Source organism: Xyrauchen texanus, chromosome 35, assembly GCF_025860055.1.
Source record: "Xyrauchen texanus isolate HMW12.3.18 chromosome 35, RBS_HiC_50CHRs, whole genome shotgun sequence".
In the NCBI taxonomy this organism is placed as follows: Eukaryota; Metazoa; Chordata; class Actinopteri; order Cypriniformes; family Catostomidae; genus Xyrauchen; species Xyrauchen texanus.
Genome location: NC_068310.1, coordinates 24,705,284 through 24,849,462, shown reverse-complemented (window position 1 = coordinate 24,849,462; position 144,179 = coordinate 24,705,284). Strand labels below are relative to the sequence as shown.

Genomic DNA, 144,179 nt, shown 5'->3' with positions numbered 1-144,179 from the left:
GAAATGTATGTATAATGTGTGACAATGGATCTATTATTATTATTATTTCCACCATCATCACAGAGACTACAGGCCTGATGTGTTACAAGCGCACAGATGCATGCAAATTCTGTCTCGTGGGCCACTGTGCTAACTGACTGAAACAAGCTCTTCATTAGAAGGATATGCAGAGAAACTGCCTGTCTATTGATCTAACTGGTGGTTGAGTTTCTCTCAATGCTTGGATCTTGTCTCCTTTAAAGTGTATCATCAGCTGGCTTGTATTGTTACAGACAAGCAGTGGAAAATGAGCCTGGTCACATTTGACTGATATTACTCTATTATATAGGGAAAGTTGGGGCTAGTTGCCAGAATGTTTTACTCCAATAAATAGTTTTCAGGGTAGATTTACTTTTTGAAAGTCACTTTCAAAATACACATACCTTACAATCTTGGCTTAAAAAAGCTATTGAGCTTTTCCATTTATTGCCTAGGAAGAAGATACAATTCAGTGAATATTTGTTGATCTTTTATGACAATAAAAAGCGGGGATGTTGTCGCACTATATAGCCTTATTCACAGCAGCGTCATCTATGATTTTTAATAAGAATGACAATGAGGCTATGAGGGATAGGTGTACTGCAGATTAAAGTGTTTTTTGATCGTTCCATGGACAAAGCATTGATAAAATATCTTTCTAATAACATTCAGTAAACAAAAAACTCCAGACAACATGAGTTGTGGAAAATCAGATGCGATCAAGGAGCTTTTTACAGCTTTATACCATGTGTGCCGGTATATTGAAGAGACGGTAAGTCTATCCCTCACATCCTCGTTGTCATTCCCATTAAAAAATCAAAGATGGTGCAATTGTGAATAAGGTTTGTGGGGTAAGTTGAATGTTTCTCTCACACATGTAGGCAGTGAAACAAACTCAAATGGGACCTGGTCTTGTGACAAGTCTCACAATTAGTTTGAGATGGTGAAATCGTACAAGTTGGCTCGTTCAAAAACCTTTGACTTTTACTCCCATAGACCAAAATTAACAAACCAGTGAACTATATTATAACAATTTTTAAGTTTAACCCCTAACCCAAACCTAACCATGATCATAATAGGATAATAACTGTGTATCATGGAAGAAAACATTCGGGATTGGAATGGAAGAAAGGAAGCCAACTGCACATCACTGACATAAATCAATCATTTGTTTAGCATAGCTAAATATGGTATCAGTAACCACATTTGTTCTCTGATGTTTCCTTTCTTTAAATATAGTGTTGGATAGGAGGCTGGCTAATATTTGATGCCTGTATCATATCTGTTTGAAATTCAGTTTGTTGTTTGGTTTGTGTATATGGGAATAAAAGTTGTCAGTCATTCGATACGTTATGATTTCACCATCTTGTACAAATTGATGTCATGAGGCTATGTTGATTTAAATGACTTTTTATAGGCTTTTCAGTAAAGTTTTAATGGTACAACAATAATGCACAAAATTCATGAAACAGCAAAAATGTAAAAGGTAGTATGGAAAAATATCAAAACATTATTTTTACCTAAAGATATTTTAATTAATACATCTTATAAAATTACCTTATTGTTACTGAGATAGGTTACTGTATATCTTGTGACTTCCCCATGTGACAAGTATCCCCATTCTCACTATATTTTATTTACTGACACATTAGATTTTTGATGATCTTAAAACAAATGTCCTTTTCACCTATTGCTTGCATGGTAGATTAAGTCTACTTATGCCTTAATAATATATCTGCTTAAGAATACCTCTCGATTTACAGCATCAGTTGCAGGCACTTGCTCTATTTACTTTCACTGCTCACCTCTCAAAGATTGTCAATCTAGGAATGGCCACTGTCGGTGGACTGCCAGTAAAGCCTTGTCGATTTCATTAAAAATGGGGACAGATGTTTGTCATTCCCCTTATTGATAAGTGTATGGTCAATGGAGTGATTTATTCAAAAAGCACAGGCTGAGCTTTAGTCACAAGTTTTACAGTGGCTTGATCAATACCACACAATGAACAAGTACAAGAGCAGCACACATGAATGTAAAAGTAGAAGCAAAGGGTTTCAGCATATTAATTGTCAAGGCCAATAACTGGGCTGCCTGGGTGCATCAGTAATAGTCGGTAGAAGGTTGTACATGTTGACAAAATGTCCTCAAAGGAATAGCTTATACTTCTGGTGCATATTTATTTCAGTGTCAATATTAACAGGTTACTACATTCACATTGTCCATGTAAACCGCACAGCTCTGCATATCAAAATGCTCTGAGCCTGTTTTTGCCACGCGTAGCACCTTGCTTTTCAAGTAGAAACATGTTAAAAATGCTCTAACCAATTTAATCAACACAATCTTTTGCAATATAGGCTTTCATGAAGCAACATTAAATATTGGAACAAACTAGTCACCCATGGTTTGAAAACATACATCGGTTGGTTGTGAGTTGCATATGCAGTGGGCGGCACGCAAAGACTTATTCAGTTAATCTGGCTGAATCCAGATGATTAAGGAGGAGTTTGTATTCTGTTCTGTATAGATTAGTTATATTTGATCTCCCTCCTTATGGAAATTAAATTTCACAACAATGAAATTTGAGGTAATTCTCAACAATGAAATTTGAGGTAATTCTCAGTGGCCCACTCCTGATATCGTTATAAAATGTATGACCGTTACTAAAGTAAATACCTAATGTGGTAACCCAGAAATCATTTTCTGTATATAGCCGCAGCTCTATTATGTAGCAGAAATGCTGCATACATGTGAACAAATTTGTAGTTGGGCTGCACAATTATAGGAAAAATCATAACGGGCAATTATTTGACTTGATATTGTTATTGAAGTATTATTAATATAATTTACATAAAAATACTTATTTTGTGTGGATATACTTTATGTAGGCTACACCATCCAAAACAAGCAGAGAACTGTGTTCCTTATTCATTGCTAAATCAAGACATGTTCCTTTTAGCTGCATGAAAAACATACAGTTTATACACAAATTGGTGATTAGTTACAATGCTAAATCATTGCAAAACATCACATACAAAATTCTGATGCAATGAGAGCAGACAAATACTGTAATTGATACTTTTCACAATTATTTAATTGAAGCAACTGTAATCATAATCTAGATTTATTATTATTCATTTTAATTTTGCAGCACTTAGTTGGAATTCAATGATTTTCAGACTTCTTTGTGTCATATGAAGCTATATGCTCTAAGAATTACTAATATGTCATCTAAGTGGATACATTTAGTATCATAGTATCATGTGCTGAGTACATGCATGCTGACTTTTGCATGACATGGGTGCTATGGACCAGTTTGTCAGCCCTTCAATCCAAAAGTAGACCTGAATTGCAAACATTACTGTGTTAAAGGAGATAGATCTATTACACAATTCGTGTAAGTGAGAATTGCAAGCGCTCCTCAGAGCAGGCCTAAAGCTTGTCAGAACCTGTAATGCAGGATCCAAAAATAGAGCCTCAAGGTGCTTCAAATTATAGGTCAGGCACAATGGCTTTAGAACATTATGAGCTTAATAGCATGAAATTGTGCCTCTCTATACATTATGTAAAACTATAAATGCATGTAAAATAATAATAATGTAGGAATCACTTTATCATGAATACTATGATGAAGAGATGCTACTATTTTCATTTTAAAGTCAATGTTAATCGCCATTTTACAACACATTTCTGAGTGAAACAGTCATTTTTGTCCATCACGAATTGATTGGATCATGAAAAGTTGACATTAGGAAGAGCAAGTTAATACATTTAGATTAAAGATCACTAAGAAAAAAAAGTCATACAGGTTTGGAACTACATTAGGGTGAGTAAATGATGACATAATTGTCATTATTTGGGTTGAACTATACCTTTTAAGCTCTGTATGCTGTGGGGGTGACCATTGAGCCATCTGTTTGTCTGAATATGTCATTTCTGGATCCACTGGTCCAGTCTGACCAGAGAGAGGCACATTCCTCTGACTGAAATAGAGCCTGTAGATGCTGCAACTCTGGGTTCGCAAATGCAATTACGGCAGCCTTACAATGTCACAACAGACACAACCCTGACAGCAGCTAAAGAATGAGCAGTTTAGAGATTGAATTATCCTGCTGCAGCACTGCTGCCTCTGTCTGGAGTATGAGGGATGATATAGCGCTGTCTAAAGCTCAGATACATCCCATTTCCCCCCTGTCTTTCTCTTTTTCTTTCTGTATATACATTATACATTGTATAATAATAGTCCATATTGAAAATCTGGGATTTAAAAGTTTTTAAACCAATAAAATGTTAAGACATAAAATGACTAGATTATGTGTTTCTATATAACTAATCATATATAAGCAAATTTGTGACCATGATCATGTTAAATTCTTGGGACAAAAGGTCAGATGTTCTGCTTCCATTGAAACACACAACATGCTCTTTAGGACATTCTATAATTGTGCTGCATAACACCATGCCAGCTTGAGTGCTTGCTGTCATTAGAGCAAAAGTGTGATGCTAAGAAATGTTTTTATTGAAATGTTTTTTTAATTCAACTTTTCACTCAAACTGTGTACTCAAAATAATGCTGATAATATTGTTGGTAATGAACATAAAATAAAAATTTTAATTAGAAAAGTGCTAAAAAGAAGCATTTTCCCAAGTGCACAGTGTAACCGTGGGGTAACATCTCAGAATCATCCTATTGAATTCCAAGAGCAAACATGTTTTCTGTTGTATATGTAACCGGTCCTGCTCAGCCCGCTCTGCGCAGGCATGGGAGGCGGGTGCGCTAACGATGAGGCTAAAGGATACAGTCCCTAACATCAGTCGCTAGTGTGCCTGTTGAGGCCAGGGGAGTGAGGTTTACACATACTGCACAGCTATCAAGTATGAGCTGGCTCCCGTTACACTCACCCCCCTAAACCTCACTCCCATCCGGGTCATGGCACCACTGTAACTGGTTCTGCTCGACCTGCTCTGAATGAGATTCGAACCGACGTCAGCTGGCATGGGAGAAAGGCGCGCTAACGAGGAGGCTAAACTCTACAGCCCCTAGCGTCTTTTGCTAGTGCGCCTCGAGAGTGGCACACTAGCAAGAGCTAGAGGCCAGGAGAGTGAGGTTTACACACACACTGCTCAACTATCATGTACCAGCTGGCTCCCGTTACATAAGACAAATTCCAAAAAGCTGTCTCAGCACGTAAGGACCCTTTTACCACTTTGCATTAATTGGACAGAAAGCAAAAGGACTGGAATTAATGGATAGAAGAGGGGTCATGGGATTGGGAATTGGTGCAAGCTGGACTCAAACTTGGATTGCCCATATGAGCACCACATCTCAATGTGTCTTATAAGCAAACCGCTAGGCCACTGTTTCAACAGATGTCATTATTGTAATTTAAACATAGCACATATCTCCCAGTATCTTTCCACAAGTTCTGTAAGCTTTCATTCTATTTTAAAATCAATTACTGTTTGTATTACTTGAAACTGGGTAGATGCCTGGAACCACACTGTAGGACCGAATCCAGGGCCAATGAATTTGCACTTCACAGACATCAATGGACATTTTCTATTGTTTGAAGTATACTTACTGTAAGAACCTCATCCCTACCCCTTCCTTCTGTAGTCTCTCCGTTACCTCATTTCACACTCTGTGCCTTACATAAAGCTAATTATACCCTTTTTATTAATGCCCCTTTAATGGCTATTATTATTAATTGGTCATATAATGGAAAACAAAATTAACTATTACTTCAGGGGTTTTCAAAGACAGTAGGCCTCCCTTGTGACATAACGTCCACGATGGTACACCCCCCCCCCCTCCCCAAACACCCACATAAAAACATCTGAACAGACTGTCAGACAATTGATTGACATTGTTTAATCATTTGTATCATTCCTTGTTTAACAAGAAAAGTGCAGATGTAATTAACTGAATTATGATATTATATATTTATATTAAACTTTTTATATTATATCATTTTTACAATGGCAGTGAGAAAATTGCAACAAAAACAATCTAGTTCCTAGCAAAGAAACAAAAAGAACATCATTTGAAATTCCAATTGTGGTCCATCTCAATCAAAGCAGTCAGAAGATCTGTTACAGAGAGGAGGTGTGCATGCGCATGCGGGCAAAGGACTACTGAAACTATAGAAACTGTTCTTGAATGTCCATGTTTTTCCACTTCACATATGTTAATAGCTGTGCACAGCTGTCCATATCTGCAGATTCGTCGATCTGGAGTGAAATAAATGGGCTGTGCCTGATGCTGTCTAACACTTGCTCTTTCACATCCTGTCCCATGTCAGAGATGTGCCGACCCACTGTGTTGTCAGAGAGTGGAACAGAATCAAGCTTAGAAGCTGCTGCCTCTCCTACCATCAAGGAACACATATCTTTTGCTGGTGGCAGAATCAATGTCTCTCTGATGTTACAGCGCAATATGCTATGAAACTTCAGTGGCCTTTACATTTAATCTGACAATTTCTCAGACAATTTTTTCTTTATGACCTTGAAATACTTGAAGTTTTCCTTGAAAAAACTCAGGTGGGTTTCCTGTTACCTCAGCATGCTTGGTGTCAGCGTTTAGCAGGTTGCATGCTGTAATTAGCAAAAATCTCCTGACAAACAACACATAAAGCTTGTTGTGCATCAACTGATCCTGTCCATGTAAATCCTTAACTTAAATACTGCTCATCAAATCATCGTCTTTTGGGTTTGACCCCTGAAACTGAAGAATTTGAATGTGGTGGTCTCAGAGACCACTCCATTGTAATTAAAGATTAATACGCCACATCTGCTTTATTGGTGGGCTTGATGAATGTCAGAGAATCTTCACAAAGATTCTTGAGATATATATATATATATATATATATATATATATATATATATTAATCCTATTATTATTTCAGAACTGTTTAAATAATGTTTAGTAATATAATACAATATAAAACTCAATACATATATATATATATATATATATATATATATATATATATATATATATATATATATATATATATACTGTGTATGTATATGTATATATATATATATATTACTGTATATACATATAAATGATTTAATAAAAATTGTACCACTCTCCGACCTCCACTGACATGCACTAACACCCCCCTGGGGAGGTGTGCCCCACACTTTGAAAACCACTGTATTACTTAATTGCTGAAGGATGAAGGGACAAAGGAAACAGCTAATGCAACTTTCCTGTGGGTGATCATTAAGGACATTGATTTGGACAGATTGTATGTGTATTGCTTGAAGATCTAATCATGTTCTTCAAGCAACTGCATTGTAAATACATATAATAAACCTGTGAGTCAATGTATGCCTGTGTATGAACCGCTTCATAAGCCTGAGAAAAGAGAATGATGAAATTCAGGTCTGTGTGGGAGGAGGGTCTGCTGAGCATGCAACTGAAAATGATTCAGGGTAATTGTGCAATTTTTATGTCACTGTCTCCTTCCGCATGTCTCGCCCCCCTTCAGCTTATCGCAACCACCTTTGGCATATCAAGGCCCGCCGTGGCATATCGTGGCCCAGTTTCGCAGCTGGCCTACTGGGAAAAGTCTGGGTTCTCTCGATGGCCAGTCCTCCACTGACAGCATGCACTCGGGCTGACATGGACTCAACAAGTTTATGCAAAACATGATGATCCATGTAATCCAGCATGATTTAAGAATGTTCCAAAGAGCATCTTGAGTGCTTCAATGGAAGTAAATCTGACCTTTTGAACAAAGGAGTTAAAATATTCAGTCATAGATTTGCATATTTAATTATAATTTCTTAATTCAATCTTAAATATTACTTATTTTGCATCATAACATTTTTCAAAATCTTTTAAATAATATAAATTCGATTTTGAATCCCAGATTTACAATGTGGCCTCAAAGGTTTAGATCTCTGAGCGTTTTTAGTCAATGTAAATGCTTTAAGCAGTTTTTCTTTATCCCTGTAATTCATAAATGATTTAAATGTATTGAATCTTAGTTCTTCTAGACAATCAGTGAAGATTTTAGATCATTATTTACAATTTTATTGCTGAATTCCACAGAAACATTGAAACTACATTGAATTATTGAATTACTTTCAAATATTTTTTTCTGTGTGGAGACAGATAATGACTAAGATCTTTTTGAGGATATCTGAGGTAGGACAGAATCTTTAAAGATCTGGAGTCAAACCTAGTAATGGCACTTAAGGGAGCTGATGAACAGGGCTGGGAGCACTAATAGATTCTGTGCAGTGCCAAAATGGATCCCATCTCCTCCCAGGCTGCTGTGTTGTACTGGAATTTTGGATCAAATAAATTATTGATGGATAGCTGATTGGGAACTCAATTACAGGAAGATTACTGGGGAAGGTGGACACTAGGAGGATGGCGACCTGATTGAATTAGCACCTGCGCACAGAGAGAAAGTGTTGTTCAGAGTCAGCCCTCCTTCCATGACCACCTGGGGATTCCAAATGCCTCAAGCCTTTTCTGTTGTCTTCTCATGTTCCTTTCTGTACTAAATATGCAGGTCCAAGTTGCAGTGTGTATACAAGGAAATTTGCTGGACAAATTATCCTTTCCTTTGAGAAAAATGGCCCATTTCATGCAAGATTCAAAAGGACTTTGATATATTTCACTTTTATTGTATTTGCATATCCACATAGTTGAGTTTATTGTGTATGAAATGTGTAAAACAATATTAGGTCCCACTTTAAATTGTGTGTTTAACAACCATGTGCTTAAATTAAAGGAATAGTTCACTCAAAAATGAAACTTTGTCATTATTTACTCACTTTCATGTTGTTCCAAACCTGTATGACTTTCTTTTTTCCGTGGAACACAAAATTAGATGACAGAATGACAGCCTCTGTCACTACTCACTTTTATTTTATGGAAAAAAAGATGCAATAAAAGTGAGCGGTGAGCAACTATTTTTGTGTTCCATGGACGAAAAGAGAGTCATATGAGTTTGGAACAGTTTTGTCCCAAGTCATTAGTGGTACCATTTTCATTTTTGGATGAACTGTCCCTTTAAGCATTTAATACTATATATTTATTGTTTCACACAGTGTGTGTGTTGTTACACTGTACATATATTTAGGGTGGATGGCTAGATGATAACCCTTATTCTGCAAAAAATATTTTGAGATTTACATGTGATATTCATACACTTTACAATTTGAAGTGCCTTTGTGAACCTAGTACCCCTAACCCTAGCCTTGGTAGCGGCAAATGCACGGTATCGCATGGTAGAGTCACAGAACAACATGTCTGTACAAAATAAGTACATTGTATCAAATACTTAATTTGTCAGTGTAAGTATTTAGTAATTTAAGCACCATATAACCAGAGAAGCCAATATTAAAATTGAAAAAGCATCAGTGTTTGAGTGTAAATATAGAGCTACATGCATGCATGCATATAGTATGTGTATGGATATGTTTACATGCATTTATGTGCACAGACCATGGCACATTTGTTGAATATGTCTGTCGCAGCTGCTCCATCTGAGTTTCAATAGGTGCAACAATGAGACGGGCTACAAATATATGTGCATAAATATTGGTATTTATAGGAATCTCATTCATATAACATGATGCACTGAATTTTAATCTTGCTTCCCAAGGAAAGAAGCTATTACAAAGTTAATGTGGGCTCAGGATAGAGAGCTAGAGGCTGAATTGGAAGCATTTATCTTTTTCTGTTGGTCAGCAATTGAAAGTAAAAGTAAAAAAATGCTGATATAGATGAACACCTATATTGAACAGATCAATTTGCTTTAGTCATCAGTCATTTTTTTACAGAGGCACAGAGGGAGCTCCTTATCCCTTTCTCAGATTCTTTTCTCTGAAATCCATTTGGGTAGTTGACACAGGCCTACTGTAAATTAAATAAAATTTTTAGGCTAATGTGTATATATATGAATGTGCAAGGGAAAGTGCATATCTTAGGTCCTGTAACTGGTCATCATTTCTCAGTTTTAACACCTTTTTTGCCCTCCCTACTAGTTAATTTGACTACGTCCTGCATTGTAACAAATGAATTTGGAGTAGTACAAATTTACTCCTCTAATCTCTATACACACATCCACAACATTTTTGGTTATAGCTAATTTTGTGTGTAGCTGCTACATACTAAATGCAAGAAAAATTACAAGGACTTTGCCCGTTTCAGAATGTAACTTTTTTTATTATAGGATATTATTTGCCCCTGGGATCATGTCATCTTTTTGTTCAAAAATTTTAATTTAATCAATTTATTTAAATACATTTCTTATTAATTCAATAAGGCTGTTACCTATGTGTAAAGGGATCAATGGAAAGGAGGAGGCGAGAACCGGCTTGTCAATACAAATAATATTTTAATATAAAACTTAATCAGAAGACAAACACACATGACAGATATGTCCGTTAACGATCTCTCTCTCCCGCACGGTCCTCTGCAGTCGACCTTTATCCCTCTCGGAGGCTTAATTAGCCTAATACGGGACTGGGTGTGTAGGATCACGACCCGGCCCCGCCCTCCGCTCTGCCACACTATACATTTAAATAAGCATCAACAATATTTTGCTATGATATGCATAAGGATATGTATAAAACAATATATATCAAAATAAAAAAGAATATAAAAAATATGGAATTCATTGCAGGGCATTTTTTGCCTCTAGGTTTTGAATTTTGGGGGTCATTCAGGTTTTTGTCACTTTCACTGACATTTTTTGTCCTAAACAATTTATTCTCTGACCCTGGGTTGAATTGAAAACAAAAACCTGAATGAAGGCACCTGTATGTGTTTTTTATTGTCATTGAAGATACTGACATAGCTGAATGTCAGGAAGCTTTTGCTGCACTCAATTGCATCTACTACATATTCTGGAAAATTCAGAGGCTTTTCCAGAGTATTTCCATTTTTGCTCTTGGGCTAGAATGCAGTCTATAGGACTCTGTTCTATTACACATACACATTTATTGATAGACTATAAAGAACACGCTGATGTCAGCTTTACTGACAGCCTTAGGCTAACAGGCTCCAGCAATATGGCCCACCACCACAGTTTTCCGTGCATTGTGGGTGAGTTGAATCACGGTGTCTCATACTCTCTCTCTAGACGCCATTCTGGCTCCAGCCCCCCTCCACCTAAATGTTCCTGCCTGTACAATTTATGGAAGCCTCAGGCTCTCAGCTAGAGCACCAAACCTCACCCTGCCAGAGAAATTGTCCTGATGTCAGTCAAAATGTTCATATTTCGTCTTGGTGCCAAAGCAGAGTAGTGGAATTTTTATACGTGATTAAAACATATTTGGAAACTAGGTATGTGCGGAACAACTAATTTCACTGATGTTTAAACGACAATTTTGGAGTCGACTAGTCTGAAAAGAAACCAACCTACAGAAAACAGTAAAAAAAAAAATAAAAATAATGTTTTGTGACCCATTTTAAAATAATCTATTCCAAATCTGATGCTAAATTCCACTGAAAAGAGCATTTATCTGCAACGTGCTTGCCTTGCATTATCACCATTGTATATTTAATTTAGAACATGATACGCATTCACCTTTAGCGAATACAGGTTTATTTATTGAAAACAATTGAATGAATAGTGCAGGACCAATAGTGCAACCCTAATAGCCTGTTCTAAACAGAATTCACCAAGTAAAATGTACTTAACATATTAAAACATTTAGGACATAGTTGAAAATAATTAACAGGTAGGCTAAGCCAAATCTACAAGAGAAAACAAATACGCTGAAATGTTGCGCATATTTCACAAAGTGCGGTCATGCATTAGACATTGATCTAATGTGACCCAATAACTGTTATGACCTAGTTGAAAATAGCCTTCTTAATCAGCAGATTAAACAAATTACTTAGCCTACCTGTCAAGATTCACTGTTGTCTGGCCAGTGTTTCTCCCCTGTCATCTGTTCCTGGACTACACTTCCCATAATTCTCTGCTCTCATCTCTGATCACCTCCAGCTGTTCCCCATTGTTCCTCACCTGTGTTTATTTTTCTCATTAGTCTTTGTGTATATAATGCCCTGATTGCTGTTCAGTCTTGGTCAGTTGTTGTATGTACCTGTGTTTTGACCTCACTGTTCCCTATCCGTTCATGTTTTTGCTGTTCCTGTGTTTTTTTTTCCCCCATCGTGGATGTTTCTTTTGTTCATTTTATTAAATACTCTAAGCTGCATTTAGATCCTGCTCCTGTGACCTCCTTCGTTGTAATACTACCCAGCCTAAAACTACTTACGCAAAAGCATTCATTTTTGTTGAGCAAAATTAACAAGTCAACATGGCTTGGTGAAAGACGGGACTTGACTCACCTGAGGCGACTCTCCTGCACTTGAAAAAGCCAGCTTGGTTGGAAAATAATTTATAAGCACGCACAGATTTAAAGAAGGCTCTAATGTGAAAACATCCTACTTTTAAGCCAACGTTTCGGAAATCCGCTTTCTTTTCTAGTGAGAGGACATTTTCTTGCGCATGCTGCGGGTGAGAGAGGAAAGAAGCTCACACATTCTGAGGTGAAATGAAACTTTGTATCTGCTCTGAAACTATCAATCAGCAAGAAACAGAAAGGAAATCAGCAATGCTAGATAACACTGTGCCTTTTAAAGTCAATGTAAACAGTGTAAACACCTTGATTGGTAAACGGAGATGCTTTGTGATTTGCCAAGTACAATTATATTGATCAGATTAGTGGCAAGTGTGGACTTCATGAATCGTGCAGATGAGAATGTGCTGGTGTCTTTGTATATGCAAGCTGGAATGTGTCCATCTTCTCTGTCCTTGACTCATCCATGCCAACTCAGAGCTGCAGCTATATTTAGAGTTCTTGACATCAGGCAAGGTGAGAGAAGGGCTGGTGGAAACGTTACCCCGACACAACGCCCTGGTCGAGGTTTGAATAGACAGAGGAGCTCATGTGACACACAGTGAGCTTTGATACATCAGTACAGGAGAAACATCTAGGTTACGTATGTAACCTCCGTTCCCCGATGGAGGGAACGAGACGTTGTGTCAGAGAAGCGACACTAGGGGTCTCTCTTGAGCGCCGATATTCACCTCTGAACTATGAAAAAAGGCCAATGAGAGTTGGCAACCAGTATTTGCATGTCCCGCCCCCGGACATACGGGTATTTAAGCGGCGCAAATACGGGAGTTCATTCAGGATTTTTCTGAGGAGCCGGAAATGGTCCGGCCACAACAGTGGCTCGGCTCAGCGACGTGGCAGGGGAGACACAACGTCTCGTTCCCTCCATCGGGGAACGGAGGTTACATACGTAACCTAGACGTTCCCCTTCTGTCGCTCTCTCCACGTTGTGTCAGAGAAGCGACACTAGGGGTCCACTTATAAAAGCGCCACGCGCTGAGCCGTGTACGTGAACTGCTGATACAGGAGCGAGCAGGTATTCTTACGTGCAGGACGACCAACTGTATCAGGCTGCACGTACCCTTCCCCAATGCCCTATTTAAGCCATCAGGATTCCTTATTGTTACCCTGGAGGGGGGAACAAGGTGCTGGTACCAACCTGGGAACGGGCCAAGCCTGGCCGGGCCTCTTTTCTCTCTATGTTTCTCGCATAGAGCAACTTAGGCCGGGGCCCTTACACGCATTGAGGGAAGGGGGTCTTAGCCCTTATTCAGGGCGGAGAAGACCCTGCGGAGGCCACGCCTACCCGAGAGGGGAGGCAAGTTTAAGTGGCAAAACCATCAGAGGCCTGACTTAGGGCCTATGTGGAAAAGTCGGTGCGGTGGTGGATCCAGCCTATAGAGGGGGGAACATACAGCACGGCAACCGAGGCAGCCGTGACTGCCTAAGGGAAGCACGGGAGTCCACTCGCCAGAGGGGACAGAACCGCATGGCGTTACACACAGGGGGAGTCCGAAGGAGGCCTTACCTGTGGAGCAACTATACCAGTGCAGGGTAGCTTGCGGTACCCGCAGTGGCTTGGGTCGGCGAGTTCCTCCACTGAACTGCGACCCACGAGGGCTAGGGAGGAATCAACCAGTGTCCCAAACCTGAGATCTCCTGGGAATGAAGGCGCACTGTTTCCCCTGATTAGGGGGAAGGGCGCTAGGTGCAAGCGATTCACCCGGTCAGATCGTGGGCGTGCCACCGAGTTCTACGGGCTCGGTACCTGAGAGAACACGGGACGATACTGACTCAACTCGGAGATTGTAGAATCTTGCGAAAGTGTTAGGTGTTGCCCAGCCTGCTGCTCTACAAATGTCTGCTAGGGCAGTGCCCCTAGCCAGTGCCCATGAGGACGCAACACTCCTCAGACCCGCAAAGGAGGGGCACGGACCCGCAAAGGGGGGGGCACGGCCTGGGTGTGATAAGCCAGGGAAATGGCGTCGACATCCCAGTGGGCGAGTCTCTGCTTGGAGACATCATTCCCTTTCTGCTGTCCCCCAAAGCAGACGAAGAGCTGCTCAGAGCGTCTAGTGCTCTGTGTGCGGTCCAGGTAGATAGGTAAGGCACGTACTGGACACAGCAGTGAAAGGGCTGGATCTGCCTCCTCCCGGGGCAGCGCTTGCAGGTTCACTACCTGATCCCCGAAGGGTGTGGTAGGAACCTTGGGCACATAGCCCGGTCGCGGTCTTAGGATCACGAACGTGTCTGCCGGACCGAACTCCAGGCAAGCGTCGCTAACAGAGAACGCATGCAGGTCCCCGACCCTCTTGATGGAAGCGAGCGCGATCAGCAGGGCGGTCTTGAGAGAGAGGGCCCTGAGTCCAACTGAGTCAAGCTGCTCGAAGGGGGTCTCTGGAGTCCCGTAAGGACGACCGAGAGATCCCAGGAGGGGAACAGGTTAGGCCGGGAGGGAGCTATCCTCTGGGCACCTTTTAGGAACCTGACGATTAAGTCGTGCTTACCAAGAGACTTTCCGTCTACCGTGTTGTGGTGGACCGCGATAGCGGCGACATACACCTTGAGGGTGGAGGGGGACAGCCTCCTCTCCAGCCTCTCCTGAAGAAACACGAGCACTGACCGAGCTCATCGGCTTCCATCGCAAGAGGGTCGGCTGACTGGCTGTGAGGCGAGTCACCGCCGCCTCGAGCACGGACGGGAATCAACGAGCGTGCTGGGGCGTGGGTGGTCCGAGGGGGCGTACCTGGCGGAACTGCACCCGCAGCCATCCCCAAATCGCCTCCATCGCCAGCCGCATCGTCCTCAATCCCGTGGGAAGAAGGAGCAATACGGGGGGCGGCTGGAGTGGCTTGCTCACGGTTGTAAGCAAGCCGCGACCGCAACGTTGTCATGGTCATGTTCTCGCAGTGAGAACATGAACCATCCACAAACGCAGCCTCGGTGTGATCGCTACCCAGACACACGAGACAGCGCCTGTGGCTGTCGGAAGCGGAGAGCACTGTACCGCATCCAGAAACAACACAGGGGCGGAAGGGCATCTTTATAAAGACGCGTCCTTAAAAGGACGTTCAACGCCGCTGTGTTTTGCTCTTTTAGAGGAAATTGCTCTTTTAAATAAAATCACTCTTTTAGGGAAAAAACTCGTGAGAGTTTTTAAATCTGCACTGTCGATGCGCCCAGGGGCAGGAATGCACAGCCGTGCAAACAGGAGAAAGCCGCTGTTGTGCGCCGTGGAATCCAACAGTTATGCAGCAGAGGGATGACAGGAACTCGGTGTGTAGTATGCAGCAGTTGCAGACACGACCATCGGCTCCGAAGAAATTTTCTGAATGAACTCCCGTATTTGCGGCGCTTAAATACCCGTATGTCCGGGGGCGGGACATGCAAATACTGGTTGCCAACTCTCATTGGCCTTTTTTCATAGTTCAGAGGTGAATATCGGCACTCAAGAGAGACCCCTAGTGTCGCTTCTCTGACACAACGTGGAGAGAGCGACAGAAGGGGAACTCGCATGCGAAAATGTAAACCACCCAAAAGTTATTTGCAAAAAGTCCATGTGACTCATGTATCATATTCCAAGTCGTTTGAAGGCATATGAACGCTTTGAACTGACTGTAACCTCAACTCAAATCAAATAATTGATCAGCTATGTTAATAGCGCTGAATTAAATATGGCAGTGATATTGATAACATCAAAACTCATTGGTCCTTGCATTTAGTGTGACTAAACCTAAGAAATTAAGGGCTTGGAATGACATGAGTGTGTGTAAATGACTACAGAATTTTCATTTTTATGTGCAAATAGTATATGTAGAATGGAATTGCATATATGACTTGTTGGATTGACAAAGCATTTTCTGAAAGCTAAAAGATTAAAGCATCAAGAACTGTAAGAGCTGCACAGCCTGGATGGATGGACATAGCGTAAAAGCTCTAGGAAGAGTTCTAGTTGGAAGTTTTTGGCAAATTTTTGTTTGAACAATTAGGAAATGCATAGCAGCCTGAGTCCGAACACACTGAAGGACTATGCCGAGTTTGGTGGATGTAGCTTGAAAGCTCATAGAGTCCGAAATTTTGGTCTTTAGTTAGGGATTTTGAAACAACACAAGTTTTACACTGAAAGTTGATTGTTATGATGATTGTTTTCAAAAAGGTTTCCTGGAACACCCCAGTTATCTAACACTGATCGTACAAACAAACGGGCCCGCTTCAAACTCACACCATTGGTTGAGCCAATATTTCTGTGTCGGACTGGTTTGGATGCTCAAACAAACAGTGCAGTATTTTGATAGCGCTACAGGGCCACGGTGTTTATACTTTTGGGGAACATCAAACTGCAGATGTCTTACTTATAGTTGACTCTGCAAATTAAGCTTGGAATTTGAATTAATGTATTAAAATGGGACAAAATTGCTTGCATCGCACTCTAGCTGTCTAGTTTAGCCATACATGATTAACAACAATACTAGTGGTTTGCCCCTGCAGCTAGTGGATTGGCCCACCGCTGTCTTTAATTAGAGTTCTAAAGCACTCTCATCTGACTCCTCTTTCAGCTTCAGAAGAGCATTGCCAGTCCAATCAAGAGCATTTAAAAACCACATACTTCCCTTGAACTGTTTGCAGGTTATATCATTTGCAATGATCTGACTTGCTCTTATGTTAGCTTGTTTCCCATAGCTCCTAAGAAACACAGTATAACCAAATGTGAGCAGTGTCTCATTGAATGGTTTCAAGGAAAGGTTCCCCCACTTGTTAGTGCTTTGTTCACCTTTCATGCATCCTAGGCCACACAAGTCTAAATCAAACTGAGGAATGTATGTAATTGAGATTGGAATGGCATTAAAATCTAAATTCATCTTTGTGTGCACAAAGGCCTGTTTGGGCTGCCCTAAACGCCATGCCTGTGCAACACAGAACATTCATGTTACTCCGTGCGCTGTGTCACATGTCCTCAGCCAGATTAGCAGCCTTGCATGGACGTGACCTGCGTCTGTGGGAAAGGCAGTCGTAAAAATGGAGCCCAGTTGCTTTTGCTGCTTTTGCCTGAAATGAATTCCACCCTAACCCTATTTTAGTGCTGTGGACCTTGATGATATTGTTCTGCTGATGATATTGTTTCTCAGATATTGCTGAGGCTTAATGGAGTTCTCAGTGTTTCATTCAGTTATCAACAAGGAGAAATATACAGTACAAAGAAACAAATTATATTTAGTAAGTGTATAGAGCTAAAACATTTATGTAGATAGCATTAGTCGGATCATTTGATCTTGAAATAATTTAAGTTATTTTATTTTTTTTATATATGAAATCTCAGATTTTTTAGGCTTTGGTACCTTGGTAAATCTGAGCATAGTCTGTCACGATGTTGAGGAATGCTCTGAAACTCTAGAGGAGACACATGTTTGATTATTACAGTCTTTTGGTGTGGAGACAAATCTGAGAAGAGGGGGTCTCTCCTTTTAAATATCATTGTTTTTTGTGAGATTCAGAGGAAAAATTGAGACATTAAAAAGGTCTCAGATGTGAATTTTCTTATACGTGTTGATGCAAGAGAAGCAGGGAAAGCCAAAAGTAAACAAAAATTCCCACCCAGCTAGTATCTCTCTGTTTCTCACATTCATTCTATCATTCTCCATTGATTCAGACATTAACTGTGTAGAAGCACAAAGCGTAAATAACTGAGAAACCTCTTTTATGAGTAGCCACATTTCTGGATTTAACCCCTCTGCACTGATCCCCCAGGCTGCTCCAGGCTGCTGCTTAATTCTCCAATTTTCAGCTGTTAGAGCCAGAAAAGGAATAATAAACATCTGAAACAGCTAGCAATAATCCATCTGACCCCTCTCCCCACCTCTGTATGGACACCGAAGCCCAGCTAGAGTTTCAGTCCATCCTAATCTCTGCCAAAGACTCTGCACTCGCCCAGCCAGCTAATGAAACCATATCGCCAAACTTGAGCAGCCTGGGACTGATTATCACCACATTCATGTGCACCTCAACCACACATAGACACACACATTTTGACAACTGAACTCCATGATAATGGTGTATGTATTGTGTCACATGATGTATCTATGCAATTTTCTATTAAATCATAACCCAGTCTCTAATGTTGTGAAACACAAACATGAGATTAGAGATAATCAGTCTGAGTAATATTTTTACAGATATTCACACTTTTCTACTTAATCAAAACAATACATACTTTGTGATAATTTATTTTTCCAACAATAATATTGCTATAGTTATATTCATAATTATTATTAAATTATTTATAATTCATGTTAAGTTTTTATTGTAGTCTTATGATTATAAAGTTTTATTTCTGCCTTTGACACAATCATAATAATAAAAAATGGGTTCTGCATATACAATCTGCATTTATAATAGGCTATATATATATATATTTTATAATTTTTAGGGATTAAAAACATTTAAGGCTTAAAATATTAATTACTGTAAGGATTATGTTATTAATCAAGTATATCAAACCTAAGTTATTGCTTTTAGCTTGATAAGATTTCACATTTTTTCCATTTATTACATTATGAGGGGCTATACTCTTGTACACAACTTGGAATTCACTTTCTTTTTTTTTTTTTAGATGATTGACATATTTAATATTAATTCAGCACAAGCAGAGAATGAACACATGTCTTAAGGGTTGGCATTCTCTCCTGCTCTAGAATGGTGCTGCCTAATTATAGGTACATTTTATTTTAGGTGGTTGCTGGAAAAAAGCATGACAATATTTCCTGTCCCAGCTGTGTACACCACTCAGCAGTTTACAGCTGTCACCTAAACTGGGAGCTGAAAAAGTAGTCCATTTAAAAAGGTGCTCTTGTGGAGTAGCACACTAATAGGACCCAACACCTAAAACCTATTCTGTCATTATATACTTGCCTACATGTTGTTCCAAACCCATATGACTTCTTTCTTCTGTGTAACACAAAATTAGTTTTCATATTCATGGCATGTATTTTCCATGCAATTAAAGTGAATCGTGACTGAGGCTGTCATTCTCCTTTCATGTTCAATGGAAGAAAGATAGTCATATGGGTTTGGAATAGCATGAGGGTGGGAAAATGTTGGCAGAACTTTCATATTTGGGTGAACTATACCTTTAAATGAACACTGCTGTCTTCAGCCTATTTTTGTTTTAGCTTTAATTGTAAACTGAAAATCATCTCATGTCCTCTCCATTAAGGGCTGTGCTCGAGTAATCCTGCTCTTTTGCTCACTACCAGTGGGGGACGAGTGCAAGGCTTGCAGCTTCGCATTCAACCAAATTACTTATTACCCTGATTCATCACTCGGCCGACATTTGTGCACCTGAACCCCCTGCACTGTACAGACAGAAGACGAATAAAGCTGCTAAATGCATAAAAGGCTTGCATGACCTCTAACAATGAGGTCAGATCGTGATTTTCAGCATTCTAGGTCATTAGCAGCAGAGTGTCAGCGACTATGTTTGTATTTTGGAGTCCTGCATTAAGTAAGCTCAGCTGCTCTATTCTTTAGTGTTTATAATCGAATATGTTTCAGATGTCACCGGCTTGGTGGACATGTGGGCTGTGTCCAAGAGCTTACAAATGCTGCTTTCTCAGGCAGAATACGAAAGCAGGAATTCAACAAGGACTAAGATGCTTTCATCTGATTTTTTTTTTTAAGCAGCATAGGTGTATCCTTCATGTATGCCTGTTTTGTCCAACAATCCTGTGTTTTGCCTGTGAATTGTCATTCAAATTCCTACCACAGTGTCTGGGGCAGATTGGGACTAAAAAGTGGCCCTGGACTTTCTGGCCCAGAGCGACCCACCAAACCCTGCACGCAACACACCACACCATAACATACCGGCTCATTGATTTAATTTTCTGGCTCAATTTCAAATTTTTGTGTTTGGAAAAAAGAAAGAATACATTTCTATTGACTGCTAGTCATGACAGTGGCCCCACAGTGCAAAAACATCATAACTGTAAAACATATAAAACCACTGTAAAAGTGATGAGTATTTTAGAGGCTTAATATGAGGTTGTGGAGTATAACACAGGAGGACACAGCAGGACACTGATGACAATACTTAAGATTTCATGTCAATTCATTGAGGTGCGTTGCGTCATAAACATAAAATGTTTAGGTCACTGTGTCAAGTTAAATATAGTTTAATACTCAATCTTTAAACATATCTTGAGATCCCTTAGTTCGCATTTGTGCTCATTCAGGTGTTTTGAACGCAAGAACTTTACGCATGTTTGTGTTGTTTTGCCTACTGAAGTGTTGTTTTCTTCACTGTATAAACTGCGAGTTGCTGATACAGCTGAAATTTCACTTACTGCCCTCTGGAATAAACAGGTGGTACTACAAGCTTGCATTTCTTAGGAATCTTCCTTATTATGGTCTGGGGGCATTGCGATTAATTGCGTAAACATTTTTTAATGTGTTATTTTTTGTCAAATTAATCGCACTGAATTAGCATGTTAAATCGACAGCCCTAAAACAAATATAAATATATGTAAAACAAAATAAACATACCTCTAAAATCTTTGCATATTAATTGTTCATTTATTTAATTTATTTATTTACTTACAGGGGCATTACAAATTAATGAATATGACAGTAAATGTGCAATTAAGAAATTGCAAAAAAGAATTCACCAAATGGCTATTTTTCATCTGTAGACCCTTGGCAGAATGTTAAAAAGTCACCCTAAAAAACAAACGCAAACTACATTATCAAATACTAATAAAAAAATACAAACACATAATTGATTCCAAGAACAATAAATCATATTAAATACATTATATTAGTAGGAAATTTTATCTAAACTCATTTTGTGCTATGTAAGACGTCAGAGAGATAGCGACAGGAGAATAAACAATTAACCAAAAACAATTATTACAGACAACCCAAAACTGGCTAAAATAAAACTCTAATGTAGACAGTGCTGAGTATTAATTACCCATTTTTTAAGATGAAACTTAAAAGAACCCTATGTATCAGTCCTTGTTGATGGGATGGACTTCCATTCCTATGCAGCTTTAACAGAAAATACAGACTAAAACTCATACTTACATTCTAAGTGAGTTTGTTGCATCTTTATGCCTGCAGTGTTTTAATTCCTTCGCCAGATTATTCTTGAGAAAAAGTGAAAAGCCCTATGCTTTGACATGCACTGTTTCTGCTATCCTTTAAACAAAGTAAGACTTCAAAGACTCAAATAGCCACAAAGTAATATTTTTCATGACTTATTTTCTGCATTTTTATCATGCCAGAGCATTATTCAGCAAGCCACACAACTCTGTTGCAAGTATTTGCAACTCTGCAAATATTCTGTTAACAAGGAATATTTACCTTGAATTCTCTCTGTTTTCCATCAACTTGTCTTATAGTTCAGCTTAAGCATGCTAATGACATGTTTGTCAACTTGATTAACAAGTACCTTAAAAAAACAAAAAACCTTATTGGGGCAAAATTGTATTGCTGTGGTGGAAATGACGCAATAACTGTCTAACGTAATTTTGGAGTCTGGGTCTGGGACAAGGCTAAAACTGTCAAATCTAAACATAAGATGCATTTGAAAACTACCAAAAAATAAATTATGAAGGTCTGGTTACAAGTTTCCATAACAAAAATACAAAAATTGGTTTGTTTTAATAAAACTCAACCCCTCGGACATGAATGTGCCCCAAGTTGAAAAAACAAAAAAAAAAAATTTATAGGCTGATAACACCATAGCAATAAAGATAAATACATTTATCCTAATATTAAATGTGATTGTAAAGGGATCAATGGAAAGGAGGGGTGAACCGGCTTGTCAATATAAATAATAGTTTAATATAAAACTTAAACAAAAGACAAACACACACATGACGGACATGTCCGTAAACGATCTCTCTCTCCCGCACGGTCCTCTGCAGTCAACCTTTATCCCTCTAGGATGCTTAATTAGCCTAATACGGGACCGAGTGTGTAGGATCACGACCCGGCCCCGCCCTCCGCCCTGCCACATTCCTCCCTTGTTCTCTCAGGCTGGGGAGCCTCCGGCCTGACGTACACCCCCCCCCCCCCTTTCCCTGGTGGAGGGCGTGCTTTAAGCCTAGTCTGCCTGCAGGTCATCCCCATCTACCTGGACGAGGGAGGGGACAAGGGGAGGGAAACAGAAATAATTCAAATGGGGGGGTACTTCCTGTAACCCTGGTGTAGTACCCCCCAAAAAAACACTAAAATTTAAACAAGAGGGAAAAGGCCAACGCAGAGCAGCAGTGAGAGAGAGAGGAGAGAGAGATGAAAAAATATGCCGTTCTCCGATATGCCGTATTTTGTTCCACGGCCACTCCTCCACCCTCTATCGGACGACAGCCGCGCCTCTCCGGGTGGATCAGAGGCAGACCTCCAGCCCCTGGCGGATGGAACGTCCCGCCGCGTTCTCGGGGAACAGAAGGGGTCTCCCCCGCCCCAGGCAGCGGTTCTCCTGCTCCAGGCGGTTGGCAGCGAGCCATCAAAAGGGGTGTTTGTCTATCTGGGCAGAAAGCTACCCAGGCTTGCCTTGCTTTCAGGCTGCCTTAGTTTTCAGTCTTTAATACTGGGTGGGGAATTCTACACACTTCTGTTGAGTTCACTGGTTGATTTTATGAATGACACCTGTCAAACTCACTCTTCCTCTTTCTCTCTTTTTGTTCTGGCTCTCTTTCCTCTGAAGTAAGGCGGCTTTGTGGTCATTAGTGCTGCATTCAGCAGGCTTGCCGTAGTCAGACTGCTTGCCTCAGCATTAGCGGTAGGTTTTCTTTCCTCTTCTGGCAGGTGATAGAGTGATGGGCTGGTAGCATCCTTACAAGGGCCTGCCAATCTACTCCCATACAGTCGCTATAATCTCCCAATTACAGTCAGGCTAGAAAGAAAAACTACACCATTAATGGAGACCGATCCACAATTAAACGGTGTGGCAGAAGACCTACCATTTCACCCCAACCTTTTTGCTGAGCTACAGTGATTTCCACTGGAGCACTACTAAGAATAGTACCGGTTAAGGCTTTTTGTGAGGAAGTTTCTTTTCAACGGGGGTGGTGCTGAATGGCAGCTTTGGGATAAAAAGACCTTTGCTGGACAAAGGATAGTTTTATAGATGCTGATGGAGCAAGTTGCTGCGTAGAGTTGACTTGGTTACTGTCCGCATGGTTAGATTTTTTCCTGAGGGGTTGTCAAACCCTTTACCAAGCACCAAACAAAATAAGTCACACGACAGAAGTTTGCACTCAAAACATTAATGACCATTCATTTCCCACTGTTTAATGGATTCGTTTTTAAGAATCCCATATGACTTTCTTCCTTGAAACATAAAAGGTGTTATTTATTACAGAATATCCAAGCTGCTCATTTTCATACAATATCTGTGAATGGTGACAGCAGCAGTCAAGCAAGAATCTTAAGATTTAAGTGAATTATGATTTAAATTTCAGTCTGTTCCTCACACAAAGCTATCAACGGCTTCAAAAGACTTGGAATATTAATGTAAATTAATTGTTTTGGGGAGATATGTCCCTTTAAACTAGCCCCTTTAAACCCTCCATTTGCTGCTTGTTTGTTTATTCGAAGATATAGCAATATGATGGAGGTTTATGCCTCCAATGCCATGTGACATTTAGGAGCCTGTGCAACAAGACCAGGAGTTGAATGCATATGGCACAACACTCTAAAAACAGATCTTCAGCTGTGCTGAAATGCTCCATACACAGACTCACACAGCTTCACACACTCCTCAGTTCACAAATTGCTGAAGAGCACCAAAAATAAAAGCTCTGGACTCCAGTCCACCTGTGAAAATGTGGGAGTCTGTAGAATGTAGGTTCCATTACTGCAGGCCCCTCCCATGCTAACATGCTATCCGTTAAGCATGGCAGCTGCAGTCATATTGTATGTTCACAAATAAAGAGTGGAACTAAAGCTGTGAGCTGAAACCACCAAAGTGAAACCGCTTTCTAGTGTCTACTGGAAGGCAATGAGTATATCTCAGTTGTTTTGGTCTTTTCCTACATGTTGAGATATGCATGTTCAGAAGAAGAGCTTTGACACGTTGAAGCATGTCAAGGTGTACTGAATTGGAGATTAACTGTGGATGCGTTTTAGGGCCTGCCTTTAAACTCTTTTTCCTTGACATCATGGGAAAATCAAAAGAAATCGGCCAAGACCTCAGAAAACAAATTGTGGACCTCCAAAAGTCTGGTTCATCCTTGGGAGCAATTTCCAAATGCCTGAAGGTATCAGGTTCATCTGTACAAACAATAGTACGCAAGTATAAACACCATGGGCCCACGCAGCCATCATACTACTCAGGAAGGAGACACATTCTGTCTTCTAGAGATGAACGTAGTTTGGTGAGAAGTGCAAATCAATTACAGAACAACAGCAAATGACCTTGTGAAGATGCTGGACGAAACATGTTGACAAGTATCTGTATCCACAGTAAAACGATTCCTATATCGACATAACCTGAAAGGCTGCTCAGCAAGGAAGAAGCCACTGCTCCAAAACTGGCATAATAAAAAGCCAGACTACAGTTTGCAAGTGCACATGGGGACAAAGATCTTAATTTTTGGAGAAATGTTCTCTGGTCTGATGAAACAAAAATGTAACTGTTTTGCCATAATGACAATCGTTATGGTTTGAGAAAAAAGGGTGAGGCTTGCACGCCAAAGAACACCATCCCAACTGTGAAGCATGGGGGTGGCAGCATCATGTTGTGGGGGTGCTTTGCTGCAGGAAGGACTGGTGCACTTCACAAAATAGATGGAATTATGAGGAAGGAAAATTATGTGGATATATTGAAGCAACTTCTCAAGGCATCAGCCAGGAAGCTAAAGCTCGGTCGCAAATGAGTTTTCCAAATTGACAGTGACCCAGAGCATACCACCAATTATGTGGCAAAATGGCTTAAGGACAACAAAGTCCAATGTATTGGAGTGGATACCACAAAGCCCTGACCTCAATCTGCTAGAAAATGTGTGGGCAGAACTGAAAAAATGTGCGAGCAAGGAGGTTTACAACCCTGACTCAGTTACACCAGTTCTGTCTGGAGGAATGGGCCAAAATTTCAACAACTTATTGTGAGAAGCTTGTGGAAAGCTACCTTAAATGTTTTATCCAAGTTAAACAATTTAAAGTCAATGCTACCAAATACTAACAAAGTTTATGTAAACTTTGGATCCACAGGGAATGTGATGAAAGTAATAAAATCTGATATAAATAATTCTGTTTACTATTATTCTGACATTTCACATTCATAAAATAAAGTAGTGATCCTAACTGACCTAAGACAGGGAATGTTTCGACAATTAAATGTCTGGAATTGTGGAAAAACTATTTTAAATGTATTTTCTGATGAGTTTAAATGTATTTGGCTAAGGTGTATGTAAACTTCTGACTTCAACTCTATATATATATAACTCATATATATATATATATATATATATATATATATATATATATATATATATATATATATATATATATATATAGCCTTCTCACTCCCACTCTCTCTTCTATCTCTGAAAAAGAATACAAGCATGATTGGTCAGCTGCCCCCACCCACAGTCCATCTCTCTCTCTCTCTCTCTCTCTCTCTCTCTCTCTCTCTCTCTCTCTCTCTCTGCTTAAATAGTTTTAATAAGAAAGAGAGTGAGGGAGAGAGAAAGAGAGAGGGAGAGGGGGATGGGAAAGGTGGGGGAGGGTAATTGTGTGTATGGGTGCTCTGTTGTCACTGGTTTGGAGGGAGAGAGTGAGAGAGTTGTGTCCCATATGTGGAAAAAGAATAGTACCGCACACACGAGTCTGTCTGCTCCAGGGATTATCTAACTGGTTTTGAATTTGATTTGGAAATGCAGGCATGAGGAGGTATGTCTACCCTAGTACTAAAATGGTAGATTTGCAGTTTGGTGTTGCTCTTGTCTGTAGTTGTAAATGATTGAAAGTTTTAATCCTAAACTCCTTCTGATAGCTTGGACACTCTGCGTTTCATTGCATTCTCTCTCCTTTAATGCCAAACAGCTCTTCTGCACTCAGTTTAGAGCAGGTGTCTGTTTTTAAGCGTATTGCTTCGTTAAGGTAATTCTTGATGTTTGCATGTGTATGTGAGCTGGGTATATACAATGTGTCAGCTTTCATTCTTAGCAAGTTGAGGGGTGGTTCGTTTAGGATAGTATTTTGGCCAAAAAAATTTAACAAACAATTTTACATTTTAATATAGTTAAAAATGTTCAAAAATCTCTTTTTTTTTTTTTTTCTTTTTTTTTGACTAATCTATGTCTGAAGACTGACATTATTTATTTCATACAATTTCAAAATTTCCCCAAAAAACAAACAAAAATAACTACATTAACTGTATAGTGCATCTACAGAAAAGTATGTTACATTAACTATGCTTTGTTTAGTAAAATAGGGTGTTATTGCTCATTTACTAGCATATGTTTTACTTAAACAGTTTAGGTAACAATAATAAACTGTTGTTAATTCTGTTAAATATAATTGTGCAATTTCGGATAATATGTACAGTACACGTTCATGAATATATAATTCTGTACATTTATTGCGGTTTTTGATACAATGCAGCAAATTTAATTGTATAATGAATAGCATGTCAGAGTAAAGTTGCCATTTCATTTTCCAACAGCACAGCTATACGGTACTCTGTTTGACAAGCATTATTATGTAATATTTTTCATTCATGTGTGAGCTTTCTTAGATGCTCAGTTGAAAAACAATGACACTGTCACACTTAAAAAATAAATAAATCTGATTTTGTATATATTAAATTCACTCAATTTTAGCCAATTATTTTTAATCAATTAATTAGTTGTCAGCTTTTGCATGGTCAGAAAAAGTCTTTTCACCATTCATGTGCTTAGATTTAGTATATTCTCAAAATATTATTCCCCACATCAGAAGAGTAATTGTTTTATTTTTACTATCAAATAGCTGATTAATCAAAAATTCTTTTCAAATTTAGCATTTGCATTTTTCATTCTTTATGTAGTATATTGACTTTGAAAGATTTTTTTTTAATATATCCTGCTTTAATTGATCATAGTTTGCATCTGTCGTTGAAAAAAAGAGTGATAATTGAACATGGGAAGTATGTGGATAGGGATAAAATGAGCTTAATTTTGTGAAAGCATGCTCTCTGCTGCTGTTATGAGGCAAGGAGAATGGCTAGGGTATGTGTGGTGCTTTTGGTCAGGGAGATTTAGAAGCTGGACATAGCCATACAATCAGCTTAATGCCTGTTAGCAGGCTCTTAATGAATACCCCTGTGTGTGTTCAGCCCACAGTGAGAGAGTGCTTATGTGCATGACTGTTTCACTCTTGTCTAAAACTGAGGTGAGTGCTTTGAAGGTCTTGATTGTGGGTTGCATGCTTGTGGGCATGAATTCATGCATCAAAAAATGTGTTTGTTTACATTTCAAAATTATCACATGGATTATGCAATCTTCTCTGTGTATACGATGACTGTTTGCCCGTCTTAAATACCCTCCTCTATTTTTTCTTTATTTTGTTTTTACAGGAATAGATTTTTAAGAGTCCAGATGCGAGTACAGGCCAGCGATGGACTACAGCCATACAGATGCTAAGCTGGGTTTCCCTGCAGAACTATAATCATAATCGAGACCAGGTCCACAGAATGCTGAGTCCTATTGTCCCCTATAGTAAGTGTAACCACATTCTTATTTTTATCAAGCTACTGTGTGTCAACTGTAATGAATAAACCTATTGTCAACCCTTGACTAATTAAAAATTGCCCTATGGTTACATTTATTGCATTTGGTTTGTTTGAGCAATAACACGTTAAAAAAATGTATCTTTCACCCAAGTTGAACCCAAACAGATGCAATATTAAAAGAATGGAGAATAGTCTAACTAAGAGAAGAGTCACATTTCTAAAAATAATCCATGCAAACTTCTGTGGTAAAACAAAGAGGAAACCTTCAATAGTATCTCCCTACTAAGTTTTAATTAGGTCAGAGGAACACATAACAAAAAAAAAATAAGAGGTTAAAATTTAAATAACTTTATTATATTTACACCTGCATAATTGAGGTCCCTGAGACCCGAAACATGAATCCCAGTCCCATAAAATAAGTCCCATAAAGTCAATCTCAAAATAATAATAGAGTTAAAGAGATCCACCAAGAGTTTACCCATCATGTCATTAACTCAACCTAAATTTGTTCCAAACCTGTATGACTTTTCTTTTTTCCGTGGAATGCAAAAGGTCATGTTAGGCAGAAAATTCGCTTAGTCGCCATTCACTTTCATTGCATGGAAAAAAGATGCTAACATTGTGCCTAACATCTCCTTTTGGATTCCGTGGAAAAATAAATAATAGGGGATTGGAGCAACATGAGTGTGAGTAAATGGTGACAGATATTTTTTATATTTTTGTGTGACCTATACTTTTAAGTCATACTTTAGAGGTTGTACAATGTGTTTGTTTTTTTCATGGTAGGACTGGAAGGAAAAAGAGAAGGGATTTGGGGGGTGAGTTGATGGCTCTACCAGCAAAAATCCTGTGGTCCTGACAGTGTCATCTCACCAGTGTTCAGCTTACTAGCACAGCTACTTCCTCTCTCTCTCTCTCTGTCCTTTTCTCTCTATATCTCTTTCTTTCTCTTCTGTTCTGACTCCCTTTCTCCGGCTCGCTTCCCCCCAACCCTTCTCAACTGACCTAATAACCGACGTGTCCAGTTTTAGCCCCATTCCTAACCCCCCTGCCAGGCTTCATTCGAGCTCTGCGCTGGCCTTCTCCAAAACAGCATTGTTTGTAGGCCAGCAGGGGATTTCTTCCCTCAGTTCTGCCTGAAGAGATGCTTTTTTCTCAAGTCTTTAGCTCTTCTTAGCTGTGCTTTATAGGCATGACAGTTACATAAAATGAGGGAGGGAAATCAAACTAAAGGACCAAGTCACCTCAATTTGAGATGTAATCATGTATTAATGAGTCAGCTGCTAGGGTGTTGCTTCAAGTGATTAACATTGATGTGTAATATGGTGTTAATTCCATTTAGCAAGGCATTCAGAAGACCTTTGTTATGTGTGCCAAAATAATTACTTTTTGTGTTTGTTTTGATAAATTCCTTTTGTCAAACCCATTTTGTCGAAATAGTGAACTTCTTTTGACAGATGTTTATCTTTTATAATCAATACTGATGAAATCCTCAGAAGTAGGTTAGATGTTCCTCAGAAGTTGAGTCAAACATTCCACAGAAGTGGAGTACAAAGAAGCATTTTGTGCTGGAACACAAATGACTGCTTATGTATAGACTGACTAATTTAGTTTCACAGCAAATTTCCGAAGAGCAGCAGTTGACAAGTTGACATTCTTGTTTTGCTGTAGTTATTTGACCATAATGGCTGATGATGATCTGCTTTTGCTTTTCTTTAGATGTATCTCGTATTGATTTACATATTTTAATGATTTAATTAGTTTACATTTATAATTAAAACTAAAATTCTACCATTGCTTTCATAAATCAATAAATAATAGTTTAGAATTTGTATATATTTAATATACAATATGTGTAATATGTATTTACAATAATGTAACTTTTTACCATAAAGTTGTATTCCTTACATTAGTTAACACAATAGTTAACATGAACTTACAATGAACAATACTTTAACAGCATTTATTAATCTTAATGTTAACAAATACAACCTTATTGTAAAGTGTTACCAAAATGCAAAACATTTTTTTTTTTTTTGCATTTTTGTTGCCTAGGATGTCTGAGCACACATAAAAATATATATTTTTTTTAATTCACAAAGCCCTGATAGAATATTTAGAATTCTTTTAGGATCTGGACAGTTTTCGTGCGCTAGCCGCTGGTTTAAGATGACTGATGTGACCGATCTTGATTTTCCAGTGTTGCAGCATGTATTTGGATTTAGAAACTGGTCTTTTTTTTGTTGTTGCCAAGTTTGCTGACTACATAATGAGTGTGTGTGTGTTTGTGTGTTTGTGAGAGAGAGAGAGAGAGAGAGAGAGAGAGAGAGAGAAAGAGATTGAATAGTGAGTGTGTAGTGTGATATTAGGACAGCACACAAAGGAGTTAGATGTCCCTCTTGTTTACCCTTAAAGCTTTTAAACACAGGCAAATTCCTTCTGCTCTCTTTAACCATTCTTGATATGTCCTTTCTGTTCTGTATGCTTCATAAGCCCTCTATTCCGAGTCAGGTGAATGCAGCTGAGCTTATATGGTATAGATGTGAATAGTGTCACATCTATGCTGGAATTTTCTTTGTGAAACGGCTGGGTATTTCTGACATCAGTGTTTATGTTTGACTTGAAAGGACAGGCATTTCTGTAACCCTTAAGCACAGAAACGCACACATGCACAAACCCTCATATGTGCATTTTAGTATTTAGTTATTTAGGGATGTCTGTCATATGCTGTTACATCCGTTCACATTCCATCCACAAACAATTAGATATGCCGCCCTTTCCATAACTCTGAGTACGTAGGGGCTACAAGCTGAGCAGGAACAGTCAGAGCCAGACCTGAAGGAAATCTGATAGAGATTCCTGGGGCCATGATTTCTCCTGGAGGGAATCGGTGCAAAGAATCTGTAATCTGCACTTCAAACACACCCTTAAATCAGTCCCAGGCCAGCAGCCCATGAGCGTTCTAACTCTTATTGTTCAGGGGCCCTGCTTTCCAACATATTCCTTGTTTAAAGAGAAATAAGCATATCCAGCCCCTATTACAGCGCCAGCTCCAGTCCAGCCGCTCTTTTATCATGACCTAATTTTTTCCCCTCTCCACACTAAAGGCACACCAAAGAAGCACACACCGATAGCATCTGGCTTTGAGTCAGCTCTATGGGAAGGGGCACACTGCATGCCTCTGAAGGAGTGATGTAACAACGGGCATCCAACACATCTATTCTAATGAGAGCATCAGGATGAATACAGTTCTGGAGGGGCATGGGTAAACAGGCAAGGTGCTGAAGTGTCTGTGTGAATGAGCACTGGGGTCATTAGCGGCGGTTGTAAAGGGCTTTAATTAGCCCACAGTGCAGTCAGCGAGATGGAAGAGTAACGGCGCCCATAGGAAAAGGGGGTTAGAGAGACACATTCTGCCTGTTACCCCCACCCCTGCTAGTCATCTCAGCATCATTAAAGATAGCTCATTAGGCCCATTGCTGCCACAATTAGGCTTCCAATTAAGACCAGGCCTTCCGAGGCTTATTGAGCGTCAAGCTCACCCTCTGCTCTCCTGGCCAAGGGAGCCAAGATATCCTAAGATATACCTCCACTGGCTTGTAATTGGGTCTAACTGAGTTCTTTTGGAAATCTTAATTAAGACCCTTGCTTGAAGGAGGTTTGGAATCACATTTTCATAACAGTATAGTATTGTCTGAAATGCATTCTGCATGAACCAAACCACATGCTGTGCTGGGTTGGAAATGAGCAGATTGATTTCATAAAAATTATGTGACCGTTGCTACGTCACTGCAAAATGATATTACATGGTCTCTTACATGTATCCCGGCAGTTCTGAGGTGAAATGTCCACTGAGTAGCGGTAAAAGCGAGTAAAATTTTATACCAAAAAGAGGAAGTTTTTATCGTTAATGCTCTATTTAGTTTTAAATGAACAAAACCAATCTCCCTCTTAAACCTTTATCTTAAACGGTCACAAAAACCACATACAGAGGTAGTCAAAAATGCATGTGACCACATCACAATTGAGGTGTAAATTCTAATTGTTTAAAGGAAATAAACAACCGATTGGAAACATTTAGACTCACATGCTCTTTAGGACTCATACCCCAATCCTTTGAATCAGTTGAGCTGTCACTCAGTTTGATAGTGCTCAAAAAAGCTTGTAAATATAGAGTTATGTAATGTGAATGTTATAATTAGGGCTGTGAATCGATACATTTTTTTTAACTAAATAATCACACAGTTTTCTGTGATTAATCGTGATTAAATTAAGGTACATGATGCATTACAACAGACAAACAAAAAATCATCATAAATACAGTATATTTACTATTTGCTTAATCTCAAAGAACTTGCAAGAATTTGGCTGATTATCATTTATTTTAGTTATATAAATATGTATGTTAAATATGCACAAATTTATTTATTTATTTTTTTAGTTAATTAGAGGTACTGTAATTATTCATTGCCAATGCATTACGAGACACTAAACATACAGATATAAAACATATTGAATGCTGAAGTTACATTTTCTGAAGTTTAAAACAATAATTTTCTGTGGCTGCCATTCAGTCTCTACAAGAAAACCTAGCTGCAGCTTTCTGAACGGACTGGTCTTTCAGTCTCTAACACGCACATGCTGGGCCTCTCTCGCATGGTTTAGCATAAATATCATATGATAGAGTTGTGTGAGGAGCCAATGCAAAGTCCTATTTGTGAGTGTATTAACACAAAATCCCAACACGGTAGTTGGGTCATAAAATAAAGCGGCTGGGGAATTTGAGAAAGGGCACCACTACACAGTCAGGAAACTTCATGAGGGGGCAGGGTGGGGGGAAAGAGCGATGGGTTGGTGAAGAGAGAGATTGGAGGAACAGGATGGAAGAAAAAAAGGGGGAGATGGAGGAGAGATTGGGTAAGAGAGACAGATGGAAGGGGGTGATTGGTCATCACAGAGCCTTAGGACAGCTGTTCTTTGATATATTAGTGGACACAATGACCTAAACCTGGCCTGCGGCCGCAGAAAATAGGGACCCTGTTTTTCTTAAAGAAGGAGGGGGTGCTGGGCATTTGGCCATTTGTGGACAAGAATTAGCTGACCAGGGGGATGGGGAAGTGGATTCTAAAATGATAAGCATCTAGCCACACATCTAATCATTCATTCAAACCCAATTAGCTTCAGTGAGCCAATGGGATCCCCCAAGCTTAAAGTTCAAGCTAAACTGACCAGCTAACATGCACAGGAGTCAACATTCAAATATGACAAATGGAGATTATATGGATGACACTTCTGACAATGTTGTATTTTAATATTTTCCTTAATTTTGCTGTTAAATGGATCATTTTTATGTTTTAATGGTAGCAAACCTAAAACATAGACTTATGTTGCTATGAAAACTAAAAGCGATTATTTGGCATCCTAAGCATTTTTTAAAATACTAAATATTAAAATTTTACAAAATTTCCCATAAGTAATACATTCGGCACAAGTGCTGATCCCCTTCTTGAAAACGCAATACCTCAGGAGTGAGATGCACAATAATTACAGTAGTGTGCGAACCGTACCAAGAATTGTCGACGTGAACCTGTGGCTGGTGACACATTGTCCCATAAGGTGAAGCAAAAGCACCTTAAAAGCTGAGATTATGGAAAGCTTACACAAAAGACTATTGGAGAGAGAGAGAGAGAGAGGGAAAAATCAGATCCTTCACTGCCACTCTAGCAGCAGTGTTGGTGAGTAACGTAATACATGTAATGGGATTACGTATTTAAAATACAAAATATAAATATCTGTATTCCACTACAGTTACAATTTATATAATTGGCAATTAGAATACAGTAACATTCAAAAAGTATTTTGATTACTGAAGAGATTACTTTGCATTTTATTGTCATTTGTTTCATTTAATGTTTAGTCCTTTCAGATGGAAAACATTTATACATATAAATGATGTGATCCAAAGTGCATTTGAACAGCAGTGAAACACTTTCTTATGATGTGATACATTCATACGAGCAGACAGAAAAGTACGTTTGGAGCAGAAGAAATAGAAATAAACCTTGTGTAAATTGTCAGCTTTACGCTAAACTAAAATGCTATTTCTAGCCATTTTACATGCAGATGTTACCAGGCACGCTTATATTTTTATCAAGAAAATTCACATTGGTTCATAATTTCTTTTTTCTAGTAAGAACTTTGATATTAGGGCAAAAATCGTATTCTTGATAATCATTTTGTATTGTTTTCCTGTTAAAATATAAAAAAAAATATACAAACATGATCAATTTGATTTATCTTGTTTTAGAAACAACACTGCTAAAGATATTTACGTTTTTTAGAGAATATATTTTTAACATGTGTATTTTGTCTCACTGTACTGGCAGAGTTTTTATAGTCAAAACAAGTGCTGAAGGAGTAATCCAAAGAATTTATAATAAGTTACTGAACTTGAGTAATCTAATGGAACACTTTACAAATGACATTTTACAGCATGTATTCTGTAATCTGTAGTGGAATACATTTCAAAAGTAACCCTCCCAACCCTGTCTAGTAGATACGCTCCTTCCTCTAGGGACCCCACAGAGCCTGCCTGAAAAGAGCCACGGTGTCTGGCAGTGCACTGAGGAGCAGGTGTGAAAACTTGTGAGAGCCCTTGGCCGCTTATGCTATTACTTTGTTTTAGCCCCATGAAAGGAGGAGCAGATGAGCAGAAAGAAAGAGATCATGGATCATGTTAACCACAGTGCTTTAACTAATGCATACAGATTTATTGTAATTGTTTTAGTAATGCCCTATTATGCATGGGCTATACATTTTGAGCTGTTGTTTAGTACAGAATTATCTGATGGTTTTGTTGAAGACTTCACACTTGTCTGTGTGTATCTTTATTCTCTTTCAAAGCCTTCGTGGGGAACTACAGCACACTTGTAGATTTTTAGAGGAATGGACATCCATTGGCATGTGCCTTGTTAGCCACAGGGGCACAAAATTAGACATTGTGGGGTCTCTTTCCACAAGTCTGTTCTATATTCTTATGACTGTTGCTGCTTCCTCCACTTATAGTGTGTGAACAAAGTCACTCCACTTTTAAGATTTAAAGCGATAGCTAACCCTTATGTAGATTTAAACCTGAATGCCTTCTTCTGTTGCAGAACTTAAGCCTAAGTTACCATTCACTTTCATTCTATGGAAAAAATATGCGATGAAAGTGAATGGTGACTGAGGCTAAAGATTCTGCAAAACAAAAAAGAAAGTCATACGAGTTTGAAACAATATGAGGAGGAATAAATAATGATAGAATTAAAATTTTCGGGAGGTCTATCCCTCAGAACTATAATGGATGATCATCTTTCTAATTAGGCTTGTTACAGTACAGCTTGTTGTAAAAATTTGTTTTGGAGAACAATCATAAAGGCTTTACATGACTTTAAACATGCAGGCTATCCCCTTTATGGTCTCTCGTCCTAAAGCATTGATTCAGGGATGTTTGAACGGAATATAAATCAGCAGATAATTTGAACACAGGGTGCCATCTTATCTGCACCAATGTGATTAATTCATGTAAACACAATCCTCCTGCCTGCACTCTTTTCAACAAGATCTTGTCTTTCTTTCCATCTCTCTCATCTTTCTCCCTTTTGTCTTTTTGCTCTCTTAAAAGAATAAATTTTTTGTGGCATGTGTGTACTTCAAAGGGAGTTCCACACATACCAGCACTATGGGCTAATGTTTCAGTAGCCTATGTAATTCTTAACAGGATGCCCACTATCATCCATACAACTTCTTTTCAGTTGTTTTGATATTTTGATATAGAATGTGGTTGTAATTAATCAAAAATTCTGGACTGAGCAATTGTGTGTGTGTGTGTGTGTGTGTGTGTGTGTGGTTGTGGTTATTTTTGTCCCTTCCTTTTAAAGGGGTTAGTTCACCTAAAAATGAACCTTGTGTCCTTCCAAACCTGCATTTATTTCTTCCATGGAACACGAGGAAATTTTTTTAAACATGTTGCTGCTTTTTTTCCCCATACAATGAAAGTAAATGGTATCTGAGGCAGCCAGTCCCTAAACATCTCCTTTTGTGATATACACAAGTAAGGAATTTATGAGGATGAGTAAATTATTACAGAATGTTCATTTTTGGGATGAACTATCCTTTTAAAATTGTATCTTATTTCAACGTTGAATGTGAGTTGAATGTCTTACTGTTATTTAGCTGAAGATGCAAAGTAGTGTGTGTTGGATTTGATATTTGAATGGGCATTGAGAGGTTGTCTTGAATAGGTAAACCTACTTAAATCTATGTGTGGGGTTTAGGGAGTGGATACCCACAATAATACCTGATTGGATTGATTCAGCCTGCTCCATGTTTACATCTGGCCTCTGTGCAATCTGCCTAGTTTAATGGCCCAGTGTCCCAGAAGGCTTGTTGCATCCATGTAGGTTTTGTTCCTCAGTGCAGGAAAACAAAAGTGATGCGGCCTCAAAGTGCACACAGACCCCTGGGAAGCTGTGAAAAGCTAAGCATCCCTTGGCAGCCGGGCTTGTTCTGATCTCACATTGCACAACCTTCTGCTCTGGCAACCTGCTTGTAGGAGCATCATTCCATATTATAACTAATATTTCTGGATGCCTAACCTTTTTCACTGGTTTATTGATGTGGAACTGCTGATATTAATTCCTCAGAGAAAATGCAAATATGTGCAAAACTATATATTTAAAAAATTGACTAGTAAGTGAGCTGGCTGATCAACTACTTGACTACAGCCACCATTAGCCTGGTTTCAGGTTTACCTGACCACAAAAAGGCAGTTACATAAGGGGCATTCTAACTAGTGATGGGAAGATCGGCTCATTTTACTGACTTGAATCTTTGAGTCCCATTTAGCAAAATGAATGAGCTTTATGCAAGTCATTTTGTTCATTTGACCAGAATTAAATAAAAATGTTACATATTCAATAGCCATCACTCTCCAATCACTCTCTGAGACTACTCATTCTTCTGATTCACATAAAAGATTTGTTCAAAATTAATGAATCATTCATGAATGACCCATCACTAGTTCTAACATTTATAAAATGGCTAGATGAAGCTCGCAATGTAATGGAACAGAATGCAGTTGTTTTTAGACATGTGTAACAGTATAAGGATGGGCAAGAGGAGGCGGGTACTGGTTGAACAGTAAACGTAAGTTTAATGTCAAAACTGAAACTTAAAACAACATAAACCAAACACAGACATACATGCAACATGGCCACATGCGTCTCTCTCTTTTTTTCTCTCTCTCTCTCTCGCTCTCTCTCTCTCGAACTGTCGTATCCAGCTCCCCTTTATTTAGCTCTCCCACTGATCAGCTGATACAGCGCCAGCCTTGCAGCCTCACAGCCCGGCCACACCCTCCTCCTCTTCACACTCAACCCCTACCTGATTCAGGCCGGGGTGCCACCCTTCTTTAGCAAACTGCAGCGGATCCTCCGTCTCTTGGTGGCCGGCTGCAACCCCTCAGTCCCTAGACAGACGGCCGCGATGGTAGCAGTGAGGACTCCACAACAGCACAGCCCTCCTCCCTCCCGTGTTTCAACATCATTGTAATAGTATAAGGACAGGCAAGGAGGAGGTGGGGACCAGCTGAACAATAAACAGTTTAATGTCTAAATTCAAACTTAAAACAACATAAAACAAACACAGACAAACATGCAACACGGCCGTGTGCATCTCTCTCGAACTGCCATCTCCGGATCCCCTTTATCTCGCTCTCCTGCTGATCATCTGATTCAGCGTCTGCCTTGCAGCAACATGTTTCACATCATGTTTTAGCTGTAATAAACTTGACATGCTGTTTAAAAATGCAATACTTGTGACAGAATGTTCATCAAGACCGTATCCGATTGTGTTTTAAAGGGGATTAATTAAAAAGATTGACTTCTCCGAGGGGTTTACTGTCTTACAGCTAAATTTAAACTATTAGTTAATCGCTATTTCTTCAGCATATATGTATGTGCAAAATATCAAGATGGAGCAATCTACAAAAGTCCCTCAATAAATCCCTGGCCGGCAACAAAGGCTATCAACACACTGCTGCTGAATAGATTAATAAGATTTCCATAATTAGGCAGGCCTCTGTCAATAGGATCCCTCAGCTATTGTCTCAGGACCAATGGGATTGTCAGGCCAGTGGGATGTCTGCTGGATGGGCGGCCCAACAATGGACACACAGACAGTAAGGCGACCAGTGGAAACATCTGTCTCCCTGCCAGCCTCGGACTCTCACAGAGCCACCAGCGCAAGCCACTCATCCTGGCTCACACAAAGCAATGGCCAGAAGTCCCCATGTGGACAATGAAGGTTTGTTAAAAGGGCCTTTTTTTTCTTAATCCCACCGCAATCTGTGTTTACACCAGCCTCTTGTGTTAATGATGCGTGATTAGAGGTCATACAGACTTGGCTATATTTTAGGTACATTGGGGTCCAACAGTCTGAGACCAGTGAAAATGCTTCTATTTTGCATTTTTCCTCATTTAATGCATATCATAACAATTTGAGTGAAAATTTTTATTGAATCTGTTCTATAAATTTCAGAATTTTTTAGTATTTGTTATATCCCTCTTTTGCTTTAAAGACAGCATGCACCCAAGATGGCATGATGATCTCAAATTTGTGTAAAAAGTTGGTAATCAGTGTTATTCCAGCATGATTTGAGAATTTTCCAAAGAGCATTTTAAAATTATGACCTTTTGCTTTTTTGTTTGTTTGTTTTTGAGTTAAGACGGTCAATTTCATAAACTTGCTTACATTTGATTAGTGACCTAAAAATAGTACAGAATCTAAAATCTTTTTTCTTCATGTTATGTCGATATTCCTTTGTAAAATTCTAAAACTTTGTTTATTTTCAGGTTAGATTTTCAGATTAGTTTGGGTTAGATGGAGAGAAATTAAGAGATAAAGAACTTGATGAGCTTGATATTTGATGAGCTTGAGTGCCATATTTCTCAAAACACATATGATCATCTCCACCTCTCTCTAATTTATTATCTAATATATATAGTGTTCAGTGGTCATTCCCATTTCTAACTATTCCCATGAGTTAATCTCTGCCGAGTTGTGGTGATTTAAATAGAAACATAAATTAAATCTAGGTTATAAGAGAGTCCCTAATGAGGAGAGAATATAATTGCAGACCAACTCATTTGGAGTTGATTTCACTCTAATAGGTAGCACTTTTCTCTAACACCACACAAAGTAGCAACATTATGAAAGATAAACTGTTCAAATAGTCAGTGACATTCATCCTTGACTTCAAGTAAACAGGAATACCTGACCGAGATGTCACTTCCATGTCCGTTTAGGAGGAGCTTCTCCATATGTGTTGCTGCACACACACACACACACACACACACACACACTGATTTATATTGATGGATTGGACAGCAGTTTGGCTGCCTGAATGAGTTTTTTAATGTCACACCCATCCTATCACATACACATGCGAGTGCATGCACAAGCACACACATGATGGCCGGAGCGCCTGCTGTCCATTTCCCCTCCTCCTTGCCTTCCCGCTGCAGGTTTTATGAGCTCCCCTGGGCTGCCATCCATCTCTGTCACACAGTGGCCCCATTATTGTGCTCCATACAGCACTTCACAAACCATCCTGCAGATGGGAATGTCCTGCTGTATGTATATGGTTTCTACTGACTGGACAATGTCAAATAAGTTTGCCTGTTTTCATCTTGTTTATCTTTTAACCTTAGTCATGGTAAACGCACATATATTAATGTTTGTGATTTAAAATGAGTGATTCTAGGTCATGTCTAATTATAATGCCTTATGTTTTCTGGAATGTTTTGTCAACTGGATTATGTTTGGCATGACATTATGTTTAATTTTTTTAATGAATGGCACAAATATACAGAGCAACCCATTGGACAGACTGTACATCCTTCACAGCCTTTATTTCAATCATGAAAAATTAAATATGGCTTCTGCCCTGACTAAAATCCATTGATAAAATATATATATATATATATATATATTTATTTTTTTCTTCTTGTTGGTATATTAGATATCAGATTTGGAGTGCCTTGTAGAGGCCCTAGTTTGGACATGGATAACTTGAGGCTCTAGATTTGAATATGAAGGACATGGTAATCCAATGGCCATCTGGTCTGTTGGTGTGAACTTTTAGAATAAATAGTAGGCATAATCTGAAGACACACATGGGAAGGTTTGGCCATGGGAGGGGGAGAGTTTGAGAAACAGAAACAGCTCACAATGAGGGAAGGACAAGTTTTTAGGAGAAAAAAAAGAACAAGTGGAGTGACGAACATGGCATAGTGGGTTGAGGTTTGATTACAATAAAGCAGCAGATCGCACAGTGACAGAAGTGTGAATACTGAATCATCACTTTCTCCCCAGATTGCATTCTGTTATGGAGATTTGCAGTTTATTCCTTTACCTCCCCCTATTTCCACCTGTAGCTTACCCAGGCTGATTCCTGACAGTTCAATAATGCCAAGCTATGTGAGGAATTTCAAGCTAATGTCTCTGGAAGGAGCAGTTGGAAAACCACCATGAAATGGCTGGTTTTAAAGACATTCTTTGCCCCACGAAACCGATGATCAAACTATTCACCAAAAGATTGAGATCTATTCCCTTTGATTGCATCTTTTTTTCCATACAATGAAAGTGAATGGTGATTGAGATATTCTGCTTAAAATATTCTTTTGTATTCCATGGAACAAAATAAATTCATGCACGTTTGGAACGTTATGACAAAAAATAAAATAAAAAATGTTGTGGGGTGAACTATCCATTTGAGTCACTTTTGATATTTTTATGGCTCATTTTGATACATTGTGTGATTTTGAATTTTTAAGGATTGATATTCTTATGCAATCCTTTAATCTGTGAAACCGAACATGTTGATTGGCTCTCCTAAATCTATCATACCCCTAGAAACTCAAAATGCACCTAAAGAAGATAATGTGTTTTTACAAGGGGGAAGGGACATGGTAGAGTCCGGATTTGGAAAAACAAGATTTTGGTTTTTGGTTTTTACTGTGATTTATTTTTCTCTCTTGTGTGCATTAAGATCTCTTTCATCCTCTCAGCATTAGGCCAGCATAATTAATCACAAGAAAGCGGGGCTGGAGATAGCCAGAGGAAAGGGCATTCCACTCAGTCTATGCTTCATGGGAAAGGGTCAATGAATAGCACAACTATTCCATCCAGCCATCCCCACCCCCCTTTTCCCCCCACATCTTCCCCTCCCTACCCAATTGGTTCCTTCTCTCTCTACCTCCCACCTTTCCTGCCATGGAGGGCTTTTGGAGAATTGCTTTGTGGATGGACTGTGGTGGTGGGAGGGGATGTATAGAGGGAAACATGCACAGGGTGATAACAGTTTCTCCTCTAGGAGAGCTGCAGACGGCAACACAAGGCTTCTGCTTTTCTGAGGGCTTCAAAAAAGAGCAAATTCACAGCATTCCATTTTATACTTACAACAGCAAAGTAAAAGACTAAAATTACTTTATTGACGATTGTTTTTTTACCTACAATATTTCCAAAGCATCAATACACACAACACCGACAGGGACATGAAAAGAATAAATAATATATTACAAAATAATAATAAAATAAAGTAATATTGAAAAATAACTGTAATAAAACTTTATAAATAATAAACAAAGAAGACATTAATAAACTTAAAGAATACTGTTACAGATATGCATGCATGCACATAATACCAAATTGTCCTCTCACCCATCAAAGTAGCATCCAAAAACCAGCCCTGCCATCAATAAACTCCTTTAGCACATTTAGTGGGTGGAGTATTAGTGGCTATACAGTACTTTGTGTCTGGCATACTGTGTGCCATTCATCTCATGCACAGTTGTGCGTTCAGCCTTTCAAAGTATACTCTTCACCGCAGCCCTGTGGGGATGCATTTAATACATGAACACTTCAACTGCTTTGTGTTCTCTTTAGGACAGTCAAGGCCAGGCGCATATGTGGATGATGTGGAAAGACATGAATTGTTTGGATGTCTAGAAATATTGGGCTTCACACATATGGTATGGGCGGACTATTTGCATACTCTATGTACGGACAACAGAAGTATACTTTGGCCTTTATAGTAGTGTTAGGATGAGGAAAACAAATGTATAAAGGTGAAACATAGCAAGTATGCTTCTTTTATACTGTATGTAAATCTGATAAATTGTTCTGCTGTGCAGGCTTGTTGAAGATGCACTGGAACCCGGAGCATGCCCAGCCCCTGAGCCAGTGGCCTGAGCAGCATTTGGACGTGTCCTCCACCACTTCATCCCCTGCCCACAAGTCTGAGCTGTACCCCAGCCGCAGCCGTGGCTCCAACAGCTATGCTTGGGCCAATGACGACATCTCAGCCCTTACAGCCTCCAACCTGCTAAAACGCTATGCTGAGAAATATTCAGGCATGCTAGACTCACCGTATGAGCGCCCTGCTATGGGCGCATACCCTGAGCCGGGGGTATTCGGGGCCCTCAATGTAGGCCAGAAAAGTGAACTTGAACCTTGGCCTCTCACTCACAGCACTGATGGGCCATACCCATTAGTGCTTGCTTCCTCACATGATGGTCTGACGGGACCAAAGGTGGTACCCACATCAGCAGGCCCACCAGGCTCAGGCAGTGTGTCAGCAGTTAACAGCAACATTTCGGACTCAGGCTACAGTGGGAGCAGCTCCTGCAGTGGTCCCCATTCCAGTGACTACCCCCCCAGTTACAACGGCACCTACATCTCATCAGGATACTGTCCCCAACCCAGCTCAGCACTTCCACCAGCCTCGCTACATGCCCTCCAGTCTAACCCCACACTTCTCCCCAGTTATACGCCTTCGGCCCCTGTGTACAACTACCCCCCTAGCACCTACCCACATCAAGCTAGCCTTGCTCCCAGCTACTCCCACCAACCAGCCCCTTACATCCCCTCTGCCATAGCCGCCCCTTCTCCACTTCCTTCAAGACCCACGGTGGTTGGAGGCAGCTATGGTTATCAGAACAGCAGTCTAGGGGGCTCAGATCCTGGGGGCTCTCTGAAAAGGAAAGCATTTGAGATGAACCTGGAAGAGGAAGATGGAGAGAGCTCACGCTATAGGAAATATAGCTATGACCCAATGAAAGATGGGGGAGATTCTCCTTATGGTGTCACTGATAAAGCAGAGTGCCGCGGGAATAGCTTTGGAACAGCCAGCACGGATCCTCAAGCCTTTAAACCCAGCAAACCTTCATCCCAGTCTAGTCTAGAAGGAGATGAAGTGGGAAAGTACAGTGGACTAAAGCCATTGATTTCACCACCATATGGAGCGGCAGGGGACTACAGCCCTCCAGCAGCCATGACTGGTGAGAATGGAGGTGGAGAACAGGCCTTCTCCCAGCAATGTTCTCAGAAGCGCTCAGATCCCCTGAAAAACATGGAGCCCCGGATGATGGAGCTGGTAAGAAGGGAGCTGCAGGATTGCAGCCCAGCTGTACTTTGGAATGAACTGGCTGGTTATTGTCACATCAAAGCTGCACTTGAAGAGGACCTCATGTGGCCTGTTCTGCGGTCCAACCCTGCCATCGGCCCACCCAGAACCATCCTGCTGTTCGGCCCACAAGGAGGGGGCAAAACCAAACTGGTGCGGTCCATGGCATCTCAACTGGGTGCCACCTTCTACAGGCTAAGTGGTGTTACATTGGCCTCTAAATTGAAGGGAGAGGCAGAGCAACTCTTGGTCACCCTGTTCTCAGTGGCCCGACAGCCTGCAGTGGTTTTGCTGAGCGAGGTGGAGTCCATCGAGGAGGAAGGGCTTAGACAGCAACTGCAGGCCCAGTTAGAGAAGACCCAGCATGGTCAGACCAACCTGGTTCTGGTGGTATGCACCACAAGACGGCCTGACTTGATCAAAGATTCCCTTCTGCGCTGCTTCTCCAAGCGCTACCACGTAGGCCTGCCAGATGGGAGCACACGCAGACAGGTCCTTCTGCAGGCGCTGGCGCCCCAAGGCTGCAGTCTAAGTGAAAGGGAGATGGCAGCAGTGCTGCAACGTTCAGAAGGCTTCTCTATCTGGGAGCTGCTGCAGCTGTGCCAGCAGGCCCTGGCATCAGCTTCTGCCTCTACACCCGTGCCTCTGCATGGCCTCCCTGCCCCCCTGTCCTCCCCTGCCTTTCAAGACTTTGAAAATGCTTTCTGTAAGGTACGCCCACAAAGCACCCCCAAAGAACTGGACACTTGTATGGAGTGGAGCAAAGTTTATAGCCGCTGAGAAACTAGTCAGCCACTGCTGAATGTTGTTTTTTTTTTTGTTGTTTTTTTTTTACTACATGTTGCAGCCAAAACAGTGCGATATGTTGAGACATTACTGTGGAGTGGTGGGGAGGCATTTTGGATTTAATGCATTTAATCTAGGAAACATGCCATGGTGTGTTGTTTTTCTATAAATATACATATACTTTATTTTTCCCTAAGAAATTAAATATTAGGCCTTTCTTGAAGGGGCATTTATTAGTTGCTTGGCTTATCTGATAGAGAGTTTGAATTATATTTTGGAATTTCGCTAGAATTCCAATTAACCTTGATCCTGGACTAAACCTGGAGGTTATAGATAACTTGGTTTTGTTTTTCTAAATATACCCCCATTAGTTGCAACTCTCAGGATCCTATTTATTGCCAGTTCACTCCAGTGGTGTTGTATCTTTTGCATTGATTTACTTAAAATATTTTTAAAGTGCTTATGATGTATCAAAACTTAAGAAAATCAAATGCTCACCAACATTATATTGCCCAAGTCACAGCATTCACCAAAAGGTATCTACTGTTATGCAACCTCTTAGAAAAGAAAGTGGCAGTATTTTACAAAGTTAATTGGTAGACCATGGTCATATATTGTGCACTTTTTTAAAAATTGTCATTTTACCAAAAGAGTATGCATTGCTACCCAAATGGTATTAAAATCCATAGGAAGTCAGACAAGAAAGAGACAGGCTATTACTGTTGACACACTTCTTTCAGAACATTGTATAAAACAGTGCTCTAAAGGTATTATGCATCATATTTCAACATCTTTTGCCACATATTTTTCCATACAAAATGATATGTAAACATCCACTCACATTCCTGACAATATGATTTTCTGGCGCCTTTACTCAGGACCCTCAAACACAAAAACAAGCACGGGTCCACGAATGACTGTTTTCTCTCATCTGCTTTACTCAGTTTTATTTTATCTTACTATATGTAGTCTTGTTTGAAATACTCAGGAAGAATTTCTTTACCTCAGAAATGATAAATAAAGAATGTATGTAATCTTAGGGTCTTAGTAGTAAGTATTGAGGTTGGAGGTGAGCAACAGACCTGTAAACACACTGCATCTGTGCTATTACCTCGTAGGTGAAACTTGAAAATGCTACAAAGACAAACAATGAATGTAATGCAGGTATTTCAGAGGAAATCTGATGCCATAAATCCATGTTTTTAACTCTCTATGAAAACATTTTCTCTTATCCTTACCCTTTATTTTTTATGTAGATTTTGATGGAGTGATGATTGTCTTCATGAAGTGTTATTGTAGATGGCAGACCACGTTTGATTTTGTTGGACAAACTGTTCAAACCCTCCTATAGGTACGAAGAATATTTTGATATGCACAGACTTTTGGAATTCACCATACTGTATGGACATGTGCATCATTTTACATTTATGAAAGTATATAACCATCTCTTTTATAAATTAACCCAAGTACAGTATTCTAAGATGAAAAGTTAAATAATCCAAAGATTGAGAATCAGAATGTTTTTATGTAACTGGCAGCTAATCATGTCTAATCATAAATTTTACCGAAAGTGTTATACCATCAATTGCAAATTGTTAACACACTCATCATACAGACAATCCAGATGGAACAGCCTTTAACAGTGTTTTAAATCTTCAGCTTTTTTGTCAGTAAGGTTCCAAAATGGAACTCACAAATTTAGCTGTATTTCACCATGGAGTGATCAACACCTCAATATCCTAAAATGTGTTGGCCATTTAAAGTTTAAATACAGAATATACAGTATATTGGCTAATTACTGCTCGCCCCTTTTCCTCCAGCCTACCCCTTGCTCTCAGCACAATGGTTTGTACCCTTGGTTGCTGGCCCTGCGGTGAGCTGAGCTCCCATCCCCCGCTCCTCTATCTCACCATAGCCCTGTAGAGAAGCCATATTCTGATTGATGTCCAGTAACCCTATAGCACTGTTCAACTCTTCAAGTACAGCTGGTGGCTTCACTCATGCCACTCAGGTCAATCAGAATGACCCCAGGAACACATATTGATCTCTGGCGAAGAGGCGGAAAACTACAGAACCTAGCAGACTCAGGGACATCCAGAGCACACAAAACACGTAGCGTATCAAAATGCAGCAGGAATTCCTCCTCACCCAAACTGAGAACAGATTTGATAACATGTTACTGGTTTTATAAAAAAATAAAGGGAAAAGCTGATTCTGCCTATTTTCACACATGAACGCAAAGATACTGGGTAGTTTAACAGTTTGTCCAACAAATTGACATTAATTAGCTGTTTTGAATCTATTAGTACAGTAACTTTGTTCTTGGATCTTGTTCTTGTTACATTATCTGTAACCATTTCTACCTCATTTTTGCAGCATATTGTACATGAAAATATTTATTTCATGTCTTTTTTTTTATGTCTGTTTTAAAAATGATAATGTTCTTGAACTGTAATGGTCTACCTCAAAAAAGACTGTATTTTAAGAAAAAAGTATTACACATTATTAAAGAGAATATGTCAAAAATTATCTTATGACTCAGCTTTCCTTGCAGGTGCATTGTGAAGGTGAATTGCCTTCAATCTACATAAATACTCTGAAGATTTCAGATATAAAGCCACGGTTCACCCAAAAATTTCAATTCTCTAACCATTTATGCATCATCCTGCCATCCAGATGTGTAAAACTTTCTTTCTTCTCCAGAACACAAATTAAGATTTTTAGAAGAATATTTCAGCTCTGTAGGTCCTTCCAATGCAAGTGAATGGGTGCCAAACTTTTGACGCTCCGAAAAAAACAAAGGCAGCATAAAAATGAATCATACAATGTTTTAATCCATATCTTCAGAAGTGATATAATAGGTGTGGGTGAAAAACAGTTCGATATTTAAGTCCTTTTTTTGCCAGAAATTCTTCTCCCTGCCCAGTAGGGGGCGATATGCATGAAGAATGTGAATCACCAACAGAACACGGACAACCTTGTCCGTCCCCCCAAATTACTTTAATTTCACAATATGACCATAACATAAAAACATAAACAACCAACCTAGAAGTAAAGCAGTCCTAATATCAAATTCGTCTGCACATAACGTCCTGTGAACTGCAATTACAACTGCAATAAATAATGTTATGAGATGTTTTAAATAAATGTTTGAATATAAAAAAATGCAATAATTAAACATTAAACTAAACCGCCAATAGGTGGCAGCAAGTGACCGTCTTAATTAGTGAGTCATTCATACAAAAGATTCGTTCAAAACGCTGAATCATTCAGTAACAAAACGCTGAACTGTAGCTTTCCTTTGGAACTATTTTAGTCGGTGAAATGGAACAAAAACAATTAATATGGTTTGTGTCTAAAATGTAAGTAACTTAATAATAAATATTAACTACGCTACTTGTTTATTGAACAATAAATTAAATGTAACATTTTCAGTCATGATAATATTCAGCAAAACAGCTCCCTTAGTTGTGTTATGTTAAACTAAATCATATGTTATAAATTTAAAAAAAACACAATTAGAATTTTTACCTCAGTACATTTCTTCTTTGAGTTTTCTGTGTGCACTCATTTGTTTTGATTTCTCCACGAATGTAACGTTAGACGGGCGCTACCGCTTACATTTGCTAGCAGTTCAATACTAAGTTAACGAAGAAAAAAGTACAGTATTTACAGATGAAACTGACCTGCACTTGAAGCCCTGAACAGGTCAGTAATTTTTTGCAACATTTTGCTGCTTCTTCTTGGAGTGCTTTATTTTTTTTTGTCCTTTCCCTCTCTGCTCCACCTGGCCGTTTTCTCTCCATCATCGGTGCTGCTCGCATTTTCTGTTTAACCATTTGTCTGAGGTGTTAAGTCGAATCGTAGCCTTGCCAGTCAAGACTAACAGATTCATGATTTTATTTTTTTTATTGTTATTAATATTAATAATAATTTTATTGAATGACGAATTCAAAAATTATCACTGGTAAAGGTAGTAATATAAAATAATTATAATAATAATAAAAAAATAATTAAAAAAGCGCTGGCTGGCAGCAGGCCAACTTAGTCGCCAGGCCAGCGGGAATTGTCCCGGTGCTCCCGATGGCCAGTCCGGGCCTGATCACCAAGAACACAAGATGAAGAATGTGAAAGTTAAAGTGGAAGGAGAATTTGTAGTAAAAAAAAGGAGCTAAATATTGATCTGTTTTTCACTCACACCTTTCACTTCAGAAGACATTGATTTAACCTCTTAAGTCTTATTGATTACTTTTATGCTGACTTATGTGATTTTTGGACCTTCCAAATTTTGACACCCATTCACTTGCATTGTATGGACAAAAAGAGCTGAGAAATTCTTCAAAAAATCTTCATTTGATTTCAGCAGAATAAAGGAAGGCATACACATCTGGGATGGCATAGTGGTGGGTAAATGATGAGAGAATTTAGCATAGGTAGTTTTGCATTGAAACTAAATCTCTGTTAGGCAGTGTTTGGTAAGTTACTCTAAAAAAGTAATAAATTACTAACTAATTACATCTTCTACAGTGTAATTAGATTACTGTACTAATTACTCTGTCTGAAAAGTAATTGCATTACTTATTACTAATTACTTTTTAAAACCCTTCAAAAGGAAGGTTGATCATTAATAAACCTCGACCAGATGGAAAATACATGGATAGACATGAAACTGTTCTTTTAATTCTTTCAAATAAATAATATAAAATCAAATTAATTATTCAAGAATTTAAAGGGGCAGCTTTAAATGAGAAAATGTAATTACAGTAATTAATAACTTAGTAATGCATTACACCCAACACTATAGGGAACCACAATGAACATAGCTGTGGATTCACATTTACACAATTATTTAATTTGACAACTGAATATCTAATAAATAAAATGCATTTTATTTATTTTGCTTTTAGATATAGGTAATAAGTATACATTTTTACTAGTGACATCTGTAACAACTGGCAAGCTAAATATTTCAGCTGTAATTGTGGGGTTAAAAAGCTCAGACTCATACACTATTAAGCTAGTTTGCTCAATATCAGTTCTGTGTGCTCTTACAGGCCAATAATTTAGAGGCAGGAACAGTTTGCAATTTGTTTACTTTACACAGTGTTAATTAGCACACTCAGAAGTTTTTATTTACCAATGAGAAGCCATTAAAAAGACTCACTGGCTTTTTTTCCCTGACTCTACCTCTGTTTGGTTGTCTACTGTTGTGAGACATGCTCTAACAATTCACACATTGATCCATGTTACTTATTCTCATAACACAATGAAAATTTAATTCAGCAGTGTTCCTTTGTACATATTTACTCAATTTGAACTCAGTACATATAGTAAACAATAGTAAGTACTAAAATAGCTTATCTGTATAAGAAGACCTGTATCTGTTTCCTGTTCAGTGTATTGCAAAATTTACTTGAGTAATCATAAATTCCCCATCAGTCCTCATATATCTTCCACAATAACCCTCATAGCAACTGAGGGATGTGACCTGGTCAGCTTGAACTCAACCTCTCTGACTCCAGAGCTGGAGAAAAATCTGAATTACAGAATAACCAATTGTACATATTCAGAAGGAAAGGTTAAAAATACAATTGTTTATGTCAGCATTTAGTAAAACTGTTAAGATCGCAAAGGGAAATATGCATGTGTGCTCCATAATGTTGTGCAATTTTGGTGACAAAATTATATTGCATATAAAAAAAGTATATTTGCATCAGGCTGGTTTAATACATAATAGGATTTTAATGACAATTGCAAATGCAAAGGAGTTTTGGCTTTCATGTCCTCTGCACTCATTCCCTTTGATGGCTTGTTGGTGCATTGGGATCTACATTGATAACATGGTTTATATGTGATTTTAGCCTTTCAAGAGCATCATTTTGATTTTAAGTCCCCACAAAAAGCATGACTATGCACTAGGTTCAGTGTGCCAGCAATCTGTGCTATTTTGTTGTATTTTTAAATGGAAATGGTCTTCCATATGGTCCACAAAGGTAGAAATTATCATGATGGAAACCAGAGAGTTCATGTGAAGTGCAGCAGGCAATAAGATTTCCCAAAGCTTAGACCCTGTCTCTGCCTGCACCTCTTTTCATAACTGCTTGTCTCTTGCGCTCCTTTGTCCTGTCTAGCCTTGATACTGACAAGGTTGACATCAGAGGAGATCCCTGACATAGGGTGAGTTAAGGCTGCCAGCTGGTTGCAATCAAGTCTATTTGAGATTCAGGGACACATGGACCCCCAGGGCCAAACCCGTAACCAGCCCAACCCTTAGCCCTACCCCCCCCCCCCCGTTACCTAGTTCAGCTGTATTGATTCCAGATGTGCTGCCATCGGTGCTGGTCAGTGCTGGATCTTTACCTAAGAGGACACCAAAATTATAACAACCTCACAAACTGTGAAAGAGGGTAGGGAAAAAGTGCAAACAGAGCAAACATCAATATAAAAAACTAATAGATGAGTTGCAAGGGTCAAACAACTAACAATCTGTTTTTCTGTCTGCTATTTTTAGGCTTAAAATGACAAACACATTAACTGGCATCACTGTGATCTTGACAAACCTTGTGATAACTTCTTGACAAAAGTCTTTTTACTCACATTATTTAAGAGATTGGACTTAAAAACAGTTGTGAATGGTTTGTTGTGGTACAAATTAAACACTTTGTATAACTGTTATGGAATTTTATGGATAACCTTTGCAACTTCAGATTTCAGTTTCAGACCTGTCAAACTCGATCAGTGGGAGATTGATCAAGTCAAATGACACTTTGTTTAAGTTAAAGCTGGTCATGAAAACAACCCCTGAGGCTCAAACTACATTCTGCTGACATCTCAACAGTCCTCAAACGCAGAGCAAACGTATCATGGCCAGCCAGGAAATGGGGACTGATATGAGGAATGCCTGAAGCTTGGATGACCACCATACATAAGGGATGAGTTTGGAGTTACAATACAATGTCTGAAACTTTTTAAATTCAGATTCAAACCTATATTGTCTTTTTATGTATGCCCATTTATTTATATTGCACATTTACTGCATAACCCTTTAACCAATGAATAACTTTGTCTGACTGAATGACACAATTACCGACTGACCTCTGGTGGTCTTACAAAATAATGCAATTATTGTTAACGGTGTTCCAACCCATTTCCACCTTCCACAACTTTCCCAGAAAATAAAATTATATATACACACACACACACAAGTCGCTCCTGTTTCTGGTGGTGATTAGGAATCTAGATAATAATCACAAATATTTGGAGCGACTTTATCCTTTTTTCTTCTTCTTTTTTCTCAGATATCGACGAGCTGATGTTGAAATTGTGTAAATGTAATATTTATTTATATAAGTGTATGTGAGCTTAGAAATGATTATAGTCATATAGATTATAGACAGCAATGACGACGCAGTTTCCTGACTTCAACGACTTAGCCTACAACTAAGATTGACCGCAGGAGACGCAAAAGTGAATTAATTATTCTGAATGTATTATTTTATAGCAAACATGCACGGCTCAGTTTGCCACGGTTAAAAACATAAACATTATATTTCATTATTTGACTCTTTCATTCATCCCTTCTTCCTCTCTATTTCGTCTTTCCTGTACACAAGCAAGAAACCAAGCTTCTTTGAGAAAACGGAAACACATTTCGAAAGTCCTTACTGGAAACCGAGCTGTTGCGATCAGAAATGGCGTCGTTTCCCCGCCTACAATTGACAGCGGCTCTGGCCCTGCCCAATACACACACTTGCTGTCTTGGCCACTTGAGTGCGCGTGCACGCGACAGGAAGTAAGTGTTTAAGCCTGCTCCATGTCTAAACGTGCCAAAGCTCAGTGCCACTCTGAATCCACACTAGTGCGAAAACCGCTTCGGAATATTCCCAGAGTTAATCACGCTCAGGAGTCACACGCGACTACATACCACAAGTTATTTATTTAACATAATTATAATTTATATTTTATTAATATTATATTTATTATAATCAGATAGTGAAACGTAAGTGAAGCATATATTTATTTTAGGATTAATTAAAATATTCAACATTATATAATGTGTTTGGGATGAATTAATAGCAGCATCATAATTACAAATTATTATTTATGTGTATATTTAAATACCTATGTGTTATACATCTCACCCAATAATCACATTATTTAATTTGTTCTTGCCTAATACTTCTGGTCATTTTTGTAATTTATCAGCAAGTGTGTCATACAAAATACCATCTAGTAAATGTTGTTTTAATATTAAAAAGATGATTAACTACTACCATGGTTAATATTCATCTTTATGTATTGACCATAAAATATAAATTTTAATGCTTTTTATTTGTTGTATGAAACCACATACTGATAAGTTATGCAAAGCAGTCTTTGTTCGTCTTATATAAATGACAAGCAGAAGCATCTAATTTAAATGGTTTGTATTAGTATCTATTAATGGATCGACTCCCTCATGAACGGCCGTTACTGGAAGCCAGTGATTATAGTTTATATAAATATGTATATTTTTCGTACAAAAAGGCATCGCTTCACTTCAGAAGGCCTTTATTAACCCCCGGGAGCCGTATGGATTACTTTTTTAATGCATAGATGTGCTTTTTTGGGCTTCAAAATCTAAGGTACCATTCACTCCCATTATAAAGCTGGGAAGAGCCAGGATATTTTTCAATATAACTCCGATTGTGTTTGGCTGAAAGAAGAAAGTCATATACAACTAGGACGGCTTGAGGGTGAGTAAATTCTGGGATCATTTTCATTTTTGGGTGAACTAACCCTTTAAGTATACAACTGTCCCAACCTGCAATCAAAAGTCATCCACACACTCGCAGACTTCACGTCTACTTGCACACTAGTGGCCAAACACTGGAAATATGTAAGACAAGTGGGCAAGTAGGCAAGACCAAAACCGCAAGTGGGGGTACTGGGACAGGGCCTCTGTCTCGAAATCTAGAGAGATTCCGTTTTTGCTGCATTTTAGGGTCTCACAGGCACAGCATCGATGCTGCCCAAAAAGCTGTCTCGGTAGGCATCTCGTCAGGTCTTGAAACGCAGCCAAAGAGAAGCTTAAGATATATTTGTTTCTGTTATGGACCAGCCCATTGGTGGTAGTTTTATTACAACAAAAGTTGAATTTGTCCCTCTCTGGTAGATCACTGATATTCAGCCCGGTTTTACTATAGTTTGGTAAATGTAGGCTACAGTATCAGATGTACTACAAGCAGTGCATCATTTTGCTCTTTAAAAGTGCTGTTACTTTAAGTAGACCAAACAGCGTGCCATTCATATAAAGATGTGCAATTTGATTTATTCTTAGGTGTTTAAAAATGTATTACTAGGCTCTGTAAAATTTAGAATAAGATATTAAAAAAATTAAACAATACAAGTTAATGTCCTAGGTGAACTGTGTATTCTTAGGTGTTTAAAGAATATGCTTGGAGTCTCTATCTTCAACTGTTCAATTGCAAACGTTTTGACATATGTAAGTTTCTGGTTATAGTCCTGTATTAAATCTGTTTTTCAGTAACGCTATAGAACTTCTCATACACCCGGTGGAAGAGCCGCGTCAGGGTGGCCAATAGGCAGCCGCTTCTGTCTGTTAAAAGTGAAAGTAGGTGGATAGAGAAAAAAACAAACGCACACGGAAGACGAAGACTTTTTCTCATGTGCTAAAGAGCTGGCGTAAAAGGTAAGTTTTGTTTTAATAATAGGGTTGCATTATTTGCGATATGTACAACGGGTCATGGGTTTGTCACTATTTGCGTTTGTTCATCGTTTAATACCCTTGTAAGGAAGAAATACGAGTTGTGCAATAGCGTAAACCATTTCCTAACGCATTGAGCTCTTATGTACACGAAAACGTCGCGAACTTCGCGAGCAAATCCCGTATTAAAGTGCTCTTGTGGCTGAAATCGCCACTTAATAAAAGTTTAATCTCAGTATAGTTTTGAAATGTACTTTAGCTATGCCGTTATGTTCCACAAACGACGCCGAAATGAAAACGGCACGATATTATTCTATTACCCCATGACAAAATGTATGCGAGATGTTGACTTTATGTTCTCTCATGCGAATTCTAATATTCTGTAAGTGTCTTGTATCTGTCCCTTGAGTGAATTAGAAATAGGTAAGGAGGAAGGCCTACTTGTATGGCTTAAACGCATAGCAAACAGTAAGTTGATATTTTATGGTGTGGTTATGCTGTTCTTGTACGAACATATAGTATCTGAGTTTATTAGTTTTTTATATGGTTTTTGTGTATCAAAAGTGACTAGATCCATTCCCGTCTACTTTCTGTTCCCCATAGGCTGTACTGTATGTAACATTGGTGTATTGCATTCTTTTGTGCTCTAGAGAAAGGCCTGTTCTTTATGGACCCTCCTTGGTGTTATTGTAACATTACTTGTGCAGATGTAACACCCCCATGCTGTTATTTTTCATAAATATTGTATGAATATCAATGGATGGTTTTGCTGTGGCCTTTCCATGTGTATTTAAAGGTTTGGTGATGTGTTTATTTGTTTTTGCTAAATGGGTTTAATATTGAGCAGATCAATATGTTTTTGTGCTGCCATATATTTATTTTCTTTGTGCAGTTCCATGTATGTTCTTAAAAAAAAAAAAAAATGACAACACATGTTTACCACTTGTGACCTGGTGGCGTGGGAGAAAAAAAGCAGAAAAGAAAGTGTGTGTTATCCACATCTTCCCCAATGTGGACTGAAGGAATAAAGCAATCCTTTTAAGTTTTAAGATTTTTGTGTGACTTGTTGCAGTATTATTTGCAACATTAATTTGAGGGGTGTAAAAATGGCTGATTTTGATAAGATAAGATCTGATGTTTGAGAGAATGGACAGGCAGTGTAGACAAAAATACTGCCGAGTTTGTTTACGTGTTTCAGTGATGTAGATTGATGCAGTCATCCATTATCAAAAGTGTTTCTCAATCCTTTCCTGGAGTACCACTAACACTGCACATTTCGGATGTCTCCTTTATCCAACACACCTGATTCTACTGATTAACTCATAAGTAGAATATTCCTGGATCTGAGTTGAGTGTGTCAAATAAGGGAGACATCCAAAATGTGTAGTGTTAGTGGTACTCTGGACAGGATTGAGAAACACTGCTCTAAAGTATGCTAACTTCACTCTGTTTCAGCACGAGACTGGTTTGGTGTGCAGACTGATCTCACAGAAAATTGGCAACAGAAGGTCGATTATTTTGTGTGCTGAAATCAATCAGTGCTTTCTGAATGTCTAAACTGCCCCCAGTGGCCGAAGCTGGAAGTTGTGCACATGAAATGTGCAACGGTACTGAGACACAAACTCCGTTCTTGCACCTACTCCATTGAATGTACGTTAGGTAAAAATGCTTCCAATTTTCTGAAACGTTTGAGTAGTTGTTACATTAATATACACCTAACCCAAACCCTTAAACAGTACTGAGAGCAAAACAGCACTCTTTCACTTCTGTGCAAATGTAGTATTTCATTTTCTGTAGTCATAGATCAAAAGGTATGTGATATCAAAGGCATGTTGCAGGCAACTTTGGGGGAATTAAAGGGATAGTTCACCCAAAAATAAAAATTCTCATCATTTACTCACCCTCATATCCCAGGTGTTAATGACTTTCTTTCTTCACTAGAACAAATTTGAAGAAAAATATCAGTAGGAAATGCAAGTGGATAGTGATCAGACTTTTGAAGCTCCAAAATTCACAGCCAATCAGCATAAACGTCATCGATATGACTGCAGTGGTTAAATTAATGTCTTCTAAATCGATCGCTTTTGGAGTGAAAAAAGATCAATATTTAAGTACTTTCAGTCCTCTTCATAGCAAGTAAATCACTCGCATATGCAACCTAATTTCACACTGTGTGACTAAATTATGTATTTTACGATTACAATTTTTCTCACCAGAGCTTGAATTGTGTAGTGATGAAGAAAATATTGAGCGGCGCAATCCTTTTCATTTCATGTCTCTTTTAAAACCCTTTCTGGTATTTACAGTCATTTGGTGATCAAACAAACATATATTGAGGAAAATTTCATATTTCTGCTTACTAGATTCTGTGTGTCTATAATGTAGCCTGTAATTTAACTATGTATCACTGAGATTATTGGGTTGTTGTGAGAGATTAAGGCAATGTTATCAAAAGGGCTGGGTGATAAAACAATCTTGAGAGAGATTTCCTTGATATTGATGATACATTTTTTATTATTTTCTTTACTTTGCCTATGTTCTACATCTAGACCAGGGTTGTTCATTACATCAGTCGCCATTGCAAGACAACACTGGTTGGTTGATCTAGATAAAATATAAAAGATTGACTTTGTATTTCCTGACATCTTTAGCTGCGTGCTGTTTGATTGACAGGTGAGTAATGTTTGTGCGCTAATGTGGGTACGCGCCTAAATGGTCAAATGTCACACTTTATAATTCCGCCAATGCCCATCTTGGTGAGGTTTTAATGTAAACTCAGTCAGTTTGGTCTAAAGTGAATGTAAACAGTGGGGCAAAAGCGTATTTGCATCAAAATGGCGGACTTGAAGTGTACGTGCAACAGAATAGAGTACTGTCGGCTATGTCAAATAAAGGCTACTAATCAAACAACATTGACAAGGAAACGAGAAAACCACTTACTACTTTTTTCCAAATAACTTCAGTAGCTTTAAAAGTATTAATGTAATAGAATAAAACCGTTACATTTTTAATAATATTGTTAGTTTTTTTATAATAGGGCCTACTGACCCCTGATGTAGAGAGTGTGTTAATTTATATAGCCTAATAAATTACCAGGAAAGTAGAGATGATGAAATAATTTATAATTATGCTTAACCTTTATCAAGTTTTTTTTCTAATGCCTGATAGAAAAGTATCGACCTTTTGTAGAGCAGAATAGTTCGACCAGTCACAAACTTTAGAAAATTGTGCATCATGCATTAGAATGAGAACACAACTATTTCTGGGCTTAAAATATACAAAAACTAAATCAGTGTGGAACATTGTATCTCAAAAGGAGGAATTCACACAAAAGTTATAATTATCTCATTATTTACTCACCCGCATGCCATCCCAGCCAGATGTCTATGACTTACTTTCTTCTGCTAAACACAAATTAAGATTTTTGGAAGAATATTTCAGCTCTGTAGGTCCACACCAGAGTTTCCGCTAGAAAAAAATGGTGCCGGTCAGAGGTTTCGTTTTACGGACATTTTGATGATATGCCGGTCAAAAATATCGCCTCTTAATTAGTCAAGTTGAGGAAAACTGGAGGCAGTCTATGTAACTTAAAAAATGACATAATCAGGCCGTATAGAATGCAACATATTATTATTAGCTTAACTTTCAAATAGACGAAAAAAAATATACATGAACGTCCGATTGGCGTCAATCAACGCCAATTGTTTTTTACTGTGGTTTCACACACATTCACTTTTTGAAACATTGAGGCACGGATGTACCTAATACAAATAAATAAAACATCTCCAGTTAACTAGCAGATCATTCATTTAGTCCGTTATTAAATAAGAGATCTAGCGCTAAAATCTGTTGTTTTTGAAATCAAGCTTAGCGCTCGTGTCCGCTGCTATCAGTTGCATGGACGACGCGCTGCGCGAGTTGCGCAATCTTCACTAGGACGCTGCGTTTCAATCTATCGCCGTTGCGGAGACTCTCTATTAATTCCGGTGAAATCACAAAATAAAATGCACACAAACGTGTCCCTGCTTGATATAGACTGTAACCATGCACTGATGAACATTGGCTATTCAGTTTTGATGATAGAGAAAAAAACTGCACGAATGCGCGGATTAGAAGCACTGATCTATCTATAATGAGATGTTCCTGATTCACCATCGTCTGGCCTCTGAAAAAGCTTTTAAAGCTAGTCTGCCTGGGCCTGGCCATATTTGAAACGTCTCACTCAATCGCTCGTTGTTTAGATATTGCAGCCGTTTTAGGCGTGCGCTTTATTTGAAATGCAGCATGCGATGTTGTTTCATAACTTTCAAACGATAGAGCCTGTTCCTTTATAACATAGCAAGAGATCGGTGTATTTTTGCTTTATACATTTTAGGCTTATTCTCAAATTCAGATTGTGTTAGGGGGACGGGATTATTAGGCAATTTTAATCGGACAATTTGACCGGAGAGATTTAATTTTGTCGGACATTTAATTTTTTTACCGGCCAATGTCCGGTAATTACCGGACAACGGAAACCCTGGTCCACACAAAACAAGTGAATGGATGCCAAAATGTTGATGCTCCAAAAAGCACACAAAGCCAGCAATTTATCCATATGACTCCAGTGGTTCAATCCATGTCTTCAGAATTGATATGTTAGGTGTGTGTTAGAAAAACATCAATATTGAATTTTTTTTTTGCTAGAAATGATTCTCCCTGCCGAGTAGATGGCAATATGCATGAAGAATGTGAATCATCAAATACAAAAGGTTAAAGTGGAGATTGACTGAGCAGGTAGGAGAATTTATAGTAAAAATTGACTTAAATATTGATCTGTTTCTCACCCAACCTATCATATCTCTTCTGAAGACATGGATTGAACCACTGGAGTCACATGGATTAGGCTACTTTTATGCTGACTTGATATTTAGAGCTTCAAACATTTTAGCACCCATTCACTTCCTCTTCCAAAATAGCTGAGATATTCTTCTTAAAATCTCAATTTGTGTTCTGTTGAAGAAAGAAAGTCAGACACATCTGGGATGGCATAAACGACTAAATGATGAGAGAACTTTCATTTTTGTGTGAATTATTCCTTTGAAGCCTGATGTGGCCCCTGTACCGGACATGACACACCAAGTGACCCTGCTTTTTTTAGTGTTTTTTTTTTTTTTTTTTTTTTGCAGTCCTTGTTTTGAACATGTTTTATGCACAACAGTAACTCTCTGTCGACATTAAGGGGAATTTAGACATTACACATAAACTGATTTTAATGTAATCGTTTCATACGTTATGATATAAAATGGGAATCATTGTATTTAAAATAACTTTTTCATCTTTTAATTTCCGTAATCATGTCTCCCTTTTAATTTTTTTTTTCCATCAGATTCATTTAGTTTTTACAGTATCATAGATAAGTGATTTATTTTAAAAGTCAGTTACAAACACCTATACCAATTCTCTTATTCTTTCTGGCAAACATAAACTGGAATGTAAATTATGGTATGTGTGCTACATTTTTAAATTGCAGCATAGAGTTGTTATTATAAAGGGGCATAGCTTTCATACAGTACTTAATACTCCAAGGGATCTCAAGATGTGTTTAATGATTGAGTATTAAACTATTTTTAACTTGACACAGTGACCTAAACATTTTATATTTATGACGCAACACACCCAAGACGCTACACAAGCATGCCTGATTAGGTGTAAATTGACGTGCCCTTAAACAAGCCCTCATAAGAAATCACAAACTGATTGACAAATTCACTTGTGAAATTCTAAAGCCGCTTTTTGTATTGCCTTATCAATGATTAACTCTTCTGCTACAGGAATGTAAAGCATTTTAATTATCTGAATATTTATTTATTCAGATAATTATATATATATATATATATATATATATAAATTTTTAAACATTTAAAGATATGTATAATTATATATTGATATAAATATGTATAATCTTTATATATTGAGTTATTGTTATATGAGGGGCTTTCTCAGCAAATAATTGTATGATTAATTAATCAGGTGACCATGTAATTAATTAGATAAAAATTTTTAATCGATTGACAGCCCTAGTTTTTAAGTCTTTTAGCCCTGCATCACACTATCTTTGAATGAACACAAATTCAATTATACAAATGTATGAAACTATGGAGCCAAAAATACAACAAAACAATTTGAATTAGAATTGTGTAAATTTGAATTATAGACTTTTGAATTTGAATTATAAGTGTGATTTTGCCAAATATAATATTATGCTGTATTTTAAATAGGTTTGAATTTGAATTTTTTAAACTCCAATCCTGGACATTTCATATTTAATCAAATTGAATAGTTTTTGTTTATGGCACAATTCTATAAATATGTATTTTCAAACAGCATATTTTTGGTTCTGAATTCTTACACTGTAAATATTCCGTTTAAAAAAATACAGCTTCAAGTTTTCATGATGAAGAAATTTAGAACACCAAATTCAATATTCAAGATTGCAGAAATTCAGATCTACAGAAAGGGGGTCAGAGATCAAGCTTCCATGTTCCACAGGGAAGAGTAGAGGGTCTCGGAAAAGTCGAACAGAGCATTTTGGCCAATTACAGGTCGAGGTGCAACAATTCTCTTATCATTATCACTAATTCATCATATTCAAGTTGGATGTTATTTCAAACACTTGTTGGTGTTTGTAAGTGTGTTTTGATTGATGTTCATGTCTTGAGCTCAAAACGCACTTACAAACACCAACAAGTGTTTGAAATAACAGCCGACTTGGATCTGATGTGGATTCCGATCACAGAATGAAGCAGAATTATTGAGTTATATGTGATGCTTACTCTTTAAGCATGAATTTCTGCAATCTTGAGTATTGAATTTGGTGTTCTGAATTTCTTCTTCATCTTGAAAACTTGAAGCTGTATTTTTTAAAACGGAATATTTACAGTGTAAGAATTCGGAACCAAAAATGTGCTGTTTGAAAATACATTTTTATAAAATTGTGCCATTAAAAAAAAAACTGTTCAATTTGGTTAAATATGAAATGTCCAGGATTGGAGTTAAAAAAAATCTAATTCAAACTTAATTAAAATAAAATGTAATATTACATTTGGCAAAATCACACTTCTAATTCAAATTCAAAAGTCTATAATTCAAATTTATACTTCTAATTCAAATTATTTTGTCGTATTTCTGGCTCCATTTGAAACAATGTTTAATATAACCTTCTTTCAAATAACAAAGGTTCTTTTTGTGAAGAGCCTTTTTAGCCTGCTATACACCTGCTATACAGCAGAATCTTTCACTAAATCACAGGCCAGACAGTAAAATACTCCCACACCACCGACAGTTTCTCCAAACCACACTTGCGCACGGCATCCGTTGCCCTCTTACATCATGCCAGAGTCGTGTCCAGCCAGTGGCTGTGGGTGATATTATAGTTCCACCTGTTGGATCTTCTCCGAAACTGCAGCTGGGTAGGCAACTGCTGTCCAAGTCGACCGTAAATAAACAAGACATATAAACCGATAAACATCGGCCACTGCCATCAGTGAATGACATTGTATTTGCAGATAGGCCAATGTCAGTCAACAAGGCGAATATCGGCCGATGCCGATACATCGGTGAATCCCTACTCAATACTCACTACTCATGAGTACTTTTAAATGAGCTACTCTTTTACTCTTACTTGTAGTTTTTAGGACAGGTACTTTTACTCTAATCAAAAAATTTTTTTAAGAAGTAACAGTACTTTTACTTGAGTATTATTTTTCATTACGCTTTCCACCCCTGCTTATTGCTGGTTGATCTGTGTCTGTATAAGGTTTTAATGCTAGAGTTTATTTCAAATATTGGATATGTGCATTTTGTATTTTATCTCCATGAAATTGCTCTTCTGTTGTGTCTTTTGCTGCGTGTAATAATTATTAATGTATGAATCAAATAACGGCTATATATTTCTCTATTCCTCTGTGACATGTGACAGAGTACAACATTAGTATGTCACACCACATTAATGATCATATCTGCAAAATCGTTGACCTCTAGTTAGTACACTATACTATACCACTAATACATTTAAAGTTAACTGTGCCTTTTAAACAGCTTGGAAAATTCCAGAAAATGATGTTGAGCCTTTAGACAAATAGCCAATTATCCTTTATACCCGTATGTCCGGGGGCGGGACATGCAAATTCTGTCTGCCAACTTCTCATTGGCCTTTTTTCATAGTTCAGAGGTACCGTAATTTCCGGACTATAAGCCGCAACTTTTTTCCCACGCTTTGAACCTCGCGGCTTAAACAATGACGCGGCTAATATATGGATTTTTCCCGCTTTCAAATTTTATTTAAAAAAAATAAATAAAACATTCTGTGACGTGCTCAGTTTTTTGGCGGCATGAAGCTTTCATTAGACCAATGAAATTGCCAAACGGGTTAAGGTCAAACAACTTTTTTGTTTGCTGTTTCGATTAAATCGAGCGCGCTCAAACTTCCCATCATTCTGATTACGGTAGTCATTTTGTCACCCTCAAGACACGGAGAAATGCATATGATGCAGCTTTCACGTTGAAGGCGATTGATCTGGCTGTTGGAAAAGGAAATAGAGCTGCTGCACGGGAGACGTTGGAAACAGCAGCGTGATGAATTGACTCAGTGCAAAAAGACAAATAAAGCTGAGGCTATTCAACTCCGACACCGAAGGAGATGACTTCAGTGGTTTCATGTGCACAAGAGGAGGAAGATAGTGACCAATGACTTTCTTGCTAGGCTACTGTTTACTGCTAATTTTTTATTTTTTGTTACAAGCCGTGTGTGGCAGCGGGGGCGTGGTCAAGCGCCCGTCCGGGTGAGAAAAGCGGTAAGGGCACCTGAGCTAATGTCTAACACCTGTGTCTAATTTCAGTAAGCGTGGGGAGAGCGGCATAAAAAGGCAGCAGAGAGAGTGTGAGAGAGTGAGTGAGTGACAGACAGACACACGTCAGTCTAGTGTTGGCGCATAGAAGACCAAGAATTGAGAAACTTTATAAAATTGATTGTAAACATTGCTGTGGCCATTAAAAGCCTTACCTGGAATGTCAAGTGCCCTGCTTCATGTGTCCTTCTTGGGAAAACTGTCACACTGGCACCAGTGTGACAGTTTTCAGCACTTGATGTAAGCGCCCTTACCGCTTTTCTCTCCCGGACGGGCGCTTGACCACGCCCCCACTGCCACACCATGTTTCGTTAAAGCCTATCTATTTGTGTTACAAGCCGTGTTTCGTTAAAGCCTGTGTAAAGTTCATTTGTTTCAATGTACCGGTAGGCACCTGCGGCTTATAGACAGATGCGGCTTATTTATGTTCAAAATAATATTTTTTTTAAATTCAGTGGGTGCGGCTTATATTCAGGTGCGCTCAATAGTCCGGAAATTACGGTATATTTGGCACTCAAGAGAGACCCCTAGTGTCGCTTCTTCGACACACGTCAAAGTGAGCGACAGACGGGGAACCGCAGTTGGAGATGGAGAGGGGCTGTCCTGATTTAAAATAAGCTTTTTTTTTTTGAAATTCCGATTCCAATGTCTGAATATTCTTAGGAATGAAAAGTTAATTGCTCTTTGAAAGAGTGTACTTGAATCATAATGCTATTATATTATCATTATATCATTGGTATAAAATTGTCTTAACATTACAATAATATCGTAACGCATTATTTCTGAGACTATATATCGTCCAACAAAATTGGTTATCGTGACAGGCCTATTTGCGTGGGGTTGTTTGGACCAACGTGCGCGTGTCACTGTCGTGCTCTCTCCGGTGATGTCGTCATTGTTCTGTCAACTGGTCAGGTTGGGTTTTGTCTTACAAGGACCATGACTTCTTCATCCCCTGTCTGTCTTGTGTTTCATATTCATGTTTTGTGTGGGCCAAGTTTCTGGTGGTGGGTTATCACTGTGCATGATTTGCCCTCCGGTGATGTCATGGTCATGGCATCTTGCCGGGGTGTGTGTTCGCCTGTGGAGGACTGTGGCATCATCTTCCCTTGTCTGTTTTGTCAAAGCGTGTTTACATTTTGCCCTTACATTACATTGTGTTTCAGGTGTCGCTGGCATGCTGAATCAGAATTTCCATGGGAACTGATCAGCTTTCATGGGAAAGCTGATCATTACAAACTTCAGCTGCTAGCGACACCTGCCTCTTGTTTGTTTTTTTTATTTAAACCCCCGCGTGTCACGTCGGAGGTCAGATCATTGTGACTTTTTCTGTCGTGTTTGCCACTGTGTGTTTGCATGATGCTGTTTGTTTAACTGTGCTCTCTTGTACAGTTGGAGCTGGTGGCAGTAGTTTCAGAAGTGGAGTTCCTTCTGTGCTTGTTGTCCGCCGTCCTCGCCAGTTTGGTGCCCAGTTCATGTGGAGGAGAATTCCTCGTATCTCTGCCTATATAGAAATATATAAAGTCTGATATTAATTAAGAATGGGGTTATTTATGAGAAGATGTCCTTGTCCTGGATCCAGCTCTATGCCATGCCTTGTCAAAGTTCAGAGAGATGATAAATATAATTAAAACTTAATAAATTCCTTGCTATATTCCAAAAGACTTGTTTAGGATTATTATGATGATGACAAATTGTTAGGCTATACATCCATTACCCTTTAATTTAACAGTGATAAAAGTATATTTGCTGTGCTGTTGCAGTAATTTATATGGCTGCACAGTGGCTAGCTGTAATTCCCCCCCCCCCTTTTTTTCCCCCTGTTAATTCATATAACTGACGTAGTCAGAAGCCATAAAGCCACTACATTTATGATGCCATTCTTTATCTCATAAAGGTGTAATAGTATGTTTGGATTGTTCTGTGTGCTACATAAATAAGCACAAGTCTTTTACCAAACCAGTTTTTCCTGCAGTGCTTGTAGTGTCCACAAACTGAAATGTAACACTTAAGTCAGGACTGTGTGCTTACATTGAATTAGTTGGTGCTGTCACATAGTTTGTAATACATGTCATGGGGTAATAGGTTTATTCAGTATGACCTGGAATGTACAGAGGTCCTTGCACCCTATATCCTCGCCAAATGTGAACAGATATCATCATCTGTCAGTAAGGCCTGAAACGATTAGTCAACGTTATCGGCAACGTTGACAATAAAAAAGTCGTCAAATATTTTCGTTGCAGAATAGTCGTTTGATTTCATTTAATGTTACATGAGATCACATTAAACTCTAATGACGAGAGGGCAGCACTGCAGTTCGTGCCTGACCGAAGAGAAGAATAATTACACAGTCTAAACTTTCACAGCATCAGGTGATGTAGATCGCGAAGTATGAGGGAATTATAATGCAAAAATACAAAAGTAAATACAGAAGCACTCTCGTTGTGGAATAAGTGGAAATATTCATGTCGGGCGTCTTTTAAAGGAAACACAGGTGTAGGGTTGCAGCGGTATACCGGTTTCACGGTATACCACGGTTTGAAAATTGACATTTATTATACCATGTACATTTGCTTATCTACGGTATTGAGAAAAAAATGCAACCGGACGGAGAATCTCACATAGGCGTGCGCATCTCCTTTCCTCCTTGTTTGCCTGTCAGACGTGTCAACTTGCGACACACACACATGCAGCCGAGAAAATGTCAGAGAGAAGCGAGAGGAGGGGGTCGGACATGAGTGTGTGTGAGTTTAAAGCAGTGTTTCTCAACTGGTCTAAATGGACTGGGTCGTGGACAGCAGGGAAAGAACAGTGCCATGGTTTTCCCATTGAAGATATTTTGGCGGCCACCCAAGTGATGGACTATTGAGGACTGCCGAGGCAGATTTAATGATAATCTCGCTAACAGCTAAAACACACATGGGCAATTTACGGCTCGCGGGCTGGATCAGGCCCTCCACATGGTTTAATGTGGCCTCATTTATCGTAAAAGGTTTTTGTTTTTTTCGTTTGATATTTCAGTTAACTTGCATTGGGACGTCACGCATCTCCACAAGCATTTAACATTCTCAGGGTTGCCAGATAAGAGACGCAACACCCCCAGTTTGAGATTTATACTTGCGCAAATTGGAATTATTCTGCCTAATCTTATACTTTTTTGTGCAATCTGGCAACCATGCACACGAATGCACTTTTTCTGTCTCTCGCTTTCCCCTTTGAACAAACTTAACGATCCGTAGTGCAATATTCTGCTCAAGGAAAAGTGTCATACGGCTAATCTGTGTCCATTCTTGAGGCTGCTTGTGATGTGTGGTGCTACTAATTTTGCAGGTAAACCTTCTCAGTGATTAAATTACTATAAAAGTAGATCTCGGCATCATTGACATGCGAGCAAAAGCAAGCCAGAAATACACAGATACACTTTAGAAAATTGAGTACACAACGATTTCTGGGCTTAAAAGATACAAAAACCAAATCAATGCAGAACATTGTATCTCAACAGTAATACAATGTGGCCCCCTTTGCACTGCTTAAACCCGATGTGGCCCCTTTACCAAAATAGTTAAAAAATATTAATAATTACAAACCATCACCTTTACAAATGTTTTTCAGGATTTTACATGAATAAAAGTAACGGTTATATTTTGACAAAATGTTATAGTTTCAAATTAAATAATCTAAAGGTAGAATCCATTAGACCTCATTTTATATCAACAGTGGCAGTTGTAGTTAAAGTTTCAAGATGTATGAAAAATAAATACTAGCTGAAACACATGCATTAATTTATTATTATTATTATTATTACTATTATTTAAGACTAGCACACTGACCTAACCATGGTAATGAGGAGCCTTTCCTTCTGTGTAATATGTGTATAAATATTTAATATTAGTTAACAAACGGGATAATAATGGGCTCATATAAGTAAATATGTTCTTACATTTTTAAAAGGGGAAGAGAAAACTTCCTGTAGATTTTGACATCAACAACAAAAATAATGACACTTGATGCATGTCCTTGTACTTGAAAACCATGAACAAAGCTATGCAACATAAAAGGAAATGCAACCCAGGATACATTAAATACAGGTTATGTTTAATCTATGGCAGGTCGACACTTGATTTCTAATGTAAAAGCTGTCCTGAAGCAAAACCAGTTGAGAAGCACTGAGATAAAGGTACAGACAGGAGCCGTATATGTTAACTGTTAATAATAATAATAATAATAATAGGACATTACTTCAAAAGCTCACACAGCTGATGTTATTTTTCATTTAGTAGTTAATTTAACATGCTATTATAACATGTAAACTAACATGCTATTGTATTTATTATAAATCTGTTAGCCTTCTTATTCTTTCTATTTATTTTCAAAAGGGAGACTTTTTTTAAACATACTTCAATAAAGTAAATGGTTTCAAGTTTCAATTATAATAAAGTGTTTGCTCAAAAATAAATAAATAACCCTTCTGTTTTCACTGATAATAGTAATTGTGTAATACCATATACCGTGATATTTTCTGAGACCGTTATCATATCGTGAAAATCTCATCCTGTTGCAACCCTATGCTCATCCCTCGAGCACACTCACTTAATTAAGCTAGATTATAACGTGATTGCTCATGACTTATTGAATCATAATATGTCACTGTGCATTTCTTATCGTGAAGAAAATTGTCAATCCAGCTTTATAAATAAATGAGAGTTTGTTTTTCTGTGTGTTAAAGATGGATTGAAGTGAACAGAAAGGTGAGAGAGGATAGTCTTTGCCCTGTTGTACACTGTAACAAAATATTGTTATCTGAGAATGTTGAATATAATATTAAAAATACAAATATTTTAAAATGTCTAAAAATCCTTTAATGCATTCATCTGAGAAGCAGCATATAAGATATTTAGACTTGCTTTTAGAGAATAGATCTTGAATATAAGTATATTTTATCTTAACTACACTCGAAGAAGTATAACCAAGTGAAAAGGTACACTTATACAAAATAAACTTAAGATACATTCTCTTAAAGCAAGTTTTTTTTTAAAGGATTTTTAGACCATTTTAAATGGAAAACGTGACAAAAACACTCCATAATAGGATTTGTTTTTTTTTTTTGCAGTGAATTTCTTTACTGAATTAAACTTAATAAAACTTATTTCTTTCCCTTTAATTCAGTTCAGGAAATTTTAAAATAAGATTTTGGTCTCTTTATTGTTAGTAAGCATGTTTAATACAACCTTTTAGTCGGGACACAAGCTGAATAATTGGTTAAGAGCTAACGATTAATAATTTCAATAATCGCTGAATAGTCTAATAATCGTTCTAATAGTCGTTAGATTAACTGATTATCAAATTGATTATCGTTAGTTGCAGCCCTACTGTCAGATGGGATGTCTGCAAAGAGGTGTGGTAATTTTAACCTGTGCTAACCTAACCCTAACACTATCCTTTTGTCAAACTACAAATAACAAATTTGCTTTTGTACTGCAAATACAAGTAGACACATGTCTGCTTGGAAGTATGGAATGGAGTAGACTGAAAAAAAAGGAAAGACTGAGGAAGTGTTAATTAGAAGTGCCCTTACCCCTGACAGATAAATTCCCAAACTACTTGTCACGTTGACATTAATGACACCATGTTGATTACCACAAAAAGTACTTTCAAACCATCCCTCATTTATTAAAAATATCAAAAATTTAGGTTGCAGTAACGCACTTACAATGGAAGTAAATAGAGCCAGTCCATTAACTTTTATATTATATTTTAAAACCTTAATAAATATTATAAAATATAAACGTATAACATTACTAAATATTTACTTTTTTTATGTATCGCCACAAAATGTAAACATTATATGTGTTAATAGGATTTTAGTGTGATGAAATCATGTATTTACCAAGGTTACGGCATTTACCAGATTACAGGGTTTACCGTGTATTTTCTGTAAAAGTGTTAATTTTCTCTAAAAGAGCAAATACACAGCTGGCGCTGAACGTCCTTTTCAGGACGCGTCTTTTATAATGATGCCCTTCCGTCCCTGAATAGTTTGTGGATGCGGTCGATTTCTCTACATTCCTGATGGTCACAGACGCTGCCGGGTAGATCCCCACGAACCACCTCTGGCACGCTCGTTGACTTCCATCCAAGCTTAAGGTGAGAGCGGCTCACCTCACGGCCAGTCTGCTTACTCCCTCGAGCCCCCCGAGCTGGATGATGAGTTTGCCGCTCATCGCCGCCTTCGAGCTGGCATGCCCAGTCTAAGGCTGACACCCAGATGGCCGACTTGTTTGCCCGGGCCGCCGTCAGTGTGGGGCAGGTCTGGAACACTCCGTCCTCCCCACAGCCTTCACAGCTAGATGTTTGGTTCCTCGGGTCCGGGTGCCACACTCAGCCACGCCCCCCCAGCAGTCCCGGTACCCCAGACGTGGACCTCTCACCTCCGGATCCACAACTGCTGCCCCCCAGCCGGCCGGTTCTGACGACTCAAGAGGACACCTACACTGAACTTCCTCCTCAGTCACTAACCCACCCCTGTCGTGTGTGTGGAGCAAGTGCTTGAGTCTTCTCTCAGCACTAAAGCCTCAGGACGCGCTTTTTGCCTTGACCAGGTACGTCAAAAATGATCGTCCATTTAATGCCTCACACGGAGCTTGGATGCGTGGCTCTCACTTCCCAAACCGTCGCACTGATAGGCCAGGACCATCCACTCGGCTACATGATTCAGTTGCCAGGCCCCTGCCCCCTTTCGCCAGCATCCGCTTTCCCTCGGTGCACGCAAAGACGCCAACACCCTGCGTGTGGAGATCGTGACCCTTTTACTCAAAGATGCAATAGAGCTGGTCCCTCCAGTCGAGATGAAGGGTTTCTACAGCCATTACTTCATCCTACCCAAGAAAGGCGGCGGCTTAAGACCGATCTTGGACTTGCACGTTTTCAACACATTCTAACTTGCGTCCGGCATCAATATTGGTTCGCTGTGGTAGACCTGAAGGACGCGTACTTCCACGTCTCTATCTTGCCTCGACACCGACCCTTCCTATGGTTAGCTTTCGACAGCCAGGCATATCAGTACAAGGTCCTCCCCTCCGGCTGTCCCCCTCCACCTCAAAGGTTTATTAAGGCGCCACCACGACGCAGTGGATGTTAAGTCCATAAGGAAGCACTATCTTATTATCAGGTTCCTTAGAGGCGCCCGGAGATTAAACCCTCCCAGGCAATGCTTGTTCTCCTCATGGGATCTCTCTCGTGATCCTTTCAGGCCTTCAGAGACTCCCCTTCGAGCCGCTAGAATCAGTTGAGCTTAGAGCCCTCTCCTTGAAGACGGCCCTCCTAATCGCGCTCGCTTCCATCAAGAGGGTTGGGGACCTGCAAGCGTTCTCTGTCAGCAACACCTACATGGAGTTCGGTCCGGTAGACACCCAGGTCATCCTAAGACCGCGACTGGGCTCAAGGTTCCTACGACCCCCTTCGTAGGATGGTTAGATTTATGTGCCACGGCCACGACGCTAAAACGAGCCACTGCTGTAGCTGGACCTTATTCTCGGCTCCTCAGTGCAAAACCTGAATGGACAGACGCATGATTCCCTCCTTTTATACCCGTATGTCCGGGGGAGGGACATGCATATTCTGTCTGCCAATTTCACATTGACCTTTTCTCAAGTTCAGAGGTAACTGATGCCTTCAAAGAAGTCCCCTAGTGTCGCTTCATTCGGCACAACGCTCTCGTTCCTTCCATCACGTTTGTTAGCGATTTTATCACACTAAAATCAGGTTAACACATAAGCCTATAATTTTTATGTCTTAGGGCTATACTTTTGAAACGATGTTTATTTTAATGTACTGGCCCCATTCACTTCCATTGTAAGTACTGTAAGTATAAACAAGGGATGAGTCAAAATTATTTCTATGGTAATCATTTACATTTAGTCATTTAGCAGACACTTTCATCCAAATTGAATTACAAATGAGGATCATAGCAAGCAATTTCTCATACAAAAGTCAACAATATTATCTTCAACTTTATTATTCCCAAGGGGCAATTATTTATGCTATAGTGGTAAAAAACACAAAATACAATAATACAATACAAACAAATACTTTGTAAAAGACATAATAATAAATAAATACAAATGTAAGCATTGTTAAACATACTACCTCTTCCTTTGAGAATTAAGAAAGGAAGGCTGTGTAAAAATGTATACCTGTTGGTCCTTACTAGAGGAACTCTGTTAAGGGTGCCAAATGGCAGGGTCTGGAATGCTTGTATATATCTGAAGTATCGCACTGCCAAGTTCTCAAAAAGCTGTAGAATAGAAGCTAGATAACGATTATTATTATTATTGTTATTGTTAGTAATCAATATTATGCCACAAATGATGTAATTGAAGCTAACTTGTATAGAACCTGTAACATTTCTTTAAGTCATGACCTTACTGAATGAAAAATACACACCTTTAACTTACAAACAACACTTTAAGGACAGAGCTCTCATCAAGATCAACGGTTTCTAAAATATATAATATATAGTTTAGTCGTGAGAATAATTATTCAGTTCAGTAGTTATTTGCCACTTTATTGTGCAGTACCTTATCTTTGGTGATATTAAATTATTTTGATGCCAAAAATGACCCCCTATGATTTTACAGCAGATGAGTTGCAGATTGAAACTAGTGAGTAATCACATGGTTAATACTGTATGTTGGAATTTACAACTGAAACTCTGTGTTGGCAAGACAGTGTACAGTCTAACCAACATATTTTAAATAAAGCTGGTAAGGGAACCTTATGACAGGTCTGAAGAGTGTAGGTGGTGTTTATTAATTGTCTTGACTGATGCATCAGAAATAGGCTTGAACGGCATTTCTGTTTTCCTGGTTGAAATGCATTTCCTATTGAGAAATGTCCTGTGTTTTATGACATTTTATTTAGAACTTTCATTAAACAGATTGGTAAGCTAAATTAATATTTGCTACGATAATAAGTTTTAAAAAGTACAATTGAGTGTAGAGAGTTGTTGCGCTCCCATAAATTGAAAATTCCTGCAGATGTGTGGAGCCAGAGAAACTTGTCAAAATTTTTGAGATTGCTGTCCGCACATTAAAAATTTGAAAACCTTTCAGTGTGCGGGACAGCAATCTCTAAAATTTAAAAAAGTACAATACTAATTTCAATATTAGACTTCTGATCTTATCATATGTACTTAATTTTATGGTTTTTCCCCATATGTTTTGTTTACTTTTTATGTTTTAAGGAGATTCAAGTTAACCCTTTCCAGCCTGAGCCCAAAATTCCATAAATTCCATTCTGTGCCAGAATATGGTATTCATATTATATTCATATAACATCACACACCTGAACTCTATATACCATTGTACCATTTTGAAGAGAAGAACTAGGGCTTTCAAATGATGTAAATATATGTATGATTATTTAAGTTTAATCATCCTTTATCAATAAGATTTCACAAAGCAATTTTTACAAAAAGTTTCTCCGGCCACCATTCTTCATCAGACAACTGCATTTTCAACCATTTTAATTACAAGAAAAGAGGGGAAACTTGGAGTGTATGAAATATACATCATTTTGTGGGCAATGTATAATAGCAGACCGATTAGAAATATAATCTATTGTTTAAAAGTTATGACCATTCTAGTGATTAGTGGGAAAACGGAATAAAACCAATATTTATAATGTTAAGATACATTTCACATGACCACTCCTCAAATACACAGGTGACGATGCATTTATTATTCACGCCCAGTAACCCCTTAACCAATCATATGTGCCTTTAGCTTATGTTGTCATGAGTATCTGGCAGTTTTCAGAAATAAAATCGGTGATTGGACGGCAAAGATATTGAAACAGGAATCATGGGAATAATTGTTCCCAAATGTGAACGCTCCGGCTGGAAAGGGTTAAATATTTAACTTCTTATGGTTTCAAAAGTTAATCTGAAACTGGGTTGAATTGATTAATAAAGCTTTGAGTGTTGTAGAGGGTACAATCCAGTCCAAAGCTAAATCTCTTTCAAAGTGTGAGATGTAACATGGTACTCGAAGACATGATCCAGCATGCTTAAATGCCTCTGGGTGCAATTTTGTTTCAGTGCTTGTGTCTAACTCACCATGTGTGACTGTTTGCAACATCTCTAAAAACACAAGATTTCTAGATTAAACCTTTCAAATTTCAGTTAGCATGGGTTAACATATGCTGCTGCCATGTTAGAATCACAGGACCAGCTCTTAATCTCAGTAACCATCTTGCTATTGGACACCTTTTATTCTTGGATTAAATTAATCATGGCTGATTGTGAAGAGTGAAATTCTACAATGGCATCTGTAACTGAAAATTATTGATTTTGAATTATTCTACATCCACACCAATAGGTGTCTGTAAATCCAAGATGAAAGTTACTGAGTGCACCTTTTAAAAGAATAGTTTTGGAAGGAAATATTGGTAATTGATTTGCTGCATTTGGAAGACTTTACTGTGGCATCATATGGAGGGACTGTACTTTTAATGGCTGCAAGTATATCTTGGCTTCTGATATTTTCGATTTCCAATAACGTTTTGAGGTAAAAGACAACATTCAAGATGATCTGTGATGTTGACTGACTGATGTGGTATGGCTTGGTAAAACAGAAACATTCAGTAGTTGAAGGACCATTGAAAGACTGATGTTCAGAAACACAGTACTGTACAGCTGCACATAGCATAGACATAAAATGTCCTTTCAGACTCATTTACTGGTAATACCAATGGAATATGCAGTGACAACCCTGTGGTACTGAAAAAAAAAAACATTATGAAAAATACCATACAAAACAAGCTAAGCTTTAATATTGCACATTTTATTTATTTAAAAAAGGCTATGACCAAATGATAAGAGTCAGATAAGTCGTTTGCTTTGCAAAAATATTTTTCTTAATCACTATATTTGTTTTTGCTTCTTTTAACTTTTAAAGATCTATAAAAACTTTTTTTAAAAGTGAAATTGCATGAGATAGGTTTATCCTTAATACAAACTAACTGCTTATGGTAATTTTATGCAGATGAGGTTATGTACAGTATAGTAAAAACCTGTTTTGTAAGCTCCTTATATGGTTATTTTGGAGTGGAGACAGGGTTGGAATAAAGCATTTGCATGTATGCAGAATCTTTTAGCTAACTGGGATTTATAAAGGGAATTTTGCACAGCTTCTGGCGACATACGTTTGTATAAATCTGAAATCTGGTTTTAGTGCATATACACACTTTTAGGATGAAATCTTCAGCAAGTTTTATTCATGAGGTCCCAGGTCTGACAAGCACCAATAAGGTCAAAAAGCACTGTGAATACATTATCAAAGCTATTCTTAAGATTTATGCACTATATTCCAAGTCTTTTACAGTCTTTTTTTAGTCTTTTCTTTTCATATAACTTTTTCATAAGATTGAATTTGGATCTGTTACTCACATAAAGCTATCGCATGACTTTGAAAGTCATATAGACTACTTTGACGGTACTTTTACAATACCTTTGTGGTGCTTATTTGGTGCTTCTTTTTTTTGTGTCATTTTTGGATCTTGACAGACATGGTTGCAATGAACTGTCATTGTATGGAAAAGACCTACATGAAGATTCTTCAAAAATTCTCTTTTGTGTTGCACAGAAGTCAGTCATAAAGAATTGGCATATCTCTCTTCCTTTCAGAAGGAAGAGAGTAATCTGAAGTTACAACTTTCCAGTTCTGTGCTAATAAATGTTGTGATTTATACTGTTGCAGTGCTTGCACACTATGGCGCTGTGGAAGCAAATGACCCTGCAGTTGCAATACATGTCAACTCAGACGCTGAATGAACTCTACCCGGACACATTCCCTCTGGACATCAGGCACTATCTTGCTGACTGGATAGAGGAACAGGCATGGTATGTGTCACTGACAAAATATGCAGTTATAGATAATCAGCAAATTAATGACAGTTTTCAAACGGGTTTCCTGAACCACTGTTAGAGTATTAGGAAATGATTACAGAGCTTTTATGCCATTAACTAACTATGTATTAGACTTCCTGTTCAGGAATGTCCATTCTGTGAAATAGATGTACACCAGCTGAATCATGTACTCTCATAGTGACTCACAATCACGTTGACAGTTGGAAAAAGCTGTGCTTCAGTGCATTTCACATGTTGGTTCTTGTCAGTTTGTTGCCATTTGATTACAGCGTTCACACAGCATAAGAATACTGTTTCAGTCCTGTTTTACAGTGCTGTTTAAAGTACTATTATGGTTCAGTTGAGAGTGACAGTCTGTAACCAAAGTGAATCCCTTAACTCTAGAAAGCATATGTGGGTAAAAAAAACAGCTGTCTAATTTTATTTTTACAATTTTTACATACAGTGGTAATTTGATCTGCCACTCCAGGTATTCCTGAATGAAGGTATCTTTGACTACGTGAAGTTGAACTGACAAACTGAACATGGAGGCAGTTTTAGAATCCATATGCAGGAAGATAATTAAACAATATAAGCAAACAAATCCAAATTGTTGAGCGGAGAGACGTAGTCGATATAACAGGCAGAGATCCAGAAACAGGTAAACAAGGCAAAACCGTGATCTAAAGACAATATCCAGATAAACGGGCACAATGGTCATAACGTGAGGCATAAACAGTAGACAATGGTAAACACTTGTTAAGCCAGGGATAGCTGGCAATACTGCGTAATGAGTAGTGGCTACATTTACATGGCAAACAGGAAATGAGCAGAGAAGGAATGTGTGATGAGCAGTATTCGGGAGAGGGCTCCCTCTGGTGGTTGGGAGGATGGGTGTCAGATGTTACACTGGCTTTTTTTTTTGTTAACATTTAGTTAATTATTTTTTAATTATAAGAGAAATTGCATCAGTACCCATAGAACGCATATGTGACCCATATATGGAATTATATGGACCACTTTTTATATAGTCTATATGTGTTTGTGTTATTTAGATATTTCACATTTTACCAACAAACATGGAAATTGCCCATATTTCTGTTATACAGCCTTTTTTACACTGTCACCCAAAACTCCTCCATTTTAAATTTTTCTAAACTCTTCAGAATTTAATAAAAGATATATCAACCATTTAAATATTTTTATTCTAAACGATTTACTTTAAAATTAGGAATAAGCATCTAGATTTGACCTGAGACTTTTCAACTCAGTTATGCATTTAACACACGTTCCACATGCATTCCAGGGTTGAATTTTCAGGACTCACAAATACATTTTGAGAGTAAGTTCGATCTGTGCTGTGTGAATGGAACCACTGTAGACTACTATTTTCTGTCACGCCTTACAATGTTGTAGCAACTATGCACAGTCTTGTCTCATGTGTTGCGTTTTTTGGGATGACGTTTACTCACAGAGACAGAGATACAGTACATACTGTTCCATTCAAAGGAATTTGATCCAGTGGCTGTCTTCCACTGGACTTGCTCCCATGAGTTTTGTGGTCTGGACACGACCAACCCCATTAAAAAAAAAAAAAAAAAAGCATTAGAATCAAACTACTGTACATACTACAGATTTTACAGACAGATTTGTTTATTAAATAACAGTGTCAATTCAGAGAAGATTTCCAGTCTTGTGTTATTCGCCATTTGCCTAAATCACACTTTCACTGTGGTTACAAGTGTTATTCACGGCTATTGTGAGAATAAAAAAGGGACTTGACTTTTGTGTACTTGGTCATACTGCTCTTCTGAGATGTTGGATGACAAGGACAATTTGAGAGTCGCGCTTGTTCGTAAATATGGTTGTCAATCTCAAACACTGACTGTGATGACTGTGCCTTGTTTGTTTGATTTAGGGAGAACTTTAATGTAGACAACACGGACCAGGAGCCTCAGGCCCGAGCTCTGTTGGACCAGATGGTGTTCATGCTGCAGGATTTCTCCATACGCAGCCCTAATGTGGTGGAGAAGGTCAAATTACAGCACATCAGCAGGAACTTGGTGTGTACAAAATTGACTCCAAACACTTCTAATGTTTGCTGGCTAAGTGGCATGCTGAAGGCTGCTGTATCTATTTTGGGGAAATTCTCTAAAACGCAAAACCTGCAACCTGTTCTCTAATACAAGCCTTAAATGCACTGAAATAGTGGCTAGAGTATTAAAGTTGTCACTCTTTTTAGCACAAACAACTTAATTTCAATTTATATTAGGCTTATTTTGGATTTAGTTGTATTTACAAAACTCCGCATTATTTGTCTGGGTTGATTAAAATTGCACTTTCTGCTGAAAGCAGGTAGTAAACTGAAGTTGTTTGTGTACATTTCTGTTGATCATGGCAGCAGTAATTAAACAACAAATGATGGAGAAGAGATAACCGGCCATATATTCAGTCATACAATGTGCTTGAGCTCCTTTTTTGCACTTAAAAAAGTCAGTTCAGGTACCTGTATCACAGTGGTTGAATGATGCTGTACAGTTTTTTTTGTTTTGTTTGCACTTTAAACTCGGATTGGCCAACCAGTGGAAACTTCAATGCATTTGCGAAATTACATGTTTCATGTTGAGTTACAGCTCTTTTACATTGTGAACAAGCATGGATCATTAATGTATTACTCTGGGCAGACTACCATGTTGAGTTTGACCTTATGAATTGCTTCTCAGAGTGTGTTTCAGCCACAGCCGATGCAACTTGTGAGGACAGTGCGAGATATTCTGAGGAAAGAGAGACTTTTAGTAGAACAGCAAGTAAGGACAACTCTATTACTGCAATATTTGGGATTTATTGGGAAAATGAAACAGAAATCTTGCCTTTATTTGTTACTGTATATATCACTGAAAAAAGTGGTAATGTGCAATTGTGACCTTAAGGAGCTATTTCTACCTGATCTAATGCTTAAAATTAGTTTTTTGTTTTGGTGTAGTTTAATGTTTTAATTTTGATTAAATCATGTTAAATAATATTAACCCAGTTATTTAAATGTCAACACATGAAGCACATTTTTAGGTCATCTGACAAAAAAAATGTCAGTGTTGATAATGTACATTTTCAGAATGTCATGCTTTTGCCAATGCTTCAGGGTCTTCAAGCTGCCAATGGCACCCCACACCCCCCAGTGGAGGAAACTAACACTGATGTGGACAATCTAGTGCTCAAAACTTTGGAAATTCAGAACTGCCGCCAATCTCTTCATCAGCTAAAAGAGGAGTTGAACTGGGAAAAACAGGAGGCTGCGTCTATGTCAGGTAAGAGTGGAAAAGGTGGAGTTATTGATGAGCCTTAATGAGCTATTTCTGCCGGATCTGACCCTTAAAAATGACTTTGGATGGTGTAACCTAATGTTGTAAAAATCAGTCGTGGCTGGTGCCTTTCAAAATAAGGGAAGCACAGATGTCGGTCATAAAATGTGAACTCTCTCTTTTTCATTTTTAATATTATTATTCATATTTATTTCATTATTCTCTATACTCTTTGATGTGTTTTTTTTTGTGGGGGGTCAGTGTTGGTCTAGTTAATCTACTTAGTGCGAAGTCTGCTCCTCCTAGGTAAGAGTATCAAATTACTTCTCCATCATTAAGTTAACAACATTACAACAGTGTTTGCCATTTTGACCCCAAAGCAGCTATTTTGCCCACTCACAAAAAAAAAACAACCTGTGACTAGTGAACTTACTGAACGAAAATATTATATTCCAAAATCCGAACATTATGTTTGCAATTTTATTTACAACATATACAGTACATATGCCAATGGCAAAATTGAAGATTTATAATCACTAAATTAATTGGGTTAAATAAATATTGAATGACAGGTATTGTGTTTATTTGATAATTCTATATGCTGTCATGGCCATCACCATTTCAATGACTGGCGGTTTGTTACATGGTTTAGCCCGTTTGAGAGCTCAAACAATCACCATATAGAGAAGATTTCAGGTGATATAAAAATACATTGATTGATGGCCCACTGTCGTGAAGCTCCTGTAGACACCCAGAGACACACACCATCTGGGCTGGGCCCAATGGAAAGAGCATGTGTTGTACACTATTGCACACTTTAGTTACCTAAAATATTGAACTGAGGCAGTAATTATCTGAAACATAAAGAGATGATATGCAATTTGATAAACGTCATTGTGTAATTTTAAGTGTAGTCTTAATCACCATGGTCAAGTTATTTTAAATAATGTCTCTGACTTAAATAAAACCAGTTAATTTTGACGCTGTGTGTGTGTGTGTGTGTGTGTGTGTGTGTGTGTGTATGTGTGTGTGTGTGTGTGTGTGTGTGTATAAGTTATGGCACCTGTTTAGATAAATGTGTAATATCACTGCTTTAGAAATAATTCTTGCCAAATATATAAAAAACCCAGTGCAGTGTTTGACAGCTTCTAAGAGTTAGTAAGATTTTAATAGTAATAATAATTTTAATAGTAACATTTCTTTAAAATGGGGATTTATTTTAATGTTTTTTTATTTTTTATTGTTATTATTCACAGAATTGAAAAATGTAAAGTTTGCATGCTTTATGATGCCAACCATGTTAACAGACTGTAAAATCCCCTTTTTCCTCTGTAAAAATTGGTTTTAATATCAGACCTTAAAGGGATAGTTCTCCCAGAAATGAAAATTAAGTCATAATTTACTTGCCATTATGTTGCTTCAAACTTTTATGGCTTTCTTTGTTTCATGGAATACAACAGGAGATAATAAGTAAAATGTCACTGTCACTATTCAGTTTCATTGTATGGAGACAAGATGCAGTAAAAATGAATTGTGACTGAGGCTCGGTGAACATTCCCTTTAAGAGGAAGATATACAGAAACTATGTTGTAGACTGCACTCAGAGACAGACATAGACACATGAAAGCAAATGCTTAAACAGTCATTTTCATTTAGAAGGCTCCAACAAGTCTCATGTTGATTTGCATTGTGGCTGATTTTTTGATGGCCCAATACAATCAATGCAAATTATCTTATGCTCATAAGATTAAAAATAAACGTATCAACAAGAACTTATGAATGATAAGTTAACTTTCCCGTCCTTTTGGAGCAGCATTTGTATAAAACACACTGAAGACAGACATAAGGAATTTTAATCCTGTCATAAATTACTCACACTAATGTTGTGCCAAACCTAAATTAATTTATTTCAGTAAATTTCAAATGTAAATTTTAGGCTGACTGTCAAGAATTTATAGCCTCAGTCACCATTTGCTTTCATTGTACAGAAAAAACATGCAATGAAAGTAAATGGTGACTAAGGTAAACATGCTGTCTAACTTCTCCTTTTGTGTTCCACAAAAGAAGGAAGAGAGCAACATAGGTTTGGAACAACATGAGGATGAGTATATGATGATTTTCAGAGTTTATTAACCTGAATCATTGGTTGGTTATTTTGCATTTTAATCACATACTATTTATTGTTTTAAAATAATTAACCGTGATTGTATGTGATTGTATATGCCTTACATTGTCAGAATTTATAGTTTGTGATATTCTAATATAATAACTATCTACAGTATATAAACTATTTGTTTAGGTTTATCAATGTACACAGACATGTCTACAATCATATAACAACTGACAACTATAACAGATGTATAAACATTATGTTACAAATCCTTTACTGTTGACCTATACTAATTGACATAAATTGATACACCCTGTTTATCAAAGACAACTGGGGTAATTCTATGGTTACTGTATAATAAGTAAATACTACTTGTTTAAATTTGTACTGTTAGGGGCATGTTTAATAAATAAGTACTCTATAGTAGGTGATAACCAGAGATTACTAATTTAAATGAAATTTGAGAACATAAAATGTACTATACATCGTGAAGAACCACAAGTAAACTGTTCTTAACCACTGGACTGAGTTATCAGATCCAGGGCTTTAGCTGACAGCAAGGTATCTGTAAAGGACTTTAAACCTTTAAGGAATTGAGTTTCTCATAATCACATACATACAAGGTTATCAAATGATGGTTTTATAATTTTTTTTCTTACCTCCATACAGGACCAAATGAATTGGATCCACAACATCCAAATCAAGTCACTAGAATAAATCATATACAGCAACTTGAGGTCAACTATTCAGGTTGTGCGAAGGTAAACACACAAAATGACTAAGCTTAAAGATCATAAAGCACTCCTCACATGACAGAGAAAAATAAAGTCATTGAGAAAGACTAGTTGAAAACATCAACTGTTTTAAAGGAATATAGTTCACCCACAAATGTAAACCTTGGTCTACATTTACTCATGATTATGTTGTGTGAAACCTTTATGACTTTCTCTTTTCTGTGCAACACAAAAGAGATGCCAGGCAGTGAACAAGTCAAATGGACTACTTTTATGATAATTTAATGGTGCTTTTTGACCATTTTGGAGCTTGAAAGCCCCAGTCCCCATTCACTTTCTTTATATGGAACAGAGCAGACATTCAGCCTGACATCACCTTTTGTTTTTAATTGGAAGAGAGAAAGTCATACAGATTACGGGAACAAAGTGAGGGTGAGTAAAAAAACAATTTTACATATTAGGTTGAACTATTCCCATAATGGAGTTGTTTAGCTGAAATCCTGTCATGTGATTGTTTCTGTGTGTGTTTACAGAAATCTTTACAGCTGCTTCAGGAGGCAGTGCATGCTCTGGAGCAGTGCCAATCCTCTCTGATTCACAGAATAAAGTCCTGGAGGTGGGAGCAGCACAGAGCAACCATTGGCCTGCACTTTAATGACAACCTTGGCCCTCTGCAGGCATGGTGAGGACAACCCATTGAACCTCTGCCTGTACCTCAAATATGGGGCTGTTCTGACCAAAATGGTTCTTGCTTTAAAAATGGTAGTTGTAGTCCAGCAAATGGAACAATCAGATGATGGAGACATAACCCATGTATTTTGGGGGTATGTTGAGATCCAGGTGTTTTGGTTGAAGGTTCAGAGTTTGTTGTGCGATGTAATGGCCACTCTCGTATTATTTTGCCCCAGACGCTGTATTTTGGGCGATGGGGTGGTCATCGATATTGAAAATAGACACATAAAGTGTTGGGTCCTAACCAGTGTCATGATCGCCAGGCAGATACTTTTAAGGGGCTGGAAGTCAGCTGAAGCACCCTCTTTTCAGGAGTGGTGCTCAAAGATGGGAAGGGTGGTGGCCTTTTGAAGAGTGGTCATTTAGAAGAATGGGGAAGTACAGCTTGTTGCTGGAGAAATGGGATGGGTATATGTCATTTATGGATGTGTGATTATTATTATTATATTTTACATTTATTTATTTATTATGTGTGTGTCTGTATCATTTACGACCACTGGGATGTTGTTTGGGCCAGGGTGTGATTGGGATTGGGAGGGGGAAGGGTAATAGTGGGGGTTGATATTGATTCTGTGTATATATGTTTTGTTTATCTATGTTCATTTATGTGAATCAATAAAAAAATGTTAATCTGAAAAAGATGTTTAAAACAATTAACAAATTGCGCAGACAGATGCAAAATGCATTCTAAAACTGTAAGCTTTAGATATACAGTAAGTATTAGGTTATTATAAACTTATAAAGATACAAGTAAATATTTAGTGACTACAATGCCCATTTCTGGGTAGAAATGCAATCATAAATAATAAAAAAAGCACAATTTACATTTAGGAATTTACTTCAACCACTCAATAAAACAATTTTTATTCTTTAAACCAACCGCTAAACAGCACACACAGATTGGATAGGATATCATAGGCAGTGATATATACACCTATGCTGCCTTCATTAACCAATCACATGAAGGAATCTTAGTTGAAATGATGGTACCTTCGTATATTGCCTGTGAAGTTAGCACTCCAACATTCTCTTTCTTCGCTCTCTCTGTTGGATTGCAGGTGTGAGCAGTTGCTCGGGGTGAATGTTAATCTAAGGCAGGAGCTCATGTTGCTGAAGAGAGATCTTGGAGGGAATCAGCAGATTCACTTGCTTCAGGATACTCTGGAATGTCTTGTCCAGACTCTCGTTCAGAGGTATGCAGGCCTCATCACCAGTTCCGAGAAAGACACTTTAGGCTTTTTTCATTCTGCACATGAATTCCATTTGTTTATCAAATCTGATAAACCCTCACCCTCATGTTGTTCCAAACACGTATGACTTTCTGTCATGCCAAACAGGAGATGTTAGGCAAAATATAAGCCTCAGTCACCATTTACTTTCATTGCATCTTTTTCCATACACTATTCCAAAAATCTGATTGTATTCTATAAGGGTTTTTGCTGTTCAGACTATAAAAAAAAAAAACTGTTTTGAGTTGGATACACCAAAACATCTTATTTTTGCTGCCTGTCCAAACAAGATTGCTCTGACAGGATTGTTAGGTGCCTTGCATCTTGGTTCTACTTTTATTTACATATATGTATTGATTTCCCCTAAACTCTTTAAGAATGTTGCGTTGTTGCCTCAGCTCTTAGCTATCATGCAATCACAACAGATGATTGTGATAACGTGATAAAATGGCAGTGCCTTTACTTCAATGTTTGATCATCTGCTTTATTTGTCTTGGCATCTCAGTTCGTTGGTGGTAGATAAGCAGCCACCCCAGGTGATTAAAACTCAGTCCAAGTTCTGCACCAGTGTGCGATATCTGCTGGGAGAGAAGATGGCTCCTGGAAAACCTGTTATGTTGAAGGCTCAGATTATTACTGAAGCACAAGTGAAGAACATGGTTCAACAAGGGGTCATACCCAAGTAAGAATGCTGCCTTCTTTAAATGCACATACTGTATATAATATTCTCACAGAAACAGAACATTAATATCCAATTTGGAGAAAACATGTCCAGGTCCCTTTTTCATTCTATATAGATACACAAGTCAGAAGTTTACATACACTTCATTAAAACTAATTTTTAACTACTCCACAGATTTAATATTAGCAAACTATAGTTTTGGCAAGTCATTTAGGACATCTACTTTGTGCATGACACGATTAATTTTTCCAACAATTGTTTACAGACTGATTGTTTCACTTTTAATTGACTACATCACAATTCCATTCGGTCAGAAATTTACATACACAAAGTTAACTGTGCCTTTAAGCAGCTTGTAAAATTCCGGAAAACTATGTCAAGCCTTTAGCCAATTAGCTTCTGATTTGGAGGTGTTCCTGTGGATGTATTTTAAGGCCTGCCTTTAAACTCAGTGCCGCTTTGTTTGACATCATGGTAAAATCAAAAGAAATCAGCCAAGACCTCAGAACAAAACAATTGTGCACCTCCACAAGTCTGGTTCATCCTTGGGAGCAATTTCCAAATGCCTGAAGGTACCACGTTCATCTGTACAAACTATAGTATGCTAGTATAAACGCCATGGGCCCACGCAGCCATCATACCGCTCAGGATCGAGACACATTCTGTCTCCTAGAGATTAACGTTTTTTGGTGCGGAAAGTGCAAATCAGTCCCAGAACTACAGCAAATGACCTTGTGAAGATGCTGGAGGAAACATGTAGACAAGTATTTACATTCACAGTAAAACAAGTCCTATATTGACATAACATGAAAGACTGCTCGGCAAGGAAGAAGCCACTCCTCCAAAACTGCCATAAAAAAGCCAGACTAAAGTTTGCAAGTGCACATGGGGACAAAGATCTTTCTTTTTGGAGAAATGTCATCTAGTCTGATGCAACAAAAATGTAACTGTTTGGCCATTATCACAGGTTATGTTTGGAGGAAAAAGGATGAGGCTTGCAAGCTGAAGAACACCATCCCAACCGTGAAGTATGGGGGTGGCAGCATCATGTTTTATGCAAGTTATACAATTTAAAGGCAATGCTAACACATACTAACAAGGTGTATGTAAGCTCTTATCCACTGGGAATGTGATGATAAAAATAAAAGCTTAAATAAATAATTCTCTCTACTATTATTCTGACATTCCACATTCTTTATAATAAAGTAGTGATCCTAACTGACCTAAGACAGGGAGTGTTTTCTATGATTAAATGTCAGAATTGTGAAAAACTGAGTTTAAATGTATTTGTCTAAGGTGTATATAAACTTCTGACTTCAACTGTGTGTGTGTGTGTGTGTGTGTGTGTGTATATATATATATATATATATATATATATATGTGTGTGTATGTATTGCATTAAGAACATGAACCTTAGTTATGGTTATTTTCACGAGAATTAAGCACATTTTTTTACCACCACACATTTATGTTACTGTAATGCATCAAAAGTTGTATTTTTTTTAGTTTTTATACAATTCCCATTCTCTTTAAATTCTTATTACTGTAATATAGCAATTTTTACTCTTGTAAACTGATTACTTTAATACAATGTTTTTTTATTATTTAAATCAGCATAAAGACAGTACTATGATGTATAAATTCTTAACTATTTACTGTATATCATAATTTTTTGCATTACAATAATGACAGTTAGGATTGGAAATATACTTAGTGTTATAGGAAAGATTCTAAAAATAATCTTCATTATCTTACAAAAAATGTAATTTCCTTTTTTCTTTTCCTCAGCCTCATGCTGAACTAAAATTATCTTCTCGTGTCTTGATTTAGGATAACTTTGCACATTAAATTGCTTTATGCACAAAGTTACACAAAGTATTGAGCATGTACCATGTTCATACACCATCAACCTAATTCCTAGACTTGCCGTTATGAAAACATTTTCAAAACACATCCACGCATGAAAGCCAGAACCAAGGAGGTCTAATGCCAAGAAAAAGCTCTAATAATATTTGCAAATTTAACTTGATCCGACACTGAATGCTCAAGCAGCATAATTTACACTTAGAAAACTCCTGATGTTGCTATAACAATGCAAAAAACACTTTCTAATTTGCTTGAAGTGAAAATCAGTTCTCCTTTAATTTTTAGTTAATCAGTCGCATGATCATGCAGAACATTTCAGGTTTTTAAATCCATAAGGATCTCTTTCTCAACGGCAATACCAGCAGTGAAGACATCCGACACGTCAGCAAGATCTCGTGCTCTTCACTTTCAAATTACGTACATCACTTAAAGCGTGATTGCGTCAATCAAGGCCAGCTGGAAGAGCTGGACAGTGACATATTCTAAGACCACACCCACCAAGAACAAATAAATCAATCTGTTTGGCTGATGAATCTGACAATCTGATTTTAGATGCTTATTCACTTACACTGTTGGGGGATTCTGTGGAAATTCTAAAGGCCTGACGGGGTGGAGCTCAAACTCACACACTGTTTCGGCTAACAAGCTTGGCTTCGGGCATGTGATTTGTGAAACAGTTTGCTTGTAAGCGTCAAGGAATAAATTCTGATTGTATACATTTTTTTGTTTTTTGCTATTCGTTTTTAGATTTATTAGGAGTGGAAAGTGATTGAAAATACATTGGCAAAAAGGTAAATGAGAATGAAAGGTTGAAAAAATATTTATTTATTAGCCATGTTAGCCAGCAAAGGCGAAATTGAGAGTGAGAAATTGCCACTGAACACAACACATACCAAAGAAAGAATAACTAAACACATGATGCCAAAAATGCTGATGCTGAAACATTTCACATACAGACAATCTACAACTTTAGTGTCATCGTGTCGTAATATCACTTTTGCGTTTTTGCCGTATGATGAAATATGCCTATAAAAGCTGTCATACTGTACATGTTAAATACTTCACAGTCTTTTTTGCAGTGCTGTTATAAAGGTGGTGCGATTTCCAGTCGGGAGAGATCGCATTTTTGGTAATCGTGGGTACTCGTGTGGTCGCGGCTCGCATCGTGTGAGGGGAATTACGAGCGGAGCCGAGAGGCTCACGACCTCCTTATAATAAAAATAATAAAAATAAAAAATACGGGCTGATTTGGCGATCTACCTGAAGCTGACCAATCAAGAGAAGGTGTTACAACTCACGCCATCAATGTAAATTGAGTGTTCATGAAGCTTTTACACATTTGTAGAAAATGGTCGTGTTATAACTGTTTTCCCCATATTATTCATGACCACATCACTAGGAAGGATTCTACAGAAATGCCATGCTGTTCTCTTATTTTCAAACAAATATACGGGTTGCGAAAACAAGCTTTATCACTCTGATGGACAGAGTTTTCACATTTCCGTCATGGTCTATTTTTAGTCATCATACTTGCATTCGTTTCAGTTCCAGGGCTTCATTTAGGGGGTATAGCATCTGTTATAATTGTACGTATATGCATACGATAGTGGATATGCGATTGAAGATTTTTTTTTTAACTCCAAGCTAGTGAAAGAAAGGACTTCTAGATTTGAAAGTTCTACCTGTCAATCAACCACTGCGCTAATAAGATTTTACCACATGTGGCTTTAAAGCACTTTTACATGGACGACACATCATGGATCTTCTTCAGAATGTCTGCTATCAACATGCAAGCAGTGACACAGATGTGAAGGATGCAGATTACATTTAAAGATGAATAATACAGGAAGCCTATACTCCACTAAAATAACTGTAATTCTGCACTAAATGCCATGTTTAGTAGTGGCGGTGGCGTTGCGGGCTAATGCACGCAACTGTTAATCAGAAGGTTGTTGGTTCGATCCCCACAGCCACCACCATTGTGTCCTTGAGCAAGACACTTCACTCCAGGTTGCTCTGGGGGGACTGTCCCTGTAATAAGTACACTGTAAGTCGCTTAGGATAAAAGCGTCTGCCAAATGCATAAATGTAAATGTAAATCAAATCCAAGTATAACAGAAAGAAACAGTGCTCAAATTTTTCGCACTTTTTAATCTTGTACATTTTGTGCACTTTATTGTTATGCAGTAACTGGCAACAACACACTGATGTTATGATTTATGTATACAGTCATGAAATCACACAGCCTCCCTTCGAAATATGAAGCTGTCAAATGACAGATAGCATTTGTAATAAGTATACTTTTTCTTTTTTAATTGGCAGATGAGTTTTCAGCCAAAGCAGCCCCTATGTCAGCCTTCTATTTTACTTCTAAATCACAAGATATGAGGAATTAAAGCAATGTCCTCATCTGGCTTTATGTCTTATAATGATTAATAGCGCGAAAATCCATGCGATTGCTTTGGAATTTACCAAGCCGTGCACCTGTATGATTTTCAGATAAACTGACTCATAACGTGTGCAGGGGCTCACAACCTCCCGAGTGTCAGAGCTTGCACCGTGTATGCCCGCCTAAGATATAAAAAAGTGGAGGTGAAAACTATGTCAAGCCTTTAGCCAATTAGCTTCTGATAGGAGGTGTACTGAATTGGAGGTGTTCTTGTGGATGTATTTTAAGGCTTGCCTTCAAACTCAGTGCCTCTTTGTTTGGCATCATGGGAAAACCTATAGAAATCAGCCAAGACCTCAGAACAAAAAATTGTTCACTTCACAGGAAGTGGAGGCACAACCAGATAAGCAAACAGAATCAGGGATTCGGTTGAGCTGTTAACCATACTGACTGACAGCACATTTCAGGTCTAAAATAAACCTATAAAATATGTAAATGTTTTATGATCATTCTCTCTGTCTGTGTTTCTCCACTTAGTGAAAATGTAGGAGAACTTATCAACAATACAGCCATCTTAGAACACAACACTGCCAGCAAGAGTACATGTGCAACCTTTAGGAACATGGTAGGTAACTGTGTGAAAAGTTGGATTCACCAAGTCTTGTTCCAAACTTCTTTGAGGGTGTTGCTTTTTGCTTTATCTTGATTTTCATCTGGATTTTGTCATGTAATGGATTATGTAAAGTCCTAAATAAACCTCACTAGGTTGATACAAGACACCTTTGCTTTGTTTCGGAAATGGGATCCTGATAAACCTGTTTGGGTTTATTTTGTGATAATGACAGACTAACAAATCATTATATTGCTAATTGCACGGCTACTTGCCAAATAAATAAATGCTTGGGCAAGAAACACTGATATGAGTTTAAATGATTATATTATGTGAGAAGTGACTGTTAGTGCTCCTAAATACATTAAACTAGCACAGATCAAATATTTTTGATTAGCAGTCATTTTGAGTTTAGCAGTCATTATATACAAAATATTTGACTACAGAATGTCTCACCTGACCTCTAGAATACTTGATACTGAGGACTTTGTTGTGTAATAATTAGGTTAAATGGTTTTGAAGAGAAAGTTCTCTGACGAGAGGTTCTCTCGTATTGCTTAAGCTAGCTTACGCTACGGGAAAGATTAATCTTTTCTGAGATATTGAAGCCAAAAAATTATCCTTAATTTTGTATCCATTGTCAATGCAGTGCAGCAGCTGCATACCTTGAGCGGGCTAGCTAGCGAGCTCATTGGTTGCTCTGCGGCAACTGCTGCAGCCTATAGACGAACTTGAGTGAACTCGCGTCCAATGAGAGGCGCCCGCACCGTCACTGTATCAAAGCCCGCCAGAATGGGCGTGGCTAGATTGCATATAAGCGTAAGTTCGTAGGCTGGAACCCTGATTTTCATCTATTCAGCGAAGCTCTTCGCATCTCTGAAGTGCAGAAGCCGCGTCGCCGTTCGAGGGGCATCTAGCAAGCTTGGACAGCGCTCGAAGAAGCCGGCCGTCTTCGCCACCTTCAGCCATCCTGCGAGCTACGCCATCCGGCGACGTATCCTTTTTAGAGCAAGCTAGTTCCTCAGCGAACTTCACAAAAAGAGCAACGAGCGTCTTTTTAAAGATGCCTCACACCACCTGCACCTCATGCCGCGCCCCTCTCAGCGCCGGAGACCGCCACCTCATCTGCGCTCTATGCCTGGGACTGGAACATGCAGAGCTCGCCCTCGCTGAAGGCGGATGCGACCTCTGCGAGGAGCTTCCGATGTCGACCCTGCGGGCTCGACTCGAAGCACTCAAGACCGAAGCCGCCGCCGCTTTCGCTTCGCCAGCGCAGAAAGAAGCGCCGCTCCCAAAGGCTGCCGGAACCGGTGTTAGAAGCGACTACCTCGCCGGAGCCTCTCCCTCGAGCCTCGCTTTCACCCTCCCCGCCCCCCGGGACGCGCAGTTGCCGCCGAGCGGCCGCACTGCTGCCATCTCGGATGACGAGGCGGAGGATAAGGGCTGCTGTTCCATCATGGCTTCGGACAGCGAGGAGTGGTCAGGCTCCTAAGCCTCCTCCTCGGCCCAGGAATCCAGCAGGACCCGCGCCGGAGTCGAAGAAGAACTAACACGCCTCCTCACACAGGCCGTCGACCGCCTCGGGCTCGAGTGGTCACCGCCCTCTGAGCAGGCTCCCAACAGACTCGACGGCTGCTTTCTTCAGAGCCGTCGCCACGCGGCGCCATGGCCCGGCCGCTCCTTCCTGCCAGAACTCCACGCCGAGCTCTCTAAATCGTGGAACGCGCCTCTCTCGGCCAGGAACCGTCGGTGGACGGCGCCACCGAGAGGGGCTACTCTTCTTAAGCACAATAAAACAGGGCTATTTGCTACAGTTCGATCACCGCCCTCCCCGCTTCAGAGCGCGGCTCGAAACTACTGTGAACACGGAAGCAGCCTGCATGCTTCGTTCAGAAATAGCAAACCTTCTGTGCAAAAGGGCCATAGAGAGAGTGCCACCTTCTCTGAGCAAGTCGGGGTTTTACAGCCGTTATTTTCTTGTCCCCAAGAAAGATGGCGGCCTCAGACCAATATTAGATCTCAGGGTTTTGAACAAGGTGCTCGCAAAAAGACCGTTCAAAATGCTTACAATCAGGAAACTCCTCGCGCATGATGCGCCAGGGGACTGGTTTATTTCTCTCGATCTGAAAGATGCCTACTTTCAGATTCAGATAAATCCCCATCACAGGCCATTCTTGAGATTCAGCCTTGACGGCCAGGTTTATCAATACACCGTCCTTCCGTTCGGCCTGTCTTTAGCACCCGTACTTTCACGAAGTGCATGGATGCGGCGCTCGCACCCCTGCGGAGTCAGGGCTTGCGAATTCTGAACTATTTGGACGATTGGCTAATTTTGGCACAGTCACATACGGAGCTTCTGTCTCACAGGACAGTTCTCCTCAGTCATCTGAACAGTTTGGGTCTTGCAGTCAATTGGACCAAGAGCTCACTACAGCCCAGTCAGGCAATTTCCTTCCTTGGAATAGAACTAGACTCCATGGCGATGACGGCTCGCTTATCTACACAGCGCGCCGTGTTCAGCGACTAGCCGCGTCCTTTCAGATGAACAGCCTCACGCCTCTGAAAAAATTTCAGAGAATGCTAGGTTACATGGCCTCAGCCGCAGCAGTACTTCAGCTGGGTTTACTGTGCATGCGCCCGCTTCAGCATTGGCTAAACACCCGCGCGTCTCGCCGGGCTTGGGCCACGGGCTGCCAGCCGATCAGAGTGACTCAGACCTGTATCTCAGCTCTGCAGCCCTGGGCAGTGGCCGAATGGTATCAGCGGAGAGTGACGATGGGAGCTGTATCTCGCCGAAAAGTCATCTCGACAGACGCATCCAACACGGGTTGGGGCGCGGTCTGCGAGGGCTCTCCGGTTTTTGGCCTATGGTCAGTTCAGGAAAAGCTCCTTCACATAAATTGTCTGGAAATGATAGCGGTCGAGTACGCGCTCGTGCGCTTCCTCCCGGTCATTCAGGGTCACCACGTCCTGGTCCGTTCGGACAACAGATCTGTGGTATCCTATCTAAACCGTCAGGGCGGTGTCAGATCCAGGAACCTCTTCCATCTGACAAAACGCATACTGAGTTGGTCCCAGTGCCACCTGCGCTCGCTGAGGGCGACGCACGTGCCAGGCCACCTGAACGACGGCCCAGACAGACTGTCCAGAGACAATATTTCCCCAGGGGAATGTCCCTGCATGCTCAAAGAGTCCAGAAGTTATGGAGCATATTCGGCAGAGCAGAGATAGACCTCTTTGCGTCAGAAGAGAACTCTCACTGCCCAGTATGTTTCTCGAAAAGCGAGGACACACTGGCCCAGGACTGGCCCAACCGCCCGCTTTACGCCTTCCCTCCCTTCTCGCTATTGCCACAGGTAAAGCAGAGGATCAGGGAAACGCGTCACTCGGTGCTCCTCATAGCCCCGCGCTGGGAGAATCAGACATGGTTCCCAGAGCTTACGCAGCTGTCACTGACAGCCCCGTGGCCCATTCCAGTGAGAGCAGATCTCCTCTCTCAAGCTTGCGGCACGATCTGGCATCCCCACCCAGAGCGCTGGGCGCTGCACGCGTGGGTGATCAACGACTACCCGTCGCTTTGCCAGAAGGAGTAATAAACACTATCATACATGCTAGAGCCCCTTCCACGAGAAGACTCTATGCGTCCAAATGGTCTGTGTTTTCAAAATGGTGCACTGACAGAGACCTGGACCCACGGACATGTGGTGTGTCATCGCTGCTCGTGTTTTTACAAGAGCTGCTGGATAAGGGCAGATCCCCATCCACGCTCAAAGTGTACGTGGCGGCCGTCGCAGCGTTCGCTGAACCCCTGCACGGCCAGTCACTGGGAAAAAACGAGCTGGTCATCCGCTTCCTCAGGGGAGCTAGAAGGATGAAACCCCCGCGCCCCCCATCGGTTCCTATCTGGGATCTTTCTGTAGTTCTCGAAGCTATGAAAGCCCCCCTTTCGAACCGCTTCAATCCATGGATTTGAAATACCTTTCACTCAAAACCGTTTTTCTAACTGCCCTGTCATCAGTTAAACGTGTGGGAGACCTTCACGCGCTGTCTGTCAGCGCTGCGTGTCTTGAGTTTGGACCAAGTGACTCCAAGGTCATTTTAAAGCCTAGACACGGCTATGTCCCCAAGGTGATCGGTACTCCTTTCAGAGCACAAATCATTTCCCTATCGGCGCTGCCAGCATCCGATAGCTTAACGCGACGCCAATCTCCTTTGCCCAGTCAGAGCACTGAGAATGTATACTGCGCGCTCCGCCTCTTTCAGACGCTCTGAGCAGCTTTTCGTTTCGTTCGAGGGCGCACCAAAGGTTTCACCGCCTCGAAACAGACACTGTCTAGATGGATAGTGGACGCTATTGCTGCCGCGTACGGCGTCAAAAGACCTACCATGCCCGTTAGGCATTAGGGCTCACTCCACTAGAGGCATGGCCTCCTCGTGGGCATGGTCCAGCGGGATTTCCATTCACGACATATGTGTGGCAGCGGGCTGGGCTTCCCCTCCACCTTTGTCAGATTTTACAATCTGGAAGTGCCCGCCCTGCAGGCAAAACTACTAGCGGTTTAATACGCTACAGCTCCCCTGGTGAGCTGCACTGACGGGACACATTCCACACAGACCGGCACCGCCGCTCTGTCTTTCCCTTCCCACTATGTGCTTATGTATTACACACACACACTGGCCCGCACTCTTGCCGGCCAAATATTATTCCCCCACTCACAAGGGCTCCCCACCCCCGGGGCTCATGCAGTGGATGCTTGGCGCGCACGGCGTTGACAATGGGTTCCCATGGCGTAAGCTAGCTTACGCAATACGAGAGAACCTCTCGTAAGAGAACGAATCGGTTACCTAACGTAACCTCGGTTCTCTCTAGATGAGGGAACGAGTATTGCCGTGCTCACGCCACGAGCGACTTTCGCTTCATTCTATGAAAACCAGGGTTCCAGCCTACAAACTTACGCTTATATGCACTCTAGCCACGCCCATTCTGGCGGGCTTTGATACAGTGACGGCGCGGGCGCCTCTCATTGGACGCGAGTTCACTCAAGTTCGTCTATAGGCTGCAGCAGTTGCCGCAGAGCAACCAATGAGCTCGCTAGCTAGCCCGCTCAAGGTATGCAACTGCTGCACTGCGTTGACAATGGATACAAAATTAAGGATAATTTTTTGGCTTCAATATCTCAGAAAAGATGAATCTTTCCCATAGCGTAAGCTAGCTTACGCAATACTCGTTCCCTCATCTAGAGAGAACCGAGGTTACGTTAGGTAACCGATTCGTTTTATTACAAAGTTAAAGGTTACTTATCATATGTTTTCCTCCTTTTCAGTCCATAAGGAAGATCAAACGAGCGGACAGGAAGGGCTCTGAATCAGTGACAGAGGAAAAGTTTGCTTTGCTGTTCATCGCAGAAATGATCATCACAGGCTGTGAGAAGCCTTTTGGCATTCAGGTGATTATCCCTTTACTTTTGCTGATCTAAATTAAATCTGATGTCTGTGTCTATACGGCACTTTCAAAACATTGCTCAGTTTGTTTGATCATCCCGACCAGCATCATACCAATCAGTGCTGTGAGTTTGGGGCGGGACTATCAGTTTATTGACCAGTGGTGGAAGAAAGGGAGTGATTTAAAACAAATGCTGTTTAATCAATACCGTGTGGTGACAAGTGACAGAAATTACATTTCAGCTTGTAACATAATGCAGTGGATCTTTGTTGTTGTTGTTGTTGTTGTTGTTTTAATCAACTTTGAACTTAGATTAAAAAAAATTAAAAAAATGTGTGTGTGTATATTTTGCTATTATATTTGCTTTTTTTAATGTATGAAAGTGACGTAACTCCGTTTTATTCTGCTCCTAGATAATCACTCTTCCTGTGGTTGTAATTGTACATGGCAGTCAGGAAATCAATGCCATGGCAACTATCATATGGGACTGTGCCTTCTCAGAGCCTGTAAGTGACATACCAGCATGGCATACAAATTTTTGCTCCTCCCGATGACCATCTACGATGTCTTGTCAAAAAATCGAAAATTCATGCTTTGTGCTGTGCTGTTCTCAGAACAGGGTACCGTTCGTTGTTCCGGATCGAGTGCCCTGGAATCAGATGTGTGATGCTCTCAGCAGTAAATTCATGTCTGAGGTGCAGACGCAGCGTGGCTTGGACAGATATAACCTTCACTTTCTCGCCCAGAAGATCTTTGATCAACCAGACACCACTGAAGACTTCAGCAACATGCCTGTGTCCTGGGCTCAGTTCAACAAGGTGCCACTTATGTGAATTCACTCATATGTTACAGAGCAATGAATATATTTGTGCATTAAAAGAATATTCCAGCTAAAACACACTCACACACTCACAAGTTTTTATTTATATAGTGCTTTTCACAATACACAAGAAAACATTGTTTACATGAAATGTAATAATCAACAGATGTTCTCCAATTTCTTAAAAAGTAACAAAACGTAAACAGACACATGGACACATTGAATAAGCTGGCAGAACACCAGTAAAATCTTTACATGCAGAGTGAAGTCGTGCAATGGTTTGCTGCTGTGCATTCTTTTCAAATTATTTTCTTCTTTTGGCATTGACAGTTATGCTTTTACAATATGAGCGCACAACAATTGCCCTGTTGACTTCCTTTGTAAGTGCATTTCTGCGCACTTACAAAGTTTACAGCTTATAGTTTTACAAACTGTGATGCGAGCTAAAAGTGCCACAACATGCCACAGATGCTGTTGATTTGAGCTTGATAATTGAGCCGTAGTATTCTTTTAATACACGTGTTAAAAATGACCACATACAAAAATATTTCAGACATTCAGAGCTGGTTTGAATGCAACATTTCACGTCTGTAAAAGCATTGGGTGTGTATTGGTGAAATGGAGTGAGATTATCTCTGACTAACACAGGAAGTTCTGCCTGGTCGAAATTTCACCTTCTGGCAGTGGTTTGAAGGGGTGATGGATCTTACAAAGAAATGCCTAAAAGAGTATTGGAGTGAAGGGTACAGTAGTTATTACTTTATATCTCCTTAACATATGTTTAACTTAAAGTAACAATTTGAGTCTTATGCAGAGATAGAATAAATAATTGTGATAGATCAGATAATAATCTCATTGCCTTTGCAGATTGATCTTTGGCTTCATTGGGAAGCAATACCTCCATGTCATCCTGCAAAACAAACCCAGTGGCACATTTCTTCTTCGCTTTAGTGATTCAGAGATGGGTGGCATCACCATCGCCTATGTAGGTCCCAGTGAGAGTAAGTTTCAAGGCTTTATAATACATTGTATATAATGTTGAGATCAAATGACTGATTACTACTCATCTCGACAGCCCCTTATTATTGGACCCTTTTGCTCACAGAATGATTAAATCTTACTGAAACAATTGCTTTTGCATGATGCTACATAGATTAGTAAAAGACCAAGTCAACCGCCATATCCAACAGTGCAACAAACTAAAATGAATGAGTGCACCTATCAACATTATAGAGCAAATTATGTTAAGTCATTTTTATTTATGTGGATTTCTGTGGAATAAATCTTTCGGAGTAAAGAATTTACCTTATACAGATCAGCAATGAAGAAAACAAGTATCTCTATATGTTAACTAGATTTGCTCTTATTTTCTCTCTTAGATTCAAATGTATTTGTCTCCTGGGGATAATTGAGACATTGCAGTGAATACTTTTGCTTTATGTTGTTTCATTGCTGTTTCTGCTCAGATGGAGGCAGGAAAATCCAGAACATTCAGCCCTTCACCAAGAAGGATCTGGACTCCGCTGGCCTCGGTGACCGCATAAAGGATATTAACTGCATCTCTTATGTGTATCCAGACCAACCAAAGAATGATGCATTTAAACAATTCTTTACAGGCAAGTTAACTCAAAGACAGTGTTTGTTCATTGATACTCCAAATTTGAATTTTGGAATTAGGGAAACATCAGGCTTTACTTCATTTAGTTCTTCTTTTTGTAATTTTAGTAAAGTCAGTGATCATTAAAATAATCTAACACATTTAATGTGATATATAAGAGAAACAGATCAAGAATTATATGGCCATTTACATGCTGTTCTCTCCTGTCCTAAAACAGTTCCCACTCCCCCACATCCTGATGGATACTTGCCCTTTAAACTAACAACCGTAGTCAACCCGTAAGTGCAATTTATTTGTGTAATTTTTATCACATGTATTTCAATTATTGAATAAACCAGTGGTTCTCAATTGGTTTTACTCCAGGACACCGATTTTACATCCTTACCCATCACAGTACCAAAATGATTTATCATACAGAAATAAATAAATGGTAAAATCAAGTTTGATTTATTTAGCACCTCTCCAGAGGTCAAAGACACTTTACATTCCCAAATTCAAATGTTTAAAGGAGAAAAAAGGAACAATAGGACATTTAACAATAAATATAGCTGCAAGCAGTGATGGCCCAAGCACCATGGGTCCATGTCCACTCCCAGTGGCTTTCGGAAAACAACGCAAGGTGGACACACGCATTTGTCATTTGACATTATCCTAAAAAATTTGAAGCAATTTGGTTAAATATTAGAGGACTATTTTAAAGTCTGTTGTAAGAGCCACACTTCCTGCTGCCAGGTGGTAGCGCTATGACCGCTATGAGGGATATTTCAAAGTAATGTTTTGACATTAGTTTATTGCATTGCCATGGTAAAACCATTTGAAATATAAAAAAATCCATTCACAATTTAGCATTGTCATTGTCTTGGCATGATGTTGCCCTCATTTGGTGCCTGTAACATAAAATCCCAAGCAGGAGTATTTCAAATTCCAGAACATGCATTTCAAACAATTCAAAATGTCCTACTGCCTGTTGGGCGGAGCTTATGACTGTCAGCACATGTTTACAAAGTTTGGTGACTGTAGCACAAAAGGGAAGCACTACAGATGCCATTAAAGGCTTTATAGTTCAGGAGGTGGATTTTGTTCTGTATACGGGATGTAACAGTTAGCCAGTGTAGGTTACTGTATACAGAATGTGGGTAATGTGTGAATACCATAAAGTGTGAGTGAGAATTTGAATATACTGTTGTCTGTTGATTGTATTGGTTGGTAAACCAATTAAAAGGGCATTGCAGTAGTCAAGACGTGTGGTCTTAAAAGTGTGGACTAGTGTTTCGGCAACCTTATTATTAGTGATGTGGCAGAAGTGTGATATGTTACGCTAATGAAATGCAGTCCTTAAACTGAAGTACCAGTATGTAACTGTTTCCTGTGTTAAAATACTTTCTCGTATCCCAGCTTAATATGCAGAGACAAATATTAGTAAGCCATTCATAGGTTAATTTTCTCAAAATCTGTAAGCACTGTTTTTCTGTGGCGCTTTTAAAATTGCTCTGCTCCCACTTAGACTCGCCCCAACAACGTTACTCAACCAATAGTGTGAGTTGGGGGAGAGACCAATGACAGATGGGTGCATATTCAGAAAACAGAATAGTTCAGCAGTTCGTCCATGGTAAAACTGACTGGTAAAAGATTGCTAAACACAGGACATACAAACAAAACAAACAAAAACAACAAAAGACTTTGATCGCTCCACACCGAGGCAGCCATCTGCGGCACCATCATGATAGTTGTCCTCCAAACGCGTCTGGGAACTTAGCGCTGCAACAGCTGGTTGATCAAATCACAGACACAGAACAACAATACCTGGACTCCGTATTATTATTCTTGGGGACTTTAACAAAACAAATCTCACACGCGAACTGCCCAAATACAGACAGCACATTACATGCCCCACCAGAGACAGGAATATATTGGATCACTGCTATACAACATTAAAGGATGCATATCGCTCTGTCCCACGTGCAGCTTTGGGACTCTCTGATCACTGTCTGGTTCATCTTCTCCCGTCCTACAGGCAGAAATTAAAATCAACAAAGCCAGTTGTAAGGACTGTAAGGAGATGGACTAATGAAGCAGAGCTGGAACTACAAGCCTGCTTTGACTGCACTGATTGGAGTGTTTTTGAAGCTGCAGCTACAGACCTGGACGAGCTCACAGATACTGTTACATCATACATCAGTTTCTGTGAGGATATGTGCATCCCTACTAGGACATTTTTATCATTCAACAATGATAAACCATGGTTCACAGGAAAACTCAGACAGCTTCGTCATGCCAAAGAGGAGGCTTACAGGGGTGGGGATAGAGTCTTGTATAATCAGGCCAGGAACACACTGAATAGGGAAATCAGAGTGGCTAAAAGAAGCTACTCTGAGAAGCTGAAAAAAAAGTTTTCAGCTAACGACCCTGCATCAGTGTGGAGTGGCCTGAAACAACTTACTAATTACAGGACTCCTACCCCCAACCCTGTGGCGGACCAACGACTGGCTGATGACCTGAATGTGTTTTATTGCAGATTTGAAAGGCCCAATTTCACACCCCACATGCACTCGGACCTTCATTTCACACAACCATTAACACCTCCTGCAACCCCCCTCCTACCCCCTCCTGCTACACTACCTGCACTCAAGATCTGTGAGGACGATGTGTGCCGTGTCTTTCGGAAGCAAAGGTCAAGGAAGGCTCCAGGTCCAGATGGCATCTCACCAGCGTGCCTTCGTTCCTGTGCTAACCAACTGGCCCCCATCTTCACTCAGATCTTCAATAGATCACTGGAGCAGTGTGAAGTCCCATGCTGCTTCAAACGCTCCGTTATTATCCCCGTCCCTAAGAAACCCAAAATCACAGGAATTAATGACTACAGACCTGTCGCCCTGACATCTGTGTTCATGAAGTCATTTGAGAGACTGGTGTTGGCCCACCTGAAGGACATCACTGGACCCTTTCTGGACCCCCTTCAATTTGCTTATCGAGCAAACAGGTCTGTGGGTGATGCAGTCAACATGGGTTTGCATCACGTCCTGCAACATCTGGACAGATCGGGGACATACGTAAGGATCCTTTTTGTGGACTCCAGCTCTGCTTTCAACACAATCATACCAGATATACTCCGGACTAAGTTAAACCAACTCCCTGTTCCCACCTGTACCTGTCAGTGGATTACCAGCTTTCTGACGGACAGGCAGCAGCTTGTGAGGCAGGGAAAACTAACTTCCACCACCTGTACCATCAGCACTGGTGCCCCCCAGGGATGTGTGCTCTCCCCACTACCCTTCTCCCTGTACACCAATGACTGCACCTCCAAGGACCCCTCTGTCAAGCTCCTGAAGTTTGCAGACGACACCACTGTCATCGGCCTTATCCGAGATGATGATGCGCATATAGAAAGGAGGTTAAACGGCTGGCTTTCTGGTGCAGTCAAAACAACCTGGAGCTGAACACGCTCAAAACAGTGGAGATGATTGTGGACTTTAGGAGGAACACCCCATCATTGTCCCCCCTCACCATTCTAAACAGCACTGTGGCAGCAGTGGAGTCATTCAGGTTCCTGGGCACTACCATCTCACAGGACCTGAAGTGGGAGATACACATCGACTCCATTGTGAAAAAGGCCCAGCAGAGGTTGTACTTCCTTCGCCAGCTGAGGAAGTTCAACCTGCCACCATTGCTGCTGAAACAGTTCTACTCAGCAGTCATCGAGTCTGTCCTCTGCACTTCAATTACTGTCTGGTTTGGTGCAGCTACGAAATCAGACATCAGAAGACTACAAAGGACAGTTCGGTCTGCTGAGAGGATTATTGGTTGCCCCCTGCCACCCCTTCAAGAACTATACACTTCCAGAGCGAGGAAAAAGGCTGGTAAAATCACTCTGGACACCAATCACCCAGCCCACTACCTTTTTGAACTGTTGCCTTCTGGCCGGCGCTTCAGAGCTCTGAACACCAGAACCGTCAGACACAGGAACAGTTTTTTCCCTCAGGGAAAATGAAACCATTAAATTGCCCTATTGAGCAATAATGATGTGCAATACACAGTTTAATTTTAATTTAAATTTATATTATCCAACATATCCACTTCTGCCATTACTTACATTGCTCTGTACATAATATACTGTTTTTTGTTCTTTATATACAGATTGTATTAGATTTGCACTACGTGTGTGTATGTGGGTATGTATGAAGGTGAGTGTATGTACGTATATGTATAATTATTTATATTGTGTTCTTTTTTTGTTTTTAATTACCTATGTCTTGCTGCTGTTTTTGGTATTGTTGTAGACTGGAAGCGCCTGTCACCAAGACATATTCCTTGTATGTGTAAGCATACTTGGCAATAAAGCTGATTCTGATTTTTGCAATTCTGTTTGGTGGTGCTAGTGAGTGGAAATTACACACTTCAGCTTTAAATGTTCCTAATAAATGTCCCTCAATAAACACAAAATATATTTTTTAAAAGATGATGGTGAACTGGAATCTTGGCATCTACCTAATCTGGTTAACCTTTAACAAATTTGTACCCAAATTACATATAGTTTGATTGGACAGAGCCTTTGATGTAAAAAAAAAAAAAAGATACAGCAAGTACTTTCTCCTTCCTTTTAAAAGTGTAAGCCTATTTATACCAGTTGAGAACCACTGGTGTAAGCTGGTACATCAAGTGATTGTTGTTAGAGCACAAAAAGCCTTTATTTCACTTTGAAGTACCTTGACCATGACATTGAATCCTCTTATCCTGTCATAAGTTTATATGAAACTCTCACTCTGCGTGTATAAAGAGAACCGTTTCTACATCAAGTAAGGATGTCAGAGAATGAATAAATGTCATGTTTATAGCTTTAACAATGTACGTCGCATAAATGATTTCTGTTGTCTGTTTTAATGAACATGTTTTCTGTTATGTTCAGAGGAGACCATGGCTCCTCCACCTCCAGCATACCAACTCCGACTGAGCCCGCTCAGGGTCTCTACTCAGTGGGCAGATCTTTCCTCAACATGTATGTATTGTATTTGAACAATCACATCTACCGCTACAATCGCAGACATGCACACTGCATGTAGCATATAGCGTTTTTTACAAGTTATTATTATGAGAGTGAAATACCTTTCTTCTTCCACAGAAATCAGGATGTGTTCTCACCGTAAGTATAAAGAGTTTCTGATCATTCATGGTTTAAAAAGACAAGATTGTGAACTTTGGGAATTATGCAGAGAAGCATGTGTGTGCTAATGTAGAACATGTATGAATGGAGTTGCTTTTACTGCGATTAAGAATGCCTTAAATTCTGTCTAGGTAGGCAGCTCACTACAGTTTGGATGAGAGCTATAGTATCCAATTGTGCTTATGTTTGGATGTAATGACTGTTTCACATCTCTGTACTGTTGTCATTTTGTTTTGCTCCCCAGACTTCCCAGTCATTGTACTCGCCCATATTTGCCAGAGCATTCAATTTCTGATCCAGGACATCTGTATTCTTCACCCATGTGAGTCACAGCCATGTGTTCTATTTTCTGAGAATCCCTGATACCGTAATTTCCGGACTATTGAGTGCACCTGTCTATAAGCCGCAGGTTACTACCGGTACATTGAAACAAATGAACTTTACACAGGCTTTAACGAAACACGGCTTGTAACACAAATAAATAGGCTTTAACGAAACACGGTGTGGCAGCGGGGGCGTGGTCAAGCGCCCGTCCGGGAGAGAAAAGTGGTAAGGGCGCTTACATCAAGTGCTGAAAACTGTCACACTGGTGCCAGTTGCGGCTTATAGTCCGGAAATTACGGTATATAAAAATCACTAAACGCTCAGCATCACTTACGGTTAACACACTCACAATGTGGTTCTTCGTTAATTTGCTTTCATCACACAGGTGCTTTCGATGAATATGATTTTTTTCATTGCATTAGAGGCACAAACCCCATTTTGTGAACTATTAGATATCTTAGATATCCTTTTGTCCAACATTAAATAAAAAGGAGCTTGATAGACACCTCAAATTTCTGTTTCACCTTCTCAATTGTATCCAACCATTAAAATTATACAACAGTGTCAAAATTATAAAAATCTATTTCATTATTATTCTCTTAATCCAATCAATCAATCAATCAGTTTATTTTTAGCACATTTTAACTAATCAACACAGTAAAACTAAACTAACACACACAGACAAACAAAAATGGGTTGGTAAGTGAGCTTTAACAAGATGAATGTAAATCCTCTGTAACAGAAAAATTTACTTTATGAAGTCTATAGACCATGTCTACATGGAACCATCGATTCTACATTTAGTATACCTAGATTTGAGGAAGCATCTGAATGGGAGACTGACCGGTCTCTAAAATCGTTGAAGGAGCAGGATACTGTCCACCCGCTGCGGTGATGGTGCGGCTTTCATCAACTATGAGTCCAGAACGATACCTATAAACTTCACAGACTGATTTGGAGTTAGCAGGCTCTTGCTGACATTCACATTAATGCCCAGCTGAGAAACATGGGAAAGCAGCAAGTGGTTACCTCTACTGCCTGCTCTTGAGACAGAGCTCAGATCAGCCAGTCATCCAGGAAAGGGAGTACCTGCTCCACTCTGGCTTGAATTGGAGACAGAGATACAGCCATACACCTGATGAAGTCCCATGGGGATAGAGAAAGGCCTAAAGGGAGGACACAGAACTGATAGACCTTGCCGTGGAATACAAAATGGAGAAATGGCCTGTGTTGTGGTGCAATTGGGATGTGAAAACAAACATCCTTCAGATCTATTGTGGTGAACTGCTGCTGCATGACTGTCTGGAGAACATCGGCCATGCGCAGCATGTGAAATGGCAACACCTTAAGGACCTGGTTGAGGCTGCGAAGATCTGTCTACACCACTGTTTTTTTTTTGGAAATCTATGAAATAGACAGAATAGAACACACAGAGCCGTGCTGCCAACTTTACTGGTTCGATGGCGCCTTTTTCTAGGAGCACAGCTATTTCTTGTGATAGGGCACGTGAACTGTTGGGTGAGTGTGAGTGTTGACATAAGTCTGTCCAGCTCTCTTGACATAAATGCAAATGCCTGCAGTGAAGCATCACTTAGGCTTTGTGCTGAAGGATCACCCCCAAGGATTGAAGGGACTGAGACAGTACTAGCATGAGATGGGAGAGCGAATTCCCAATGCGACCCATGCGTGCTGCTGTAGGCTGAATGAGAGATCATCAGTAATTCAGCATTGAGGCCGTGGGCAGCGAGCATTAGGCCTCAAAGCCTCCTCTGGAGAGTGAACAAAAGAGGCCATAAGCGGGTCAACTTTAGGCATCTGACCCAAGCCATAAATATCTGCCTCCTGCATTGCAACCAAAGCCCTGCTTGCTCTAGTGTGATGTGTAAGGGACTTCAGATTATCCCAGCACTTCTGCAGCTCCTCTATATAGTCCTTGGATGGAGGAACATAAGAGTAGAGGTTTGCAAAGCTCTTCTGAAAAAAGCACTTGTGTCGAGATTTAAGCATGCCAATGCATTGTGGAGAGCTTGCTTCACCACACCCTGATCTGAATCTAACCCATCTGCAGACCAATGCGCGGTGTTCTGTGAGCCATCATGGGAGAGTTGAGAGTGGAGATCAGAAAATACCTCCACCTCTTCATGGAACTGGCTTTGGGAAGCTGTCATTGACAGGACATCATCCTCTGAGATGGATGACTTCATGGTGGGATTTTCAGCTGCAGGCACGAGCGCATCGCCTGGTTGCAGATTTAGTATCAGAGACTTAATATAAGCAAACTCCGGAGTCAATGCATCCACTTTCTTTGATAGAATCCTTCTTAGGCCTCTTACCAGTGGAGGCACCCACTGTTTCAGCTCTTTTGCGTTTAGCAGTTGCTTTATGTGGTTGTAATAGTGACTCTCCCAAGAGTTCTTCCACCAATATTAACCTGGAAGTCCTCAGCTCCCAAGGCATTATGCTACAGTTCATGCAGGCATCCTTTGTGAAGCCCTGTCTCAGGTGCTCTAACCCCAAACAGGAGGGGCAGTAGTCATGTCCATCATTTGTCTGGAGAGGGGCCATCCACGCAGTGCAGGCGTGAACTAATTGTTCCACGCTGACACGGACAGCAAACTTTAGAAGCCGAATGGAAACACTCTGGCTGTCACTGCATCTCAGGCAATAAGCTGTACACGGTATATATAATGTAATCGCATATCTATATACCAATGCTTTGTGGTCATTAAAAATCCCAGGGCACTTCTCGTAAAGAATGGGACCGTGCAGCCATCATGCCGCTCCGGAAAGAGATTCATTCTGTCTCCTAGAGATGAATGTAGCATGGTGCATAAAGTGCAAATCAATCCCAGAACTACAGCAAAGGACCTTGTGAAGATGCTGAAGGAAACAGATAGGAAAGAGGCTATAGCCACTGTAAAACGAGTTCTGTATCGACATAACCTGAAAGGCTGCTCAGCGAGGAAGAAGCCTCTGCTCCAAAATGACCAAATAATAGCAAGACTGCAGTGTGCAAGTGCACCTGTGGATAAAGATCTTACGTTTTGGTAAATGTCCTCTGGTCTAATTAAACAAAAATGTAACTGTTTGGCCATAATGACCATCGTAATGTTTGGAGGGAAAAAGGTGAGGCTTGCAAGCCGAAGAACACCATCCCAACCGTGAAGCATGGGGGTGGCTTGCTACAGGAGGGACTGGTGCACTTCACAAAATAGATGGCATCATGAGGAAGGAAAACTATGTGGATATATTGAAGCAACATCTCAAGATGTCAGTCAGGAAGTTAAAGCTCAGTCACAAATGGGTCTTCCAAATGGAAAATGACCCAAGCATACCTCCCAGAGTTGTAGCAAAATGGCTTAAAGACAACAAAGTAAATGTATTGGAGTGGCCATCACACTGACCTCAACCCGATAGAAACGTTGTGGGCAAAACTGAAAAAGTGTGTATGAGCAAGGAGGCCTACAAACCTGACTCAGTTACAGCAGTTCAGTCTGGAGGAATGGGCCAAAATTCCAGCAACTTATTGCGAGAAGATTGTGGAAGGATACCCAAAACGTTTGACCAAAGTTAAACAATTTAAAGGCAATGCTACCAAATACTAACAAAGTGTATGTAAACTTCTGATGTATGTAAACCCACACAAATATATATATATATATATATGTTGGGTTATATAACACTATTGAATATAATGAATGTACAGTATTATTGTGTTAGCAATGCTATCTAATATACTACTTAACCAATGCCAGTAGTTGAGTAGGGTAATTACACTAGCTCAACACACATACGGCTAAAAGGAGAGCACACTCTCACAGCAGTATGACTGATGACTGATTTGGCAGGCTAGCAAGCTAGTTATTAGTGAATGCACTATGGCTGTTTCATGGAGCAAAAACACTCTTGATAACCTACCGCAATGCTAGGAGGATGAGAACTAACCCTGCATATATTTAAGTAACACTCACCAGCAGAGCCATTGTCTCCTGCTGACATTCACAACTACTCACTTGAAGTCAGTTGTATAAAATCATGAATGAGTTGGTTTCCTCAATGGAATTCAGCTTGCAATTCGCAGCAGCCTCTGGAGGATGCATTACCATGAGTCTTCAACAAAATGTTTTGTTGTGAGGCTGTGAAGGATGGAGTCCAATGTTTTAAATAAAATGTTATGACCTGCAATTCTTGCACACATGTGTTTGCAAGAAGATTATAGGGACAGTCTGCAGGAAGTCACTGTGTTAAAAAGGGGAGGACTCCGTGTTATCCTGAGGCACAAGTGACTTGATAATATCCAGTGTGACGCACTGCCTCTGGTAGTCAGAAAGAACAAAACAGAAACCCATCGCAGTAGTGATGACTGTTTATTTTTGTATTTCTTTAAATATAGTGGAAATGCCAATATAGTCTATGAAAAGGATACATTTATGGAAAGTGCCTTCAATTTCCCAAAATTGTGTTTCTCATGTTTTTTTACTCTATAACAGGCCAACAAATCCCTCAGGTGACGACATGGACATGGACACACTGGAGGAAATTTTGAGGGAATTTTGAGGTACTACCCCACTATTCTCAGTGGAAAAAGGCTTGGTGCTTAAAGGACATCCAATGCAACTCACATGTTTTACCAAAATCCCAAACGTACACATGACACCATTTGTTCCCAAAAGAGGTGTATCTGTAGGAAAACATTAGATAAACTTGTTTTGAACATGCTACAGGGCATATCCATGAATCGCTGGTAAATAATGAGACTGTGGGCAGAAGATGCCTTACATTACATGGGTTGTATAGGTCTCCACCCACCAGGAAAACACACTAAACTTAATGCAGTTAAATGGAGAATTGTTTTTTAAAATCAATTTATAGAAATTAAATTAAATGTCCTCGATAAGCAGGTGAAGCTATTTCAGATTAGCATGTATTATCTAAATTCAAAAGTCATTCCATAAAAGTTTCAGTCTTATGACTAGACTTGAAAGCAGCAACACGGCAGAAATTCTAACTGACAAGTGACACAAGAAATTATTTTTTCTTTTTTGCAATCATGTGGTAGTATTTTCCATTGTATCAAGAGACCAAATAGATTTAACTTAATTTTGTCCTCCCTGCCTAGTGCAGAGAAAAACAAATAGGAACCACATTTTGTAAGTTTACTTGCAGAAAACAGGGTTACTGCAGTCATGGAAAACCTGGAAAAATTAAGGAATTTTAAAATTGTGATTTCCAGGCTTGAAAAAGCTATGAAAATGATTTAAATCTGAAAAGGCATGGGAATTCCTATAGTGAATGTCATTTATTTTTTTTCAAATTAAATTCTGCATCAGTTTTTCTTTTTGCGAGGACAATCTCTATACAAATATTTTATAAATTCTTATTCTGTAATCACAAATGCATGGAAAACATGATACCAGTGTGGATATGTGTCACAAGAGCAGATTAGCAGTATTTTAGTCATGATGTCCTGAACGAAACTGATTATCAAGGGAAGCAGACACTCCTATTTGGCTTAATTTCAGAAATGAGCTGAGATGAATAGCATCAAAGCACTCGTTTTTGATCTGTTCTTTTTTTTTTTATAAAACTCTGAAGAAAGTAACTTCCTTAGATTCAATGTTTTACATCTTAGTTTAAGGCCATGTTTCCATCTAAATTCATCTGACAGTTTTTCATTTGCCGGTTTTATTTGCATGAATTATTTTGTTATTGCATATTTACTATTCAGTATTCTTATGATGCTACAGTTTGGTTTATGATTTAAGATAAAGTTAGTCAATTTTATATCATATCACAAGTTGATTTTACATTGTCACGTATCATCTGTTAATTTGGTGGCACAATGATCTCTTACTCAATTTTGACATTAGTGTGACTTCATATTGGCAAGCATTGATAAAAATGCCTCTTAGGAAGCTTCTCTGTCTATAACAATCATGCAAAATTATTATTATATTATTTTTTTATTTCTTTTTCTCAAAATAACATTAAGGTTGTATGTCTGAATGATAAAAAAGTGTAGACACTGCTTGGCATATATTCTGTCTTTAGTGCTTGAATTTGTCATCTTTCTTCAAATTAAAATGTAATATACATAGTTTCTTTCCTATTAAGTTTGATTTTGACTTCCAAAAAATACTGTTCTATATATTGTAAAATATAAATCTTTAATCTACTCAATATCAAATGGGATGTTTTTTCAAAGGCCAACAGTAACTGTACAATTCCTACAGAATGCCATAAAATGTTGTCTATTAATCAGGGTTTTTACCTTGAACCTGCGTGATCATAGATGCTAAATATTTTGTATTTGTAATTTTGTCCCTGAACCACACCAAAGTTTAGCCATGAAAGATTTAAATTTTTAAATGTATGAGGTTTTCCCTTTTAATTCAACGTGACCAAAAATGTAAATCAAGCAAATAACAATATGTTTTTATCAAGAAATATTTGAATTTAAGATTCATGTTTTATCATCTTCATCTGATAAATAAAGAAAAATTTCTCATGAGCCAGTGTCTTGCCTGAGTAATGCTTCTGGTTTGACCAGAATAAATTATTGTCTAATTTTCCATAAGTAAAAAGGCCATTGAACAAATATTAGTGTTCAATTAGAGATTGTAAAAAAATAAAAAAGTTGTTTAAAACATCCAAGCACTATGGCATTATTGCACACCTCACACCCATTAAACTACTAAAGAAGAGACATTCAGTAACTTGAAATGATAATTTATACTCCTTTTTAAAAGAAACCTTTACACTTTACATAATGCTTGGAGCACAAAATGGGATCTGATTTTCATGTATCCTAAACACTGATATGTCTATGTAGAAAGTCAAGAAGTTAAGCAGTATGCTTACAGTACCCTATGGAGGTGACTGTGTGGTTTGATGATCTTTCAACCAACTCCGATCTTCCCTTCCTTCAGTCAGGTCTTGGATCAGAAGAGGCTAGTGAGAGAGTGGAAACAGTGCAGGAAAGCAAATAGGAAATTGCAACTGAACACCTGGGATCGCAAACCAAAACCAGAACCAAAAGTTACAATGTCAATGTGCATTTACCACCCAATACAATACAAGCTAGAGAAATCCAGACATTTCAGTCACTCAGCAATCCCTTAACCTCAGACTGAGGAAGAGTTGACTTTGTATTAACCCTTACACTGACCATGTTTTTAGACAAATGCCCTAAAGATTAAAGAAAATCTGAATAATAAATACCTCTCCAATGTAATAATAAATGTCGTGTCTAATGTTTTTTTCTGATTTACTTTTCTCAGGTTAGTGAGGCTTTACAATATTCCTTCAACAATGAACTAAACAAAAATTATCTTGTCTGAGAAGAAATCTCAATGCTTTTCCCTAACTTGCTATTTACACACAATAATGCCAAACCCACTAATCTAAACAGAAAATCTTTGCATGCAGATTCATATGGCAGAAAAAGTACAAATCAAACCGCCTAAAAGGTAAAAGTTTGGTTCAAACAATAGACTAGTTTTGTTTTGTATATTTATTATGTTTAATGAATGATGGTGAAACCATGTGTCTTTTAAAGAAACATCCTGGGCCATTAGGCCATAGTTCAACAATACAACAGTTTGAAACAAATTCCAAATTCCCAAATGATTTGTCACTTTTAGCTGTAAATCAACATCTTCCTAAACCAAGGATTAAAAGGAAGGAATGCTTTTTTAATTTTGTGAGATAGAAAAAGGAACATTGCATTTTTACAAGCACATGGTGAGTGATGGAAATTTTAGAGCCAAACTGGAAACTGTCGGAAAAACACACACACACCACGCACATGCGCGCGCGCACACACACACGACTGAGTAATGTAAAGTAGACTTTAAGTAGAATGAAAAGTAAACCGTTGCAAAATGCTAATAATATCATACACATGTCATGTTGCTGAAATATCAAAGAAAATAATAATAATAAAAAAAACCTGAAATAAAATGTGTAATTTTAAACCCTGTGAAACTAAAAAGTTATGCATAAGTCCACTTCTAGTGTAATTCACTCATAGTAGACTAGAAATGACAGAGAAGCCCTTGGCCTGAGCGGTGTTAGCAACCTGATCAGCAGGCACTAACTCGCTCTCTATACCTGCTGGTACAGAGTGCAGTCCTCAGTTCCTTTTCTTATCCTATAATTCTTAGTCTTTCTGAAGGGGTTCTAGTGTCTTGATTGCCTTTGGAAGTGTGCTTGATTTCTCCAATGGATTTATGTTTTGGATTACAGTTAGTATGTTGATGGTGTGTTGAGATAAGGTGTGTGTAATTATTGCTTGTTCTTCATAAGGGATCCAACGTTTCCTGGCAGTGTTTATTGGGCTTGTGTTTTGAGCTCAATGGGCTCCCCTCTGGTCTCCTGTTGCGCTTCAGCCTCAGGAGGCCGATTGCCCTTAAGTATGGCCAGTCGTTCAGACGGACCACGCATACGTGGAAAGAGCATGAAATCATACAGCAGAGCACCCACAGCACCGCCGATCAAGGGGCCCACCCAGTACACCTACCAGAAATGAAAAAGTAGGCAGATAAAACCGTCAAATGTATTATTCAATTAGTAGTTCAAATGTTCAGTACAAGTGTATTTCATCTGAAAAATGTGTCTCACCCAATGGTTAATGAAGTTCCTAACGAGCATAGCAGGGGCAAAAGACCTAGCAGGGTTCATTCCAGCTCCAGTGTAATACATCTGCAGCGGGATTTGACCATTAATGTAAATTGCTTTAAATATCCATTTTAAGCTACATTGTGTTTACTTGTCAATTCATTTGATTTGAATAGCTATTTTAACAATACACATAGTTTCAGAGCAGCTATACAGAAGGTCAAAGGTCAATTAACTAACCAATTGTACAAGCGCTATACATGTCTGAATAACAGAAAGATCTACAGTAGGAAATGTGGAAATAAATGCATGAAATTCATGCCATCAAATATCAAACCAAGTAGCACCTGCAAACAAATTATGCTAGACCTCAGAACTAACTTCAGTTTTATGAGCTATTTTTGCAATGACTTGCAACCAACTGGTTTCAAGGTCTTTTTAGTGGAGGTATGAAGTCCCCCTCAAGTTCAAACAGGTGTAGCAGGGGTAGTTTACAACAACTATGGACATGTTCAATTGACATTTGAAAGTGTCCAAGTACTTTTGTCTAAACTTGTTTTAAAATGTTTTGCTTGAAAAGTGTGCCTGTGCTTTCTTTCATTAAAATAAACCACACTTGGTTTGATTCCGTTAAAACGTAAAGACGCTTAAACGTCCAAATAATTTTTGGGGCCTCTATATGTCCTGTGTGCAGTCTCTTACCCCCAGCAGGTGGCCCAGAAGCACTGAGAAGCCAATGGACAGGGCAGCAGAGCCCAGTCGCCCGTTTCGCCTCTCATCTGTCACAGCAAAGACGCAGATCACAAGTTGCATAGTCAGGAATATCTCTATGGTAGTGGCCATTCCCAGACTGATGCCTGGCTGAAGCTGAAATGAGGAATACAATGTTATTATTAGGATTTTATAAATCTGTTATTAGGTTTTTAGGACTTTACATATCAGTGAAATTGAGTGTAAATAATTCTAGCTATCAGAAATTCTGCAATTCTAAAATTCTGCCTTCCCAAGTTTTTGATAGATTACATCTATTGTGTGCACCATAGACTGACTGAACTGTCACTCACCTGAAAGTTACCCAAATAAATAAAGAGATCGTTTTACTCGACCTCTTGTCATTCCAAACTTGTATGACTTTCTTCCGTGGAACACAAAAGGAGATATTTATGCAGACTGTTAGGGACCGACAGCCTTAGTATCCATTTACTTTCATTAAAGAGCAGTATACATTCTTCAAATATGTCTCCCTGTGTGCCGTGGATACAAGAAAGTCATAAGGGTTTTGAACATTAGGATGAGTAAATGAGAGTTAGTTCTGGGTGAACTAACCCTTTAAGAAATGCTCTGACACGTCTATAGTCTATTGGTTCCATCAATTCAACAAATAAACGTATTGCATCAAATCATCCTGTACTTGCCCTTACCTTGTTGAGGGCCAGATTGCCTCTCATATTGTTTGGTGTGACCCCATACAGCACAGCAGCTCCAGCTAAAGCACCCAAGCACTGAGCACAGATGTAGAAGAAAGCGCGAAACAGGGACATCTGGGAGCTGATCAGGTAGGCAAATGTGACCGCTGGGTTGATGTGACCACCGCTGATGTGGCCAATGGACTGGATGAGTGTGGCAGCTGCTAGCCCGAAGCAAAAGGCAACTTGGAGCACATTGTGTGGTCCAGTGGTCCAGCGCAGAGCTGCTCCCAGTCCAAAGAATACAAAGAACATTGTGCCATAGAACTCGGCAAACACAGCCCGCCAAAAAGACATGGACCGGAACTCCCACATGGCTGTGATAATTTAGAGGCGACCACAAAAAAAATGGAGGGATGTGAATTTATAGTAACCAAAAGAGATTTGTCTAAAATCACCTGCGGTACCTTTGATTTTTTGTGAATGGACACAAAAAACAAAGGCTTATAAGCGATCAAACACGGAGCATAAATGCCTCTCTAACCTACAGATACGTTTTCGTGGAGAACGGCACTGCATCACAAGATTGAAATCATCTGTCCTGTTGATTTCTGACTTGTGGTTTTGTAATAAAACCTTACGTGGGGAAACTGTCAGGTGATCTCTGCATCTATGTAAAAGTTCTAGGTAATTTTTAAATAAAGGACATGGGTAGACAAAATAAGAGCATGTCCTGCAGACATTCAGCCTCTCTGATGTGGAAGAGAGAGGCCACAGGGCTATTTATAACGGCCGTGGCCCTCAGTGACACTCTAATCCAGAATTGTGGGAGGGGGCTGCAGACAAAACAACAAATCAAATAAAAAATTCTTAACCGTTTTCTGTCCTGTACTTCCTGGATTTTAGCTCATGGTCATATATTGCCCTTAAAGCTCAAACAAGTTGCCAAAAACTTGTGTTTAAGAGGTGGTGAAATTTGAAAGGTATCACATCATCTTCACATCAAGGGAAGTAGAAATAACTTTCACTGTAGTTTTATTAACCCTTTTTATGTTAGTAAAATTGCCTTTAAATAATGCAAAATATATATGGTGATATTTGCCATGGTAAAGAATACAGAATAACTGCTTTATACTCTGAATCAGGCATAGCAGATGGTGACATTTAGAAGAGAACCACTGAGGACCACTGCCCCCCATCCCAGCCCATAATACAGAGCAGTGTTTGGGGACTGCCTCTTCTGGCCCCAGCTGAACTCATATACAACACTGGGGCTCCTAAAATGGTCTAGTCCCCATCACAGTGTGGATTAAGTGCTGACACAAAGAAACAACCACTCTCGTATAACAGAGAGGGGGCCTCAAACGGATATAGCCTATCATAACTAACTCTGCATGCAGTGGAAACGAGTGCATATGAAACAAATTGGGTTGTTGAGGCACTACATCCTAAATATTGTCATTACTGATGTGTGAATGTCATTGAGAGTGATTTCCACACAGTTTTTAAGAACATTTTAGCAGTTTGGTTTCCTTTTTTGACTTTGATTAGACTTTGATTGCAGAGTGTGCTAATGGCTTTTGCTTTTTGTGTTGTTGTTTTTTTGTGTGGGGGTATTCTGCGAGGTACTATTCAGGCAACTGCCCTGATTTGCTCATTGTCTTGAGGCAATATCTGTCTTGTATCACATACAAATCATGCCTCTGAAACCATTGAGTGCGTTTACATATGCACACCAATATGCTGAAAACTATTGGAAGCAGAATCCGGCCACGGACTAAAAAAAATAAGAGGTCATTCTGACTTTATATCTCACAATTGCAACTTTATACTGTATCTCGAAATTGTGACTTTATTTCTCCCAATTTCAACTTTATTTCTTAATAATCTCACAATTGCACATTTATATTTCGCAAGTGCGACTTTACATATTGTAATTTAGATTTTATAATCACACAATCCCGATTAAAAAGTAAAAACTGAAATATACAGTAAAAATTGTGAGAGATAAAGTTGCAATTGTAAGATTTCCACTCAGAATTGCAATTATGACTTATGATCCAGTGGCCACTATATTGCGCAGGTGCTGCTTATATCTCGTATTTTCGTGTTTATATCATACAATTGTGAGAAACAGTAGAAACTGTGTGATATAAATAAAAAATTGTGTCTCAATTTCGAGATATTAAGTCACAATTGCAAACTTTACACTCATTTCCAATTTTTTCACAGTTTTTTTTTTTTCACTCGCAACTGCAAATTTATATCTTGCAATTTCAGGATTGTGTTATATCACACAATTGCGAGAAATAGTAAAAATTGCTAAATATAATTTAGAAATTGTCAGATATAGTCACAATTGTGAGCTATAAAGTCTTTATTGTAAAATGTACCCTCACATTATAGCATGCAATTGGGATTTTATATCTCTCAACTGCAGAACAAATATTTCTCGTAATTGCGACTTTATCCACAGTTTCCTGATTAACCGTGTGCTGCAACATTATGATTCTAATAGTTGCTAGACTGTTTTCTGGTTCCTGTCTCCATAAGATACTCCCAATACAAGCTTTCCAGGTGGAGAGCAACAACAACTGTAAATAGTTAACAATATCAACGCAACTAACACACCGGTTCTTCAGCACGTCTTTTTCTTCATTGGGCAAACCGAACTTAGCCCAGATATCAGCCGATTTTGGTTGACACGACTCCAATATTTAACCAAATGAATTGGGTCTTTGCCTTTTGTTTCTTTTGGTTGACCGAGACTCACACCAGACTTCAGCCAAATGCTTTTCAATTCCACTGCTAGAACCAAACCCGAAATACAAAAGTAAGTCAGATTTGGGCCAAATTTTGTTGCCATCTGGGTAGTTTTGCGTCATCCACCCACTGCTTAATCTTTGACGAGTGAGGCACTGACAAAAATTAGTGATTGTGACTCTTTAAAGTAATAGCACCATAGTGCTCCATAGAACCACCTTGCCTTTTGTGTTTACCATTTTTACAAATTTGATATTCTAAACATCCACTGAGATTATACGCCAATGCAAGTGAAAACTCCATCTTTTTGCTGAAAATAAAGCCAGAATTGTGAGATATAAAGTCAGAATTGCCTTTTTTCTTTTCTAATTCCATGTCGAGGCCAAGGCACCATAGAAAATTATAAAAAATCTGCTTATTCTTTGCTATCGACGACAAAGCGTAAACAGGCGTGAGCACACTTGAATTAGCTGTGTGCCATTCGATTTATGCTTAAACTATTTAAGACCTTAAAGGAACGCTGTTTGTGGCATTTACGTAACCACATACGTTATCAGCCTATTAAGCATAATCGGTGTTTGATTGTGCATATAAATGCACTCAATTACACTCTCACTTATGTTAAAGAGTCATTTTTCCACAGCCTTAATCAGTGGGCTTTGCCAAAGCAAATAGCCCTGGTCAGGGCAGTGCCAGTTTGTTCTGTGCAGAATTGATTAGGCAGAGATTTACATTGTGTGTGCTGGCAGGGCTGCTGGACTGAGGCTCAATAAAGCTCTGGAAAATCCATGTTTGGAGAGCAGGTGTAGGTGGGGTGGGGGCAACACTGAGCCTCTTCTCTGGGCAATGGCAGAGAGCCGTACTCTGGTGAATGGATACTGCTTAGTTTGTGCTTTTGCTCTTTCATTTGGGATGAAACAAAATGCTGGCCACAACAGTTTTGGTTGCCTTCATTGATTAGTTTTTTGTGTAGTTGGGCAGTGTATCTAATGATAATTGCTTAAATGGTACTAGAACATTAATGTTCCGTTTGCAAACAGCACAGTGCCAACAGGTCTGAAATAAAAAAGAAAACATGGCAAATTCACTCTAACTTTTCTTATTCAGATGTATTTAGAGAAGAAAGTTGTTCTTTCAAGATATGTAGAATATCTTGGAGACAAAAAGTGCCAAAAATACTTTAAAAGATGCCCCTGCTAAAAAGACCAGAATAGCTGGTGACTAGCATATTTTTTGGATGCTGGTTCCAGCATGGGATACTGGTGAGCTGGTTTCTTTACTAAACTTTTAATTAAGTCATCCAGCTTCGTCAGAAATGCCTTGTTGGCTGACTATCAAAGCTTTGCTGGTAATCACTGTAGCCATACTAGTCCACCAGCAAGAGCAGCACCAAACCAGCCTGGACCATCTTGGAAATTCATGCTGGTCTAAGCTGGTCTTTTTAGCAGGGTTATGTTAAGAACAAAACCAAGCAGATAATAAGACTAACAGCAGGTATGAAGGGTATTTTCAGATCATCTATTTAGATTGCTAATCCTTGTGCACAGTGCATAATCTTTTCATTCAACATACTGAAGGTAATGTGAGGTCATTTTTTAAGGCAGCACCACCTTCACTAAAGATGGTGATTAACTAAAGAATGAAGGTGTCATAAGTCTCCGATTTCATTCTTGGGAAGAGAACTAATTGGGTCAAATGTGTTTGCTCTTGAAGCAGGTAATTCTGGTTGGGTTATGAGTTGCGGTTGCTCTGCAAGGCCCGGCTGAGGTAACCAAATTTCTTTGCAGGATTACTCCATGCCACTGCCTGCTCATGTGTCGGTAAGCCACATTTTGTCACAAAGGAGAGACAGCTTAAATCCGCTTGCATGGGGACTTTTCTATTACCTCCAGTGCAGACTGCTGACACCAACACAAAACAACTAACTATCACAGGCCCAACCTCCGAAAATGCCACTGTCTTAAACAAAATGCTAGCTCAGGGATCTCTACCCCTAAAATATCCCAGGCCTTATAGATCAACTGCTGATGCAGTCCACTGAACATGCAGTCCAACCAATAACTATTCAGCCACTATTGATTATTTCTGTCAAGTTAAAAAAAAATTAAATGTGTTTTTTCTCCACTTCTACAAAAGCAGTTATCTTTCATTTTAAAAGGAGACTTAATATATTTATATTTCTTAGATGTCTTCAGGAGTATAGTTAGATGATTATAATTACAATGAAACCACCATGAGCAATCACATGAAAAGCATGTTCTCCTATATAACTGGTTATGTGGGATGCTTAATTACAGCTTCATTATCTGTCATTATGTGTTTAGTCTCTAATCGCTAAAAACGAATCATAAACTAGTTTGGGTTGACATTGATGTAGTCATATGCAGGGGTGGGGAGTAATGGAATTCCATTACAGATATATTATAAATAATTGGTATTTAGAATACAGATACATTCAAAAAGTATTTTGATTACTGAAGAGATTACTTGGCATTTTATTGTCAATTGTTTCATTTAATATTTAGTCCTTTCAGATAGAAAACATTTATATATATAAATTATGTGATCCGAAGTGCATTTGAACAGCAGTGAAACACTTTCTTATGATGTGTTACATTCATACGAGCAGACAGAGAAATATGTTTGAAGTATGTTTGGAGCAGAAGAAATAGAAATAAACCTTGTGTAAATTGTTAGCATTATGCTAAAATAAAATACTATTTCTAGCCATTTTACATGCGGATGTTACCAGACACAATCATATTTTTTATCAAGACAATTCACTTTAGATCATAATTTCAAAGAACTTTGATATTAGGGAAAAAATTGTATTCATGATGATAATATTTGTATTGTTTCTTGTAAAAGTATTTAAAAAACCTTAAAACAATATACATTTTATTGGATGGTTTCTCTGATAACCTTTCATAAGAATTTTTTTTTTTTTTTTTTGAAGCACTTGAAATACAGAATTAAGTTCCTTGAATACACATTAGGATGTTTATGACAGCTTTAATTTTTACATTCTTCACAAGTGTTAATACTCAAAGGTATTTAAAATCATCATTTAAAAAATTAAAATAAATGATATATATACATACATACATACATACATACATACATACACACACACACACACACACACATACACACACTACCGGTAAAAAGTTTTGAAACACTTACTCATTCTTTGATATAATTTTTATCAAAGTCATCAAAACTATTAAGTAACATAAATTGAACTATGGGAATTATGTTGTAACTAAACAAAATCCAAAATAAATAAAAACTGTTATATTTTTTCATCTTCACAGTAGTCACCCTTTGCCTAGAATTTGCAGAAATGTACTCGACATTTTCTCAACCAACTTCTTGAGGTGTCACCCTGGGATGCATTTTTACAGTATTGAAGGAGTTCCCGTCTATGTTGGGCACTTATTGGCTGCTTTTCTTTATTAAATAATAGTAATTATATTTTTGTCTACAAAACAAATTTCAAACATTTAAGCATACCTCTTCCGATCAAAAGATTTTTAAGATCACGAGAAACATTTCAGTCAAGTGTTTCAAAACTTTTAACAGGTAGTGCATTATATATATATATATATATATCAAGTCATTTTCGTGGCCTGATGGAACAATTGCTCCACCTTGTGGTGGTGAAACTGATACTTGCTTTCCACCACCAAAAACATTGCAGCCAAGCTAGTGATTCGTGAATACTACAGAGAAAAAAAAAAAAAAATTTATAATGACTCTTTATTGCTTAGTCTGTTGTTTTAAGTGTTCCCAATAAGGCTCATATCTAGAATTGTACATACCTTAAGTGAGATCATGCATCAGAACATAATATACAATAAATAGTTGAATACTTTTGTATCTTAAGAGTTTAGCATTTCAATTTTAATAACTTGAAATATGGTTAACAACAAAAAAAAAGACATCAAAATTTAGTAATCTTGCACAAGACAAAGGAAATATGCTTTAATAATATTTTTTCCCTTTATATTAAAAACATTCAATTTAATTTTAATAAAAATGCACATATTAAAAATAGGCTAAATATTTTGCTGAGTGCATTCTCAGCTTATATAAACGGATACAGATATGGCCAAGAATATATTTAGCATCCCTACAAAATATAATTAAAACCACATCAAGTAATCCTCTACATTAAATGTGCATAAACAGGACAAAAATGCAAAAAGTGTTGTTTAGAGACAGTTTATTAGAAATATGTAGACAAAAACCCCACTGCATTTAACAAACGGAAATTTATAAACCTGAAATGACAGGCCACAACATTGTTGTTTTCTTTTAGTCACACCTGCATTGATTTTAAGTGTAAACACAAATTGGTCATCTATTGAGAAGTTAACCTTTTGTTCTGTACAGCACGTCTAGTTTTTTTAATTACCCCTCTCTACATATATGGAAGAAACCAGTGTACAATTGTCTGCTACACATCTAAGTGTGATAGAAAACAAATACTAACAGCCAACCTGAAATAAATTTCATAAAGCAGCGTGTATGGACAGGACTATGTACTTCGAACATTTTGGATTGACAAAAATCTATGTGAAGGTCAAAACTGCAGCTAAAACACTTAAAATGAGGGGTTTGCCAATGAAACGGTGCAAGGGCTCTAAATATGCCATTTTTAAAATGCAAACTAATGTTTTATCTGGCATTTGCAGCTAAATGAAAGCATCAGCCTTAAGACAATGCTTGCTTCGCTCACACGGAAATTTTAGCCGAAACACAAAAGAACTAAAAACATATAATTAAATAAAATGTTCAGTTTGAATAAGAGAGGGTGTAGGCCGAAAGTGTTCAAAATGCCATTCACACTCTTTTCCATTACTACAAATTACAATGTATACATTATATGATGCAATAACCCCACTGACATTGAGGAGAAAGCCCAAGACTGTAAAAGCCATTGTAGAGTAAACTGATCATAAGTGGTTTCCACAGTACATCAGGAGAGCTTGCAATTGTCCATGCAGAACAGATAAGTAAAGTGTATTGTCGAGGGGCTTAGATTGCCATCAACACAACAGTAAAAATATATCCCTTGTGCCTTTCTGCAGAAATATATTGAAAAACGGTTTAAAAAATGATGCAGTATTTTTTTTTTAAATGGCTAGCAACTCAAATCTAGTCTCTCTCTTCATTTAACTGTTAAGTGGAAATCCTTGCTTTCTTCTGCATAATGGTTTCCGGTTCTTTCACTCAAGGTCTGGCATTTCTGAAAGAAAATTATTGACAAACTTAAAAATCAATAAACAGCAAAGGAGTCTACTAAAAATATATAAAGGTTACAACTGCTATCATATGTTGCTTATATGTATTAATTCTTTTTTTAACCTGGGCTTTCAGAACTCACATTATGTCAAATTACTCAAGGAATAAACAAAACAAGAAGGCAGATATAGGAGAAAAACTCATTTAAGAAAACTTACTTTCATCATCACTATCTGCAGACTCTTCCTGAAATTGGAGATACAAACAGGTGAACCACAGAAGGTTTTGCAGATTCATAAATTTGGAAGATATTTACACAGTTAAACCAACTCTGAATTCTATCTATAATCTCTCATTTTATTAGCATTTTCTTCTGGTCTGGTCAGTTTAGCAATATAATGGCTTTGGACAATATTATTCTCTCACATCTTCTGCACCATCCACATCTGGTAAGTCATCTTCCCCTCCCATGTTGTTCATCATCTTTAAGAAAAAAAAAGAAACGTGGGCACGCACGCACACACAAGAGTAGGACTCACTGTGAAAGTGTTTTCTTTCATACACTTCAAATAACTTTTCAATAAAATTTCAAATAAATTTAGACATGCACCTCTGAAAAGCGGTCAAAACTGGACAATTCTTCATCAGAGTCATCTTCCCAGTCTTTCCAGTTATTGAAGTCAACACTGAGCCAATTAAGCTGTGCAAAGTACAATGAGAAACTTTTAATAACATATTACATAATGGCATTAATATTTAATAGATTAAACAATGCGTAAACCCTGACCTTTGCCTTTTCTTTTGTTAACCTTGGCCAAGATTTGCCAGGTTCTGCTTTCTTCAGACAGCAAAACACAGACCTGTCTGTGCGTTTGTGTTTAGACTCCTGCAAAAGTAAATACAGATAGTGCACTTACAACCTGAATTTGGAGCATAAAGCATGAGGCGCTAGGTGTACTTACATTTGGGTCAATAGACTCAAAAACGTCTACTTCATTATGGTGTTTCATGTTATCTGTTCCACCAACACAACTAAAAAAAGAAAAAAAAAGAAAAAAACATAGCATATAACAATTTAGAATAAAATACAATAGAATTGTACAGAAATGTATAATACTAAAGAGGCAGGCAATAGACTTTATTCACAGTTGCGCCTTGTCGGATTTTTTAAGTGAATGAAAACGAGGCTGTGAGCGATAGACATACAGTATAAAGACTGTTCAGTATAAAGCTACTAGATCACATCTGATTTTCCACAACTTATGTTGTCTGGAGTTTTTTTATTTTGTTGTCAACCGAATGTTCTTGGAAAGATATTTTTGCAACGTTTTGTCCACGGAATGATCCAAAAACACTTTAAACTGTGCTGTACAGCCCATTGAAGAGACTATACGTCTCTCTCTCACAGCCTCATTGTGATTCCCATCAAAAATCAATTATGGTTTTTGTATGTACGTTAAATAGCTGAACACGGGCAGAGTAAATTCTATAAAATCACAGCTTTTCCCACTTGTTTATTAAATTTTTCATGCACGGGTATACTTGTTATTTTAAACTCTCATTTAAGGACAATTAATTGCAAAATTACCCCAAAATAACTATACCTGGCAGACAATCAAGCATTAACATTTAAATGCAATCTAAACAAAGATGACATAATATTTAAGGACTAGTTTAATTCCATAATTTGACATTGGAATATTTTAAATAAAATAAAAGGGTAAACATATCCTTTGATTTTAATACTCAATGTAATATTATTTTACAATCCCAGTGTGACAATGAATGAAATGTGTGGAAGAGTATACGGTTGCAACAGAGACATACCTGAAATCAAGCTTTGATTTGTCAAATTTAACATTGATATCTTTGCTGTCTTCTATACAAAATTCAATGAAGACTGCATCTCGTCTGTCATACCACTTGGCACTTGCTGGCTGCCTGTAAAACAAAAGCAATCATTCAAAACTGATATTCGGAAGCCTGGGTTGACGCTGACTATCACACCTGGAGTCGTGTGTTCAAATCCAGGGTGTGCTGAGTGACTCCAGCCAGGTCTCCTAAGCAACTATATTGGCCCAGTTGCTAGGGAGGGTAGAGTTACATGGAGTAACCTCCTCGTGGTTGGGATTAGTGGTTCTCGCTCTCAATGGGGTATGTGGCAAGTTGTGGGTGGATCGCGGAGAGTAGCATGAGCCTCCAAATGCTGCGAGTCTCCTCGGTGTAATGCACAATAAGCCACATGATAAAATGCTCTTGACTGACCTGGTCTCTCATTGCCATCTCACTGCTTTCCACTACTGGGCTGGGCTATGGAAGTTATAATGTAAATTAGGTAAATTTGTTGTGGAGGCAATCAGATGCAAATGTCTACCACAGCGTGACATAACAATGTAGAGGAAGTTTTGGTGGCTTGAAGTTCTGAAACTTACAGTATGTTTTTAAAGTAAAACAGGGCTAAAACGATTAGTCGACGTTATTGACAATAAAAGAATTGTCTACAAAAATTTTCGTTGACGAATAGTCTTTCATCTCATTTAACGCAACATGAGATCAGATAAGAAACTAATGCTGGCACGTGAGAGCACTCACGCTTGAATGAGAGGAAAACGCAGCTCACAGTCCAAATGCACTCTAAACTTTCCAAACAGCTTCAGGTGATATGGATCGCAAAGTGTGAGGGAATTACACAAAAAATCTAAATAACTAAATATAGAAGCATTCTCATTGTGAAATACAGCAGAGCCGGAGCTGCCGTTCCCTTAAGCAAAACTTGCATATCAGAGAGACACTCTGCCATAATATCTTTAATGCATCCCTTATTAAAGTTCAAATAATAAGGAAGCAGGTCATGTAAATAAGTATAAACTCCAAAACTGGCATTTCTCTGTGGAGTCAGAGTATGTGTCGCATGAAGGGGGGAGACCGCACCCGGCTAAAGCACACTCTGGCGCGGGAATGCTTGTCCCTCGTGCAAGCCTGCTGCAGCTAGATTATAACGTGTTGGCTCACCACACAGTGAATCATAATACATTTGTTGCGATGAATTTGTATCTTATCGTGAAGAAAATCTGTGATATGCAGCTCTATTAAGAAGAGAGATTTTGGTTTTTGAGAGTTAAAGATGGATCGATGTGAACAAAAAAGTGAGAGAGGGCATTCTTAAACACTGCAACAAAATACTTGTTTGATTTGTTGTTGTTTTGGCTTATTTTCCAATATAAATATCTAAAACTAATAAAAACATTTAATTTAGGAGCTCTACTGCAAAATATATATTTTTTTTCTCTGAGAATATTGAATGTAATAAATATTTTAATATTTAAAATATCTAAAAATCGTTAAAACAAGATACACTCACCTGAAGCAACATATAATATATTTAGACTTGCTTATAGAGAATAGATCTTGAATATAATTATAGTTTGACTTTACTGCACTCGCAGAAGAATAAAAAAATTGGGGAAAAAAATACACCTATATTCAAGATACATTCTCAAAGCAAATCTAAATATAATATATGTTGTTTCACAGATAAATCTTGTTTTAACGATTTTTAGATATTTTTTAATGGAAAACAAGACAAAACACTTGATTACAAAATGAATTTTTGCAGTGATTTATTTTTACTGAATTAAACTTAATAAAAAGTATTTTTTTGCCCCTTTAATTCAATTAATGTCATTTAGAGGAATTAAAAAAAAACTGATTGTGTCCTCTATTATTAGTAAGCAGGTTTATTACAACATTTTAAGTCAAGGTACAAGCTGAATAGTCTGTTAAATGCTAATGACTAATCATTGCAATAATCACCCAAATAGTCGAATAATCGTTCTAATACTTGCTAGATTAAACTATTATCAAAATAATTGTTAGGTGCAACCCTAAAGAAAAATTAACTATTAAATGATAAAGTAAAATTGTATTCCTCATGTCATGACCCCATTAAGAGTTTTGCAAGTAATATACAGTAAACGTGGCAAATTTAGCAACAACTGCATTGTACTTAAGAAAAACTTTGCAATGTGCAGAGAAATGAGAACTAACAGAACGCAATTATAAAACAAAAACATATTTATAGTAAATTAAATTATAAAAGGATTAGGGGTGGGGCTGCTGATGCAATCCTTATATTCACATTTCACACGATTATTTTGACACGCACTTTTCTATGGTTAAAGCGAGCTATTCTTGAACATAGTCTGCAAGTCTCAAAAAGTCCAGCTCTAGTCTAAATTCAGGCGTGTAAAGTGGATCATGATGGTGACGTTCCCGTGGCAACCCAAATTCGTATATATTGGCAGATTCATGCACGACCCTACAGACACACCACCCTCTAGCGGGAAACTAATCTTCAAATAGTGCGCACACAATCTTAATCTGCCTTGGGTTTGACCAATATAATAAACATTAATAATTAGGTAATGCTCGCAAAATATGTAACAGCGCACATTCAATCTTCTACTGTATAAAATAGTGCATGAACGCTGACTAAGAACACGCCACTGAAGATAGGCTAATATTAGCAATAGCCACCCTTTACAACTAATACATGTTGATCTCTGTGAAAATGCAAATGTATAATCCATTATATTTATGACATGTAAATTAATAGAATTTATCAAAATGTCCCGAATCCATCCAAGCTACTGTTCTCTTACATCTTGCGAGCAAACGTCAAAATGATGGTCATGTCATTAATTGTTTTCAAGTCAATTTGATCACACAAACGAAGTAACTAGCATGCCAGACTGTTGCAAAACGCATGTTTAGCTCTCTCTATAAGTGCTACTGAGCATAGTGAAATACTGATATGACATGAAAGAAGATTTGCAGCTTTCAACAAAATAACACACCAGCAGAAACCCTGATAGCCTTAGTACACTGTTAACGGATAAATCCCAGTCTTGCGAATTGCAAATACATTCCACAGTAAAATAAACAAATTATTAAATAAAGGACAGTCTTGGATATGTCAAATGAACTAAAGCTGTTAGCAGTGCAATGCCACAGGCCTAGTTTATCTGCTGCTAACCAGCTAGCCAAGCTCTGCTGTGGGAACAAATGTGTGCCGATGAAGACTGGATGTTCTTCTATGCTGTTTAATACAGCGACCACCACATTGAACGTTATTCTCTGACATGTTCATATCTGTTTATTAGTTAAGTGTATGTAGTAGGTAGGACACGATAATGCTTGTCTGACAGAAGCTATACACATTGGCTAACTTGCTAATAATTTTTAGTGTACTTTTATCAATGGCATTCAAACTTACATATCGATATCTTCTATCGGTTTGCACCTAAATTTGCTTTGCCCCTTGCGTCAGGTAGTGTGTTGAACGTATGCTGTCAGTTCAAAGCGAATGCATATAGAAAGCTAGCTGTTTATGCGCCGCTCAGCCTGCACAAGCACCGCGAGTGTCTGCGTATCTTCGGTACTACTCACTGTCTGACGCGCGGTGACGCATCATCCCAACGTTTCTAGCGACTTCTGCTGCGCGCTCCGCGCCATAAGCAAATGCGTCTCCATAGAAACGCTACGTAAACCTCCCTCGGCTCGATGGTACCAGAGCTATTTATCAAGTCGAACCTACAAGATTAGCAAAGCAATGATTAACGCGAAGCTCCATAGACTTTACTTAGGCCGTTTTTCTATGGCTGTCTTGGGAGAGATGCTTCAGTTTGCTGAATAAACAGATTTTGTGAGGAAACAACTTATCACTTAATTGATTGAACGACTGTCCGCTAATTTTCAACGTGTTTTACACTAAAACAAATCCTTTTCAAATGAACTGTGTGGGGTTTACTGCAATAAAATGGCTGTTTTACAACAGAAAACACAGGTAGCTGTTAGTTTACGGCTCCTCCCATTCATTTGTATGGTACTGTCGTATCACGCTACGGCAGCACCTCTTGTTACGCTCTCCCTTATGGTAAAAACTAGGACTGCACGATTTGGGAAAAAAGTCATATTGCAATTATTGAGGTTAATATTGCGATTGCGATATAATAAACAAATGGTATCATGAGTCACCTTGCTTGGTTATCAAGGAAAATGCACAAATAGATTACTGATAATGCTGAAATTTGTATTTTTCAACATACAAACTAGCAACAACAACAACTATAAATGCACAGTGTTTTCAAAATAAAATATTTTTACAAAATTAAGTAATATCTTTGCATTACTGAAAACTTGTTATTTTCTCAATATTACACCTAAATAAAATAGAACAATAAATAAGAATACGAATTTTCACGAAAATAAGATTGTCCAAACAAACAGGGACATTTAAGCAGGATGTAACATGTACTTAAACTCTTTTGAAAAGGAAACTGGATATAAAAGTGTGGTTCACTCAAACCACTAAAACTGTTGTTGTATTATTTATATATATATATATACACATACATACATACATACATACATACACACACAAACAAACACATTTTATTGTTGTTGTAATTTTAATGTCATTTTTCACATAAGATTGATGTTATGATGATCTCATCAATGATGCAACACGTTGCAAGCTGCAGACAGCTGGGGTGAGAGACGAGCATCTCAGTGTTGGAGTGTGCATCATCCGGCAGAACTTTAAATCTCTCCCGGTCTTAACTCCCGCTCAGATTGGGTCTCTTGCGTGACTGGTTGAAACGGCTCTGACCGCACAAAGAATGACAGTTTTGGAGTTTGTGTTTATTTACATGGCACGCTCCCATATTATATGAACTTTAATTAAGGATAAAATAAAGATATATCGCAAAGCTGTGATTCTATTAGACACTCGAGCTGCAGACAGCAGGGGTGAGAGACAAGTGTCTCCGTGTTAGAGTGCACATCATATTGCCAAGCTGTGATCTGTGTTTCTGTTTTTCTGGCCACCAGTTCAGTGTCAGTCTGCTCGGCATCTATCTTCACCTGATTTACACGCTGCACACCGGAAACTAACATGACATGACCGCATCTGCCACTCCCTAAACTGAGACTGACTGGTCAATTTTATTAGCGGTGTAGAAAATGGGCAAACAGCTCTCAGAGAGAATGGGCTGTCACGTCCACACATGCACTTATTTATTTAATATAATCGCACAGGCTGACATCGCGATTGCGATATGATTAATCATGCAGCCCTAGTATAAACGCAGAGGTAGTGATCTGAGTTTGAAAGATATCTGGCTCTAACGATATTGTTTTTGTAATGCAGGGAAAAAGTCAAGAACCCCCCCTCTAAGGAGCGGATTCTAGAGGGGGGTCCAAGGAGGGCACAAGGGGCAAACAGGCGGTCCAAGGGGGGCACAAAGGGGCAAACAGGCAGACCAAGGGGGGCACAAAGGGGAAAACAGGCAGACCAAGGGGGGCACAAGATGGAGCCGGGGACCAGGGAGACCAGAGCAGGTCAGGCGGACGGCCAGGAGACCAAGGTGACCAGAACAAATCTGGGGTACGGTCTGGAGACCAAGGGGATGACCTCAAGGTGGGGACCGGGTCTGGAGGCTTGGGCGACTGCCGCAGGACAGGGATTGGGTCAGGAGGCCAGGGAGGCGGCCATATGACGGGGACTGGGTCAGGAGGCCAGGGAGGCGGCCACAGGACGGGGACCGGGTCAGGGGGCCTGGGAGGCGGCCACAGGACGGGGACCGGGTCAGGAGGCCTGGGAGGCTGCCGCAGGACCACAGCCATGGAAAACTCCGGGGGCGGAGCCGTGGAATGCAGAGCCGTGGAGAACTCCGGGGGCAGAGCCGTGGAGGCTCGGGAGACAGGGCCGTGGAAGGCTCGGGAGACAGGAGCCCTGGAAAGCTCGGGAGACAGGAGCCCTGGAAAGCTCGGGAGACAGGAGCCCTGGAAGGCTCGGGAGACTGGGGAACAGAAGCCTTTTTCTCCTCTTCCTCCGGACGGACGAGGCTGGCAACGCTGGCTCTGGGACGGACGAGACTTCCAGCTCGTTGGCCCTAGCAGGCGTGGGCGTTGGCTCGTTGGCCGTGGCAGGTGTGGGTGTCGGCTCGTTGGCCGTGCCAGGCGTGGGCGTTGGCTCGTTGGCCGTGGCAGGCGTGGGCGTTGGCTCTCCATGAGTACTCTCAGAAGCGAACATCTCTGAAATTAAATCCACGTACTACTCCCACATGCAGTCACCGGTCTCCGGTAATTCCCTCCATTCATGGACAAGGAGGCCGATCCGGTAAATGGACTTCAGGTGACTATCAGCAAATCCAGTGCATCTGGCAATGTAATTGACTTGAGTACTCAATTATAGAGAGGTTCGCTTAGCTCAACTGGAGGAAGACCGCTGCTAGATCCATCTTTGGTCAGTTGTTCTGTAACGCTGGGAAGAAGTCAAGAGAGCTGGATCTAGGTGCAGCTAAGGATTTTAATAAAAATAAACAAATACAAATAACTGGGAGACACAGAAACAAAATAAAACATCCACGAGGGGAGACAAAATCATAGACAGGAGAAAACATCCACAAAGGGCACAGGCATCACACGGTGGGTCTAGATACATTCAACTACATACAACAATGGACCATACTGAACAGAAATCATGGCCTCAAATACACAAAGACTAATGAGAACATTAAACACAGGTGAGGAACAATGAGGGACAGCTGGCAGTGATAAGAGCAGGGAATTATGGGAAGCGTAGTACGGGAACAGATGACGGGGAGAAACACAGGGCAGACAACAGTGAATCGTGACAGGTTTGCTCATGGGTCTGAGCGTAAGGCCGGGGTAGCAATTTTAAAAATATATATTTTCTGGGGATATTTTTTATTCTGAGGGGACCCCACTGGTCACTATGTTTTTTTATTTTTATAAAACTAGATCTTTTGACTATACTTATTGTTAACTTTTATGGGTACAACTCCAAAAGTGAAAATTATGTTCTGTTTCAGAGGTTAGAGAGTCGATTAATACACTGTTTATCCAAATTCCTAAATTCACTCTTATTAATTGGAGGAGATTTTAATATCACTTTAGATAATGCTCTTGACAGATGGCCCCCTTGTGCTTTATCTTCTTCCAATAACACACTGAAGGCCTTTATGCAGAAATTTGGAGTATTAGACATTTGGAGAGAAAAATTCCCTGGTTTTAAAGCCTTCACTTGGAATAATAAGGTGTGTACTCTCATGTATCATATTGATTACTGGTTAACCTCTTGTAGCTTACAGTATTCTCCCCACGCCATTGACAGATCATAAAGCAGTCTCTGTTAATATTGCTTTGCAATCTTCCTTTTCCACCAACCAATATAACTCTTATTGGAAGCTTAATAGCTCTGCTCTGGAACATGAATCTGTAAAGGTGACCATTCACGGCTTGATTACACATTATTGGAATGTAGCTCAGATTAGTAATGATTATTTTAATAATTGGGAACTACTTAAATTTGAAGTTAGCAAATTCTTAAGAAAATATGGGCGTTTTTTGTCTAATGCTAGAAAATTTCTAAAAATTTCAGCTCGCACCCAGATATCATCTCCCAGTTTTTCAGACAATGAAAAAAATTGAGCTTATTACCCTTCAAAACCAACTGGACGAAATCTATAAAAAGAAAGTAGAGGGGGCTTTCATTTGATCTAGACAAAGGTGGCTAGAGAAGGGCGAACAAAACTCATATTTTTTTCTTTAGAAACATTTAATGCGAAGAACACAATCTCTCATTTGAACATTAATGGTACAATATTGCATGACCCAAAGACTTCCGCAGATTACTTTTCATCTTTTTATAGTTTTCTCTATGAGAAAAAATTTGTTGAAAGGGATACATTAGATTTCTTGAATAGTCTCAATAACACCAAAGTTGTAAGTGAAGACAAAAAATAAATATGTGATAATCCTATATATTTAGAGGATGTCCTACGTGCAGTTTGGGTGCTTAAATTAAACAAATCCCCTGGTGTGGAGGGTTTGACGTTGGAATTTTATAAATTCTTTTCAGAAGAACTTGCTCCTTTTCTTTTGAATCTTTTTTCTCAAAGTATAGAATATAAACTTCTGCCCACCCTTACACAAGGTTTAATTACCTTAATTCCCAAACCAAAAAAGGACAAATTGTTTTTAGACAATTGGCGCCCAATTTGTCTGCTTAACAATGATTATAAATGCACTCCATTAGCAATGATACACAGTCAGGTTTTATGAGTAATAGACATATTTCAAATAATATTCGTTTGGTTTTAGATCTTATTGATTACTCTCACCTGTATTCAGATGAGAGCTTCATCCAATTTCTAGACTTTCATAAGGCCTTTGATACAATCGAACATCAATTTATATATTTAAAGCCTTAAAAAATTCGGCTTTGGTAATTTTTTTGTTAATACTATTAATTCCAATGGCAATTGTTCAATCAAGTTGTGTTCAGGCACCTCATCCAGATTGAATCTCAATCATGGTATTAGACAGGGATGTCCCATTTCTCCATATCTATTTTTTGTTTGTTCACAACTACTTGCAGATTCTATTAAACAAAGTCCATTGAAGGGTAGTGCAGTTGCAGGTAGTGAAATTATCATTAGCCAATTAGCAGACAATACCACTCTCTTTTAAAAAAATACAGAACAAATATCTATAGCTCTTAATATTATCCATGCATTTTCCAAAGCTTCAGGAATTTTACTGAATATTAATAAGTGCGTGTTAATGTCCCTTAAGCAATGTGAAGATGAAATCACTTTTTTAGGCATAACGATTGTGAAAAATTAGGATAATAGGTGTGAGCTCAACTTTCCCGCAATTATTGATAAAACAAAGAAAAAGTTTAATCAATGGTTAATGAGAGACTTATCTCTTAAGGGGAGAGTATTGATTACAAAGGCAGAGAGTATCTCAAGACTTACATATGCAGCACTCTCCCTGGCGGTCAGTAATAATATCTGTAAAACTAATAAAATGCTTTTCAATTACTTATGGAAAAATAAGACCCATTACATAAGGAAGTCTGTGGTGATGAACACAATTGAAAATGGAGGTCTGAACTTTCTGGATTTTGCCACTCTTAACCATACTTTTAAAATGAACTGGATCAAGCAATTTATGAAAAAGCCAACAAATATTCAAGATATTATACCTCAATTTATTTTTTCACAGGTTGGTGGTCTTCATTTTCTTTTACTCTGTAAATACAGCATCACCAAACTTCCGATTAAGTTATCTAATTTTCACAAACAGATGCTTCTTTCTTGGAATCTGATTTATAAACATAATAATAATATGGAATAATAAGCATATTTTGTATAAAGTCATTATTTTGTGAGCAATGGTTTTCTAATAATATAATTTTGGTGAGCCAACTTTTTAACCAAGCTGGTCTTTTCTTGATTTACTCAGAATTTTTGTCTAAATTTAAAATTCAAATTTTTTCTAAAAATTATGCTGTAGTTATGGATGCTATACCAGCTGGGATAGGAATGCTCTTTAAAAGGGATTGTCCTCAGTCTCCTTTGCAATCTTTGGATCCCGAGTCCCTACTCGACTTGTTTTTGGTCTGATTTCTGCAAGATTATTCGAGATCATATCATTCCCAGCTTTCAACTCTTCATAAGGAATGTTATTTGATTAATTTGCTGCTTTTGTTGGCAAAGTTTAGTATTCATAAATGTAAGTATGGTGGTTATAAACTATTAGTTTTCATTTTTAATTCAGAGGTTCAGCAATAGGCTACCTAAGAATAATTTCCAATTTGAGTAACAAGAAAGCTCTAAAGTGTATTGAAATATGTAAAAAATTTGATATTTTTATTTAAACTGTTTATGTTTATTTATTTTCCTTTTTGTTGTTGTTTGTTTTAATATACCTCTTGGCTCTTGATGTAAAAGATTTGTAAGCATTAATAAAAAATTAAAAATATATAATCTCTGGCTCTGCCTCAATGGTAAAGGATGCCAACTGATTCGGGACCTTTTAGAAATAATGTATTTTCTTGTCAAGAGTCAACAAAGCTTTGTCGGCATGATTGTTAACATTTACAATATTGCCAAAGCATTCTTTTAGATTACAAAAACAGACAAATGAAGAAAAATAAGGTGTAGTCAATAAAGAAATGGAGGGGGAAATACGTGAAATGGAAATCTTAGAATATATATATAAAATAAAGAAAAAAGAAATATCATATAGGATCCAAGATTAATTATAGGTCTATACAAAAGAGACAAAAATATGTGAATAGGCCTACTACAAGCAAAATATTTTATAATTTATTTTAGCTTCTAAAATACACTTTAGTGTAGTAAATCAAGAAATGGAGGGGGTAATACGAGAAAGAGAAATATAAGTAGGCTAATATAAAAAAAAAAAAAAAAACATGAATTCTGTGTGCAAAATATTGTGAATTACTTTCAGCTTCTAAAACAAACATTTTAGAAAGACTAAAAGGTGAAGTAAATAAATAAAAGGAGGTGAAACTGAGCATGATTGTGTGATTATGTTGATTATTGATTATCGATGTGGTCTTAAAAAAGCTCCACACAGCGGCCACATCCTGTAAATCTCTAATCCGGCTCAAACCAACAGACTACAGTGACGAACTTCCTGTCTACCTTATCTTGTGTTCACAGGATTTTTCCACTATAATTAATAAAAGGGGAAGTGTGGAACGACGGGACATGACATAGAGACGCCGTGTTTGTGTCGCGAAGGTGCTAAAGGGAAAACCGTTCGGTCGTGACAGTCAACGATGTTCTTTGTATTCATGTTGTCTTCCTTTGGCCAAGGACGGGGAATTGGAAAATCACAAAGAGACTGAGCTGACAACTGTCAGATGAGCATCGGAACTTGAGTAGGATATCTCAAGCACAAATACGCAAGAATTGTCATAGTTTCGAAGGCAATCTCAATGCAGCGGTCGTCTGTTGACTTCATCGAGTGGAAGAAGAAGGCAGTCTCCGGTTACAGTCTGTTCCCTTTGCGTTCATCTCTCCCGGTAAAGTCACTACAGAAGGTGAATTAATGTATCACATGAACACAATAGGCTTTATCAGTATGTGTTTTCCTATCATTATTATTTGATTTATGTTAGTGATTCGGTTAAAGCAACTGGCATCCTTTTCTTCGCGTATTTATGTGAGGTTGCTGGAATACGCTCAAAATAAACAATGTCTGCAATTTAACTTGTTTATTTTTCTAAAACAGGGAAATAGGCCTGTTACTGCAATTGAAAGGAATTTATGGGATCACAAGGTAATTTATTTTTCTTAAATGTTATTGTTGCAAACATGAATTGACATTCATTAGCTCCAGCTAGTGGAACAGAATGATCCTTTGTTTATACAGTGAACACATTACAGTAGAGATCAGTTGATCCGATCCTGCACATCACTCCGAACGCCTGTTGGTGTGATCGACCTGACAACACTCCGCATAGCCTATCCATATTAGAAACTTCATTGTCTAGAATATTCCACACCTCTCCTGCAGCACAGCCACAAATGGATTAGAAGAGAGTAAATGGAAAGAGATATTTCATAGTGAAAGATCTAAGACTGAAATCAATCTTATAAGAGGGTAAGGACTTGGAATTTGTTTAGAATGAGGATAGAAACATGACTGAGATGTACCCGAGAGCTATCCTGCTGCATGTGACATGTCTTGTCTTGCCAGGCAGAGGTGTAGATTCCAAGGGGGATGTGGAGGAGGTGACACCCCCCCACCCCCCACCAATAATCAAAACAAACAAACAAGCAAGTACAATCCCTTGCCATGATCAATGGAAACATGTAAATTCCTCATACTGTAACCCCCCTCCCATCTACACCCTTGTTGCCAGGTGTTGAGTATTGTGAATGTATGCAGGGTTGACTCATTTTCCAGATTACTCATCATATGCTTTTCTTCACAAGGAATGGGGTGAACTGATAACAAGCACAGGCTAATGTTTAACCGTAGGAAACATCAAAAGGGTAGATGTTCAACATGTACTGTAATTGGGTAGTTTATGGGACATGTCAAATAAGCAGTGATCATAGCAGTGACCTTCAGTGTGACAAGCTATACTTTTAAACAGCATGTTTCTAATTCGTGTCCTATTGTTATACATGTGTTTATGACCTAATATTAATAGAGATACCTAATTCAGAGACATGTTAATATTAGATGTTTTAAAAAATGTATTTGTCTCATACAGGACTTTTTAAATGGGTATTCATTAGTTCTCTAGCTAGCGTTAGCATAGCGTTTTTCGTGTACTTTAAGTACCGATGTGACAGTGGTGTTAGACGCTTACTGTCATCTATCAATGTGGATGAGCATGAACGTCTCTGCTGCCCCCGCCAGCTCTGGAATATCATTTGCATCTGGAAAATGTTGGAGTTTGAGGTAATTTCTAAAGTTATTTATTACTACTATAATATAATTGCTTTGCCTAAAAACAAACGTCAGAATTCAAGCGAACATACTTCTACAGTTTAGGATAGATTCTTTTTGTCCATCATATCAATAATCTTTGGAGACTGTCTACATTTCACGTTACTTCTAAAGACAGTTATTACCTTTTATTAGAGAACTGCTTTGCGTGAAATAAACCTCAAATATCTAGTGAAACAGAATGTTATGAACTCATTTTGTTTCCAAGCAAACCAGCGTCATGGTTAAATCAAAATCCACAACAATTGCTGTACCAAGTTACTAAACAAATTAAGACGTATGCCATTTCATAGAGGTGGAGATGGGCCCCTCTTACTATAGCTGTGATAACAAATAAAATAAAATTACACATTGCTTTCCAATGCACTTGTAAACACAGCTGAAAACTGTCCATTACTAACATACATTGACTATACACGTAATTAAAAAAAGTTTGAGGGAAACTTGTATGAGTTTTCTGTAAATTACACTGATACTATTTTAGAGAGTGGTCTAAACAATTAATAATGTCTTACCTGTCCAACAAAATAGAAGCAACATCGGCATCACTACTCATGTTTTTCTCCGTCATCAAATCTTTCCACCTTGTGTATGAGCATGAGGATTTTCTTCCTCTACGTTTAGTGAAACACAGCGGACCTGGCGAAACACAATGAAGGGGTGATTTTTTATGGAAAACTATTATGAGTACAGTCTTCATCTCATGTGAGTGTACACCATTCGGATCACTCTTCACAAAAACAAATTAGCCACATATTATTGAATGCCTCTTAAGTGAATTTCAAAAAGTGAAAAGGTGATTTAAAAAATGTAAACGTTCCCTTGTACTTATAGAAACAGTATAACGTATAATCTTGATGTTGAAATAAAATGTGCTTGTTGTTTGTCAACTACCAAATACTTATATTCTTAAAGGAATATTCTGGGTTCAATACAAGTTAAAGGGATAGTTCACCCAAAAATTTAAATCATCATTTACTCACTCTCATAATATCCCAAGTGTGTATGACTTTGTTCATTCACCAGAACACATTTAAATAAAAAAAAAATCTTGGCTCAGTAGGTCCTTAAAATGCAAGTGGGTGGTGATCTGGTTTTTGAAGCTTCAAAAATCACAGACAGCAAGCATAAATGTCATCAAATCAACTCCAGCTGTTAAATTAATGTCTTCTGAAGTGATGTGATCACTTTTGTTGTGAAAAAAGATAAATATTTAAGTAGTTTTAAAATGGATATCACGCAGTCTCTCGCGTGACGTATTGACGTTGCCATGATACAGACGTAATCTCACGCTCTCCACTCAGTTGAGACATCCAGGATAAGCACACAAATGTGTTTGTGAGTAAAGAAACAGATCAATACAGATCTAAACCAAAACCAATGTAAAGCGTTCCTCCTTCTCACTTGTAAACAGCGCTGCTGTGACACCCGTAAGTCAGTTCTTGCATGTTTCAAATACCAATGCGATTACATCACACGCATACCGCTCCTGACTGGAAGCATGATTTAGAGTTAAAAAATTTATTTAAATATTTATATATTTTACATCAAAAGCGATCATGACGCTTTAGAAGACATTAATTTAGTCATATGGATGATGTTTATGCTGACTGTCTGTTCTTTTTGCATTTCTACTGAGCCAAGATATTTTTCTGATATTTAATTTTCTTCAAATGTGCTCTGGTTAAGAAAGAAAGTCATACACTCCTGGGATATTATGAGGGTGAGTAAATAATGAGATAATCTTTGGGTAAACTATCCCTTTAAGCTCAATCAACAGCATTTGTGACAATGTTGGTTAAAATTACTTTAGAATCAGCCCTCTGTAAAAAAAAAATAAAAAGCAACCAAAAAAAAAAGGCAAAAAAAGAGGTTACAGTGATGCGCTTACAATGGAAGTGAATGGGGCAAATTTTTGGAAGCTTTAAAGGCTTGAAATTATAATTTTGTGAAAGCACTTACATTAATTATTTTAAAACACATATTTGAACAATTCTGGATTTGCCCCATTTACTTGTATTGTGCCTCACTGGAATACAGATTTTTGCTTTTTTTTTTAATCCGCATTATGCCACAAATTCTGTTGATTGAGCTGTACATGAATTGAACCCATAATATTCCTCTTAAGTTTATAGAGGCATAGAATGCTAAATGTAGAATTTTTTATTCAGGAAAAGAAGCCTTATAATTGCTTATAATAGTCTGATTGCTCCATGTTTGCTCCATTTTGAATGACACGAGCAAAGAGATGTGCAAACTGATCTCTTTCCCACCCAGTTTCATCTGATGAGATGAGTGTGCGAGCGGGGCAGGGCAGTGATGAGGTGCTGGTGTCGCAGGCGGTGTGGGATTACCTTGCAGCTGCTGGACGGCCCTGGTTGGTTGACTTTGAGGACAAGCAGGGACTAAGTGCAGACATCATCCGACGTGGGGAGCGTGGCGGCTGCTGTGCTGTGCGGCTCTCCCCAGTGGAGGGCAGCAGCAGGGCCAGAACTGGGCTGATGGAGAGTCCGGTTTCACCTGTCACACGGAAAGCCTTCATAGACTTATGCCGCTGTGCCCGGAAGGAGATGACCAAACTGGAGGCAGCTCCCAAGAGAAAACGTTCTCTGTTACCCTGTGTGACATCAATGGAGCCTGATGTAGAGGGGAGCTTGCTGCCTCCGCCTCCTCCTCAGCCACGGCGTTCCCAGAAGCAACAGCTGAAATATAGGAAAAATTCAGACATGGAGACCTGTGTGGTTTTACCCATGCAACATGAGGCCACAGCAAGAATGGGGCCTCAATTAAACCTGAGACAAGTAAATGAAGATGAGAACACCATTTGCTCTATTTGTATGGGGGAGATGGTGGAAAAGACAATTCTGGACAAATGTGGCCATGCATTCTGCCGGTCTTGCTTAGAACAAGCTTTCCAAGTGAAGAAGGCATGTCCTGTGTGCAGACTTGTGTATGGTCAACTAATTGGTAACCAGCCGGCCAACGGGAACATGATGGTTGAAAGAGATCCAGATCTGGAGTTGCCTGGACATGAAGGACACGGCTGCATATGCATTATTTACAGTTTCCCTCCTGGTTTTCAAGTGGTAAGTACTGCTTAATAGCAGAATGGAAAAGCAGTTTTGAAAGAATAGTTCACCCAAAATGAAAATTCTCATGTCATTCCAAACCCATATGACTTTCTTCCTTATGCTGAATACAAAAGTAGATGTTTTAAAGTCTTGTGAAGGCATGCTGTAGGATTTAGTGAGCAATAACCCAACATTTTAATGCCCCGTTGCACATTCATGAGCATTTTGAGAGGCATGTTCACATTGGTTTGCATATACATTGTTTTTAGCACTTAACAACAGAAGTTCTCATGTGAACAAGCGAGCCAAGGCAAAAAACATTCTCTTTTGCTGAAAATTATGTATTTTCTTTTTACCAAAACCTATCATGTGCTTTCAAAAGACTAGAAAATGATGCTGGAGTCTAATGGACTTTTTTCATGATACTTACTTTTGAACTTACTCTTAAGCTTCCACTGCCTTTGTATTGGCCCACGATATTCATTGAAACATCTTTTTTGTCTTTCACATAAGAAAGAATGTTTTATGGATTTGAAACAACTTAAGAGTGAGTGAAGATTGACAGAATTGTTCCTTTTTTGAGGTGAACTATTTCTTTAACCATTTAATGTAGACAGCAGACCAGATTTCATTATCTAGCACATAAAAAAATAACAAACCAAAACATAATCAAACTGTAATCACAATCAAGTTATATTGTCAAGAATTTATTATAAAATGTGTTATGTGTTGCATTGTGTTTTGAAATTCTTTCAGCAAGAACATCCAAACCCTGGGGTGCGGTACCCCGGCACAGACCGTGTGGCATACCTGCCAGACAGCCCAGAGGGAAACCGTGTTCTACGCATGCTGCGCCGGGCATTCGAGCAGAGGCTCATCTTTACCATAGGCACCTCCATGACCACTGGCATGCATAACGTCATAACTTGGAATGATATCCATCACAAGACCTCCATATGGGGCGGACCACGATGGTATACAATTTAATAGCAAAGCTACATTTATTTTAGATGATTTGGTTGGTGAGACCACTAGCACCTCCTTTTGAGTTGTTTTTTGGCTCCGATATTTAGTCAAGATCAATCATTCAAATTGCCTCTCAACCAATTCAACATGCTAATTTGGAACTAAAATTTTACAAATGCTGCATACAAAAGATGTTTTTAAGGAATATCACATTCATATTCCAAGTTCTCTGAAGGGATACTATAGGTTTTGGCAGGAAATAACCCTGAATTTGAATGCCCCCGTTGTGTAACATTAAACCCTTTTAAGCAATTTTATCATACTAAACTAATTTAAACATGTATAATGTTAATTATCTTGTGGCTTTACTTTTGAAACAATTAGTATTTTAGAGTTTATGGACTGACCCCATCCACTCCATTGTACAGTTGTGAGTGTCTTTATTTGCTATTTTATAAACAAGGCATGAGATGAAAATATTTTTTTGTGCTACTCTGGTTTGTACTCATATTTACAAACCAATGGTACTTCAGAAGATGTTTTAAGTTACATAGACCTCCATCAGCACTTCAAGAAACAGTTCAACTTCCCAGAATACAACTGTTATGACCCATGTTTGGGACCAACATAAGAAGCTGTCAAAAGTTAAACAAAAATGTTGATACTGAGAGCATGGATGCGCATGAATTTATAGAGATATATTTTAAACTTGGCCTTCAATACAAAGACATTACTGTCTATGACATTTGTAATACTGTCATGGCTGAGACACGCTTTGATCTGCCAAAGGACACTAATCAAGCAATAGACTTGTACTTGTACTTGCATTTAACACGAGAACTACCGGAATTATATAACTAGCCTACTAGAATGGCCATAGTGGTCATTCTGACCGTTAGACTGTACCAAATGTCATGTCATATTTACATTCGAAACTTCTATTGAGGTTTTAGAATGAAGCTTCTAATGTCTGTCGTCATATTTTATATCGTCATCACCCTAAAAATGTATTGAATAAAATAGAATAATATGGATCAAATGGAGCGCCAAGCTGAACGCAGATAGTCCTACATAATACGATCTTTTTTTGTAATATATAATAGTGCTAGACTATACACAAACATAGGCCTATATATATTATATATTAGCTGCTAGACTGCCCCGGAGGAAGGTGCGTGCCTCGCTTTGTGTACAGCAAGTTTTTTCACTGGAATCAAAATCCATGAATAAATGAATCTGTTATATTAATAATAAACACCAGGACACGAAATTTTAATTCTAATGAATGTGAAAATGTATTAGTTCATCGACAACCACAGAACTTGCTATTGTAGCTGATTGATACAAATTTGATTATTTATATTCTATTATTTTCTTTGTAAAATAAAAACAAATCAATGCAATAGCTTATAAAAACATCACCAATGTGTATTTCAATGCATAGTAAAAACCTTAGACATGTATGAATCACATATAGGCCAAACCCAAAATGGCCAAAACAGTTAATAAAGAATATGAACATTCGCTAAACTGTGGGAAAACTGATTTAGAAAGCAATATTTGTTTTACTGTGAGCAAAAATATCATGCTGTAAAACTATAATGAAAATAGGCTATTATGCTGTAAAATCATTATGAACGAATTCTCCTAAAAGTGGGCTCACTTGAACAAAAAAGGGGGCCCCCATTTTAGGAGAATAATTTAATATAAATAATCAAATTTGTATCTGTAATCAGCTACAATAGCAAGTTCTGTGGTTGTCGATGAACTAATACATTTTCACATTCATTAGAATTAAAATTTCGTGTCCTGGTGTTTATTATTAATATAACAGATTCATTTATTCATGGATTTTGATTCCAGTGGCGGCTGCATAGGATTGTTTCCAATTTCCAATAAATCCAGAGCGTTGTAAAGTCCAAAAGTCAACATGTTTTGAAAAAGGATAGATGTAATAATTTCCAAAATTCACAACATGTTTTTATCTAACGAAATATTCCGCCTCAATCCATGTTTGTTGGCGTTTAGACTTTCAAAACCCTTTTCACTGTGGTGGAAAAAAACTTGCTGTACACAAAGCGAGGCACGCACCTTCCGGGCAGTCTAGCAGCTAATATATAATATATATAGGCCTATGTATGTGTATAGTCTAGCACTATTATATATTACAAAAAAGATCGTATATGTAGGACTATCTACGTTCGCTTGGCGCTCCATTTGATCCATATTATTCTATTTTATTCAATACATTTTTAGGGTGATGACGATATAAAATATGACGACAGACATTAGAAGCTTCATTCTAAAACCTCAATAGAAGTTTCGAATGTAAATATGACATGACATTTGGTACAGTCTAACGGTCAGAATGACCACTATGGCCATTCTAGTAGTTATATAATTCCGGTAGTTCTCGTGTTAAATGCAAGTACAAGTACAAGTCTATTGCTTGATTAGTGTCCTTTGGCAGATCAAAGCGTGTCTCAGCCATGACAGTATTACAAATGTCATAGACAGTAATGTCTTTGTATTGAAGGCCAAGTTTAAAATATATCTCTATAAATTCATGCGCATCCATGCTCTCAGTATCTTTGAGTAAATGAATGATGGCAATGACGCAATCGGAAAAGAGCTATACACACACCGAAACTGTAACGCGTGCGCACGCGAAACAATGGCCATAGTAAAAAAAAAAAAAAAAAAAAGGTGACGAGGTTTATTGACAAAAATAAAGAAAAAAACAGTAAATAAACACATGCTAAACCAAACAAGGTCAGGTCTGTGTACTAAATTGAACTGTCAAATAACGAAGAATAAAGAAATAAGGTAAAAACACAGAAAACAAATCTTCCGGGCCAGTTTGTTTGCCTACTGTGTCTATTGCTAACTATTTAACTAAACAAGACAAAACTCACTATCCTTTTAAAATAAAATAAATGAAATCAAAAACAACATCAAACAAACACAGGAGCTGATTTCCTGGGGCAGCAGCTGCCATGAAGTGCAGCTAGCACCTTTTAAATAAGCAGGACTCTTGGTGTAGCTGATTAGAGTCTCCACCCACATTTGATAAGCAGACACATACAGGAAAAAATAGAAGTTAAAGAGCAGGGCCACGTAACAAAAACAACCTCCCACGTACCTGTTTCAGTCACCGCAGCTGCATTGTATTATACTGCATTACGTATTGTTTACACATTTTCTTTTTTTTCCAGCTTTGGTTATCCAGATCCCACTTACCTTGTGCGGGTGACAGAGGAACTGCGAGAGAAAGGAATAACAGCTGATTGATTATTTGTTTCTAGCACTTAAGAAATTTCAAGAGGATGTCAAACGTGCACTTGACCACAGTCTTTGTTTAAACTCACCGTCAAATTAGCCACAACCATCTGCTGCAGCATTGGTTTGATCAGGATGCTGTGTTCATGATGTTTAACAGTTTAATTCAGTCATTATGTTTAGCTTTGTTCTTTGGGTTACATGAGTAAAGGCAGTGTGTTTAACATAAACTTTTTTGTACAAACTGGGGTGCACTCTGAGACAGATTGTTCATTATAAGATACAAAGCTGAGTTTAAGGTACCCAATGGAGTGCTAAAATGTGAATGTCAAGAAGGTGTACACGTTACCACATCTACAGTACAACCTTCCACTTGCCTGTTTCAGGTAAGAACCAATCACTATTCTGATGTCCTCCCTCTTCTTACTATGTTTCTTCCATCCAAACTATGCTTAATGGCCTTTTCACATTATGGAACATCTGGATGAGGACAAATGAGGGACAAATGGCATAGCACAGCTAAATGGGTACAGCTGGGACAATCCCATCAAACTCTTTTTTTTTTTTTTATTCCCTCTCTCTCTCTCTAGTAATCAGCACTAAGAGGCACTTTGCGATGGAGGTATCTTTTTATTATGAGAATTTAAAGTGTATTCTGCCTGATCTTCCAGACTGCAGGCTCTACAGAGGTTATTTCAAGCCTTTATTATAAGATCCTAGTAAAAGAGATGCAGGTTGTTTTCAGTGTGTGTCCTAGCTTTGTTCCTTTTCTCTCATCCCTAGCAAATGTTTTGGTCTTTCGTTTCAAGATCAGGTGCATAAAATCGTTAATGTAAGTTTGATCTACTTTTTCCTTATTTGTTTGTTAATGTACTCAATTCTGAGTTTATTTGATCACATTTCTTTTACATATATAAAATGATGTCACAATAAAAGGGCGTGTAAATCACTTGAACCAAACTAAAAGCATAATAGCGCAACACAACTGTAACCATTGTTTTTAATGCCTCAGGCTTGGAGAAAAGCCTAGCACGTTTTTTTTTTCTTTCATGGAAATGTTATTGTGCCTTCTTCTAAAGGTCACAGACAGTTGCTGCCTGTTATTACTAATGGTAATCGCTAGTATTTGTTAAGCTGTGTTCTTATTGGTCTGAAGCATTTACCTTATTGCAGTATTTCAACTTTAAGCAAATTGCACCATACTTCAAGAGACTCATTACCAGATTTCTAATTGATTAACACATACAAAATGTGTTAAATTGGCTTTGTGTAATGGTATTTTATTATTAGCGGTTGCTTATGTTTTACAGTATCATTAAATAAAAAAGGAGAATCAGATTTCAGTTTTCTTTCCATACCATATTCCCTTTACCCCACCCTTTAAGTTATGAAGGACCAATATAATCAGGATTTGTAGGAATAAATTGTTACTGTCATGCAAATTTCTATGCACTTCAAAGTTAGATTTATAAAACAGACCTCCTCGGATGACTGATTGTTTAAAGTAAAGAATTTGCCTTTATAGTTGTGTTGATTTGTATTACATAATTGAATTGTATGCTACAATAAAAATGTGCTTTACATTTTCATACTTGAATAAAGGGATTCTGTTCGGTTACATTGTGTTCTGGTATTAATGCCACCTTTAAGGGTTATTTTGCGCTTCACCTAGATGCTTTTTCCTCAATATTGGAACTGTGCTAGAAACATTGTCAAATGGAAATTGTATCATTTATATGGGAAAACGTAATATCTAAAGACATTGACATGACTCTGATGTAGTAGCAGTACTGCATAAGGAACTTATCAAGGTAGTCTGCTTATCTCTGTGAATGGTGAAATTAAATCGGGCCTACCTGCTCAGAATGACCTGCCTGCAGTTTAAGTGTCTGAAATAGCAGGATGAGCTACCTTTAACACTTTTCCATGAGTAGCATTTCTTGTCAGCAGGAGTATACTTACAGTATTACCTCTAATAAATGGATTAACCTTAAAGGTGCACTCAGGACGTTTTTGTTCAGGTCGTCTTGGACTTACACCGTCATCTGTGGGTGTGAATGCAGCATCTTTCAAACACACTGTTTACAACAATTCACAAATCACAGTAAGCCATGATGAATTTCCATGAGTGAAAGTGTCCAATGGCAAGGTGATTACTGAGATTTATGCTGCCTGCTAAGTCAGATTTTCCAACTTCCTAATAGGAAAAGTTGCAATTCCTACTGGGAGTCTTGTCTGGAAATTTTCAACTCCAATTTCAACAGAGATGTAGGTGTGTGACAGGGAGATATACAAAGTAAGTAATAAACATTCACTTTTAATAAGTAATATCGATAAATGTTCCTACATTACATGATATTAAAGCTTGTTTAACAAACACCTGCAGAAACAGGTGAATTAAACATGGTTTATTATACTCTCTTTTGATAATAGTACACCTGTAGGACAAATGCTAATGTTGCAGCATTATTTATCATTTGAGTTGTTAGAAGATGTCTCTGGTTACAGATAAACACCTGCTAAGCTAATTGGGAGCATTGCAGATTTGTTTC

At 38.6% G+C, this 144,179-nt stretch overlaps 5 protein-coding genes across 6 annotated transcripts; 3 read left to right on the top strand and 2 right to left on the bottom strand.

Moving 5' to 3' along the window:
• The first annotated feature begins 26,200 nt into the window (after positions 1–26,200).
• On the top strand, positions 26,201–46,764 carry LOC127629085 (fidgetin-like protein 2). The gene is made up of 3 exons (XM_052106127.1): positions 26,201–26,283; positions 27,950–28,091; positions 42,340–46,764. Exons 2-3 carry the CDS (start codon positions 28,010–28,012, stop codon positions 44,388–44,390), a joined length of 2,133 nt encoding a protein of 710 aa, XP_051962087.1. The 5' UTR covers positions 26,201–26,283; positions 27,950–28,009; the 3' UTR covers positions 44,391–46,764.
• Positions 46,765–53,947: 7,183 nt separating this feature from the next.
• Positions 53,948–107,489, top strand: stat6 (signal transducer and activator of transcription 6, interleukin-4 induced). Its single transcript, XM_052105303.1, has 21 exons — positions 53,948–54,087; positions 74,747–74,889; positions 76,814–76,958; positions 77,619–77,702; positions 78,035–78,200; positions 80,974–81,065; positions 81,572–81,720; positions 82,829–82,963; positions 83,505–83,681; positions 88,474–88,561; positions 93,871–93,993; positions 94,403–94,495; positions 94,604–94,807; positions 95,458–95,552; positions 95,677–95,810; positions 96,276–96,425; positions 96,645–96,705; positions 101,331–101,420; positions 101,544–101,564; positions 101,830–101,907; positions 106,400–107,489. Exons 2-21 carry the CDS (start codon positions 74,759–74,761, stop codon positions 106,464–106,466), a joined length of 2,283 nt encoding a protein of 760 aa, XP_051961263.1. The 5' UTR covers positions 53,948–54,087; positions 74,747–74,758; the 3' UTR covers positions 106,467–107,489.
• Positions 107,490–109,407: 1,918 nt separating this feature from the next.
• Positions 109,408–113,072, bottom strand: LOC127628513 (lens fiber major intrinsic protein-like). Its single transcript, XM_052105304.1, has 4 exons — positions 111,950–113,072; positions 111,231–111,395; positions 110,532–110,612; positions 109,408–110,426 (listed from the first exon to the last, which is right to left on the bottom strand). Exons 1-4 carry the CDS (start codon positions 112,307–112,309, stop codon positions 110,241–110,243), a joined length of 792 nt encoding a protein of 263 aa, XP_051961264.1. The 5' UTR covers positions 112,310–113,072; the 3' UTR covers positions 109,408–110,240.
• A 5,816-nt stretch (positions 113,073–118,888) lies between these two features.
• LOC127629216 (prostaglandin E synthase 3-like) lies at positions 118,889–125,415 on the bottom strand. Its single transcript, XM_052106344.1, has 8 exons — positions 125,220–125,415; positions 121,772–121,885; positions 120,907–120,976; positions 120,732–120,830; positions 120,555–120,644; positions 120,371–120,427; positions 120,163–120,190; positions 118,889–119,948 (listed from the first exon to the last, which is right to left on the bottom strand). Coding segments are annotated over exons 1-8 (480 nt in total). The 5' UTR covers positions 125,222–125,415; the 3' UTR covers positions 118,889–119,928.
• Positions 125,416–132,463: 7,048 nt separating this feature from the next.
• On the top strand, positions 132,464–143,239 carry dtx3 (deltex E3 ubiquitin ligase 3). Of its 2 annotated transcripts, none has more exons than XM_052106333.1 (5): positions 132,464–132,872; positions 133,082–133,129; positions 136,589–137,397; positions 138,139–138,356; positions 141,564–143,239. In XM_052106333.1, exons 2-5 carry the CDS (start codon positions 133,117–133,119, stop codon positions 141,637–141,639), a joined length of 1,116 nt encoding a protein of 371 aa, XP_051962293.1. In that variant the 5' UTR covers positions 132,464–132,872; positions 133,082–133,116; the 3' UTR covers positions 141,640–143,239. The 2 variants fall into 2 exon arrangements, with proteins under 2 accessions (XP_051962293.1, XP_051962292.1); XM_052106332.1 differs by having other exon boundaries at positions 132,464–132,890.
• The last annotated feature ends 940 nt before the right edge of the window (positions 143,240–144,179 follow it).

Coding starts and splice junctions, on each gene's coding strand:
- LOC127629085 (XM_052106127.1), top strand. CDS start 28,010: ATGCTAAGCTGGGTTTCCCTGCAGAACTATAATCATAATCGAGACCAG. Junction 28,092..42,339: donor GAGTCCTATTGTCCCCTATA/GTAAGTGTAACC, acceptor TCTGCTGTGCAG/GCTTGTTGAAGATGCACTGG.
- stat6 (XM_052105303.1), top strand. CDS start 74,759: ATGGCGCTGTGGAAGCAAATGACCCTGCAGTTGCAATACATGTCAACT. Junction 74,890..76,813: donor TGGATAGAGGAACAGGCATG/GTATGTGTCACT, acceptor TGTTTGATTTAG/GGAGAACTTTAATGTAGACA. Junction 96,706..101,330: donor CTAACAACCGTAGTCAACCC/GTAAGTGCAATT, acceptor TGTTATGTTCAG/AGGAGACCATGGCTCCTCCA.
- LOC127628513 (XM_052105304.1), bottom strand. CDS start 112,309: ATGTGGGAGTTCCGGTCCATGTCTTTTTGGCGGGCTGTGTTTGCCGAG. Junction 110,613..111,230: donor TTCTGGGCCACCTGCTGGGG/GTAAGAGACTGC, acceptor ATCCCGCTGCAG/ATGTATTACACTGGAGCTGG. Junction 110,427..110,531: donor GGAACTTCATTAACCATTGG/GTGAGACACATT, acceptor CATTTCTGGTAG/GTGTACTGGGTGGGCCCCTT.
- LOC127629216 (XM_052106344.1), bottom strand. Junction 120,645..120,731: donor TAACAAAAGAAAAGGCAAAG/GTCAGGGTTTAC, acceptor TACTTTGCACAG/CTTAATTGGCTCAGTGTTGA. Junction 120,191..120,370: donor ATGTGGATGGTGCAGAAGAT/GTGAGAGAATAA, acceptor CTCCAATTTCAG/GAAGAGTCTGCAGATAGTGA.
- dtx3 (XM_052106333.1), top strand. Junction 137,398..138,138: donor TCCCTCCTGGTTTTCAAGTG/GTAAGTACTGCT, acceptor AAATTCTTTCAG/CAAGAACATCCAAACCCTGG. Junction 138,357..141,563: donor ATATGGGGCGGACCACGATG/GTATACAATTTA, acceptor TTTTTTTTCCAG/CTTTGGTTATCCAGATCCCA.